Source organism: Clarias gariepinus, chromosome 18 (assembly GCF_024256425.1).
Source record: "Clarias gariepinus isolate MV-2021 ecotype Netherlands chromosome 18, CGAR_prim_01v2, whole genome shotgun sequence".
Lineage (NCBI taxonomy): Eukaryota > Metazoa > Chordata > Actinopteri > Siluriformes > Clariidae > Clarias > Clarias gariepinus.
Window position 1 is genome coordinate 22,720,495 of NC_071117.1, and position 144,179 is coordinate 22,864,673.

Genomic DNA, 144,179 nt, shown 5'->3' on the forward strand with positions numbered 1-144,179 from the left:
TTCCCCCTTTTCCTATCAGTTTGGAAAACTCTTCCATAATCATTCGAATCTGTTCTTGAGCGTCCTGATGAGGGTTATCGCCCACGCGATCCATCCCAGTGGCAGCTCCACTGTTTAGCTTGGGTACCAGCATAGGAGTCTCGTTTTTTTTGGAGCAGCCACTAATCCTTGTCCAAAATTCTTTAATAAGAGCTTCTCATAGCAGACATAGTCAGTCTTTGGCTGAGCAGGCTGCCGTTCTTGGAAGCTGCACACTTCAGGGCTGGATGTTGTTCGGAGCCAGTAGAGTTTACCTTGGTCAGTGATGTGGGGTCTCTTTCCTATATGGAGATCACGCTTTCATACATAAGTTTGGAAATCTTGGCTGCCTGGCATATGCAGCATGAATTTATCAAGGTGCCCTGGTCAGTGACGTGGGGTCTCTTTTCTATATGGAGATCACGCTTTCATACATAAGTTTGGAAATCTTGGCTGCCTGGCATATGTAGCATGAATTTATCAAGGTGCCTGGCGAGTTTTTCAAGGTCTGTGCCGTGCGAAGCTCTGTGGCTGGAGGGAGCAGGTTCCCGGTGTTCTGCCGTGAGGTAGGGTTCTTTGGATGGAGCTGGGGGATGCGTCGCCCCACCCGTCACTTCTTTCAGGACTCTTCTTTGCTATGGTCCAGCTGTTCCATGAGGGGTATGATCTCATTCCTTGCCTTGTCCAGGTGAGTTTTTCAGGGCTTTATTTCTGCCATATGTTTCCCTGCAATCAGACGTGGTCTTTTTTAGTAGCTGTTTTGCATACTGCAGCCTGTCGGGGAGATCAGCATAGTTTGCCTTGCCTTGTTCCCTTTCACGTGTAGTTGTTGCCAGGGTTTCTTGTAGCACTGTGATTTCCACTTTGTCCGGCTCTACCTCGTCACCCATTTTCCGTCGCTCCTGAGCTTCCAGTTCCAGCTGCTTGATGCGTTGTTTTGCGCACGGATAGGGTCTCTGGCATGTGATCCATTGACTGCTGTCTCTCTCTTTAGGGGCCTTGTTATTCGCTACAATAGCAAGAACTTTATTAATGTTTAGCTGTAATTCCTTGACATAATCAATGACTGAATAGTATGGTGAAGGCTGTTCCTCCACCTTTCACCACATCCAGCATTCTATGTGACCGCCAGCCGAAGAGGAGTTCAAAATGCATGAACCTGGTGGAGGCATGCAGCGTTTCACGCATGCTGGTCCCATTTGCGGCTGCCTTCATCCACAACTCACAACAGCATCCACTTGAGTGACTGGTTAAATCTCTCGCTGTTCTGTCTGTGGAGAGTACACTGATGTGTGGATCTGCTTCACCTGCAACAGTCAGCACAGTCCGCACATTACCTTAGACATAAACGGCATACCTTAATCCTTGAGAACCTACTTGCATCCACTCTCTTTTTCAATGTGGCTTTGCTGAGTGGAATGGCCTCAGGGTAATGCATGACATGCCCTACTTTCGCCTGTAGGCCCTATTGCAGATTTTGGGGGTGAGCCGACAAGGTCCGTTCAAATTGTATGCTAATGAGTGGCAGCGGTATCAGCCAGAGCGGGTGCAGGCTTTGCTGGAACTGTGTGTTGGCACCCTGGCAGCGCTGGCAAAACTTGGTGCACCTCTACATTGAGCCCCGACAAGTGGGTTGTTTCAATAGCATTATTTACCTCCAGTTGGCCTTCAAACGGTGTAAAATAGACCAGGTGTCTACATTCGCCAGATAGCCATGCACGCATGTAATTGGCGGCAGGCCGGCACTTGACCTCTCGCTTGTGCACAGCTAGCTCAGGCGGATATTGCGGCTGATGAAGGCACTGATGAAAGGGTGGAAGAAAGGAAGATGGTTGGCAGTGTTTGCGTAAGCTGGTACATCAACAAGATACTGTGCTTAGCAAGCCCTGACCCTTGCATAACAGCATAGTATGTGTAGCATACTTAAGCTGGTAAATGATTAGCATTGCAAGCTCTTTGTATAATGCCTGGGATCCAAGATATTGCTACGCTTACATGCATGTGCAGAAGGGTCCGCGTTGGTGGCTTTAGATAGGCAGAGTGGTTTCTACTGGCTTTTCGCTTGTGCGGCTTAAATTCTCCATTCACTGAAACGCCCAGCTAGCCCTGGCCAGCCATTTTTCCTTGTCCTTTTCCTTATCGGTGGTTGGTTTGTGTTAGCTGGTGCATGCCGTAGATGAACGTGTTGTAGCAGCACATTAGGCACTGCCTGTGTGTGGCAGCTCAGATTACAGATCTGGCTATTAAGAAAGCACATTTCGAGAAAAGGAATCCTGTGACTTGCCGCGGCAGTGCACCGAAAGCTGTGAAAATGCCGTTTATTACCTGTAGGAGACAGTCATGTTTTAATCTGTGCCTTTGCCTAAAACAATATTGTTTTATTGTGTATATGCACTTTAAATAAACACTTCCTTTTGCAAAGTGAAAGTTAGTTGCGCATGCGCTTTTTGATCTGATTAAATCTGCTCATATCTGCCCACACGGTTTCGATAAAACTGCAGACATACTCCCCCATACAGTAAATGAAAAGCAAATTTTTAAATCCAAATATTAAGTCTAATTTAATTGCTATCATTAATCATTTTTATTTTTTTTTATCTATTTTATGTTTTGCTGGGGAAATAAAATTCAGGCAGAGAAGTCCGCTCTGGCTTGTTAATTCATCTACAACCCCCCTATAGTATTTGCCATCAGCGCACACAGTTTGATAAATACACACCTATTGTGAATGAAAGGTGAGAAGAGATTTCACAGAATCTTCTGACACAGTGCTTGCTCTGAAGGATTATACTCAACAAGAATATAAAAAATAAGAATCATATTTATAATAAGATAATTAATAAAATAATATTAAACAAGGACTTTATCTAAAAGCCAGACCTTTTGTAAAACAAAATAAAATTCATGTTTGCTTCAGCATTAGAAACAATATTATTTTAGGCTAACTAATTATACATAATTCTTCATTGTACTGGCTTTTAAATAAGGTCCTTCCATGAGCCATCTGGCGAATAATCAGTGAAGCACAACACATTTATTTAAATTCCCGAATGTTGCTTGCGGCAAGTCGTGTCACAGCAGGAAAAAATGTGCATTCTTAATGGCCACATCTGTAGGCACCGCTTGTGCTGAAATGTCCGCCGTGGGCCAGGATCTCATTCATGCGGTGATCAGTCAGCAATGCTTCATTAACTTGTCATTTTCATGTTTCTGGAGCACATGGAATGGCTCCGCTTACATGTTTCATTTAGCATTGGTCACTCAACATTAGGCTTTGAGCCCTAAACTTCAACGTTTACTTACGCCATTGTTACTTTGGACTTTGGACCCAGGACCTCAGCTCCCACACTGCTTTTATAATGTGATGGGAGCACAAGATCCATTTATTCTTTAATTTGTCATCAGCCGTGCTGAATCAAGTGGCCCTGCCCCTTCACACACCTGCCGAAGGGGATGTTGCCCTTTCAGTGAGTAAGGGAGGGTCAAAAAAGTTTGGGCACATGACAAAATATACAGTTAAGCAAATTTCCCCATAAGAAATACTGGAAAATCTAATGATTTGTTCTACAACCCAAAAAATATTAATATAATACCAATTAATACAAAATATAAAGTAAAAATAAATTAAATAAACCTGCCCTTTACCTTTAAACAAAATCATTGCTGGTGTAAGATGAGAGAGAAGAGGAGAAGGGGGACTACTGTGTAGGGCAACTTTCTTACACACACACACACACACACACACACACACACACAAAGAATCTTTGCTCTCTGACAGAGAGGCTCTGTTCGGGAAAACTAGAATCTTTAACAAGGAACGTCTCTAATGACACTTGCTTTTGCCTTCTTGGATGCAGTAATGCCTTTAATGTCGTTAAACGGGTTAATATCCTGCTCTCCTACAGCCCTTTTAACCTTTTTCTTTACATTTGTTGCAGTACAATTACTAAAGAACAGTTATTGCACTTGAACACAATAAAAAAAAAATGCTGTACGTGCACGCACGTGCGAGCAATGAGATTGAGAATGGGAGATGATTAACCACAATCCCACAGCACGAGAGAGTGGCTCCGTTGTGATCACGTGACACTTGGCAGACAAAGCACATGCATACTACCTATATTTTAAGACCTTTTTATCAAGTTAAAATGTAATAAAAAAATTAATATATTTCATATTATATATTTATATTTTATAAAACTATTTAAAAAATAGCTCGTCTTGCAAAACACTCACAGAGCAAGTTACCATATATATATATATATATATATATATATATATATATATATATATATATATATATACACACACATACACACACACATATATATATATATATATATATATATATATTTATATATACTCACCTAAAGGATTATTAGGAACACCTAATAATCAATTTTTCAATTCAATTTCTCAATAACGCAATTATCTAAATCAACCAATCACATGGCAGTTGCTTCAATGCATTTAGAGGTGTGGTCCTTGTCAGGACAATCTCCTGAACTCCAAACTAAATGTCAGAATGGGAAAGAAAGGTGATTTAAGCAATTTTGAGCGTGGCATGGTTGTTGGTGCCAGATGGGCCGACTGATTCAAGCTGATAGAAGAGCAACTTTGACTGAAATAACCACTCGTTACAACCGAGATATGCAGCAAAGCATTTGTGAAGCCACAACACACACAACCTTGAGGCGGATGGGCTACAACAGCAGAAGACCCCACCGGGTACCACTTATCTCTACTACAAATAAGAAAAAGAGGCTACAATTTGCCCGAGCTTACCAAAATTGGACAGTTGAAGATTGAAAAAATGTTGCCTGGTCTGATGAGTCTCAATTTCTGTTGAGACATTTAAATGGTAGAGTCAGAATTTGGCGTAAACAGAATGAAAACATGGATCCATCATGCCTTGTTACCACTGTGCAGGCAAGTAGTGGTAGTGTAATGGTGTGGGGAAGTTTTCTTGGCACACTTTAGGCCCCTTAGTGCCAATCGTTTAAATGCCACGGGTTACCTGAGCATTGTTTCTGACCATGTCCATCCCTTTATGACCACCATGTACCCAACCTCTGATTGCTACTCCCAGCAGGATAATGCACCATGTCACAAAGCTCGAATAATTTCAAATTGGTTTCTTAAACATGACAATGAGTTTACTGTACTAAAATGCCCCCCACAGTCACCAGATCTCAACCCAATAGAGCATCTTTGGGATGTGGTGGATCGGGAGCTTCGTGCCCTGGATGTGCATTCCACAACTCTTAATCAACTGCAAGATGCTATTCTATCAATATGAGCCAACATTTCTAAAGAATGCTTTCAGCACCTTGTTAAATCAATGCCACGTAGAATTAAGGCATTTCTGAAGGTGAAAGGGGGACAAACATTGTATAAGTATGGTGTTCCTAATAATCCTTTAGGTGAGTATAACCTATATTGTGTATATATATCTGGTGTAGGTTTGGCGCCCCAGAGACTTTAGAGAAAGCGAAACTGAAAGCAGTCATTTGATTGCCGGATGAAGGACAGTCGCAAGAACCACTGAACGAGCTCACACTCATGTTATAATATATACATGGGATAAGCCAAAATATACAGTACTGAAATTTATGGAACTCAGGAGCACATTTGCATTTGTCAGCAGGGCATAGCTCTGGACACACATATTCCCAGGAGTAGAAAAAAAAAGTTTTGTTGTGCATTTATGGTCATAAATGGGGACTAAGTTTGAAAAAAGTGGCAGAACAATTCCTTTCCATACCTGTCCCATTTCCCCGATCTTACACCACCTGATGCCTACTTGTGGGGAATGTTAAGTGGTATTTTAAGGAGAGTGTGTTCAACTGTGAAAATCTGCCAAAAACTGAGCCTGCATTACGCGAGCATCTCCTTTTGCAGGAGTCTGCAGCAAACTTGGTGCAGACTCTTGATTTGTGTGAACAATATGGACACGCTGTACAGTGAACACAGACTCTTCAAACACTTACATTACACATACAATGGTAAATCAACACACTATGATTGTGTTAATTTTTTTTTTCTGGAGACAGAATCTCACAGATAAGGTAATATTGTTCATCAGTACTGTATACTGTATTTCAGCAGATACTATATGTGTGTGTGTGTGTGTGTGTGTGTGTATATATATATATATATATATATATATATATATATATATATATCAATGGAAGCAAAATGGGAAGAAATAAATGGTGGCTCAAGACTTTTGCACAGTACTCCATAATTAAGGGAGTAGTGACATTTGTGTCTGTGTTTTGAACTCTCTAATATGACACAACCTCTATCTTTTTATTTTAAATAAATTTGTAAAAATAAATTAGCCCTACAACAAAGAGCTAGTCAACTTGAACATTTAACAAATAATTTAAATGGTAGTGCTAAGTAGTAGTTGTGTGGAAATGTGCTTGTTTGTAATGTGTTATGTTTTTTTTCTGTTTGCTACATTTTTACCACATGTTCCACTGCCTCCTGCGGCATTACTGTATGTATCTTTGCTGTTTAAGGGGTTGTAGGGTTTAAGTTTTTCTGGTTTCTCAAACATTTTGAGTGTTAAATTTAACACACATCATCTCTACCATTTGCAATGCTCCAAAGTCAAAACAAGAAAAAATATTATTATTATTATTATTATTATTATTATATTTTGTTATTTTTTTATTATTCCATGAATTAAACCTAGGCAGGAGAAAAACACAAATGAGTGTCTGGCAGTGAGTAAGTGTGCTTCATCAGCACTCCCTTTGGCACATGTCACCTATAATCATCCCAACAATATGCAACAGGACTTGGCAGGCAAGGAGCTGTTTTGTTTATGAGAAATTATGACAAAAACAGTGGCATGACCTTGTGAGACGACTGTGAAGGGGAAGCGAAGAAGCATGATTTGATTACACTGAATAAAATTTTTCACTGCTTCTGGTTGGACCACAATTAATTTGCTTATTTTGTTTAATGGTTGTCAAATTAAAGTGTATAAAGCACAGACAGAGAATTTGTCATTTCTATTCTTGCTAAAGTTGCAGAAACCAACTGTTATAAATATTCTTATGACAAACTGAGTTCCAACTGAGAATTATTATTATTATTTTTTTTAAAAATGCTTTCTGGTTTTAACAAATATAAAATGTCAAATCTATTTTATATTTGTTTATTTATTTAGACAAATAAGTATGTTCGGTTAAACTACTAACTAACTAACTATTGTTAAATTAAAAAGTCTTTTTTCACCTGCTTGTTCAGGTTAGTTTATTCAAGTTTCAAGCGTCAAGCTTTATTGTCATATGCACAGTAAAAAACATGGTACGCCTAGTACACAGCGAGATTTCAGAAGTCACCATTTCAGAAGTGGCAAACTATTGGGCTGCATCAAGCAAAGAAAACAACAAAGGAAACCTGGGTTAAGTACCCTTCAGTGTTGAACAAAGCATTTCCGTCCCGCATCTTCCCTGATCACACAGCCATATTCCAGGACTCAGAGTGTGAAATAGTGGTTCTGGGAGCAAGAGGTATCATTTTCATACATGAACTGGACACCACAGTGTGTGTGTTCAATCAAAGTTGAATACAACTTAATAAAATCTCAGTGTGTAAAATTCTTCATTTGCTGTCCCCCAATGAATGCCGCTAAAAAAAGCATTAAATAGAATAAAATAAAAATAAATATAGGTATAAAAGAATATGTATAAAAAAGATATATATCAAACAGAATTAAAAGCAGAATATGAGAATATGATAAAGTATGAAATGAGTATCACTACAGTGGAATCCTGGATTACGAGCATATTCCAATTCTGGAAGTGGGCTTGTATTCCAAAATTCTCATAAACCAAATCTAATTTTACCATAACAAATAATGAAAACGTCATGACTAGGGAGGAGGCGAACGCAGATGCAGGGTTATGATAACAAATGAGGTTTATTGAATAATGTTCGTGAATAGTCCAATAAACAAAATGAAAACCAAAAACACAACAGAAACATGGCTAGGGTTACTTCCCCAGGCTGGGTCTGCAGGCGGTTCTTTAGAATACTAGGTCACACCAAATTAACTGGATTTTACAGCCTCCACATCAGCCTCAGTGCTGACTCACAGTCAGCCTTGAACTTGAGCTTGAAAACAAAAGATCTTCCGCCTGCAGACTCCCCTCAGTCCTGGGTTAAACATACAAAGAGAACACAGTGATTAGACACGTGAGACACAACGGACAATGCACAAGTGAACAGATGAAGGGCTACAGGTTCGGGACACACATGGGGTAGACACAGGTGCACGTAATCTAGGAATCAAACATAAAACATTACACACGCAGACACACTAGGGGGAGACAAAGCGACGGCTCAGTAGTCAGGTGAGCCAGATCTTATTCCCCAGGACTGAGGTGGCTCTGATGTGACATTACCCCCCCTCCCAGGACCGGCTTCCCGGGAGAAGTGTGAACACGCTCTCTGTGTTACCAGAGGAAGTCGGGACCCACCGACCCGCTGGATTTGTCGGCGGGAGGGTCGGCCCGAAGGTCGTGGTGCTGGGCGGTCCGGCCATGTCTGGTGGAATTCTGTAATGAGCTCCCTACTTAGCACATCACGGGCCGGGACCCAGCTGCGCTCCTCCGGTCCGTTCCCCCCCCCAATCGACTAAATATTGCAGGGAACCTCCTCTCCCCTGGGAGTCTAAAAGTTTTTTGACTCTGAACGCGGGGGCGCCTGCTATTTCCACAGCCCTAGGGGAGCGAAGGCTCTGCGACGCCTTCGTCCAAGGGCCCCTGCACTACTGGCCTGAGAAGAGACACATGAAAGACAGGGTTAATACGCATATGAGTGGGAAGCTGAAACTTAAAAGAGACATGGTTGATGCGTGCTAATATGGGGAAGGGGCCAATGTATTTAGGGGATAGTTTGCGACACGGGAGGTTGAGGGAAAGGTCCTTTGTCGAGAGCCACACTCGATCGCCTACCTGGAGCGGAGGACTTTCCCTTCGCCGTCTATCAGCAAATTTTTTAAACCGGCGAACTGCTCGGGAGAATGTGGTGTGCGCATTCTCCCATACTTTTTCCACTCTTTTAAACCACTAATCCACCATGGGGATATCGGTGGGAGTGGCATCCTAGGGACAGAGCGGTGGTTGGTGCCCCAGCACACATTGAAACTAATGTGAAACTAAGCTGGTCGAGGAGTGTTTTAGTGAGTTTTGTGCATATTCCGCCCAGAATAAGCAGTCTGCCCACTCATGTTGTCGACTACTACAGTATGCGCGGAGGTACCCCCTGAGATCTTGGACAGTCCGCTCTGCCTGCCCGTTAGATTTGGGGTGATAACCGGACGTTAGGCTAACAGTGGTCCCCAACTTCTGGAAGAAAGCTTTCCAGACTCTCACGATAAATTGGGGACCACGATCTGAAACAATGTCCTCCGGAATACCGTAGTAACGAAACACTGAATCGAATAGGGTTTCTGCCACCTGGAGGGCGGTTGAAAGAGAGCTAAATGGGATAAATCGGCATCCCTTAGAGAAGCGATCTAAACGACCAACACAATTGTGTACCCTTTTGAAAACTACTGTTTTCACGGTTTCCCGCATGTTTGGCCACCAGAACTTTGGTTCTCAACACGTCGGGGTGCCCTGAAGAAAAGCTGGAATGTGCCTCTCGAAGTGACTCCGGGATGTAGGCGGACAACCCTGCGGTACGGGTTGGGACCACATAGCCTGGGTTATCTCCGAGTCGATGTCCCATAGCACCAGAGCCACGACAAGTGACAGAGGCAATATGGATTCAGGATCTGAATTCAGATCCGGTGTCGGAAAACAGCGGGATAGCGCATCCGCCTTTATATTCTTAGAACCGGGACGGTACGTGATTATAAAGTGGAAGCGCGTAAAAAAACAGCACCCATCGGGCTTGACGAAAGTTAAGTCTCTTTGCTTGTTGGAGGTACTCCAGATTCCTGTGATCTGTTAGCACCACAAAGGGGTATTTAGCTCCCTCCAACCAATGCCTCCACTCCTCTAACGCCGCTTTTACTGCTAGCAGTTCGCGATTCCCGATGTCTGTGACAGCACTGCTCCCAAGCCCACCTCTGACGCATTGACTAAAAAGAGCTTCTCGGGATCAGGTAGTTTTAGAATAGGCGCGGAGGTGAAAGCTTGTTTCAGGCGCTGGAAAGCCGTACGTGCTTCCAGCGAAAACGCGCGTAGTCGTTGTGGTTTTCCCCTTAACAACTCTGTGAGTGGTGCTGCCATCGTGCTAAAGCCCCTAATAAAGCACCTATAGAAATGAGCAAACCCAAGAAAGCTCTGTAGCATTTTCACTGATTTGGGTTCCAGCCATTGTTGCACCGCCGTTACCTTGACTGCATCCATTTTGACCCCCTGTGGCCCTATGCGATAGCCGAGGAATGCAATCTCACTCTTGTGGAATTCGCATTTTTCTGCTTTCGCATAGAGTCCGTGTTCGCGTAGTCGACGAAGGACGGCGGTTACATGACGGACGTGCTCGACATATGACCGCGAGTATATCAGAATATCATCTAAATACACTATAACAAAACGGTTTAACATATGCCGGAACACGTCATTCATGAACCCCTGAAACACCGCAGGTGCATTTACCAGTCCATAAGCCATTACATTATATTGATAATGACCTGATGTCGTGCTAAACGCAATCTTCCACTAATCACCTTTCCGAACACAAACGAGGTTATAGGCACTGCGGAGGTCGAGTTTAGAAAAAATGGAAGCGCCACAGAGCTGGTCGATAGCGGCCGGTACCAGGGGCAGTGGGTGCTTGTATTTTACTGTGATTGCATTGAGCCCTCAATAATCAATACACGGACATAGACCCCCGCCTTTTTTTTTCGATAAAAAAGAAACCTGCCGAACCTGACGGACAATGGATAAATGCGCGAGCAAGGCGGTGTTTTCCCCGGCAGGAGATCAATCGTGCAGTCCCACGGACGATGAGGGGAAGTCGTGCTGCTGCCCTAATGCTAAACACATCTTTAAAAGCTGTGTACTCCGATGGCACTACGGTGGATACCTGGGCGCCTGGGCTTTCAATCGTTGTTGTTTGGACCATTTACGTCGACGGTGTACAGAATTTAGCACATTTACGGGCCCAGGATATGATGTGTGAACCTGCCCAATCGATATTGGGATTGTGAGAACTGAGCCATGGTAAACCCAGCACGATATCTTGATCTAGCTATCATCAAGAATTTTCTAATTCCTCCGCATGACCGGGGAAATTTAACCAGAGGGGCATGGAAAGATGTTTAACAGGCGAGTACGCTAATGTTTTGCCATCTAGAGCCTTAATTGTGATTGGGTGCGGAAGCTTCGACACTGGAGCTTGCAGCAAAAAAAGGACAGAGGACGAGACAAAGTTTCCAGCCGACCCAGAATCTATTAGGGGAAAAACAGAGACAGAACGATTATTATACGATAAAGTTGCCTGTAAACAAAAATCATGGTGTGTGCATGGTGGAGTCTGTTGAGTTACTTTGAGTAATGGGCAGTTTCGGAGCTGATGTGACACACTAGGAGGAGATAAAGCGACGGCTCAGTAGTCAGGTGAGCCAGATCTTATTCCCCAGGACTGAGGTGGCTCTGATGTGACAGAAAACTCAAAGTATTTGTTCCACAGCCCAAAAAAGTAAAAAAAAATAAAAAGAATGAAACCAACAAATATTAAGTAAAAATTAAAAAAATTAACCTGCACTTTACCTTAAAAAAAAAGGAAAAATAAATCCTGACAGATAAGTGTTTCTGATTGTGCGTGCAGGCGCTGTGTATGTGTGTGTGTCTCAGTCTAAAGTAAGCTCCCCTCCCACCACTCTTTTTACCCACACACGCGCGTACACAACGGAAACACTGTTTTATCGGAAAAATAAACGAGAAACACTTGATTGAGCGACATACTACCGGAATCACTGCTGTAAAATAAAAATAAAGCAAATTACCCTGCACTTTATTTTTGAAAATAATTGTGACAGAGCAGTGTTTATGTGTAGAGCAAAGAGAAGGAGTGTGTGTCTGTCTGTGTGTCTGTGAAGGCGAAAGTAAGAGTGTGTGTGTTTGTGTGTGGCACGGTGTCCAATAACATGCACGCACACAGACACAAAGAGCAGACCAAGCCTTAAACAGTGAGAGAAAATGTTTTTTTAACCTCTCTAATGCTTGATTTTGCTTTTTATGCACGCTGTACACACAACAGACCCAAAATACAGTACTATGTACTAAGTACTATGTTCAACAGCACAGATGTTGATTATATCTCTAAGAGACGCGCACTAAGACCCAGCAGGGGAGACAATACCCATAATTTCGCAGCACAAGAAAGAGAAAAACCATTGGTTCAGTTGTGATCATGTGACGCTCGGAGTCAAAACAAAAAGCGCATGTGTGATACATGATACTTGGTACTTGTAAAGTTCATTTAGCGAAACACATGCAAACCACGTTACTCACAATCCAAGGTTTTACTGTATATACACTCACCTAAATGATTATTAGGAACACCTGTTCAATTTCTCATTAATGCAATTATCTAATCAACCAATCACATGGCAGTGGCTTTAATGCAATTAGAGGTGTGGTCCTGGTCAAGACAATCTCCTGAACTCCAAACTGAATGTCAGAATGGGAAATAAAGGTGATTTTAAGCGTGGCATGGTCGTTGGTGCCAGTATTGGTCTGAGTATTTCACAATCTGTTTAGTAACTGGGATTTTCATGAACAACCATTTCTAGGGTTTACAAAGAATAGGAAAAAACATTCAGTATGCAGCAGTCCTGTGGGCGAAAATGCTTTGTTGATGCTAGAGGTCAGAGGAGAATGGGCTGACTGATTCAAGCTGATTGAAAAGCAACTTTGACTTAAATAAACACTCGTTACAACAGAGGTAAGCAGCAAAGCATTTGTGAAGCCACAACACGCACAACCTTAAGGCAGATGTGCTATACAACAGAAGAAGACCCCACCGGGTACCAATCATCTCCACTACAAATAGGAAAAAGAGGCTACAATTTGCACGAGCTCGTGCCCTGATAAAAATGCATTAATCTCTTTGAACAGTTAGTATTGAGATGTGTCTGCTACTTAAGCTCTCTAAAGTCTTGCCTCTAATCTGAGGTGCTGTTAATTGGTCATTTTTTAGTTTCATTCTCGTCTGCGGCAGGGGTAGGTTTTGGTCTCGCCCTCCTGGGATGGCCTTCATGAGAGCCAATTTCATAATAGTGCTTGACGGATTTTGCAAATGCACTTGACAATACTGTTCTTTAAGTACGATTACAGAAAGGCTGACCTCTGGGTCTTAAAATAACAACTAACTGTTGTTTTTGTTGTTGTTATGTGATTACCTAATTCCATATGTGTTATTTTATAGTTTTGAAATGACCAGTATTGTTGTAGAATGTAAAAAAATAAATCACTAAACAAAAACAAAGAAATTTGCAAGTGACCCCAAACTTTTTAACCGTAGTGTGTATATATACAGTGTTACTCAAGGGGAATATCTATGACTGCCACGCACCTTGTCGCTGCAAACAGCAACAGCCAAAATAAATCAGTCGCAATTCAAAGTAATTTGTGAAATGACCACCAGGGGCGCAAAGGGACATTTTGCAAACGTCTGCCATTAATTTTAGACAGACTCTATGTTTCTATCTGTCTATTGTTATTGTTATTATTATAGAAAACAGCACAAACAACAGCTTAAGGGCTTGTAAAAACATTTTTATTTTAAACGGTAAAAATGTCAATTTTGGAATCCACAGGCGCTTAGTGGTCCAAACACAACGTAATAATCTTTGTATGTTAAAATGACTCGTGGCATGAATCTACACGGAGCACTTCAGTTTCAAATAATCATTTAATCACATGATAATAATAATCAAAAGTAAAATAATATTGTTCTTTTTGCTGTTTATGTCCACCATTTAATAATTATTTATTTATCAATAGTTAAAGCTGCTCACATCGCGCGCGCTTTTACTTTTTAAAAAAATGCAGTGTTTAATCAAGTATATGTCGCCTCTCTTTATAAAACGAAGCTGCTCGTGTCGGCTCATATCCGGGAGCATTTTGATCAAAGGGGAGATCAGAAGGGGAAAAGTAAAAGTGTGTACAAACAACATAGCACAATGCATGTGTGTGAATGGCCGAAATGTGGTTATGAATAAGGCTTTTAGTGAATGTAAAATGTTCGCGTTACCCAGCGACGCGTGCGTGCGCTCTTTCCCCTTGCTGAGTTTGGTCAGATGAAGTCAGATGAACGTGCGCGCCTATATGAGAGATTAATAAGAGATTTCTCTTTCCCAGAAATATAACAAACACACATTTATACGTCTTAAATAAGTGTTGTCTTTGCGGCGCTGTGCGAAACGCACGCCGATGTAAGCCATAGCGATGTTAGTCATAATATACAAATATGTTTTTGCTGTGTAGTGGACCGTGCGCGCACAACCTCTCGCCGACGAGCCTCTGAATACACCATTTTAACCGGGGTGGGAATAAGAAACACCACACTGGCAGAACTAGACTAATGATTATGAATGCGTCGGGGAAAACAGCAAGGAAACTGAATTTTTAATAATTTATTGATAAGTTGATGTCTTTTCGTTTCGGCTGTGAGTGGATGCGCTGTAGTAATCTAAAGGCTCACTTTGTTAACGTTTACTTTGCTTAAATTTGATCCTAATAAAATTTAATTTAATTTAAATTCTACATTTGTACTGTAATTTTAATACTGTGATTATGAATTTGTTTACCTACAACATTTCACTTGATTTTATCCGCTACTATGTGCAGCTCTAACAGAGCGCGGCTCATTAATCCATGAGAGAATGAACTGATGCCGGAGGCATCAGTCTATAGTTATATAGCGCCACTCAGCGGTAGAAGCCAGCAAACGCACAAACCCAAATGTCACCACCGTGAGGCGTGGCGGTAAATCCAGAATACCGCATGAGTAACATCTGTATACTGTAGACACTGTAAACAGTACGTAGTGTGCAAATTATGCAAGTAAAAGATAAGGTCTGCAACATATATGAGAAAAATAATCATGTGCAAATGATTATTCATGATTATTATTGTACAGATGATTAGTCAGAATTATTATTGTACTAATGATTGTGCCAAGTCTACAATAAATGTCCTAAGACCCGTGTCAGTAGTCAGAAACTGTTGTAAGACCATGATTGTACACTACTGTCAGCTACTTAGGAGTCTGATGGCAGTGGGGAAAAATGATCACTTTAGACTGAAAGTCCTGCATCTCACACTTTTGTATCTCTGGCCTGATGGGAAGAGGTAAGAACAACCTGTAGTCAGGATGGGTTGGGTCCTTTAGGATTGAGGCAGTTCTCCTGGGGACTCTGCGATGATAAATGCTCTGCAGGGATAGCAGCGAAGTCCTTGTGATATTTTCAGCATTTTTGCCACTGTGTCATGCCACAGGCATTTGTGGTCTATAACAGTAGTGGTCTGCCGTACCACATGGTGAGGCAGTTGGTCAGGATGCTCTCCATCGTGCAGCTGTAGAAGTTTGAGAGGACCTTAGTAGACATGCCAAACTTCCTTAGCCTCCTAAGAAAGTACAACTGCTGCTGAGCTCCCTTAACCAGCTTTGTGGTGTTAAGGGTCCAAGTGAGGTTGAGCTCCTGGACGAACAGTAGGTTGATGAAGTCCTTTCTCCTTCCTAATCTCAACTGTCAACTCTTTAGTTTTGTCCGTGAGGCAGAGGTTGTTATCCTCACACCATGTTATCAGACTGGCCACCTCCATCCTAAAGGCTGCTTCGTTCCCGCCAGTGATGCGTCCTACACAGTTGTAGGTGGAGAGGATAGGGCTGAGGACACATCACTGTGGGGTGCCTGTATTTGTGATGATGCTGGCTGGGGTCTGATTTCCAATCCTGAAAGACTGGGTCTGCCAATCAGAAAAATTATATAAACAAGGTTAAAAAATTTTATATTATAATTTTAAATGTTGAGGTACCACATGTTTTGCTACATCTAATAAATTTATGTATTTAGGACTTTATGATGCTCTGATAGGTTGATCATTTTATTTTGAATGTATAGTGTATGTGGATACATAAGAGGTTTTTAAAGCAAACTGGGACTTGTGATAATATTTCTTGTAAAAGAAGCAAAAACCCAAAATATAAAAAAAGCCTTTAAGCAAAACATTAAAGCCTTCTTCAATGGCTTCAATGTTTTGCCATTTACACTACTGCTCAAAACTTTGGGATCACTTAGTAAAACAATGCTGAAGACATCCAAAATATGCAATAATCTTATTTGAACAGTTAATTTTGAAATGTATCTGCTACTCATGATCTTCAAAGACTTCATAATCTTTAGGCCACACGCCCTTTGACAGACAGTTCATGGATCTAGGACATATCACAGCACAGCGACAGCACTCGTTAAAGTAGTAAATGACCTCCTATTGGCCTCTGATCAAGGTTTTGTAACATGGCTTGTATTACTCGACCTCAGTGCAGCTTTTAACACTATTAATCATAGTATTCTTCTTCACAGATTAGAAAATGTTGTAGGAATTAAGGGTTCAGCCTCCTCCTGGCTCAGATCCTATTTAACCGATCGGTATCAGTATGTAGACTTAAATGGTGATTATTCTGAATGTTCTCTGGAGATTGGTGTTCCACAGGGTTCAGTTTTAGGCCCACTGCTTTTTTCCCTTTACATGCTTCCTCTGGGCAACATAATCCGTCAGCATGGTATTAGTTTTCACTGTTATGCTGAAATGTGTGCAGGACATAAGAAATTGGATGCTAATTAACTTCCTTCTGCTTAATCCAGATAAGACAGAAGTTCTAGTCATAGGACTGCATACAGCTAGAAGTAAGATTCTAGATCACTCTGTAACTTTGGATGGCCTTTCTGTTCCATCAAGTGCAACAGTAAAAGACCCCGGTGTAATTATAGACTTCAGCCTTTCATTTGAAGCTCATGTAAATAATATTACCAGGATAGCATTTTTTTACCTCAGAAATATTGCCAACATAAGAAATATATTGTCGCTAAACGATGTAGAAAAACTAGTCCATGCTTTTATCACCTCTAGGTTGGACTATTGTAATGCACTACTGTCTGGTTGTTCAACTAAGTGCATAAACAAGCTTTAGCTAGTCCAGAATGCAGCAGCGAGAGTCCTCACTAGAACCAGAAAACACCAGCACATTACACCTATCTTATCTTCACTTCATTGGCTCCCTGTAAAATTTCGCATTGACTTTAAAAAACTACTCTTGACATATAAAGATATAACTCAGAGTCATGCCACCTGCAGAAGTTCTCTGACGACTCTGTGGTTGTGGTTGTTGGGTGTGTAAAGGAGGGTGACACCTCTGAGTACCAGTCTGTGGTGGATGACTTCGTTTCCTGGTTCCTTCTTCGAAGGCTCAGGTCTTTTAACGTCTGTAACACCATTCTGCGGATGTTCTATGAAACCGTTGTGGCGAGTGTCATTTTTTATGCTGTGGTCTGTTGGGGTGGTAACATTAGGGTGTCTGATAAGAACAAACTGGACAAGTCAATTAAAAAGGCCGGATCGGTGCTAGGCATGGAGCTTGACTCTGTGGATGTAGTAGCAAAGAGGGGGATTCTATCCAAAGTACAATCCATTTTGAACAATCCTTCTCACCTGCTACATAGTGTCTTTGCTGAACAGAGGAGCTGTTTCAGCCAGAGACTGATTACTATCAAGTGTTCCACAGAGCGCCACAGAAGATCCTTTCTCCCAACAGCCATAAAAATTTACAACTCCTCCCTGTAACTCATACACACATGTACGTGGATTTTTCACTAACTGTTACACAACAGGACATTATCACATACCATATTAAAAATACAACTACTGCAATACTACTTCCCGAGAAAATATGTAATACAAGATCACACACAATAATACAATATTACATAAACAATACTAGATTACTGTGCAATACTTACAAGTGGCCCTGAGTCATATTCTTATGGTACTTACTGTTTTAAGACTTTTTTTTTTTTTTTAAGATTATTATTATTATTATTTATTACCTTTATTCTTTATTACCTTTCTTAGTTAACAACTGTGAGCACCTGTAACCGAGCATAAGCAATTTCCCTCTGGGATTAATAAAGTTATTTGAATCTTGAATCTTGAATAAAGCATTAAATGGTCTCGCACGGCAGTATCTGAGTGAACTGCTAGTGTCTTACGATCCGCCACTCCTACTTTGATCAAAGGATGCAGGCTGCTTATCAGTACCGCATATTATTATATTTGCTAGGGGCAAAGCTTTTTCTTTTTTTTTTAAAAATGTATTTATTTAATCAAGCATTTTTATAAATAGATTTGCCTTAGGTAAAGGAGCAGATCTGGGGGACTCATAGACGTAGAGTATTATGGTGAACTCGTATGTTTAGATGCTGTCCTCCCCACTCTTATTGATAACTCAGGTTTGTTGACAGTGAGGTGATGTGTTTTCTTTTAGTTATGCTGTCATAGTAAGTCCTGCCGGAGTCTCTGCTTGCACTCTACAGTAAATATACATTTACATAATACATTATATGACTGTGACCAGACCTAACTGTTATCTTTTCTCTTTTGCTCTCTCTCCTGCTCTTTCTCTTGCCTCTCTCCCCGTCTCTCTCCTTCCTTCTCTCTGTCGAGCTACGCATGTTGTTCCTGAGCTGCCAGTGATCCAGACTCCATCTGCCCTCCGGACCTGTCTGACCTATCCTGGTGCCCCGCTTCTGGTTGGAGATCCCATCACATGGATGCCCCGTGTGTCTCCTTGGGATGCGTCTCGTGCCTGGGGATGGTTCTCTCTACCTAGAAGACAGTTCTGGCCTCGACTGGTGTTGGCAGCTGTTTCTCTGAGGACTTGACTGTTCGATAATTCAGGACTGGAACTTTATACAAGTCTACCTGAGTTTTCAATAACTAACTGGACTCCATATTAACATCAATTAACATCTACTGTTATTCTGAACTGCCTGCCAACTAACACACAGTATGAATGCAGATCAATTCCTGCTCTCTGTTTCACCCAAATGAGGATGGGTTCCCTGTTGAGTCTAGTTCCTTTCAAGGTTTCTTCCTACTACCATCTCAGGGAGTTTTTCCTTGCCACTGTCGCCCTCGGCTTGCTCACCAGGGACTATCTGACCATTTTGATTCATACACATTCAAATTACATACAAACTTAAATAATTCTTTTGATTGTGTAAAGCTGCTTTGGGACAATGCCAATTGTTAAAAGCGCTATACAAATAAAATTGAATTGAATTCATAATCTGAGGTACTGTTAAATGTTATATATAATATTTTTGAAATCCCCAGTATTGTTGGTATTATTGTTGTAGTATGCAAAAAATAAATTATTAAACAAAAATTAAGAAATTTGCAGTGATCCCAAATTTTTGAACAGGAGTATACAAACATAACTGAAAGATTATGTTCTCACTTTACTGTTTCTATCAGATTACAGACTAAGCCTGGTTAAGATGTCTTACCACTTATAAAAATATTTCGTTTCAGTACTAGGGTTTTTGCCGTGTTTTACATCAGTTATCCCTCAGGATTTAAAATTTAGTCGTGATCAGACCTATTATTATTATTATTAGACTTATACCGCAGTCAAGAAAGTAAGGACATAATTGTTTTGGGTAGCATTTAAATAAAATAGATTCCTTATAATTGTTTATCACTTTATATCAGCATGTCTAAAAACTGCATGCCCGGACACAACAGCAGTTTTACAGGTTTTAGTTGCAGTTACTACTCACTATTTTTTCCTCTGCTACTTTCCACCTATGTTTTTTTTTATTTAAAGTCTTATTCAGAAACAAACCACAATCCAGCGATTGAAGTAAAATTTAAGTGCCATCTACATAAAAAGCAATAATTACATGAACAAGCAAATTACCACAATAACAACAACATAAACATGTAAAAACCCAGGCTTTATAATATAAGAAAAATAATGTAATAGTAATATAATATTCCTTGGTACTCTTCTTCTTTCACTACTACTACTACTTCTACTACTACTACTACTACTAATAATAATAATAATAATAATAATAATAATATCTGTACTAATATCTGTAACTAATATATGTAAAAATATCTGTAGCTATAGAATTCTTATTTAATACAAAATGTAACATTAAATTTAAGATAGCCGTTAAAATGCACAGCTGACTCACGTTTGTGCTTGCGTGCGGGTGTGTTGTGTAACTGGGCAGAAGGAGGTGAATAAGCACCATGTGGTGTGGGATAAGAAACAAACACCAAACTATTCCGTTTTTAATGTGTGAGTGCGTGTAAAACTTTTCAGTTGGATTGACTGATGAATTGCAACCATGTAAAATTTGTTATACACTGCCTGGCCAAAAAGAAAATGAAATTTTCGAAGAAAATAAAACAACAAATGACCAGAGATCACTACAATGCTAAAAGAAGTTGCATCATAAACAATTTACAGTGGAAATCACAGCTATGTTTAATTGTGAAAGTAAGAGCTTTCCACAATGCACAGTGAGATGACAACATAAAGAAATGTGACTGAACAGCTGTATGGCCATAAGAAAACCATAGTTAATGGTTAGTGAGGCTGTAATTTTTTTATTTATATTTTTATATTATACATTATTTTTTGTCGATTCTTCTGTGCAAAATCGTCTCTTTAGAACTGTTCTTGGCTTGCAAACAATCTCACAATAACTTGGGTCAGGATACACCATTTCATTTATCCTTTTCTGGAGAAAGAAGGCCACAAGGCTGCATTTAAAGGAGTCTTCTAGATGTACAGCCTTCAGAGGATCTAGCCCAAGAATTGAGACACACCCTGTTAGTGGACTTTTGTTCAGAGAATGAAGCTGACTCTTAAAGCCATCTTAAAAACCCAAGAACATTTCTGAGGATTTTATGACCTTTAAAGGATGAGTGGGGTACTCCACTCCAAATCCAAGCGTCTCTGTGTTATTCCATTTTTGCTTGAAAGGGCCAGTGTTTAAACTATATGGCATAGTCATAAGCTGAATGAAAACCCTGGTGAATTTTTAACAGCTTGCTCCCCGCCTCTCTGCTGTGACAAGAGAAATTAAACACACTCCTTATGTCCTTGGAGAAGACCTTAAAGTTGGAGCAGCAGGGGTCATGGGTCTCCAAGAGCATGTGAGCAGCTCTTCCACGTTACACGCACTTCCACGCTCTGAGGAGAAGATGAAGGCCTGTAGCTTAAAAATCATTGACACCTTTCCCAAAAAGCATTGAACAAGAAAAAAGCGATATGTACTTCTAGCCCCTGGGTTATAAATTGGAAACTAAATTTGCTTGCGGGTGAGAGCCATACAGTTTTTTTTTTTTCTTTTGTTGTTAAAATGCATTGCTAAAGACATTTTTGATGTTGGCTATATATTGGGCGATTTTGCATGGGCTGATGGATGTTGAACTATGTGTGGGTTATATATACTCTCCTGAAATGTTATCAGGAATACATTGGCAGTACTAGGTTTGACCCCTTTTGCCTTCAGAACTACATTACAAGGTCCTGGAAACATTCCATAGGGATTTTGGTCCAAATTGACATGGTGGCATCACATAGTTGCTACAAATTTGTCAGCTGCACATCCATGAGGGTAATCTCCCGTTCCACCACTTCCAACAGTTGGTTTATTGGATTGAAATCTGGTGGATTTGGTACCATAAACTCATCGTTATGTTCGAAAAATAATTTTAGCTTTGTGGCATGGCACTCCATTGTGGGTCATAAAAGGATGAACATGGTCAGCAACAATATTCAGGTTCTCTGTGCCATTTAAATGATGCTCAAGTAATACTAAGAAGCACAAAGTCTGTCAATAAAATATGCCAACAACATAACACCATCACCAGAAGCCTGAACATTTGATACAAGGAAAGATCAATCCATGCTTTCGTGTTGTTGACACCAAATTCGTACCTTACCATTTAAATATTGCTAAAGAAATCAAGACTAACTAGACCTGGCAACAGTTCTATAGCATGAACTATAGCATACATTTCCTGTTTTTAGCTGACAGGAGTGGCACTAGTGTGGTCTTTTGCTGCAGCAGTTTCAAAAAAACTAAAAAACAGTACATCTGGTGTTATATGCTCAAATCAAAAGGTTAAGTAAAGGCAGTGTTATTAACAGTTGTATGTTGGATTTAATAATCTACTTTAAAAAAAAATTGCATTAATAAGAGTTCTGCCTTACTGAAAGACAGGCAGACATGTATGTGTGCTTCAACCTAAAATAATAATATCTTTGATTACATTGAAGCTCATTTTTAGCTTTAAACTTTTAACTATTTCTACAAACTCTTTTCCTGTCAACTACTAATGCTGGTATAGTGTAATATTGGTGACAATATTGGTTGAAGAGCAGGAATTGATCTTTGATCGTAATGTAAATGATCTTAGCAATCTAAAAATTTTGATAGATAGATACTGTAGATAGATAGATAGATAGATAGATAGATGGATATAGAATTGCTGTATTTTTCTAGACATCATTAGCTGTCAGCTGGTGTGTGTGTGTGTGTGTGTGTGTGTGTGTGTTGAGAACACCATGATCCATGTCAGGTGTGAAACATGTTTTCTGTGGGCTGAGGTTTGAAGACTCCGTCTTTGTCAGCATACCATGACCACATTATTTCCAAGAGAGAAGCTCCTTATACTAAGGTCACAACACTACAACACTAAGTTTAGCCTCATAAAATGTTCTACACTGCATATGTCATTATTAAGTCTTACACAACATTCTATAAATCAGGATTTTTATTGGTCACCAAAAGCAAATAAATTTTCTATAATAGCTGCTCTGACAATAGTGCAGTTTAAACACTCTTGTGGAAACTCCATATAATCAAAACATTATAAAAAAAAAGTTGTTAATATGATAAAGTGTTCAGTTAAATGACCCTGATCTAACTATATTTAACTATTAATGCCATGTAACAGTCAGAAGTAAATCTGTAACTTTGAGCCAGTACAGAGGAGTCATATCCTGTTATGGGAAAGTAATTAACTTTGTGGTGGTAACAACTAACTTCATGACATCAACTTAGTTCAATTAGTAGCCTATTTTACTCCAACAACAAAACACATCATGTTTGTTAGTCCAGACAAACAAAAATAGCAGAAATCAGAAAATAAACTATTTATATTTTTGTTAAAATCTAAGCTTTACATAACAAAATATTGACAACTACTAATAATAAAAAATAAAAATAGCAACTAAATATATTTTTAAAAATCATCGTAGGTCCTTGAATATGGATAAAAAAAAATGAGTGGAAATAAGATTTCACTGAAGAGTAAATGTGTCATATAGAAAAGCCCATTAGTGCACAGCAAGATGCCGCCTACACCACTGACTCAGCCTGGTCTTATCCCCTGCTGGAACACTGGTTTAAAAAAAATATATGCATGACTCAGAAAAAAACAAAAAAAGTTTAAGGACTTTATACTATTAACTGGATACACGTTGTATTGCTGATGTCAGGAGTTATGCAATGCATGTGTAATTAAAACATGAATTAGGTAAAAAAAAAATATTTTGTGATTAGGTTCTCTTAACTGGTTTCCAGTATTGCTCCAAGATAATTACGTCTAAATCGTAATATTTTTTAATCTAATTAAATCTAATTAATTTACTACCTGCTCTGTGACTCCTTTACCAACAGGTTGCTGCAGACACCGGGTGTGGATCTCCGACAAGCGGTCAAGCTGCGCATGTGAATGAGTTTGCAGATTATATGCCCAGCGGAGAAATTTCCAGGGCTGCTTGTGTGCTAGAAAGTCCACAGTGGACTAGGCTCTCCGGTTTTAAGAGTCAGTAGTCCTCAATGTTGTCCACGGGAAGACTGAAGTAGGATCTTTGGGCCTCCTTAATAAAAAGTAGGGAGGCCAGCTTGGCTCAGCTCTGCTTGGCCATCCCTACTGCTCCGCTGTCCTCTTGTAGGTATACACGTCAAGATGGAAGTTAGCTTTTTGAGTTGGTGATGGGGTTGCGAGGGTCGGGGAGAAGCATGTCTCATCCTCTGCACTGCTAGATCTGGGTAGATTTTGTGGTCACAGTTTGCCTTGCAAACTATTGTAACTATTTTTGGCCAGACAGTGTAATTTCAAGTGATTATACGTTAAGGGTCCTACACATCCCATTTTTCATTAAATGTTAATATGATCTTTAGGGTCCTAATGAAAAGTTTGTATTATACGTTAATTAAAAATTCAAAAGGATTGTGTAAGAAAACACTACTAGCTAAAATTACACTACAGATACTAAAACTAGCTCTGTTCTCAGCAACCTGTTTCAGTACATGCTAATTTAAATGCTCATGACCTCTGCTGAGCCCGCCCCCCCCCAGTTCTGTGGGGCGTGTCTTCACAACACACGTGGGGTATAGCCATGGAAGTGTAGTCCAGTGCGGGCAATGCTTTGGACTGCATTACCCACAAAGCATTGACCACAACGCAGTGCTTTGTGGGTAATGCAGTCCAAACTGGAAAACGCTGAAATATGGAGCCTGAGCCTGTTTTCTTCAGTCGTTTTTGGTTTGATTTAAGTACGGAACCTACGCAGGAGTTTGTAATATCGCCTGACAATGCAGAAATTAAAAGAATGGACATGCATCGACTCGATTTGTCTTTCTCATCACTGCATGGGCATGAATTAACGGGCTGTTGCGCTGCCGCGAGCAAAAACAACATAAAGCGGAGAAGCTTACTGAGAGAGATACGGACGCGATGTGTTTACTGATGTGTTTACATGACTTCTTAATCTTCGACAGACATCGTTATAAACCATCTAACGTAACAAAGGTAAGCATAATATAGTTTTCCGACTACCCACACAGTTTGCAACTAGACAACACCTTAATGCAATGTTTATTATAAACGGGCGATTAGGAATTATATAGAGACGGATGTACATAGAGAAGAAGCCGTAACCATGTTCTATGAGAGTATAAGTTAACTTACACTCCGCATTCATCGTGATTATTAGAAAAGGCTATCTGCAAAGAGTCATAGTAAAAGGAATTACACTCACCGAGCTTGGTGAAGATGAAGCAGGAACACGAAGCGTTAGTACAGATCCATTTTTTAGGAGCAGCCTTCTAGTAAAACCTGCTTTATATTGACCCGCGTTTATAAAGCAGTCTGGTGAAGAATGATTAGTGCAAACATGAACGCATTTAGGTAAATCGGCGGGAACGTTAGCTTTAAAAACTAAATTCAGCCACTGCGTCCTCAGTGACTCATATACCTAACCCTAGGTAAGTACCCTAGGTCACTAACCCTAACCCTAACCCTAACCCTAGGTAGTGAATGATGACTGCTGTGTTTGCTATTACACCCAACAACTGTACACAACACTCGCTTAGGCGCCATTTTGCTCCAGCGGCGAAAAACAATGGCTGACAGCTTCTTCTCACTCGGGGCAGGTCTTTGCTAAAACACCAGTGTCAATCAACTAGTGTAGGAGCGGCCTCTTGTGGTGTGGCGTCACATCGACCATTTGCGATTGGCCTGATTTCAGAAGGGGCATGTTATTGTAATAAACGAAAAGCAAACCACTGGGCGGCTCTTTATTATCATATAGTGGTTGTGTACGCATTCTCCTAACACACAGTTCAGTCCAAACAGCTTAAAAAAGTGCATGTAGGCCTGTATGACCCCTTTAAGGAATATAATATCATATTTATGTCAAAAGATCCCCTTAAATCCTAAGCACTGGTAAGTAATGTAAATTGTTTCCATAATGGCTTCACAGGATTTAACGAACATGGTTGGTTCTTTCTCACTATTTTTAAAAAAGCAATCATTATTAGAATCATTAATCTTTATTATTATTATTATTATTAATATGCAATCATTTGTCAGATGTAATTTTAGCACAGTAAAATTATTTTTCACCATCAGCAGAATAATAATAATTATTATTATTATAATAATATATTATTATCTGTAGTGTAGTTTTAGCTAGAATAATAATAATTATTATTATTATAATAATAATAATTATTATTATTATAATAATAATAATTATTATTATTATAATAATAATAATAATTATTATTATTCTGGCGGGGATCCAAGATGGCGGCGCAGCAGTAGCACGCAGCGGCCGCTCCGGAGCCAAAATAATGCTACGTTGTTTACGTTGTTTACGTTTTGTGTGTAACGCGATTATTTTACTCTGTGTATGGATACCGTCGCGACTGGTGTCCGTACATACAACAGCCAGACACTTTTGTTGTTGTTTTGCAATAGGAGGGGAAAACACGCTGGATCTTGTTTACACAAACATCCCTGGCGCATATCGGGCAGAGCCCCGTCCCCACCTCGGCTACTCAGACCACATCTCTGTTATGCTAATTCCAGCATACAGACCACTCATCAGGCGCTCAAAACCGGTTCTGAAGCAGGTGAAAACCTGGCCAGCAGGAGCCATCTCTGCTCTTCAGGACTGTTTCGAGAGCACTGACTGGAACATGTTTAGGGAGGCTACATCTCACGGCGACTTCACTGACTTGGAGGAGTACACGTCATCAGTGACCAGCTACATCAACAAGTGCACCGATGACGTCACTGTCTCCAAGAACATCATCTCACATTCCAATCAGAAACCGTGGATTACTGTGGAGGTGCATGCACTTCTGAGGGCCTTCAGAGCGGGAGACAAGGTGGCCCTTAGAAGAGCAAGGGCCAAACTTTCTTGGGCCATCAGAGAGGCGAAGCACGCACACGCCGAGAGAATCCACAACCACTTCATAGACAGCGGCGACACACGGCGCATGTGGCAGGGCTTACAAGCCATCACAAACTACAGGACGACATCACCTGCCTGTGACGGTGACGGCTCCCTCCCAGATGCGCTGAACAACTTCTACGCTCGGTTCGACAGGCAGAACGACGTGGCGGCGAGGAAGACCACCCCTTCTCCGAACGACCAGGTGCCCAAGCAGCGTCGTCGTTCCCACGTGCTTCAAAGCCACCACCTTCGTCCCCGTGCCCAAGAAGTCTACTGTGTCCTGTCTCAATGACTACCGTCCCGTTGCACTTACACCCACCATCATAAAGTGCTTCGAGATGCGTCATGAGACACATCAAGACCCTGCTGCCCCCCTCACTGGACCCACTGCAATTTGCGTACCGTCCTAACCGCTTAACGGACGATGCCATCTCCACTACACTCCATCTTGCCCTCACACACTTGTACATGAGGGACACATATATTCGAATGCTGTAAGTAGATTTCAGCTCAGCATTCAACACTATCATCCCCAACAACTGATCGGGAAGCTGAGCCTGTTGGGGCTGAACACCTCCCTCTGCAACTGGATCCTAGACTTTCTGATCATAAGGCCTCAGTCAGTTCGGATCGGGAACTGCACCTCCAGCACCACCACACTGAGCACTGGGGCCCCACAAGGCTGTGTGCTCAGTCTCCTGCTGTTCACACTGCTGACTCACGACTGTGTAGCAACACACAGTTCGAATCACATCATTAAGTTCGCTGATGACATGACCGTGGTGGGTCTCATTAGCAAGAACGACGAGTCAGGAAACAGAGAGGAGACTAACGGACTGGTGTAACAACAACAACAACCTGTCTCTGAATGTTGAAAAGACAAAGGAGATGGTTGTTGACTTCAGGAGGACACGAGGCGACGATTCTCCGCTGAGCATCAACGGCTCCTCTGTGGAGATTGTCGAAAACACCAAATTCCTGGGTGTCCACCTGGAGAAGGACCTCAACTGGTCCCTCAACACCAGCTCCCTGCACAAGAAAGCCCAACAGCGTCTCTTCTTTCTGAGAAGTCTGAGAAAGGCCCAGCTTCCACCACCGATCCTGACCACCTTCTATAGAGGGACTATCGAGAGCATCTTGAGTGGCTGCATCACTGTCTGGTTTGGGAATTGTGACATATCGGACTGCAAAACCCTACAGCGGATAGTGAGGACAGCGGAAAAGATCATCAGTGTCTCTCTTCCCTCTATTGAAGACATCTACACCACACGCTGCATCCGCAAAGCCACCAGCATTGTGGCTGATCGGACACACCCTTCTCACAAACACTTCACACTCCTGCCATCTGGAAAAAGGTACCGAAGCATTCGGGCACACACATCCAGACTGTGCAACAGCCTTTTTTCACAAGCCATCCGTCTTCTCAACAAAAAGGGACTGAACTGATAAACACACACACACACACACACACACACACACACACATTATCACTCAGCTTAACTCAACTACATCAATACATCAAAACTTTGAGACTGGACTGACAAATCAACACAAGCGCAGACACACTGACCTACACCACCAAACTATTGTACACACAAATCTGTAAATGCCTCACTGTTTATCTCTTTCTTGCACAATAATCATTACTTTTTGCACTAATTCCTCAATTCTTGCTGCTATGTTTACTACCTCAACACCATATTTTTATGTTCTGATATGTCGTTGTCGCACTGTCACATTTGCACGTGCACTTTATGTTGTCTGTTGTCTGTAAAACCTGTAGATAGTCTTCCTTAGTTAGTTAGTTTTTGTTAATTTATGTTGTAATTTATGTTAGGACTATCTGTCTCTGCTAGCCAGCTAACTAGACCTCTTAGTTAGCTAGTTTAGCTTCTCTGTTAATTTATGTTGTAAGTTTATGTTGCATATAGCACCTTGGTCCTGGAGGAACGTTGTTTCGTTTCACTGTGTACTAACTGTATATGGTTGAAGTGACAATAAAGCCTACTTGAACTTGAACTTAAATAATAATAATAATAATAATAATAATAATAATTGTATGTGCACGTTATTTACAAGTTCTGACGTGTGTCTTTTGTTACACAGTGTCACTGACGACTCCAGATGTTTTGTTGATTTCTTTGTCTTTTGTTTATTTTCAAAATCAAAGTACAACGGCTGTTACAGTTTCTTGCATAAATTCACTGTAGTCACGACAAGTCATTTACTGTGTTCTGTAGCTTCGGTAAATTACAGTTACAACAACTTACTTTACTGTATCCTTTAGCTTACAGTATCACAATATCACGGTATCATGGTCAAAAGCTTGTGTGCTCCACACCTTTCTGTATCCTTCCGTGTCTTAACAACGACTAACAACTAACGTGCGTGATAGACATCCAACTACATAACTGTGAGATGATGTCACAGAGCAACTCATGAAATGATGTCACAATACAAATTATGAGTATGATACTTAGTGCTTAATGCTTAACTAATAGACTGAAATGAAATAAACACAACAACAAATCACAAGAATGAAATATGGCCCTTCCATTTCCAGCCCCTAATTGACAGGCAGGAAGACTGACAATGACACACATTTTTTGTTTGGTTGTTTTTTTTTTTTTTGTTTACAATTGGGCCACAACATTTACTATTAGGTTAAAATTTGAATTAACTTTCTTAACACTTTGAACATTTGTTAACGGTTTAACTTAAGGTATTTATATCGTTGCTTACCAAATGAAAGGAACATAACTACTTTATAAGGTAATTAACAGTCCATTTCACATATGAGGCACAGCTTATCGATGGGTCTTTCCAGGGTACTGGTTTTAATTTTGACCAGCACACGTCTCACAAGTCCTTTTTTATCAGGGAACACTTTCGTGATCCGTCTGACGACCCATGAGTTTCTTGGAGAGGACTCGTCAATTATTAGAACTACGTCTCCGATCGTGAGTTTTTTTTTTTTTACTTGAGACCATTTTTGGCGCTCCTGAAGCAAGGGCAAGTATTAGTTACTTGCAGACACATCGAGGGAGAGGACGCTGGCGTGGTTTGTTCGCCGCTTCTCCTTCTCCTCTCCTTTTTCCCCATTCTTTTCTTTAGAGTTTTTAATCAACTTTCTGACATTTTTACAACATTGGCTGTATTTTATTCATTTTTTGTGGATTTTGTGTGGATTTGGACTCGTGGATTTGGACTTGCCTGCGACTGTCTGTGCACCCCGTTCTGCCGAGTCGCCGAGTTTTACAGTTTTAATGGCTGAAGTGACGTAGATCGCATTTTGAGTTGGATTCTTCTCTGTGCAATACTTCTATGGTCAGTATCAAACTGCAGAATTAACTTTCCTTGTTCAGCACGATGTTGAAATATTCCGTCGACCAGCTGATGAAGTTAAACAATTTCACCGTTCCAACATCCATAGCACTTATTAAACAACTTGGACTACTTCGTCGCCCCCGTTATATCCACAGAGGCTCTGGTAGAAAGTTCGTTTTTTCCCGGACTGGTTGCACCATTCCGTCCTTCTGGACTGCCGTACCCTCTGTCGCGTCTCAACCGCGTCATCAGAGCACCGTCGCTCCTTGCACAATAAGCGTTGGAGTTCCCATAGCAACACCAATCAGGATGCACAACAGAAATTGCGGTGTGGATTTCAACTTACTTCGGCCGATACAGAGTTTCTCTGCTTCCCCCAATATCAAAATTGAGCTGTTTAATGTACAATCTCTAGCAAACAAAGCATGTTTTATTCATAATCATATATTGGACAAGTGTTTGGACCTGATGTGTCTTACAGAAATCTGGCAACAACCTGATGTTTTCTCTGTTTTAAATGAGTCATGTCCTTCTGGCTATACCTACATTCAGAAAGCCCACAGCACTGGTCGTGGGGGTGGCTTGGCTGTCATCCATCACAAAGACTTGGACTTGTCTCCTCTGCTGTTGCCTGAGTTGCATTCTTTTGAATATTTGGCTTTTAAATGTAAACCCCCCCTCCAACTGACCATACTTCTCATCTACCGTCCACCAAAACCAAATTCATCACTTATTACTGAGATGTCTGATCTTCTCTCAACATTCTGTACTACCTCTGCTAATATTATGGTTCTTGGAGATATGAACATCCATGTGGATTCTCCCTCTTGCCGCTATGCAGACGAATTACTTCAATTATTGGATTGTTTTAATCTTCGCCAACTTGTTGATTGCCCCACGCACACCAGAGGGCATACTCTTGACCTGGTAATTACTGACTGTGCTCCTGTTCACAAGCTCTTTGCTTACGACTTGGGTGTGTCTGATCATAAGGCCATCTCAATGCATTAACAATTTAAATCTTGCACAAAACCCAAACGACAAATCTGCTTCAGAAACTGGAAAAGTATCAATCTAGAAACTATGAAAACTGATTTACAGCATTGTTTAAATGCAGATGTTTCATCATTAAATGATGCAGTGGACACTTATAACACAACCTTGCGCAGGATTCTGGATCTTCATGCCCCTGTCAAAACCAGAAATGTGACGTTTTCTCGATCAGCCCCCTGGTTCACCTGTGAGCTACGGAAAATGAAAGCAGCTGGACGTGCGTTGGAGCGTCAATATAAGGCTTCAGGTCTCACTGTTCATAAATTAGCTTACCGTGAGCATCAGAAGGCTTACTCGAAATCTCTTAGAGAAGCACGGTCTCAGTTTTATTCTAATGCCATCAAAAGCAGTCCTGGAAATTCGAAGCATTTGTTTTCTATCAATTACCTTCTCAAACCACAAACCCCACTACATATAGAAGCTACTGAAGAACACTGTAATAATTTTATGACCTTTTTTAAAACTAAAATTGACTCTATGCGTGCTGTCACTCCTGGCCCTGTTGTTCCACCTGCATTGACAAACTGTTCACAGTTTGAGTTCTGCAGGTCTCTAAACTACTTTCCAGACATTTCCCAGCAAGAGGTTGAAGACATTATCAGGAGGATGAAACCCTCCACCTGTGCTCTTGACCCCTTTCCCACAACCCTGGTGAAATCAAACATTTCTGCCATAAGCTCATTGATCACCATGGTAATCAATCTTTCCCTCCAGGATGGCTACATTCCACATGCTCTAAAAACTTCAATAATTAAACCTATCCTCAAAAAACCCACACTGGATCCAGATGTTTTGGCAAATTACAGGCCTATTTCTAATATTCCATTTCTCTCCAAAGTGTTGGAAAAGGTTGTTGCTGCTCATCTTCAGGACCATCTTAAAAACAATAACCTGTTTGAAAAATTTCAGTCTGGTTTCCGCTCCGCTCACAGCACAGAAACAGCGCTGGTCAGAGTTACTAATGATCTGCTGATGGCTGCTGATGCCGGCTCACCTTCTCTCCTTGTTCTTCTTGATTTGTCTGCAGCATTTGACACTGTCGACCATGGCATACTTTTAAATCGTTTATGTCATACCATAGGTCTTGCTGATACTGCTCTTTCCTGGTTCAAATCATACCTTACAGACAGAACAGAATGTGTTTCCATCGGAAGTGCAAAATCTTGGGAACACAAGGTGTCTTGTGGAGTGCCTCAGGGTTCTGTACTCGGACCTCTTCTTTTCATTCTGTATATGCTTCCCCTTGGTGGTGTTATAAATCGTTATGGACTATCATTTCATTGCTACGCTGATGATACACAACTTTATATGAAAACAGATAAGCATAACTCTATGTTATCAACACCATCCCACAAATTGTTATTGACTGACTGTCTCGAAGAGATCAGGTCATGGATGCAGCAAAACTTTCTTCAGCTAAACAGCTCCAAAACTGAAGCAATTTTGATTGGCTCCCCCCATCAGATCCGGTCATCCTCCATAACAAACATAACTATCTCTGGACATGACATCCCCCTCTCTTCATTGGTCACCAACCTTGGAATGCGGTTCGATCCTCAATTAACTTTTGATAATCATATTAAATATCTCTGCAAGACCTCCTTTTATCATCTCAGGAATATTGCCAGACTCCGTTCCACTCTGACCCAGCCTGATGCAGAGAAGCTAATTCATGCTTTTGTCTCCACCAGATTGGATTATTGTAATGCACTATTTGTTGGGATCCCTAACAGGAATCTTCAGAGACTGCAATACATTCAGAACTGTGCTGCTAGGATCTTAATGAAGGTACGGAAATACGATCATATCACCCCCATACTTTACAAACTCGACTGGCTCCCCATCTCAGCGAGGATCGAATACAAGGTCTGCCTCCTCACTCATCAGTGCATTTATGGAAATGCTCCTACATACTTGAAGGAGTTGCTCATCCCACAAACCTCAACACGATCTCTCCGCTCTACGAACTCTAACTGTCTTCTCCCACCCAGGACTAAGCTCTGTACCATGGGGGATCGGGCCTTTTGTTCTGCTGCCCCCCGCCTATGGAATGCCCTCCCCGACCATCTGAGGGCACCCCAGGCTACTGAACACTTTAAAAAAGAACTTAAAACATTCCTTTTTAGCAGGACATATTGTTGACCTCAGTAGCTGCTCTTTATCTTTTATAATTGTGTTTTTATGATATAAGTTTTATGTTAGGTTCGTAGTTTTTTTCATTAGCTTTACTGTCATGATTTATTTATTATTTTATTTTAGTTTGTTAGCTTTTAATCTTCTTGTTATATTTTTATACTTTTATGAAAATGCTTACTTTGTGGCACTTTGAGATTGTCTTAAATGTGAAGTGCGATACAAATAAAATATATTATTATTATTATTATTATTATTATTTCCAGTTGACCTTTCAACATTTTGTCGTTGTTTACAGCAACCACTGCCGCTGTCAATTCCATTCGGGGGATAGTACAGGTCCTTCTCAAAAAATTAGCATATTGTGATAAAGTTCATTATTTTCTGTAATGTACTGATAAACATTAGACTTTAGATTCATTACACACAACTGAAGTAGTTCAAGCCTTTTAATTATTTTAATATTGATGATTTTGGCATACAGCTCATGAAAACCCAAAATTCCTATCTCAAAAAATTTGCATATCATGAAAAGGTTCTCTAAACGAGCTATTAACCTAATCATCTGAATCAACTAATTAACTCTAAACACCTGCAAAAAATTCCTGAGGCTTTTAAAAACTCTCAGCCTGGTTCTGAACGAATAGGCTGTTCCCAGAGTGCTGTTTCAAGGCACCTCAGTGGAAAGTCTGTGGGAAGGAAAAAGTGTGGCAGAAAACGCTGCACAACGAGATGTGGTGACGGGACCCTGAGGAAGATTGTGGAGAAGGACCGATTCCAGACCTTGAGGGACCTGCGGAAGCAGTGGACTGAGTCTGGAGTAGAAACATCCAGAGCCACCGTGTACAGGCGCGTGCAGGGAATGGGCTACAGGTGCCGCATTCCCCAGGTCAAGCCACTTTTGAACCAGAAACAGCGGCAGAAGCGCCTGACCTGGGCTACAGAGAAGCAGCACTGGACTGTTGCTCAGTGGTCCAAAGTACTTTTTTCGGATGAAAGCAAATTTTGCATGTCATTCGGAAATCAAGGTGCCAGAGTCTGGAGAAAGACTGGGGAGAGGGAAATGCCAAAATGCCTGAAGTCCAGTGTCAAGTACCCATAGTCAGTGATGGTCTGGGGTGCCATGTCAGCTGCTGGTGTTGGTCCACTGTGTTTTATCAAGGGCAGGGTCAATGCAGCTAGCTATCCAGAGATTTTGGAGCACTTCATGCTTCCATCTGCTGAAAAGCTTTATGGAGATGAAGATTTCATTTTTCAGCACGACCTGGCACCTGCTCACAGTGCCAAAACCACTGGTTACATGGTATTACTGTGCTCAATTGGCCTGCCAACTCTCCTGACCTGAACCCCATAGAAAATCTGTGGGATATTGTGAAGAGAAAGTTGAGAGACGCAAGACCCAACACTCTGGATGAGCTTAAGGCCACTATCGAAGCATCCTGGGCCTCCATAACACCTTAGCAGTGCCACAGGCTGATTGCCTCCATGCCACGCCGCATTGAAGCAGTCATTTCTGCAAAAGGATTCCCGACCAAGTATTAAGTGCATAACTGAACATAATTATTTGAAGGTTGATTTTTTTTTGTATTAAAAACACTTTTCTTTTATTGGTCAGATGTAATATGCTAATTTTTTGAGATTTTTGGGTTTTCATGAGCTGTATGCCAAAATCATCAATATTAAAACAATTAAAAGGCTTGAACTACTTCAGTTGTGTGTAATGAATCTGAAATATATAAAAGTCTAGTGTTCATCAGTACATTACAGAAAATAATGAACTTTATCACAATATGCTAATTTTTTGAGAAGGACCTGTAGTTTGTTTCAAGGGCGCTACTCGAGAATCTCTCTTTACACAACTGCTGCATTAAGATCTTACCTGGCAGTATGACTTGTGCGAGGAAGCCTAAGGGGTCATAAATTGAACTAGTGACTGACAAGATTCTTCTTCTAGTCATGGGCCGCTCTTTCAAACTAATCTTAAACTTGAGCGTGTCTGAATTGATACACCACAGCACCCCTAGAGCTCTCCCAACAGGGAGTGCGTCTTTACTCAAATCTAAGTCCCTCATGTCTTTGAATCTTTCACTCTCAGGGATGGAAGTTAGTAATGTACGACTATTACTTGCCCACTTGGTGAGGTGAAACCCTCCACTTGCGCAAAGTTTGGTGAGATTACTATAAAGCGCAACTGCTTAATTGTGACTAGAAACAGACTTCAAGCAGTTGTCTACATAAAAGTTTTTAAGTACTGTGTTGACTGCCTCAGCAGATGCATTGCTGCGGTTTTCTTCTGCTGGTTTCCTAAGAGCGAAGTTAGCTACACTTGGAGATAATTTTGCACCAAACAAATGAACGACCATTTTATACTCGACCAAGTCCTAACTCACATCTCCATTCAGCCACCATAGGAAACGCAACAAATCTGTGTCCTTTTCCGGAACTCCAACCTGATAGTACATGGCTTCCACATCTGCCATCATGGCAACTTTCTCTTGTCTAAAGCGTGTAAGCACTCCAATGAGTGAGTTTGTCAGGTCGGGTCCCTGCAGGAGCTCGCTATTTAATGATACTCCCTGATAGCTGGCAGCACAGTCGAAGACTACCCTTAACTTTTTCTTTTAAGGATGGTATACACCATGGTGAGGTATATACCATACTTGCCCGTCTTGTCGACTTAGGTGAGGTGTAGGGACCTTGACTGCATGACCCTTTTCAAACATGTCGTTCATGAACTTTGAATACTCTTCATGAAAGGAGCAGTTATTCTTAAACTTCTGTTTGAGGTTCAGTGCGCGCTGCATGGCTGCGCTTCGGTTGTTGGGCATTTGAGTAGCTGCTTTCTTAAGTGGTAGGCCAATGTAAAAGTGATTGTCAGTGAACTGCAGGGGGAATGTTTTCCACTGAGACTGGGATACTCTTTTGTGTGAACACTTTGGGGAGTTCAACAAAGGTGTTTTCTTCCAGACCACTAACCTCTAAGTCAGTAAGCACGTAACTTTCTACTTGTTTCGTCGCGTTCATGGTGCTTAACGTGATGTCAATTTTTTTACCTTGTACGTTCAATCGCCTTGCTAATGACTCGGTACAAAAAGGAGCAGAACTACCTGGGTCCATAAAGGCGTACACTTCTACTGTCTTATTACCTTTCTTGGACTTTATTTTAACAGGTACAATGGAGAGAATACAATCATCTCCAGCCCCGGTGCACTCGCTTGTCTCATGACTCACTGTAACGGGCAAGGTAGCAACTGTTTCAGTCTCATCAACTTTTACTATCGCCTGAGCTTTATCTTGTGCGTCAATGTGTAGCATGCGAGGATGTTTCTTTGAGCACAACTGACGTGATTTTTCTTGTGCAGTCTTTGCTTAAATGTCCTTTAACTAGACATCTAAAGCAAAATCCATTTTTTCTCAAAAAGTCCAATTTGTCTTTATATGGATTAGCATTAAACTGGAAGCATTCATCTAAGGTATGACCTTTCACACAGAATGCACAAGGTTTAGTGAAGGCACTGATAAGTAATGCACCACTACTCTTTACTGTAGTCGGGTCTTTTTAATTTTCACCAACCTGTTTTATCCCTGTTGCGAAGCTGACCCCTCTTTTTCCTTCCCTTTTTAAGTGGGATCCTTAAAGGGATTTGTGACAGTGTTTTTTGCTGCTGGTCATAGCGTCCAGGTCTCCGAAGAGTGGGTCTGAATATACTTTGGCTTGTTGGTCGATGAATTTCACCAGGTGCACGAACTTGGCTCTTTTCTTACTGCTCTCCTGATACTTGTGTGCATAAACCCTCCATCTGTCACGCAGTTTGTAAGGCAGTTTTGAGATGATAGTCATCATGTTTGTATGAATATCTAGTTCATCCATGGATTCAATGCTTGCCATAACGTTACGGCAAGTTATCAGAAATGAGGCGAAAGCGCTTAGTGACTTTCCGCCGTCTGACTTTATTTCCGGCCATTTGAATGCCTTTTGCATAAATGCAGCTGCAATTTTTAGCTCATTTCCAAACCTGTCATGTAACAGCTTTTTGCTGTTGCATAACCAAGATGATTTTGCATATGCTGGCAGCTCTTTACCAGGTCTTTGTCTTCTCCACTGGTATACAGTTCAAGATAGTGTAACTTATCAGCGTCACTATCAGTTTTGGATTCGATGACATGTTCGAAAGCCCTCATAAAGGACGTGAACTCGAGCGGGTCTCCATAAAATGGGGAAACGCCACGCTGAGGTAAAGAAAGTTGTCTTTGGCTCTTCGCAAGCATTTCTTTGATATCTGTCTGACGTTGCATTTGACGCTGTACTGTATCAAAGCTCTGGCATAAATATTCATTGTCCTGGGTGGAACGTTCCCTTAAGGTACCTGTCATTTGTGGGTTTACACTTACGGGCACACTTAGATGAGCCGCTCCTAAACGCGTTGGCAGTTCGTTATATTCCGTTGATGCACTGTGGTCGTAGTGTTAATTGTATTCCGAGTTGGAAAATTACACACTGCTCGGTTCAATGGTCACGCTCTGCACTGAAAAAAATATAACACTAGCTCTTCAACTTAAAAAAATTGAAGTAATCTGTCACACCTAATTTTTTAGCATTGATGTATTGTAAATAAACCATTTATATGTAACCTAAAAATTTTAAGTTCATGTAAACTAATTTCTGAAGGTAAATCAAACCAAATTTTTTAAGTCGTTCTAAATCAAAATAAATTAGTTGGCTATATTACTTAACCTAAATATTCTGCTAAATCTAACCTAAAATTAATATAAATTTATTTAATAAACTTTATATAAACCACTTTCTGAATGTTTAAGAAAATTTACTTTCTTAAGTTGCATCAAATAAAGGTTTAAGGCATTCATAATTTAAATTTATATATATAAAAAAAAGATACTTTGGATTTACTTAAAAAAATTGCACTTGTAGAGAAGTTACATTTATAAATGAAGACAATGAACAAACAAGTTGTCCTCCAAAAACATTTATTACCATCCTTTAAACCATACCATGTTGTACTATTAAATTATTTCTCCAATAAAAGACAGAAAACAAAAATAAAATCAATAAAACAATGCATTTTTAATAACTTAAGCTTAAAAACTGTATAATCCTATTTGCTAACCATGTGAAAATCTGACAACTGTTGGACAAATAGTGTGACCAAAATGTAGTATTTTAATGTCAATATAGAATATGTTCCCTAAATATTTTCTGCCGGGCCACAAATGGGTGTTTGAGCTCACCAGGATAGCTCAAGTTTAACACATAGATAAGGCCAAACATGAAACATTCATGTGCGACTGATGGAAACTCAATAAGTCACAATCCCGATTTCCTGTGGTGGCTGAAGACAGTCCTCTTCCTCCCTAAGGACAAACAGGGCCATCGTGCACCTCACAAGTTCAGCCTGAGCTTCATCTTTTTGAACAACCTAATAAAATAAAGCACATTTGTTAGACAAGTTGCTCTATTTGGCAAAACAGTGTCTGATGTATGAATGTAAAAATCACTTAATGCTCCCAAGTGCAAAAAAAAAAAAAAACCTAGGATTATGGTGCATCAAGTTAAATTTAATTATGTCAATGAAGAGGCCAAAACAATGGACATACATATACACACACATTATATATTACATTATATTGCCAAAAGTATTGGCTCGCCTGCCTTCACATGCATATGAACTTGAGTAACATCCACTTTTCAATCCATAGGGTTTGATATGATGTTGGACATTTGCAGCTATAACAGCTTCAGCTCTTCTGTAAAGTCTTTCCACAAGTTCAAGGAGCATGTATTTAACTAATGGAAATACATACTATGATTAAAAAAAAAATAATGGCCCTGTGTAAAGGTTGTGCTGCAGCTGATAATGCCACTGACCTCGTAACATTTTTCAGTCCTTAAGTGCATCACAGCCAACTTGATTTGAATGCCTTGCTCAGCTCCTGTGGCTTCCATTCACAATATTACATTTGACACCAAGCTAATTTCTGTTTTTTTTTAGCAAGCACATACCAGATCAAAAACTTAAAGATGAAGATTATATCTCTGGTCTTCTCTCTGACAATTCCTCCCTTGTTTCTAATGATTTCAATTAGTTTGTAGTGTTGCTTGTCCAAGGAAACCAGCAATCTTGCTTGAAATGGAGCAGTTGTAATTATCAGAAACTCATTACTGATTTAAAAAAAAAAGTAAAAACAAAAATTGGGCTGGCTTAAGTTCTCAGCACATCTTAATTACATTATGTATAGAAAGAATCACCCCACACACACATCTTTAAAATAACTGCATTCTGTTGCGTTGTGCTCACTACTGATAATACAATAAACCAATGAACATAATTCAGTTTTGCAGGATAACTGAAATTATTCTCTGATTATCAGATAATTCAACTACTAATTTTCAGTGCTCTATCATTTCGAGGGAGTTTATTTTAGGATATTTAGATTACACTGACATTTAATAAATTTACAGCAATTCTATTGTATCATTTCCATTTCAAAATTTATCCACATAGGGGTTTTATATGTGTATTCTGGGACTTACCAATGTCTGCAGTATGGGTAAAATAATGCCTTGTACTTTTATTTGTAGTAACGTTAAATCAACGTGTAAAATTGCTGACAGTATTAGGGATTATATACTGATAACGTTAAAAACGTGTCATAAAGTGTTACCAGTATGTCAGGAACATGTGCTAATGCTCCGTTTCATACAAAGAAATATAGTTTTAGAGATATTACATTACTTACATGTTAGCAAGTCCAGAAGGTTTTAATCATAACTATAAGTACACTACAAACATCACTCACTCCAAACTGGCCGTTCTATGTTTAGGTCACTTTCCTATTAATTTTTACATTGTTAACCAACGGTAGTTAAATATAATTAATTTTATGTTATTCGGCACAGCTAACTTAGCATAGAATTTCGAAAATAACCGCGTTGGTTTGCTAATGCTAGGTAATACTGTATAGGTGTTTTTAGTCAGCAAACACGGACGCAAAACTCAATCTACAAAGTAGTTGTTCAATTGTTTGCTCATGGAAGAGATACATTTAACACAGAAATGACATGAGTTTGCTTTCTTACCTGTTATTTTCTTTGAAAAACGATGGCCGCAAGCAGAACGGGATTCAGTCCGCGATAATACTATGTCATGAGGTCACGTGACACGGCGAACTTTTGGTTTAAAGTAGAAATTGTCCTTTGAGTGAACGAATTAAATTTAAATTCAACCAGGAGTCATTGTTTAAGCGCAATCGCACAACTCTATTGCTTTGTGTATAGTCCTTTAGCAGCCTTTTATAGTCCGTATGGTACTTAGTTTCAACATCGTACAAGTTATAGACATTGTACATAAGCAACTTTATTTCGTTGGATAATGCAGTCAATTGACTCCACTTGCCTTCTCTGGCGTTCATCAGTTCGTGAGGCTTGTCTGCGGATTCTTTATCGTCGAGTGCCATCACACGCTCATGTTTGGCGACAGCAGCATCGTCCTCGCCGTCTGACATAGTGAAATCTAAAGCAGGTAAGTCCTCTTATTACTTTCGGTTTTAGTTGCTTGTTGACAGTCGATGCGCGTTTTTGAGATCGCACGCGCGCTCTTCACTCCACGTTCACACTCTTAAATCACTTATCTTCATTTTTGCAGCGGAGTAAGCTTTTGACTTTACATGTACGTGCATGTTATTCACAAGTTCTGATGCGTGTCTTTTGTTACACAGTGTCACTAACGACTCCAGACGTTTCGTTGATTTCTTTGTCTCTTGTTTATTTTCAGCATCAAAGTACAACGGCTGTTACAGTTTCTGGCATAAATTCACTGTAGTCATGACAAGTCGTTCGCTGTGTTCTGTAGCTTCGGTAAATTACAGTTACAACAACTTACTTTACTGTATCCTTTAGCTTACAGTATCACAATATCACGCTATCAGGGTCAAAAGCTTGTGTGCTCCACACCTTTCTGTATCCTTCCGTGTCTTAACAACAACTAACAACTAACGTGCGTGATAGACATGCAACTACATAACTGTGAGATGATGTCACAGAACAACACATTAAATGATGTCACAATACAAATTATGAGTATGATACTTGATGCTTAATGCTTAACTAATAGACTGAAATGGAATAAACACAACAACGAATCACAAGAATGAAATATGGCCCTTACAATAATAATAATAATAATAATAATAATAATAATAACAATAATAATAAAGATTAATGATTCTAATGATGATTTTCACTGAAATATATTACAATATATAATATATATTATATATATATATCTTTCTTTCTTTTAGTATAGACATTATTTTACCAATAAAAAAATTGAAAAGGTTCTTTTTAATTAACAGATGTTGCTGTGAGGGTTGCCCACTAGAGGGCACTGTGTTTGTGTTGTAGTTTTAGTTGGTAGACTCAGTTTTCCAGAAGGCACCTCGGTCAGGTGATGCAGGTGCTCACCTGAATGAGGTAGCTCATTAGTCATGTTATAAATAGCTGGTTGTTCTGGGAAACTGGGTCAGGCATTATTGGGTCAGTCATGTTAATTTCAGTTCTGTTAAGGGGGTTTTTGTTTTGTCTTGTTATGTTCTGTTTTAGTTTGTTTAGTTGGCATTTGGTTTATGGAGCTTTAAGTTAGGTTTATATTTGTCATTATTTAGTTTGTCTCTTTGTCTAGCAGCCTCTAGGAAAATTCGCCTTGTGTGTTTACCCTCATGTGTGAGTAACCTCCTTTGCATGTGTAGTTCCTAATCTGTATAAATACTTACCAGTGCACTACTATCCTACTTAGATCTTAGTCTGTCTAGTCTCCTCGTCTGTTTAGATCATAGTTCTTACCTAATCTGTCCGCCCCTTGGGTCTCTGGCTACTAGCCTGTTAAGCAATTAGTCTGTTTAGCTACTAGCTAGCTTAGCAACTAATGTGCATAACAGCTAGTAGGCCTAGCAAAGCCTGTCTTGTGTGTGTTTAGCCCCTGCATGTATAATCCCTGGTGTTTAGTCCGCTAGTCTGTTTAGTGTGTCCGGTTTGTATCCCATGTCTGTACTGTATATTCGGTTGTGTGATCCCTTGTCTGTGTACTGGTTGATTATTAGTTCTGTTTATAGTATGCTCCGAGTTCAAGCCAACTTCCTTTGTTCATGTTTGTTTGGTTTTGTTATAATTAAAAGACTTTCTTTGTTACACCTCATCCCCCACTGAGGGAGGCTCCGGTTCGCCAGCGGCCCCCAAGGGAGGCTCCGGTTCGCCAGCAGCCCCCGAGGGAGGCCCCATGTCCCTAGAACCCAGCCAGGAACCTGCCAGGGAAAACCCCTTATCACGCTCTTCAGCTTCGTTCGCAGCTGCCTGGCTGCGGTGACAACGAACCTCCACTGCCTGACTTCGAGGGTGGAACAAGAGTGTGCTTCAGTCGCCACCCAGTGTCGAAGGAGGAGCAGTACTGCATCGGCCGCCCGGCGGGAGGACATCACAGTGCTGCATCGGCCGCCCGACTTGGAGGGCGACTCAGTATAGTCCCTGCATGTATAGTCCCTAGTGTTTAGTCCGCCAGTCTGTTTAGTGTGTCTTGTCTCGTTCGGTTTGTATCCCATGTCTGTACTGAACTGTCCCAAGTTCAAGCCAACTCCCTTTGTTCTTGTTTGTTTATTGAAAGACTCTGTTTCTATATCATCCCCCTCTGCGTCTATGCCTGCTACACCATGCCCAGTCCAACACCTAGCAGTACATGACAGTTGCTTTTTTTAAAAACATGCATGGTTATGAATAGTATTAAATAATTAAACATTTAGAATAGGGAAAAACAGGCAAGTTATTTTATTATTATAATAACACCTTATTCTTTTTTTAGAAAGTACTGATTTGCTGCTCACCTAAATTAAATCTTATTTAATGAGGGGAAAGTAAAAAAAAAAAAAAAAACTGCATTGATCAGAACTGGAAGGCAAAAACAATGCTAGTAGTATCTTGCAGGTAATTGGAATTTTAAAAGTAACCATTCACAAGTTTAAGTGATGAGAACAAGGGTTTTATCTCAGCTTTACTTGGATACAGCATCAGGTTGCATCAATCCTTAAAATTTTAAAGACTGCAAGTACAAGGCCAAGTAAAAGACACTGGGGACAACAAAGCTACAGACTGTCAGAGTGTGGAAATTAATCTCTACTGACCGGGATATCAAACTCATTCAAATGTCATTTAATAACCATAGAATGACATTAAGTGACCTTCAAGTATAGTAGCAAACTAAATCTGCGGTGAAGTGCATTACAAGGCTGGTGCAAACCATTCTCCCAGAGGTGGGGCTGAAGTCATGCAAAGCCGGAAAAAGCCTTTCAACAATGAGAAGCAAAGAAAAGCCATGTTAAGGCTTGCCAGGCCTGTACAATCTATCTATTGATCAATCTCTCTGTGTCACACTCTCTCTCTCTTTCACACACACATATTTCATTTAAATAAATTCTACAGCCAGAGTCCAAATAATTTTTGACTCACCCTTGCATGTATATGTGATTGCGTTTGTGTGTGTATATACATCAATACCAAAAAATATGTAAGACATTGAAATAAGAAATTTAAAAAAATCCTCTAGAGGACAATTCCACAAGCTAATAAGTCATTTTTTTTTCTAATGAGGCCTGAAATTATTTTCATCTATGACTGCAAAAAACAATTAACTTCAGCATGTGTTTTGGCTAATTTTGCAATAAAGTGACATAATCATGCCATGGTGTCCTCATTACCACTGTGTGTACACATGATGGCAAGCTCCTCTGTGCGTCCTTCTGTTCTTCATTTGTCCCCTCATTTGCTTGTGCCTCAACTCAAGCACAAGCAAATTATATTTGAGCTGAACCAAGAGAACAATCTGCTATTTACTTTATGGAAAAAAAAATGATTTAAGTTATTTAGTGAATGTTAAAATTAGGAATAAAATGTCATATAGAATGTGAAACAAAGTTTTAGCAAACAAGCACCAGTACAATGGTACAATGGCCCTGTTACAAATAGAAGCGAACATATTTTTGGAAAAATGAGAAATTTACCTTTTTTCTTCTATTGACTTACAGTATATAAGATTTACTTAGCTTATAAAGGGACAAACATACACACAAAATGCAAAAATTATGTGAATACGGGTCAAGAGCCTCAGTTAATATTCACATTAAAATAGGTTAAAATGGGAATTTCATACACGTGGGACAAAAATTCTGCAAGTGGAGGGTCTGCAGATTGAAACCCATGGTTAAGGACGGTGACCAGAGAGGCCTAACTAGATTGGTTTAACTTGACAGTAGGTCTACAGTAACTTTACTAGTAAAACACACTAGAATTGTGGTGACCAGAAAAGCATCTCAAATGCACAACACTTGGGAGAAACTGTGAGATGATTTGCCTATAACAGCATAGGACCACTACACAAATAGGCAGATGTATGAGTATTCCTATAGACCTTGCGTAGGTAATACTGTATCACACCACTTTATTTGTGTGTCGGTACCATTATTTGGTGGATGATGCCTTCTCGGTGTGCCATAGAAGGTCACATGATTATATTGCTGTAATTTAACAAATGTGCAAAAGGTGTTGTGCTTTGACTTCATGAGGCCAACTGTGGTGCATAGTTTATGTAGCCTTTGTATATTGTTCATGTTCCCCTTTTGTATGCCTTATAGTTAGTTAATTAAAGACTTCTTGTAAATGTTTTTGTCTAATAACCAAGTGTTTTTTTTTTTTTGTTTTGTTAAGTGCTAGGTTAAGGGTAGAAGTGAGCATTTGTGAGCAGCAATATGGTTTTATGCCTAGAAAGAGTACATCAGATGCAGTATTTGCTTTGAGGATGCTGGCAGAGAAGTACAGAGAAGGTAACAGGGAGTTGCATTGTGTCTTTTTAGATTTAGAGAAAGCGTATGACAGGGTGCCAAGAGAGGAGCTGTGGTATTGTATGAGGAAGTCTGGAGTGGCAGAGAAGTAGTGGTGCAGGACATGTATGAGAGCTGTAAGACAGTGGTAAGATGTGCTGTAGGTGTGACAGAAGAGTTTAAGGTGGAGGTGGGTCTGCATCAAGGATCGGCTCTAAGCCCCTTTTTGTTTGCTCTGGTGATGGAGAGGATGACAGATGAGGTAAGACAGGAGTCCCCATGGACTATGATGTTTGCAGATGACATTGTGCTCTGTAGCGAGAGCAGGGAACAGGTGGAGGAAAATTTGGAGAGGTGGAGGTATGCTCTGGAAAGCAGAGGAATGAAGGTTAGCCGCAGCAAGACGGAATACATGTGTGTGAATGAGAGGGACCCAGGAGGATTGGTGAGGCTACAGGGAGCAGAGGTAAAGAAGGTGCAGGATTTTAAGTACTTGGGGTCAACGGTCCAGAGCAACGGAGATGAAGGAGGTGAAGAGGCGGGTACAGGCAGGTTGGAATGGGTGGAGAAAAGTGTCAGGTGTGTTGTGCGATAAAAGAGTATCAGCGAGAATGAAAGGAAAGGTGTACAGGACAGTGGTGAGACCAGCGATGCTCTACGGGTTAGAGACAGTGGTGCTGAAGAAAAGACAGGAGGCAGAGTTGGAGGTAGCAGAGCTGAAGATGTTAAGGTTCTCTTTGGGAGTGACAAGGATGGATAGGATTAAGAATGAGTTCATCAGAGGGACAACCCACGTTAGATGTTTTGGAGATAAAGTCAGAGAGGCCAGATTGAGGTGGTTTGGGCATGTGCAGAGGAGAGATGGTGAATATATCGGTAGAAGGATGCTGAGGTTGGAACTGCCAGGCAGGAGGTCTAGAGGAAGACCAAAGAGGAGATTCATGGAGGCAGTGAGAGAGGACATGAAGTTAGTTGGTGTGAGAGAAGAGGATGCAGAGGATAGGGTTAGATGGAGGCAGATGATTCGCTGTGGCGACCCCTGAAAGGGAACAGCCGAAAGACAAAGAAGAAGTGTCATAGTTATTTAAAAATTCAATACAACATCTTTTAATAGTATTTTCTTAGGAGTTTGTGAATTGTAAATTAAGACTGCAAAATCAAAATAGAACCCTTAAATTTCATACATACTTTTTTGAAAAGCACCATGTAAATGACTGCTTTAACATTGCAACTCAAATGTACTCCTCAAACAGTTAATTGAAGGAGAAGAAAAGAAGAAGAAAAAAATGCTTGAATGAAAAAAAAATTGCATCTAGAGAAACAGGTCACAATTCATTTAGAATCATTTTTTAACATTAAACTAGGCTAACAAAATAGAACTTTGATAGATTGTTGTAAAGTTTAATACAATTGTTTTCTTTTTTAAATTATTTCATCTTACCCTCTCATTTCCCAAGAATCTGTTCAGGGTCTCTATTTATCATGTGTGATATCCTACACATGATAAATAACTGAACAGTTTCAACTAATGCAAAGTAGGAGTAATTGAATAAGGTTAACAGTTACAAATATAGTTCGCACAGTGATAATGTGTACAGTAGGTTACCTATAAACATCAGTAGCAAACATTAGCAGAGTGTGGAAAAAAATACTTTAATAATTAATAATGCTTTAAAACACATTATTATCATTATTAATATTATTATTAATAGTAAATAAACGAAAGCGAATGTATTTAAAGAAAATGAAAAGTATTTAAGTAGTGAAATAAAACAATTTTTTTGCATTTGTCAACACGGTATACAATGAGTAACCACCATCAGATGAACATCTAAGGGTGTTGAAAAAATTTGTCTCGGGTTACTGTAACCATGTTCCCTGAAAAAGCGGGAACGAGATGCTGTGTGAAAACGCTATGAGGAACATCTTTTTGTGTTGCAGGTTGTGAAGCATGTGTGTATCAAACACGCCAAATTTTTGGCTTATATAACCTCGGTCAGGTGATGTCATCTGATGAAGTTCACTTGCAGGTTATAAATAGGAGTGAACCGGAAACATTCCTCAGATCAATTTTGTCTGAAAGGACGTCCAGTCACGCAAGCAGTGCAGCATTGGAGCGCAGCATCTCGTTTCTGCTTTTTTAGGGAACATGATTACAGCAAAGTAATCCGAGACGTTCCCTTTCAAGAGCTACACTTGATGCTGTGTGAAAACGCTATGGAAACAAGAATACCAACACCGCCGCACTGCAAGTGTCTGGGCCTCCAAGGTTGTGTTGCGTGTGCGCACAATAGCCAAGGAGGTCTCAGACCTAGCTCTGAGAGGCTGACTCGAGGACCCGTGAGCCCGGAGTAGCATGAACATCCAGACTATAAAATCTAACAAATGTGTGCGGAGAGGACCAACTTGCTGCATTTCACTAGCTACAAGGGAAGACCTCTTGGCAGCGCAATAGATGAGGCAATCCCCCTGGTCGAATAAGCCCTGATTCCTAGAGACGAAGTGTGACCACGCGCCTCGTAGACTAAGGCAGGATCATCTCTCACCCAATGTTTTGCCATGCACAAACTTTCAAATACACTCCATTTGAGGGCATAAGTTCTTCTAGTGGAGGGAGCCCTGGCACTTATAATAGTTTTAATTATGCTGGCTGGAAGACCAGCATCTCTTAATTGGTCCCCCTCAGGGGCCAGACGTGAAGGTTCCAGAGCTCAAGCTGGGAGTGAAATATTGTTTCTTAGCCACAACTAAAATGCTCTTATGTGCAGAAGGCCCAAAATTATCACCGTGAACGCAGCTGCCATGAGACCTAAAGATCTCTGAAAGTGATGAACAGTCATGTTCTGGCCTAGCTTGATTTCCTTTAGAAAAATACCTCGAGTACTTATACGCTCTGTCATCACTAGAGGAGCACTCTCAGGTGGCTATTTCCACTTCCGCTGAAGCGAGAGAGGAAGTCTCTCCTGCCCATTCACGAGCGCCGGAGCCGGAGCACGCTTGAAAACCTGATGGAAAAACTTCCCAATCCGGTGAGAGCGCAAGAGAAAGGAGGGAGGATTCCGTCTCGTGCGCGACTGCCAGATCTGCACGTGATCCCAAGGAATGCGCCGCAGCTCCTGCGTGAAGCACTTTAATAGGGAGGAGATCACAGTGCTCACACTCTCCCTGAAGCCCGAGGAGAACATGCTCTTCCCCCAAACACTCGAAACAAAAAGTGTGGGAAATGCCCTCCGAAAGAGATCTATTACACAGAGGCATGATCTCCTTTTCAAACTCTGCCATATCAGTGTGCTTGCACACACACATGCAAACACAAAGCAGTCCTGAAGACAAAAAGATCTGAAGATGCTTCCAGTTCACTGCTATTTATTACCTGCAGGTGCACCTCATCAGATGATGTCACCTGACTGAGGGAAAACTTGATAAGAAAACATTGGGCACTGGAATTTCTGCTGTAGCGACCCCTTGCCGGGAGAAGCCAAAAGACCAACAACAACATTAGAGATGGGAAAACATACAAAGAAGTGCAGAAATGATAGGATGATCTGCTAAAATGATGACCAAATAATTTTTAAGCTTTAAAATGATCTATTTTATGTAACTTCGACCATACCTAACTGTTATGTCTCCTCTTCTGCTCTCCCCTCTTTTGTTCTCTCTCCCTCTCTCTCTCTTCCCTATTTCCCCCTCTCTCTGTCGAGCTACAAATGTCGTTCCTGAGCTGCCAGTGATCCAGATTCCCTCTGCCCTCCGGACCTGTCTGACCCATCCTGGTGCCCCACTTCTGGTTGGAGATCGCATGGATGCCCCATGTGTCTCTTTGGAATGCGTCTGGTCTCTGAGGATGGTTTCACTTTACCATAAAGGTTCTGGCCTCGACTGGTGTTCAATTCAATTCAATTTCATTTTATTTGTATAGCGCTTTTAGCATAAATCAAAAGAATTATTTAAGTTTGTATGAAATGTGAATGTGTATGAATCAAAATGGTCAGTTTGTCCCTGGTGAGCAAGGCGAGGGCGACAGTGGCAAGGAAAAGCTCCCTGAGATGGTAATAGGAAGAAACCTTAAAAGGAACCAGACTCAACAGGGAACCCATTCTCATTTGGGTGAAGCAGAAAGCAGTAAATGATCTGCATTTATACAGTGTGTAGTGTGGCAGGCAGTTCAGCTATCATAGCTGATGTTAATTGATGTTAATATGGAGTCCAGGTAGTTATTGAAGACTCAGGTAAACTTGTAGGAAGTTTCAGTCCTAAACTATCGAACTGTCAAGTCCCGAGAGAAACAGTTGCCAACACCAGTCGAGGCCAGAACCATCTTCTAGGTAGAGAGAATCATCCCCAGACACCAGACGCATCCTAAAGAGACACACGGGGCATTCATGTGACGAGAGACTAACCCTAGGTTTGGTTTTTTTTTCTCCCTAAATAATAAAAACCATCATTTAAAAACTGCATTTTGTGTTCAATTATGTTATCTTTGACTAATAGTTAAATGTGTTTGATGATCAGAAACATTTTGTGTGACAAACATGCAAAAGAATAAGAAATTAGGAAGGGGGCAAATGGTTTTTCACACCACTGTATATATAAAAAGCCAGCGTTTATCTAGCGAGTAGCCTATATATTTGTGTTTTTTGTATTTCTGGGGACGGATGTCTGCATTTTTATCGATAAATCACATGCGTTTATCATACTTTTAATCAAAACTCTGCCTTCTGTTAAGTGAAAGTGCAAGCCGCGGGTTAATACACGCCAATGAATGAATTTTAGATAAATTTTAAAGCATCTTTTTTTTAATCCTAAATATTCATTTTTGTAAAAGGCCCGGTGTATTACGAAGGTAAGATCTTTTGTTCAGTTGTTCCCTGCACGGTGTATCTGCACGGAGAGATTGTGTGTGTCTGCGCGTGCGTCTCATACTGTAGGTGTGTATGCACGGAGAGTTTGTGTGTGTGTTCGTGACATTATCTTCTCCCTTAAACGTAGTTTCAACCAACCAACCAACCAACCCTGGCCTCCAAACTCAGAAGGCTACATGTCATAGCCGATAACTGCTCCTTTGGTCTGCTGGTTACAGCGGAGCGCTACCTGTTGATCAGTGTAAAGTAGCCTGTACAAACCAATCCCTTCCCCCAATATATATATATATATATATATATATATATATATAATTAAACACGAATATATATATATATATATATATATATATATATATATATATATGTGTGTATTCTTGTTTAATTAAACTCCTAAATCATCATCGTCTTTACCCATGGGTTTACTGCATAAACACCGGAACAAAAGGTCTAGGGAGAACACAGACAAGTTTCTTTCTTTTCATTTTCCATTTTTTGCATTGAGTTTTATCATGCAGCACTTTTAGTATTCATGGCAAAAGCAACCCAACAGTCTGATTAAAGTCCCCGAAATAACACAGAATTTTGACCCAGCATAAACAAACCAACAATGTGTTTACAAAAACCCATCATTTTTCTAGTGTACTACTACTAATGAATGGACAAAGCGCAGTCAAAGCCCGTTTCATTTCATGTCTGTAGTTTTATTGATAAATCTGCTCATATCTGTGCACGCGTTTATCAGCCTTTTGATCAAAAAGCTGCACGCACAACTCACTTTTACTTTGCACTAGGCAGTGTTTATTGTTTAGTGTGTATTTAATGGGCATAAACACAATAAAACAATATTGTCTTAGGCTAACATATTATACATTTTTGTATTATTTGTTGTACTTCGTCTTTTTGCATACACTCGCGGGTGCATTACAATAATAATAAGTATAATAACAATAATAATAAATTCGGAGCACTACTCCTACTACTACTACTGATATTAAAACTGAATAGAGAAAACGCAGTCTAAGAAGTATCATTACTGAAGGAGAGAAGAAATGGAAGAATAAATACATATCAGTATTTTCAGTTTGAGCTGACACGTTTATGAATGAGCTCTGTTGTTTGCTGTCTGGGTGCCTAAGAAAGATAACACATTTTTGGCTCAGTAGACACACAGTGGTTCAGACTGAAACACGACTGCCCCCTACAGGTAATGAAGGGTATTTTCACAGCTTGCCGCAGGATCCCTTTTCTCGAAACATGCATTCTTAATTGCCAGGGGCCTCATGTATCAACGCTGCGTACACACAAAAACTTTGCTTATGCCAGTTTTCACGCTCACGGTCGGATTTACTAACAGTGAAATTGACGTGAGAATGTGCATTCTTTTATGCCAACTTCATGTCTGGCATACCTGTATTTCTTGTGTGTGTTTGTTTTATTTCCGTTGGCGACTCCTAGAGGCAATTATGTTAAATTGCACACTACAAAGAATCGCACCAACACGTGAAAAACATTGCTATTAATTTATAATTAATAAAATTTGTTAATTAACACAATATTTTTTACCAATTATTTGATTTAGAACACATAAAAGCATTTGCAAATGTATACAACCCTTAGTCCAGTGATTCTCAAACATTTTCTGTCATTCCCCACTTAAGGCGGTGGGCGAATTTTCAAGCCCCACTTGTCAACAAAATGATAACGAAATTGGCCAAGTGTACAATTTATTGAAATATCAATTTCTAAACCAATAAGATCAAATAACACCGAGTTCAAAACAGATATGTGCTATTGTTATAACAAGCTTACTTTGTCACTTATCTAGAGCTTTCTTTCAAAGAAGTCGAGTGGCTTATTAACGTGATTGGGGTGTGTTGTCTCTAAGTGTCTTCCTACTTTGTTCGGTCTCGTGCTGTCTGCTGCCAATGGTTTAAGACACAAAACACACACGGGTCTCTCCTCTGCCCCACCATCCCCACCATGAATCCAAGCGCAACATACAGTGGGCTTCAGCATGTTTTCCTTTTGGCTGGCTTTTTGGTTGATTAGGCTGTTGGTGCTGAATCACCTGCTTTTTTGTGGTCCATGTAACAAATGTATCCATTGATGTTATTATGCTCACTACATACAGTACGCTACTGACCCGGTGTTCTGCCCTAAAATGCCCCCCCTGCCGCGGATTCCCCCCCCTACATAATCTCTTTCAAATAATATATTAGAACATAAATTCATAGGTTTATGGTTTACAAATGACAAATTATAACAAACGAATTTAATTATAAAATAAGCAATATAAAAAAATGTTGTATAGGGGAAAAATATATAAATTATATATTTTTTCATATAGAACATGTATATTTTATATAGCTTATTTTATAATAAAAATCGTTTGATGTAATTTTTCACCACAAACAATATTTATTTGGTGTAATTTGTGATAAATTGTATTATTTTTGGGGATTTGTCTCGACGGATTTCACGTGTCTAGGGTTAATTATAATAGTAATAATATATTTGATAATAATAAACATTTGAATGCATGTCCTAATATAATATTTGATAGAGATTATGTAGGGGGGCAATCCGTGGCAGGGGGGCATTTTAGCGAATAACACCTGTTTGTGTCCGCGGTAAAGTTAGTTTGATATTCGCATCTCCGAATTTAATAGCTGCGTAAATAAACCCGCAAATGAGATACCCAGATATATTTTCTCTCTACATTGTCTTTAAGCCACGTCCGCCGTAAATGATACATGTTTAAAAGCATAAACACCATTATTCTCTATGGCGCAATGAATGATTTAGGGATCATCGCAAAATGCCGCACATCAACAAAAAGCGTAGAACGATATTGATCTTCCCTTCTGTTCAGCACCTGAAGGATCAAAAAGCAACTTTGTTATCACACTGAAAACTACAAATGCCAGACTAGTACTGCCTGATAAAATAGTATTTTTAACAAAAATACAGAAACGTCAGCATACACATTGGAATTAATGAAATTACATATATAATACCAAATGTTTCCTTATATATTGTTCCTCTGCAGTTAACATGCCGACGTTAAACCGTTATTGTTGCACTATGGTTCCACTTTTTCTCTAATGTTATTTTAATTTACTTGTATTAATGATCCATTTCTTTGCGTGTGATTGTTTAGTTTCGAGTGTCTGATCTTTGTTGTCAATAAAGAAAAGCATGAATTAGAATTAGGTACTTTCCTATTATTTTCCACTAATTCCCTCCCGTTCATTGCGCCCCACCTGTCATATTCCCCACTAGTGGGGCGCGCCCCACACTTTGAGAACCACTGCCTTAGTCTATGGCATTGGCAGTGTTGGCCTTATTAGAGGACATTGTTAATGGACGAATCCGAAGGGAACGCGTTTTTAGGGATCACAGTGATTTTCTGGCCCACGATGATGACTGGCTTATTAGCCATTTCAGATTTCCAAGAGCTATCCTCTTGGAGCTCTGTGCTGAGGTGGGTCCAAATTTGGAAAGAGAGACAGCAAGGAGCCATGCATTACCCGTTTCCTTACAGGTGCTGACAACGCTTGGTTTCCTGGCAACTGGTTCTGTCCAAAGGGAACTGGCAGACCGCTCGGGGTTAAGCCAGTCGTCTTTGAGCCGTGCAATGCCAGCTGTATGGGACGGGATCATCCGCATGTCTAGCAGGTATATAAGGTTTTCATACCATGCAGTTGACTAGCCAAACATTAAAGCGCAATTTGCAGCGATCGCCGGTTTTCCTAATGTAATCGGAGCGATCGACTACACGCACTTTGCTTTAAAGGCGCCATCCGAAGAAGAATTTGCATACGTGACTCGAAAACATTTCCAATTAATAAATGTGCAAATAATATGTGATGCTCAAATGCGCCTAACAAATATTGTGGCAAGGTGGCCTGGGTCAACCCATGATTCATTCATCCTCACAAACATCATGGTTGGGATGAGGCTGCAGGGTGGCAGGGTGCGTGATGGGTGGCTTCTTGGTGAGTGATGTATTAATATATATTATTCCAGCTAGGGACATTCTGTGAAGTTTCTCTTCTTGCTTGCTTTTGCCATTGCTTTTTCGTTTGGTTTTGCCAAAGTGGAGTCATTACCATAGTTATACGGATGTACAAAGAGAATATGCGTGGGATTCCGCGTATGCAGTGTTTCATACATCAGATTTTTTTACTGCGTACGCACATTTACAGCTTTGTCCGTACGCAATATTTTAGTATGAATTCAAAGCAAGTCTTTGTACATGAGGCCCCAGATCTGTACATTGTAAAGAAGTGGCTGCCTGGTTTGCAAGCTTTTGTCATTTTGTTAGTAGTGGTATCATGTCTGGCCCCAAAGTGGTGCCGTCATAAAGTACTCACCTTTTTATCTGAGATCGCTAGTTCGATTCCCTGGTGATGCTGTAGTCTTTTGCAGCCAGAAGCCTATTGTCACGGGTGCTGTGTAGGAGCTTTATAAAAGGTACATACACAGAGGTGAATTACTTAGACAGTCTTTTAATAAAGGAAACAGAACAATTAAAAACTAAGACAGAGCTAACACTGGAACTAAACGGGCCAAGGGCAAACATAACCAAGGGCTAAACAAGCTAAGCCAAACCGGGAGGTCCGTTTTTCGTACGTCGCTTGACACATCTGAGATGAATTGACACATCTAAGATGAGATCATCGTGCTAATTCCGATCTGGCTAAGTCGGTTCTTCGAGCACACCTGTTATTGATGATTAGTATAGCTGAATTGGGTTGTCTAGAATTATTGTGCGTTGGTTTAAAGGCATTATGCATCGACAGTAAAAACACTGATCACAAGCCCTCTGATTGGTTGATGAAATGGAAAAAGAGCAGCTCAATGTTTTTTGGTAACACGTGTTATCTCTGAAATGTATAACTCACGAATATAATTGCCATACCAGATCGGTCGTGGCCCGGGTTAACAACGACCGCCACTGGTGTTGTTGACCTACAGGGTGCCGGTGGAAATTGGTCTACTGTTGGTCGAAGAAGGAGAGGAGGAAGGCGTGTTCGAAAGCAGAGAGAGAAGAGAAAAGGCAACAGTTTAGGAGTGATAGTAGTAATAGTAGGGACTTTGAATGTTGGGACTATGACAGGGAAGGGAGAAGCGTTGGTTGACGCCAAGATGGCAGCGCGTTACATGCTGCGGCTTCTCTCTCCCCCAACACAACTGTGTTTTCGTGTTTTTTGTCTTGTAAGTCGCAGTGTTTTTGTATGTCTTTTAACTCGTCCATCTGTCTTAAAACGCACATACAGTTGAGAGTTTCTGTTAGTTATCGGTAAATCCACAGTTTTTAAGTTAAACTCGGAATGTGGTTGAGCTGCGGGACATTGGTCTGCTTCGGAGGCCTTCGCCATCACTGAACCCCACTCCGGCACTCAGGCGCCACAGGCGGCGGGAAAGGAAGCAGAAGAGGGGAAAGCGCGGAGGTATCCGTGCTAGGTTAGCAGCTAACCCACACAATGATCATAACCTCTCTGGTGGAGGTTATGATCATTAAGTGTCGACTGTTCTATCTACCGAGGAAATATTCAGCCATTTTAATCGGGGCTGTTTATGTACCCCCCAACTCCAATTACAACAGGAGTGCGGCACTAAATGAACTGTACCAGCTCATCAGTGAGCAGCAGACAGCTCACCCAGATGCTTTTCCCATCTTGGCTGGGGATTTTAATTATGCAGATTTAAAAAGTGTCATGCCAAAAATACAACAGCACATAGACTTTCACACGCAAGGAAACAATACACTGGACCTTGTTTACACTACGCAGAGAGGAGCTTACAAGGCCCTTTACCTCCCACGCCTCAGACCACAGCACTGTCATGCTAATGCCTGTATACAGACCACTGGTTAAAGTCACTAAACCAGTCTGCAAACAGATACAAGTGTGGCCGGAAGGGTCTTCTGAGGTACTCCAGGACTGCTTTAGCACCACTGACTGGGATGTATTTAAGCAGGCTGCCACTCACAACAACTTCACAGACCTACAGAATACGCAGAGACTGTCACTGCCTACATAAACAAGTGCATTGATGATGTAACGGTAACAAAGACCATCACTGTCCGAGCTAACCAAAAAAACGTGGCTGACAGGGGAGGTCTTCAGTACAGACTACTGAAGGTACGGAACGCTGCCTTTAAATCTGGAGATGCAGTGGCCCTGAGGACAGCTAGGGCCAACCTGTCTCGCAGCATCAAACAGGCAAAGAGACAGTACTCCAAGAGAGTTGCCCATCGCTTCAGCGACAACAGAGACACACGAAGTCTGTGGCACGGTATACAGACCCTCAATGATTACCAGCCCCCACAGCGGACATGTGACAGCTCTATCTCTCTGCTGAATGAGCTGAATGCATTCTTTGCCCGTTTTGACACTCACAACAGCACCACGACACAAAAACACCCACCTCAGCCCGGCGACCAGGTGATGACGCTTTCCCCAGACAGTGTGAGAAGATCCTTTCGCAGGATTAATGCACGCAAGGCCCCGGGTCCTGACAACATCCCTGGCCGAGTATTGTGAGACTGTGCAGGGAAACTCACTGATGTCTTTACGGACATTTTTAACATCTCTCTGAGGCAGGCTGTTATCCCCACATGCTTTAAAACCACCACCATAATCCCAGTACCTAAGAAAACATCTCCCCCCTGTTTCAATGACTTCCGCCCAGTTGCACTTACTCCCATCATTATGAAGTGCTTTGAATGGCTAGTCATGCAGCAGACATGACTCGGCGCTCACCCACTTGGAAGACAATGCTGTTCATCGACTTCAGCTCAGCGTTCAACACAATCATCCCACAACAGCTCACTCATAAACTGATTCAGTTGGGGATCAGCACCTCAATGTGCAACTGGCTGCTGGACTTCCTGACTGGCAGACCTCAGGCGGTACGGGTCGCTAATAACACTTCCAGCACCATTATGCTGAGCACTGGGGCTCCCCAAGAATGTGTGCTGAGCCCCCTCCTCTTTACGTTGCTGACCCACGATTGCATACCATTACACAACTCCAACCTCTTTATTAAGTTTGCGGACGACACGACTGTGGTGGGTCTCATTAGCAACAATGATGAGACTTACTACAGGAGTGAGGTGACCGCCCGGCCGGGTGGTGCACAGACAACAATCTCTTCTTGAACGTGGAAAAGACAAAGGAGATTGTGCTCGATTACAGGAGAACATACACCCAACACTCTCCGCTGTCCATCAATGGTGCGATCGTGGAGAGGGTAAGGAGCACCAAGTTCCTGGGTGTGCACATTACGGAAGATCTCTCCTGGTCCACCAACACTGCAGCACTGGCCAAGAAGGCACAACAGCGTCTCTACTTTCTCCGAAAGCTGAGAAAAACCAGAGCCCCGACACCCATCATGCGCACCTTCTACAGAGGCACCATTGAGAGCATCCTGACCAGCTGCATCACTGTGTGGTTCCGCGCCTGCAATGCGTCCTGCCTGAAAACACTCCAGCGCATAGTGAGAGCAGCGAAAAAGATTGTTGGTGTCTCTCTCCCCTCCCTCCTGGACATTTACAATACCCGCCTCACACGAAAAGCTCTCAACATCGCCCGTGACCCTACCCACCCGACTCAGAGCTTCTTTAGCCTGCTACCATCAGGAAGAAAACTAAGGAGTCTCCAAGCCAGGACAAGCAGACTGACGGACAGCTATATCCATCAGGCGATCAAGAAGCTCAACTCTCTTCCAGCTCTGCCTCCCCGGTGCTCTTCGGCCTCTCCCGCCGTCATACTCTGACTCCTCTATTTTACACACACGGACACAATCATACAGACACACACACAACACTCACACAAACTCACACATACAATCACTCACACTCTTGCACCTGTCACTTTGTGTTCCATGCACCATTGGTACCTTCACTACCTCAACCCAGGAAATAACATTATTAAAAAAAAAATAAAAAGTACATACCTTGTTCAAACCTCACCTTTTTGCAGGACAGTAACTAAATTACATCACCGCTGTTGGTTTTTTCTAAGTTTGTGTTATTTAAGGTCCCCCCCCCCCAGTGTTATTTGTATCGAGGATGAGAGAAACATAATTTTGATTCTTTATATGTATGCACTGTACATGAAGCAGAATTGACAATAAAGTTGACTTTGACTTTGATATGATGCAGAGAAGGAAGGTGGATATACTGTGTCCAGAAGACCAGGTGGAAAGGTAGCAAGGCCAGAAGCTTAGGATCAGAGTTCAAATTGTTTTACCATGGTGTGGATAGGAAATGGAGTAGGAGTTATTCTGAAAAGAGGAGTTTGTAAGGAATGTTATAGAGGTGAAGAGAGTATCAGTAGAGTGTATCAGTAGGGTGATGAGTCTGAAGCTGGAAATTAAAGGATAATGTTCAATGTTGTTAGTGGTTATGCCCCACAGGTAGGATGTGAGGTAAAAGAGAAGGAAAAATTCTGGAGTGAGTTAGATAAAGTGATGCAGAGCATTCCCAGAGGTGAGAGAGTGGTGATTGGTGCAGACTTCAATGGAAGTGGTTGGGGAAGGGAACAGAGGTGATGAAAATGTAATGGGCAGGTTTGAAAGTGGACAAGGAGACCTGGTGGTTGAATGAGGAAGTCCAGGAGTTATTTAATATTAATAATATTATTAATATTATTCATTTATTTATTTTTATCTCTATGCCCTAATCCTATAATTCTTTGTAAAACTATGTGACGACTTTGTAAAACTATGTGACTAATTTAATATTGAATTAGGTTTCTTATTACTATTATTTTTTATCAAATTTGTTGCTGTATTCCTTTTCACATAACTGTATAGTTGGTGTATAAGAAAAACATGTGTAAAATGGAAAGTAGCTAGTGTATTACGGTTATTACATGCACATTGGCAGTTTAATATCAGCCTTTTGTCTTTTTTTCAGTGCCACTGTCTCTAAGCCATAGAGCATCGCTGGTCTCACCACTGTCTTGTACACCTTTCCCTTTATTCTTGCTGATACGTATATGTATTCTGTCTTGCTACGGCTAACCTTCATTCCTCTGTTTTCCAGAGCGTACCTTACCTTCATCTCCCTAGATTTTTCTCTACCTGTTCCTTGCTCTACAAAGCACAATGCCATCAGCGAACATCATTGTCCATGGAGACTTCTGTCTAACCTTATCTGTCATCCTGTCCATGACCATAGCAAACAGATCCACCTCCACCTTGAACTGTTCTGTCACACCTACAGCACATCTCTCCATTGTCTTACAGCTCTCATACATGTCCTGCACCACTTTAACATACTTCTGCCAGTCCAGACTTACTCATACAATACCATAGCTTCTCTCTCGGCGCCCTGTCATATGATTCCTCTAAATCTGCAAAGACACAATTCAACTCTCTGTAACTTTTGCACTCTTTCTAGGTATTAAACCATATTGCCTCCTTGTCCACATTTCCCTTTCCTGAAAATACACCAAGTACCCTTCTACCTGTCTTCCTGAACACCTTAGCTATAGTTGTCCAGTCAACTGGAAGCACCTTCTGACAACTCAGAGCCAGGCCTAACTCCACCCTGAAAACTACACAACATTTCAACTTCCACCACTTTTTCCTCTGCTCTGCCTTTGTTTCCTTTCACCTTCCTTACCACAAGGGTAATTTTACACACCATCATCCTGTGTCGTCTGGCTACACTTTCCCCTACCAATACTTTGCAGTCACTAATCTTCAGATTACAACGTCGACACAAGATGTAGTCCACCTAAGTGCTTCTGCCTCCACTCTTATATGTCACCCTATGTTCGTGCCTCTTCTGGAAGAAAGTATTTACTACTGCCATTTCGATCATCTTTGCAAAGTCCACCATGATGTGTCGTTCTACGTTCCCGTCCTGAAGACCAAACCTACCCATCCCATTTTCATCACCTCTGTTCCCTTTCTCAACATGTCCATTGACGTCTGCACCAATCACCACTCTCTCACCTCTGGGGATGCTCTGCATTACTTCATCTAACTCACTCCAAACAACAACATAGCACATCACACCATCAATTTCCAGCTTCAGACTTATCAACCTGTCTGATACTCTTTTTTTTTTCAGGAACACTCCTACTCCATTGCTTTACCTATCCACACCATGGTAAAACAACTCGAACCCTGCTTCTAAGCTTCTAGCCTTGCTACCCTTCCACCTGGTCATCTGGACACACAGTATGGAAACCTTCCTTCTCTGCATGATGTAAACCAACTTTCTTGCCTTCCCTGTCATAGTCCCAACATTCAAAGTACCTACTGTCACTCCTACACTCTTGCCTTTTCTCTTCTCTTTCTGCCTATGAACACGCCTTCCCCCTCTCCTTTTTTAATCAACAGTAGCTCAATTTTCACCAGCACCCTGTAGGTCAACAGCACCGGTGGCAATCGTTGTTAACCCAGGCCACGACCGATCCGATATGGAAGTCCTCCATAGTGATACGCATCGTTTGATTTGGCAAATGTTTTATGTCGGATGCCCTTTCTGTCACAACCCTCTGCATTTATCCGGACTTGGGACTGGCACAAGAAGACACTGGATTGTGCCCCCCTGTGGTTGTGTTTCTTATTCTTAAGATTCTTATTCTCTATGGGAATATCTTCTCACCTTTCATTCATGATAGGTGTGACATTATCAAACCGGTTTCGCTGGTGGCAAATAGGGGGTTTTAAGATGAATTAAGAAGACAGAGCAGACGTTTCTGCCCAAAATAATTTTTAAACATAAAACAGATAAAAATATATATTTTTAATGGTAGCAATTAAATGAGACTTCATTGTTGGATTTGATAATTTTTCGATTTTGATACTTTTTTTTATTTATAGACAGTTACAAAACATTGCAAAAACAAGCACGATTGTAATTTAGTTAATCTTTTGCCTGAGTGTTTGATCTAAATGTGGTGTATTTTATCCTTCCAATGGAGAAAATGCTATAAAAACACATTGACTGATATTATGAACCAATGACACTATCACAGTGATTTAAGCTGAGAGGTTGAATACAAATGACTGAGCACCTTTAATAGCAATTACCCTGACTAAATTTCTTGAGCCTAAAACTCAGCATTGTGGAAGACATTTTTTTATGGCAGTGTGGTGCTTTTACTGCATTGTGGTGGTTTTACTATGGATTTGTTGTTGTACTGCTTAAATAATGTAGCAATATCCATCACACATTTAGAGTGTACAATCCCCATGGAAACATTTTCCCTTTTGTGTTCTGTACAGTGCATCAGTGTAATTCACTTAATTCACCTGTTTATTTGGCAAAATGCATTCTAAATATTAGTGTAAAAAATGAGTGCAAAACCCATAAAGTTGTGCAGATAAACACTTTTAAAACATATCGTAAGATAACGTCATAACGTAAGATACCCATTAGAATGAAAAAATATATATTCATTTATTATTTATTTATTTAATTAATGCCACAAATACATTTAAACTGCTGTTGCTTTTATAATTAACACTAAACTTGGAAGGCATGAAAAAAAAAGCTATTTTCTGTAAAACTTACAAAAATAAGTTACATTCTAGTTTAGATAATTATAACTCAGGACTATATAATTGGCACGTTAAGAGAAATTTACATAATTTTTAAATGATTTTTAAACCTTTTTTTTCTAAATAAAGTTTAAGAGCCAATTGAAAGTGTTAATATTACAAATTGAAATAGTTGTTATAAAACATACATTTGAAAAAGAAACAAAAAGGAAAGAAACATTGAAGAAATTATGAAACACTAAAAATATTAGAAAATACAGTGACACAAACGCATGGAGCTTAGCAGGCAATGAGATCAAGGTTGATGAACTGGCCTCCATATTTCCCAGATCCCAATCCAATCAAACATTCATGGGATGTGCTGGACAAACAGGCCCAAGCCACAGACGTGGTGCCACGCCCCTAGAACCCAGAAAGCCTGAGACAGAGTGAGAGAGAGAGAGAGAGAGAGAGAGAGAGAAAGAAGAAGAAGCAGCAGCAGCAGCATCAATAAAGAGTTTCTTAGTCCTTTTTTGCATAAACATGGCTCTTACTTTCTATCCAGCTAATAAATCTGATTCAAAATATGTTCTATTTTGCCCATTTTTTTTTTTTTTTTTCAAATGTAATTTATATTTCTGGTATGCTTAGTGCAACATGAATGCCAAGGGTTTTTTTTTTTTTTTATCTGTACAAATTGGAAGTTGATGCAGCTGTTCATAAGCTCTCATTATTGTCAATTTGAGCTTGTGAGCTACACTGAACTCAGCGGTAAAGTAAAAATGCCCAGAGACAGGATTCTCAGAAATGGAATTGCTTGGAAAAGGCAGTTTCATAGCCCAGAGCTGCACTGCTTTACCAGAAAAATGCATTTCTTCATTTCTGCAATGTTTTTCAAATCACCCTCAAGATGCGGCTTTGACAAAATCAAGGCAGGGGAGCATTCACAACTCTTTTAATGGAGTTGTTTGGTAAAATAAAATATAAATAATGCATTAAAATGACAAAAATTGCTTATGTCACAATCTCTTTCCTCCAAAGATTTATAAAACTACTTAAAAATAGTCATTTAAAATGGTTAAAATGATTAAGTCCCTATGTTCCTGGATATGATAACAGCATTATGCTTAAATATTTAATAATAATATATATATAATAATTAGTGAATTAACATCATCATTAATCATACAACAATTAGCAAATTTTATAATTTCATTTAAATACACAAACAAACAAACCAACGGACAAACAAATCAAACCACCTGGAACTAGCCAGAATCTGCATAATGTAAAAGTCAGAGAAAACATTGTTCAAAGAATGTGTTGGTGATCTCATCATCACACACCTTAATTTAGACAGTATACTCACTCTCACTCACTTATCTTCTATACTGCTTTATCCTGTATTTAGTGTCGTGCGGGACCTAAAGCCTATTCCAGGAGACCTTGGAAAGGAAAACCCTGCTCCCATACCCCCCCCACCAACCCCCTCCCGCCCCCCCACTACGTAACTTACAAATAGAGCTGTAATTTACGTAAAAATAGGAAAAAGGTATAGAGGTAAATGCTGTGAAAAACTTCAAATGAACAGATTCTGCCAATAACTGGTCAGGGACAGTGAGGGTGGATCCAGAAGCCCACCACATCCCACATCATAATACATTGGCTTATTTAAGTAGGGATACTTTTTTTTAAATTACTTACTACTTAACACAATAACACAATACAACAATGTTAAAATTATTACTGAACATATATTGGGTCATCTTTGGAAAACAAAGAAACAAAGAACAATAAGACAAACAACATATAAAACTATGTATAAAGACAATATTTTTAGTGTCCAGTAGCACCAGTCTCACAGAGACACAGGAGGCTTATAAACAGTTTGACAGCAAAATGAGACATTTTGGACCTGTATTTTTTTTTTTTAAAGATGCAAAACAATACTGCTAAAATGTTCTGTGCATTGTCTCTTATTGAGTCATAAAGGTGTTAAAAAACATTTGTCATTTCAAAGTTATTCATATCAGTGTTATCATTTTTTTTTCTTTGCATAAAGTATTTGTCACACTTATTGGGTGGAATTTCGCCTAAACACTTTATGAGGTAAAGACAAATTGGCCTTTTTGTTTGTGAGATCATCATGATGCAGTGTAGGCTACAAGTGCAGCAGGGTGAGTGATGGTGAACCAGTGCCTGCTGATGATGACCAACACCTCTCCCCTGATCTACCAGAGCTGAGTGAAAAAAAACACAATCAAACTGAACAGGTAAGCTGGAATAAAATCACTAGCAGCATTAACTTGTGCTAGTAATTATTATGGTAGTCAATGTTAATTCAAAATAACATCTCTCAGCATTATTTCGAATTAATATCGACTTACATAATAATTAAAATAAGTAATTAGTTTATTAGCATGAGCTAATGCTGTTACTGATTTTATTTCAGCTTACCTGTTTAGTTTTATTGCCATTTTTTTAAATATTGTCTTTATAGTTTTAAATGTTGTTTGTCTTGATGTTCTTTTCTTTGTTTCTGTGTTTTACTAATATGATCCAATATATGTTCAGTGATACTTCAAATAATATGTTTAAATAGCATTGATTCTGTATTGTGTTATATTTTTAGACTAGTAACTGGTATTACAAATTTATTTCTACAATAATGAGCCAATGTATTATGATGTGGGCTGCTTTGGGCCAGGAAGTCCAGGGCCACTTTTTGGTCCCCATCCGCCACTGACAGAGAATGAGGAGTGGTAAGGCAGTTGGTCCAGATGACATTCCAGTGAAGGCATGGAAGTGTTTAGTAGAGATGGCAGAGGAGTTGCTTACTAGATTATGTAACAAGATCTTCTCTGGACATTGAGTCATGTCAGCTGAACTTGATTTTTATTCTGTAGGTAAATTACAGTAGGTAATGCCAGAATGCTCATTACCGCCGTGGGGAAACGGCAGCAGCCAAAATAAATCAGTTGCATTTTAAAGTCATTAATGAAATGACTGCCAGGTGGAGCAAAGTGACATTTTTTATTCCATGCAGTTAAAAATATAATTAAGTCAATAAAAAAGTCTTAACAATATGTTGTATTGAAGAAATACTACAGTGATTGTAATTCCCACATCTCAGAACTTTCTACAACAAAAATGAAAAATCTGAACCAGAGATATTATTTATTGTATAATAATGAGTCAAAAAAAAAAAAAAATCATTGGTTAAATGTTGTTTTGACATATCATGTTCACTAGCTGATCATTTTATTTGTACAAAGAATGAACTGTTATATAGCCTGTTTGTATCTTATGTTAAAAAATAAATTCAAAAATACATCAAACTTTAAATATAGAAATAACTGGTAAAATAGCCTTTTAGAATAAAACATTACAATAACTAAAAATGCTGTGTTGTTTCTGTAAACACATCGTTGGGTGGTTTATGCTCGGTCAAAATTCTGGGTTATTTCGGGTACTTTAAACACATTGTTGTGTTCCTCATGGTGGGTCATATAAGATGTAGTGAGTCATTTACAAAGGAACACGTGGTTGGGTTATTTAGAGCCAACAACTCGTTTATTCTTTATTCTCTAGTTTCTTTTTTATTGTGTCACAGGTGTAGTTTTCGGAGATTTGAGCTTCAGTACATCTTCCGGCGCTCTGCGCATAACACCGGCCTGTCACGAATGGGGTGTATTGGTGGATGTTGATCGCCATGGGCGGAGAGAGCAGGCATAAAGGCAGCAAACGAAGGCAGTTTATCAAAAGAGTATTTTAATAAGGGTTGTCACAGAAATAATAAAGACACAAAACAAACAAAGGAACAACTCAAACAATACCTAATAGCATTGGGTTAAACATGGGCTCTCTGGCAGAACACAGACAAAGGGACACCAACAGGCACTAATGGTTGTTACACTACGTTTAAGATTGGTAGCGAAACACAGGCTGAAGGGTGCCTAACACATGTCCTGTGGCGAAACACAGGCAGAAAGACAACTGACACACGTCCTGTGGCGAAACACAGGCAGACGGACGAAACATGTGACAGGACACACAAACTACGCGGGAGCTAAAACAGAACACAACATGACGAGACGGGAGACACGTAGAGGCGAAAAAGAGGTGAGAGAGAGGCAGGACGAGGGCTAAAGACATGGTAATCAGCTAGACATGGCTTTTAGCTAAACATGGTTAAGAGTACTTAACCATGGCAGTCAGCTACACATTCATCTAGCTAAGCATGCCTTTAGCCCGACATGAACTAAGCTACACTTACCTAATAGCTCAACACAACACTAAGGAATTGGGGCACAGAAACACAGAGACGGAGGATAACCAGTGGCTAGGCTAGGCGACACTCTGTGGCTAGGCTAGGCGACACTCCGTAGTTATACATTCAGATAAATGAAATGCACCCCTCCCCACTTTAAGACTCTTTTTAAATTTCTGCAAATTTCATTTTCTGGATTCTAGATTCTAAAATTTACATTATTACTGTTTTACTGGAATAGAAGAAATCAAGATTTTCTTTTTCATTACATAAATTGTATTGGTTGTAATCACTTTATACACAATCATTTTCGTCATTGTGAGCGCATCTAAATAAAAGTAGAGTCTTATAAAGGCTATGTAGCTTATATAGTTTTACTATATAATTTTTGCACATTAATTTGAAAATGTTTTAATTTTATGGTCGTTTATTTACAATTATTTCAGTTAATAAATCTACTACAAATTTCAAAAACACAAAATATAAGATGACACAAGACCCTACACGTGTAGCTTTTCTAATTACGCATAAAATCTCCTTTTAAAATTGTGCAAATTTAATCTTTTGGATTCTAGATTCTAAAATTGACTTTATCACTGTTTTACTGAAATAGAAAAATGAAGATTTTTCTTATAATAACATAAATTGTATTGGTTGTAATCACTCTATACACAAGTTTCTATTTTATAGAAAATGAAAATAAAAAACAAAAAAAATATTCCATTTGTATTTCCCAACTCTAAAATAGCATAAAAATCACGGGTTGTGTATAGAGTGATTGAAACAATACAAGGCATGTTATGATGAGGAAACTTTCTATCTCTTCCATTTCAGCGATTAACAAACGGTAACACTGTCAGTTTAAGAATCTGCAGGATCTGAGTGGTCCGAGCACAACCTCTCGCGGAGGTGCTTTTCTCTGAATACGCTGTGTTCACAGTGGTGGAGCTAACAAACACGCATCTCGGTTTATTTATTTTACCCTCTTTTACATTTACATTTGGGCATTTGGCAGACGCTCTTAAAAAAGACTGATGTGCCTAACGTTTTTCAGCAGAGCCTACAGTATGTCTTACTGAATAATCCATGACTTTTCAAAAAAATGCAGTGTTTAATCAGCAAGTATATGTCTACCTATGTATACCTCTCTTTATGATACAGTTGGTAAATAATATGACTGAAACAAATCTCATATCAGGAGCATTTTGATCAAAGGGGAGATTAGAAGGGGAAAAGTGAAAGTGTACAAACAACATAGCACAATGCATGTGTGTGGATGGCTGAAATGTGGTTGTGAATAAGCCTTTTAGTGAATGTAAAATGTTCGTGTGAACCGGCGGCGCGCACATGCGCTCTTTTACCCTTTCACATCGACATGAGAGATTTATAAGAGTTTTCTCTTTCCCAGAAATACAACAAACACACATTTATACGTGTTAAATAGGCGCTATCTTTGCGGAGCTGTGCAAAACGCACGCCGATGTGAGCTGCTTTGTTATATATTAACATATGTTTGCTTTGTAGCGGACTGCGAGCTGGCGAGCGTCTGAATACAACGTTTTAACGGGGGTGGGGATAAGAAAACACCGCACCGGCAGAAGTAGACTAATGATTATGAATGTGTTGGGGAAAATAGCAAGGAAACTGACTGCCTATTTTAATAATTCATTGATAAGTTGTCACACACACACACACACACACACAGCAGACCAAATCGTCATTAGCACGTCCCTCCCCAAACAGCACAGCAATGAGATACATACATTTAAATAATTTATTTATACAGACGTACCTGTATCTGTATGTATGTGTGTGTGTATGTATGTGTATGTGTATGTGATCCTGTATCAGCACACATAAAGTTTTCCAGAGCGCACCGGCAGAAGTAGAGTAATGATTATGAATGCTTTGGAAAAACAGCAATGAAACTCACTCTGACCATTTTAACAATTAATTAATAAATTAGTGATTTCTTTGGTTTCGGCTGTGCTGATGGTGATAATGTCATCTCGTCGTCTCCGCACAAGTGGACGCGCCTGCAATTCACTTTTCATACGAATTACATAATCTAATAATTTGTTTTTCATTATTTTATATAAAAGCAGATATTTCGCTAGTATATATTTTCTTCTTTCGAAGAAGAAAATATATATTTTCTTACTTTCGAAGTATATATTTTTCACGTCTGTGAGGCGAGTATACGTACACGAAGTTTCAGCTCATTTTCTGACGCGCTCAGGTTCACCGAAAACAATACAGAACAGCACACCTTCTTTATTTAACAAAATCATAGTTTTTTCATCATTGTGAGCGCACCTAAATAAAATTAGAGTCTCATAAAGGCTATGTAGATTATATAGTTTTACTATATGATTTTTGCACATTAATCTGACAGTGTTTTATTCTATGGGCATTTAGTTTCATTTATTTTAGTTAATAAATCTACTACAAATTTAAAGAACACAAAATAAAAAATGACACAGGACCCTACACGTGTAGCTTTTCTAATTACACATAAAATCTAAAGGCTCAGTGTGTTAACGTTTATGTTGCTTAAATATTTAAATTAATTTTAATTATAAATTTGTACTGTAATGTTAATTCTGTGATTATGAATTTGTTTAATTACAATGTTTCACTTGATTTTATTTGCAACTACATGTGACTCTAGCCGAGCTCGACTCATAAATCCTGGAGAGAACGAACTAAGGCCTGAGGCGTCAGTCTGTAGTTATATAGCACCACTCAGCGGTAAAAGCCAGCAAACGCACAAACCCAAATGCAGTTGCCGTGCACCGCGACGGTAAAAGTCACATACTGCTGTCCACCTACTGTACACTACTTATCTAAATAGTTTTTTCAGCCTAAAGTAAATTAAAAGTTCCTCATATTTAAGTCGTCCAAGGTCAAAGGATACAGCACTAACAAAGTGACAGACTTTGACACATAAATATGCTATAATGACCTCACAATGGTAGCTTATGTTTCGCTTTTTGTTCTTTTTTTTTTTTTAAACTTTGTAGTTCACTAATTTATGTATGTTGTTGTAGTTCACTAATTTATCATACTCCATAAAAAAGGCATACTGCAAGTATTGTACTAACTTCTATAAATATATCAATAGAACAACAGCAAAAGGCTTTATCTAAAGAAAAAGCTTAAATTTTATTAAATCTTTCTAAAAGAAAAATCCATACAAAACATAAAAATTTCAAAAACAGAGACAGTATTTGTTTGTTACAGTAATAAGTATAAAAATAAATAAATAAATTAATTAAATACATTTGTTTATTGCTGCTAGTGCTAAACTCAAACATTCTATTTTATTTATGATGGTCAATTGATTTATAGCCTGATTATTAAAAACTCTGACTCTTTCACTTCTCTGGCCACACATGGCAAACATGGACCAGCATGTTTGCTTTTCTTGCATCATAATAAAAAGCAACTTCAGGCTGTGAGATGCCTATGAGAGCAAATGGCTGATCCCACTTCTCCTGGCCTTTAGGACATCTTTTAAAAATGAGAAATGCTCTGAAATCTGTAATCTCTGTAATCAAGATGGCCCTTTTCTCTGTAATCAAGATGGCGCTGGTGAGGTTGGCTGCCGTCACGACTGCTCCGACCACCTTTTTAAAACAGGCAAAATCACCACCATTGAGTACATTAAGTATGATAGAGACACCCTTGTTTCTATTGGTATACAATGTACTCACAATTCAACGTTTTTAACTCCGGATCCGAGCTGGCCAAGTGAGATTCTGAGGGCAGCGGCCCTGAGAGAAACGAGCCGGCGTCAGGAACAGGCTGAGAGCTCATGCACACCGCACACCTCTGCCTAGCAACCTGCTCGCCAATTTCCAGTCACTGGAGAACAAGCTCAATGACCTCAGGGCCAGGATAAAGTTCCAGAGAGACATTCGGGACTGCAATCTCCACTGCTTCACCGAGACATGGCTGAACCCAGCGGTGCCGAACCACGCCATCCAGCCGGCCGAGTTCTTCTCGGTTTTCCCCGCATGGATAGGACTAGGGACTCGGGGAAGTCAAGGAGAGGCGGCGTGTGTTTAATGGTGAACAGCAGCTGGTGCAACAGCACGAGCGTTGTTCCTCTTACACGCTCCTGCACATCAAACCTGGAACTACTGTCCATCATGTGTCGTCCTATTTATCCAACTCAGTTTATGACCGAGTTTACATCGGTCATAATCATTGCCGCTTATATTCCACCACAAATGGACATGGACACTGCCTTATGCGAGCTGCATGAGGCACTAACACAGCACCAGACACAGCACCGGGACGCTGCACTTATTGTGGCGGGGGACTTTAACAGTGCCAACCTCAAACGCGCAGCTCCGAACTTTTATCAGCATATCACCTGCCCCACCAGGGGCGAAAGGACACTGGACCACTGTTACACTACGGTCAAGGACTGCTACAAGGCACAATCTCGCCCTCCGTTTGGTTAATCTGACCACGCCGCCATCTTCCTTAAGCCAAAATACGAACAAAGGCTGGAACAGGAAATTCCGGTTCAGAGGGAGGTTGCGCGCTGGACAGACCAATCGGTGGCCGCGTTACAGGACGCACTCGATGATGCAGACTGGTACATGTTCAGGAACAGCTTCGATGACGTCAGCGTGTTTACAGGAGCGGTTGATTCATCGGGAAACTAGCGGATGATACCGTGGAGAAAAAGACTATTAGAACGTTTCCCAACCAGAAGCCGTCAGTGAATAAAACCATCCGCGATGCTCTGAGATCTCGCACTGCTGCCTAAAACACGGATCTCGCGTCGGGGGACATGGAACCATACAAAACTGTGCGTATAGCGTCCAGAAGGCGGTGAAAGAGGTGAAGCAGCGCTACGGGAAAAAAACTAGAGTCACAACTTCAACAGAGTGACTCTAGGAGCCTGTGGCAGGGACTAAGGACAATAACGGACTATAAAACACCAACAACCGGTATGACGAACGCGTTACACTGGCAGACGAGCTGAACACCTTTTATGCTCGCTTCGAGGCTGCAGCTGAAGACGCTAGCGATGCTAATGCTAGCGGCGCTAACGGCTGCAGACAGGAAGACGCGTTCATCATCACTGAGCATGACGTGAGGAGAGCCTTCAAAAGAGTGAACACCAGGAAAGCAGCAGGACCAGACGGCATCTCAGGCCGTATCCTTAGACCCAGCGCAGGCCAGCTAGCACCTGTGTTCACTGAGATATTCCACATCTCTTTATCTCAGTCGGTGATCCCCACATGCTTTAAAGAGTCCATCATTGTTCCTGTTCCAAAGAAACCACATCCTGCTTCTCTCAATGACTATCGCCCTGTAGCCCTCACCTCAGTAGTGAAAGTAAAAGTAGTGAAAGTGCTTTAAGGGCCTGGTCAGAGACTTTATAATTTTTTCATTACCAGACACACTGGACCCATTAAAGTTTGCTTACTGTCCAAATTGTTCCACAGACGATGCCATCTCTTATCTCCTCGACACATCACTTACTCACTTGGACACTAGAAGGGGGAATTATGTTAAAATGCTCTTCGTCGACTACAACTTTGCATTTAATACCATAATTCCCTCCAAGCTAGAGCACCTGGGACTCAGCTCATCTATGTGTCAGTGGATCTCCAACTTCCTAACTGGCAGACCACAGGCAGAAAGGATGGGCGGTCATATCTCTGTGTTCTAAGCCCCCTGCTGTACTCTTTGTACACATACAACTGTGTGGCCACTACTTGCTCCACCACCATTATTAACTTTGCTGATGACACCGTCGTGGTGGGCCTGATCTCTGATAACAACGAGACAGCCTACCTGAAGGAGATTAGGAATCTGGAGAACTGGTGCCAGAGGAACAACCTCCTTCTAAACGTCAGTAAGACAAAAGAGTTGATAGTGGACTTCAGCACCAAGCAGGAGAGGAACTACCAGACCCCCGTCATCAACGAGAGCCCAGTGGAGAGTGGACAGCTTCAAATACCTTGGTGTTCACATCACACAGGACCTGTCATGGTCCTGTCACATCAACACTGTAGTGAAAAAGACCCGACAGCGTCTCTACCACCTCAGACGCTTGAGAGACAGTGTATTTTTGTGTACAGTTATTTTATTTTTAACCTTTATTCGTATTTTTTATATTAATTCTTTCCTAGTTAAATTTACCCTTTATTTTAATTTTCATATTTATGTTCTATTCCTATTCCTATTCTTTTATTTTTAGGTCACAAGCAGTTGTCTAAGCATTTTACTGCATATCGTACTGTATATGACTGTGTATGTGACAAATAAAATTTGAATTTAATTTAAATTCGAAAAAGTGTTAGACAGCAAGGTAATTGTCTGATACTTTTTTTTAAAGGTATTGCTATGTGATTTGTCTTGCAAGATTATTAGTTTCATTACTAAAAAACAGTGAAATATGATGCAGGACATAGAGGTCCTAAGAAAACATCCAAGACCACTAACAAAAAGGTCACTTATTTCAACACTTAATAAACAACTTCTAACTGTGAAAAAGGCCACACATGTAAAAATGTGGAGGCCTTATGAATAATTTATCTCCCTTCTGTACTACTCAAACAGTTTTTGCTTTAAATTTGACAGGTACAGATGTCGCCATTTAAAAACGCACGTTTCGAGAAAAGAGATCCCGCGACTTGCCACGGCAAGCTGTGAAAATGCCCATCATTACCTGTAGGGGGCAGTCGTGTTTCAGTCCGAAATATTGTGTGTCTACTGAGCCGAAAATGTGTTATCTCTCTCAGGCGCCCAGACAGCAAACAACAGAGCTCATGAACGTGTTGAAGAGTCTTGGAGAGTGGGAGGATTCCAGAGGAATGGAGGACAAGTGTATTGGTGCCAATTTTTAAGAACAAGGGAGATGTGCAAAGCTGTGGCAATTATAGAGGTATAAAGCTAATGAGCCAGACAATGAAGCTGTGGGAAAGAGTAGTGGAAGCTAGGTTAAGGGCAGAGGTGAGCATTTGTGAGCAGCAATATGGTTTTATGCCTAGAAAGAGTACATTAGATGCAGTATTTGCTTTGAGGATGCTGGCGGAGAAGTACAGAGAAGGTAACAGGGAGTTGCATTGTGTCTTTTTAGATTTAGAGAAAGCGTATGACAGGTTTCTTTTTAGATTTAGAGAAAGCGTATGACAGGGTGCCAAGAGAGGAGCTGTGGTATTGTATGAGGACGTCTGGAGTGGCAGAGAAGTATGTTAGAGTGGTGCAGGACATGTATGAGAGCTGTAAGACAGTGGTAAGATGTGCTGTAGGTGTGACAGAAGAGTTTAAGGTGGAGGTGGGTCTGCATCAAGGATCGGCTCTAAGCCCCTTTTTGTTTGCTCTGGTGATGGACAGGATGACAGATGAGGTAAGACAGGAGTCCCCATGGACTATGATGTTTGCAGATGACATTGTGCTCTGTAGCGGGAGCAAGGAACAGGTGGAGGAAAATTTGGAGAGGTGGAGGTATGCTCTGGAAAGCAGAGGAATGAAGGTTAGCCGCAGCAAGACGGAATACATGTGTGTAAATGAGAGGGACCCAGGAGGATCGGTGAGGCTACAGGGAGCAGAGGTAAAGAAGGTGCAGGATTTTAAGTACTTGGGGTCAACGGTCCAGAGCAACGGAGAGTGTGGAAAGGAGGTGAAGAGGCGGGTACAGGCAGGTTGGAATGGGTGGAGAAAAGTGTGTGTTGTGCGATAAAAGAGTATCAGCGAGAATGAAAGGAAAGGTGTACAGGACAGTGGTGAGACCAGCAATGCTCTACGGCTTAGAGACAGTGGCGCTGAAGAAAAGACAGGAGGCAGAGTTGGAGGTAGCAGAGCTGAAGATGTTGAGGTTCTCTTTAGGAGTAACAAGGATGGATAGGATTAAGAATGAGTTCATCAGAGGGACAACCCACGTTAGATGTTTTGGAGATAAAGTCAGAGAGGCCAGATTGAGGTGGTTTGGACATGTTCAGAGGAGAGATTGTGAATATATCGGCAGAAGGATGCTGAGGTTGGAACTGCCAGGCAGGAGGTCTAGAGGAAGACCAAAGAGGAGATTTATGGATGCAGTGAGAGAGGACATGAAGTTAGTTGGTGTGAGAGAAGAGGATGCAGAGGATAGGGTTAGATGGAGGCAGATGATTCGCTGTGGCGACCCCTGAAAGGGAACAGCCGAAAGACAAAGAAGAAGCGTATGACAGGGTGCCAAGAGAGGAGCTGTGGTATTGTATGAGGACGTCTGGAGTGGCAGAGAAGTATGTTAGAGTGGTGCAGGACATGTATGAGAGCTGTACGACAGTGGTGAGATGTGCTGTAGGGGTGACAGAAGAGTTCAAGGTGGAGGTTGGTCTGCATCAAGGATCGGCTCTAAGCCCCTTTTTGTTTTCTCTGGTGATGGACAGGATGACAGATGAGGTAAGACAGGAGTCTCCATGGACTATGATGTTTGCAGATGACATTGTGATGACACAGGTTGGAATGGGTGGAGAAAAGTGTCAGGTGTGTTATGCGATAAAAGAGTATCAGCGAGAATGAAAGGAAAGGTTTACAGGACAGTGGTGAGACCAGCAATGCTCTACGGCTTAGAGACAGTGGCGCTGAAGAAAAGACAGGAGGCAGAGTTGGAGGTAGCAGAGCTGAAGATCTAAGAAGATCCGCCAGCTAAGGTTCTCTTTGGGAGTGACAAGGATACATAAGGATCAAGAATGAGTTCATCAGAGGGACAACCCACAATAGATGTTTTGGAGATAAAGTCGGAGAGGCCAGATTGAGGTGGTTTGGACATGTTCAGAGGAGAGATTGTGAATATATTGGTAGAAGGATGCTGAGGTTGGAACTGCCAGGCAGGAGGTCTAGAGGAAGACCGAAGAGGAGATTTATGGATGCAGTGAGAGAGGGCATGTTGGTGTGAGAGAAGAGGATGCAGAGGATAGGGTTAGATGGAGGCAAATGATTCGCTGTGGCGACCCCTGAAAGGGGACAGCCGAAAGACAAAGAAGAAGATCAATAAAACAACAGACATGAAATGAAAAAAAAAACAACACAAAAATATGTACTTCTCTCTGAATACAATGCGACAGTAATGTAATACAGGTACATCTGCATGAATAAATTGTTTAAATGTATGTATCATGAGCTATTGATCAGTGATTTATGTAAACGACTCAGTTTAGATGTAAGTAAATGCTGCGCTGTTTGGGGGAGGGACGTGCTAATGACGATTTGGTCTGCTGTGTGTGTGTGTGAAAGAGGTGTCAAGTGGTCTTAAATACTCATAAAAAGTCATGAATTATTCAGTAAAACATAGGCTCTGCTGAAAAAAGTTAGGCACATCAGTCACTTTACCCCAAATAAGAGGGGCTAAAATGAATAAACCGAGATGCGTTTCTTGGCCGCACGCCGCTTAACACAACATATACAGAGAAAAGCGTGTCCGCGAGAGGCTGTGCTCGGAGCACTCAGCTTCTGCTGATTCTAAAATTGACAGTGTTACTGTTTTTCTGTCAGGATGAACTAACCTAGGCGACCAGATGACTTAGCTTTAGCGATTAGCCCAATGTAGCGTGGATGGTGAACCCAAACGCGGAAGAAGGCGAGTAGGTAGGATAACCACGCGTTTTAGTCTAAGGACTCTCACAAAAGGGGAGCAAGGGAAAAACACAAATTTAACCCGCGTCCTATAAACACACACTCAATATCAGTATTTATTATCAATATCAATATTTATTGGAGAGGTGGTGAAGTGTTTTAGTTGGGAGGTGTGGAAAACTGGATGGATCCGGAGCGCCGCAGGCAGCTGGAGCCGGTAGGTGACAGGGTTTATCTGGTGGGTGATGCGGTATGGACCAATGAACCTGGGAGATAGTTTGCGGGATTCTGTATGCAGGTGCAGATTCTTTGTGGAGAGCCATACCTTGTCACCTATGTGGTACAATTGTCCCGGAGGGTGTCGGCGGCGATGCTGGGCGACGTAGGTGGTATTGGCACGTTGGATGGCGAGGTTGGCTTGGTTCCATAACCACCGACACCTACGGACCAACTGGCCAATAGTAGGTCAACCTCCGGTTCTTGATGGTCGAACATCGGAGGTTGAAAACCATAACATACCTCAAATGGACTTAGGTTGGTGGCTGAAGGGACGTGGAGGTTGTGGGACAGCTCGGCCTATTTGAGGTAGCGGGCCCAGGAGCGCTGGCGATCCAAAACAAAACACCTCAGGTAGCGCTTCAGTTGTTGGTTGGCCCGTTCCGTCTGACCATTAGTCTGGGGGTGATAACCGGAGGACAGACTGCAGGGGGAATTGATCAGATGGCAGAAGGCCTCCCAGAACCGGGTGGTGAACTGGGGCCCCCTGTCCGAGACGATGTCCTTGGGGAACCCATGCAGGCGGACTACGTGTTCCAAAATCAGCTCGGCGGTGTCTTTGGAGTCCGGTGAGGGCCACCAGGTGTACGGCTTTGGAGAACCGGTCGATGATGGTTAAGACGGTGTTCTTTCCTTCGGGAACCGGCAGGCCCGTGATGAAATCTTTTTTTTTTTTTTTTTTTTTGCCTGTGATGAAATCTAAGGCGATGTGTGTCCAGAGCCGTCGGGGAACGGGCAGTGGCTGAAGCTCTCCGGAGGTGGGCTGGTTGGAGTCCTTGGCCCTGGCACACACCAGGCACGCCTGAACGAACTCTTCAACGTCCCTCCTCATGGTGGGCCACCAGAACGCCCGTTTTACAAACTGTAGAGTGCGCCGAGTCCCGGGGTGCCTGCGACGGGTGAGTGGCCCCACTGGAGGACTTCGGGAATTAGACGCTGAGGTACAAAGAGTCGTCCAGCCGGCGCACCTGCCGGCCCAGTCTCCGCAGCCTGTGCCTGGCGAACCCTTGTCTCTATGTCCCAGTGGGGGGGTGCGATGATCCGTGAGGTGGGGATGACAGGCACGGGGTCCGCCTCTTCTTGTTGGCGGGAGAGGGCGTCGGCCTTGGTGTTCTTGGACCCCGGGCGGTATGACAGATGGAAATTGAAGTGTTCAAAAAACAATGCCCACCGTGCCTGTTGTGGATTGAGTTGTTTTAAATTCCGGATGGTGATGAGGTTCTGATGATCCGTCCAGACCATGAACGGCTCACTGGCGCCCTGAAAAAGAAGCCACAGGGGTGTAGCTTCTGGTCTGGACCTCGCTGAGAGAGAACAGTGCCAGCGCCCACATCTAACGCGTCCACCTTTACAACGAACGGTTGGTTGGCATCTGGGTGAAGAAGAATGGGTGCAGTGGTGAAGCAGTGACAGAGTTCTTGAAAGGCGGAGGTGGCTTCAGGAGTGAGATGGAAGGGACGAGAGGAGGGCCTGGTCAGACTGGTTAGTGGTGCTGCAACTGTACTGTAGCCCCGGATAAAGCGACGATAAAAGTTCGCAAACCCGAGAAACCGTTGAAGCTGTTTGAGAGTCCTGGGTAGGGGCCAATGACGAACAGCTTCCAGTTTCTGCGGATCCATGGCCACACCCTGGGACGAGATGACAAAACCCAGGAACATGGTGGAATGCTGGTGAAAGGCACACTTTTCCAACTTACAGTACAGTTGTTGAACGAGCAATCTCTTAAGAACTGCCCGTACATGTTGGATATGTTCTTCAGTGGTGCAAGAGTAGATGAGGATGTCGTCCAAATATACAAACACCCATCGGCCTAACATGTCTCTCAGGACATCGTTTATGAATTGCTGGAAGGCAGAGGGTGCGTTGCATAGTCCAAAGGGGATAAAGAGCTTTCGTAATGTCCCGTGGGAGTGATGAAGACCGTTTTCCACTCATCACCCTCTCTGATGCGCACCAAGTTGTAGGCGCACCGGAGGTCCAACTTTGTGAACACGGTGGCACCAGAGTGGGCGTCCAGGGCTGAGTTGGTGAGCGGCAACGGATGTCGGTTTTTGATAGTGATTTTATTCAACCCCCGATAGTCGACACATGGACGAAGTTCACCCCCTTTCTTCTTCACGAAAGAGCAGCCAGCGGCCGTTGGCAATGAGGAGGGCCGGATGGTTCCATGGCGAAGGGCACTGGCGACGTATTCCTCCATCACCTGTGTCTCAGTAGCCGACAGCGAGTACAGATGGCCACGGGGGGAACAGAACCTGGCTGCAGCTCTATCGCCAGGTCGTAAGGGCGGGGATGCGGAGCCGCGAACGCCGCGACGGGAGGCCGGCTCGCCGCGCCAGCAACAACCGCCCGGACATCCGCATTCTCCCGCCTGAGCTCTGCAACCTCGCAGCGCAAGGCCGCGATGTTTCGGACGCCCTGGCGCAGAGTAGCGACCTCCCCGGTTAGCTTATTGATTAGCTCGGCATGCTGGTCAACCACGTCGCAGAGATGCGCGTAATCCGCTGGGTTCACCGCTTTTGGCTCAGTCATTCTGTCAGGATGAACTAACCTAGGCAACCAGATGACTTAGCTTTAGCGATTAGCCCAATGTAGCGTGAATGGTGAACCCAAACGCGGAAGAAAGCGAGTAGGTAGGATAACCACGCGTTTTAGTCTAAGGACTCTCACAAAAGGGGAGCAAGGGAAAAACACAAATTTAACCTGCGTCCTATAAACACACATTCAATATCAGAAAGCGAAACCCAATAAAGTAAGTACTCACGAATCGATGATGGACAACCAGAACCGACATGGGCTGAACTCGAATGACTGAGCGCTGAATCGTGTTTTTTTTACTCCTCTTATACTTCCTGATTCGCGACCGCTTTACTTCCGGGTCCTAGTGCCGGTCGCCGATTGAGTGTGCATGACATTTTTAATTGCTGGAATAGAAGAGATAGAAAGTTTTCTTATCATAACATGCCTTGTATTTTTGATTTAATTAATTTTAATCACTCTATACACAACCCGTGATTTTAATGCTATTTTAGAGATGGGAAATACAAATGGAATTTTTTTTGTTCTTTATTTTCATTTTTTTAAAAATAAAATATTAACTTTTAATATTTTATAAAAATACCAAAGAAAATTATTGGGAGAGTGATAAGGAAAATCTTCATTTCTTCTATTCCAGTAAAACACTAATAATTAGTCAATTTTAGAATCTAAAATCCAGAAGATAACATTTGCACAAATTAAAAAAGAGATTTAATGTGTAATTTGAAAAACTACACTCAGGGTCTTGTGTAATCTTATATTTTGTGTTCTTTAAATTTGTAGTAGATTTATTAACTGAAATAAATTAAACTAAACGGTCATATAATTAAAACATTGTCAGATTAATGTGCACAAACTTTATAGTAAAACTATATAGGCTACATAGCCTTTATAAAACTCTACTTTTATTTAGGTGCGCTCACAATAAAAAAAACTTTATGATTTTGTTAAATAAAGAACGTAAACAGGGTTCTGTATTGTTTTCGGTGAACTTGAGCGCATCAGAAAATGAACTGAAACTCTGTGTATACTTGCCTCACAGACGTGAAAAATATATACTTATAGAAAGTGAAATATCTGCTTTTATATAAGCTAATAAAAAAACTAATTATTAGATTATGTAATTCGTATGAAAAGTAAATTGTAGGTGCGTCCACTGCTGCGTAGACGATGGAATGGAAGAGATAGAAAGTTTACTCATCATAATATGCCTTGTATTGTTTTTAATCACTCTATACACAACCTGTTTTTGTTTTTTTTCGCTTTTTTAGAGATGGGAAATACAAATGGAATCTTTTTTATTTATTTATTTTTTTTTTTTTATAAAATATTAAGTTAATATTTTATAAAAATACCAAAGAAAATGATTGTGTATAGAGTGATTACGACCAATACAATTTGTTATTACAAGGAAAATCTTCATTTCTTCATTACAGTAAAACAGTAATAATGTCAAATGTAGAATCTAGAATCCAGAAGATTCTAAAAAAAAAGATGATCAAAGAAAAGAGGCCTGAACTGCAGGTCTTCAAAATCCAGGTCCTAAACACTAAAAGCGCTGCGCCAGTGTCACCTACTCATAATGCGGGTTAGCGGTCATTTGACTGCCTATTGTTTTGAATGGGAAGCTGCTGCTGACACACAATGATCGCTAGATGGCGCTTTCACCCAAAGCAAATAGTTTAGTGCATTGCTAGTTTAGATCAACTTGCACTTGGACAATGCACCATTCATTCCCACGTTGATAATCAGCGGTATCTTTTTTTTCAGACTATAACAAAAAGGAAAGCTCTACTTAATTTTATATTGTATAAAGAAAATTTATTAGTTTGTTCATTCTATTTGAAGCTTCTGAATGTCTCGGAGTAGCGATTTAGTTCTGAACTCACTTCCGTGAAATTATCGCTAAAACAATATTAAATTTGTATAAATCAGATCTCTCACAGCAGATAAACTATGCTATGTCATAACCGAAGCAAACACAACGATTATGCCTAGTTTCGTTTAGTGTTGCTAGGCAACGGACCACGCGCATTATCGGCGGGAATGCGGTGCACTTGGCCGCGGTGTATTATAAACCTGCGGAATGTTTCACTGCTTATGCTCATGTAATAAAAGCGAGGGAAATGTGGAAGTGATGTGTGGCCACTGACTGTACCAAAGATTTTGGTAACTACACTGAGTGTAACATCTGCATAGTGACACTAAACAGCTGAACAACTTCACTTTTCCATTTACCTCTGAGAAAAAAAGCTGTACTGTATTTTGTTTGTTTATATTTAGAATGTTTTTAAAGTACACGAAGTAGGCGCGCACCCACACACACACACACACCCACCCCTCCCTTGAGCCCTCGGTCAACATCTAATCACCGTCGATATGCAAATGAGTCAAGACGTAGCCTAACGTAGTGTCGTGTCGGATTTCAGCGGTCACGGAGTGGAAAGACTTAAGCAGTTGCAGCATTTTTTCAGTTACAACAAGCAGAGCGATGAGTCCACGTTGTTTCACTGTTTATGACATAGTGACACTAAACAGCTGAACAACTTCACTTTTCCGTTTACCTCTAGGAAAAAAGGCTGTATTTTCTTTGTTTATATTTAGAGTAACACCTTCCAATCACCTCTCATAGACTATTGTTAGTTTTAATGATTTGGCAGAAACTAATTATCACTACATAAGTACCCCAACACCATTGATCATAAGTTTCAGCTGAAACTAATTCTATACATGCAACAGAAAATGTAGATGCAGATTCCAAATTTATAAAGATGCATGCTATATATATATAGGCTATTTTACTAGTTATTTCTATATTTAAAGTTTGATGTATTTTTATTCCTTTTTTTTTTTTTTAAATAACAATAAACAGATACAAACAGAGATAGGCTATATAAGTTCATTCTTCGTACAAAAAAAATTATCAGCTAGTGAACTTGATATTCTGTCCAAACAACATTTAACTAATGTTTTTTTTTATCATTATTATACAATAAGTATCAATATATCTGGTTCAGATTTTTTATTTTTGTTGTATAAATTTCTTAGATGTGAAAATGACAATCACTGTAGTATTTTTTCGATACAACATGTTAAGACTTTTTTTTATGACTTAATTCTATTTAAAACTGTGTGGAGTGAAAAATGTCACTTTGGCCACCTGGCGGTCATTGTACGAATAACTTTAAAATGTAACTGATTTATTTTGGCTGCTGCTGTTTTCCCACGGCGGTGAGCACGACGGTAATAACCATTCTGGTTGTCCACCTACTGTAAACACGAATATATATAAGTGGCATTTTAATTCAAATCAAACATTTAATGGTTAGTGATCGGTGCAAGGGCGTCAACTCGCATGTTCTGCGATATTCCATTGTCATTCATACTGCTGTAGTTTTAGAGCCCAAAAAAAGCACTCGCTAGTTAGTAAGTAAGCAAATAAAATAGAAATAAATAAATAGCTTTAAATGGTACTTCAGCTGTCAATGGTACTTCAGCTGTCAGACAGATGACTAACACATGTCCTGTGGTGAAACACAGGCAAACGGATGCCATACACACATCCTGTGGTGAGACACAGGCAGAAGGACGACTAACATGTAACAGGACACACAAACCACACGTAGAGTTGAAACTAGACAAAACAAGACAAGAAGCCCGACGAGATGGGAGAGACGGGAGACTAGAAATGACACGTAGAGACTAGGGGAGACATATAGAGACTAGGGGAGACACGTAGAGACTAGGGGAGACACGTAGAGACTAGGGGAGACACGTAGAGACTAGAGACAAAAAGAGAGACGGGACTAGGGCTAAAGACATGGCAATCAGCTAGGCATGGCTTTTAGTTAAACATGGTTAAGCGGTACTTAACGATGGCAGTCAGCTACACATTCACCTAGCTAAGTATGTCTTTAGCTCCAACATGCATTAAGCTACATTTACCTAATAGCTCAACACACACTAGGGAATTGGGACACAAACACAGACGGAGGATACCCAGTGGCTAGGCTGGGGGACACTCAAAGGCTAGGCTGGGGGACACTTAAAGACTCACTGGAACACTAGGGAGACAGGAAACACAGCACAGCTAGAGAGACAAAGGGGCTATGGCTAGAAGCCTGCTAGTTAGCTCAACATAGATTTTAGCTAAACACACTCCTAGCCAAACACACACCTAGCTACTAACCTGGCTCTAGCTAAACAAACAAGAAACAGGGGGACAAAACCACAATACTCACACCACACAAGACATGACTGCATCAGCTCCACAAACACAGACATACAAAACATATACAGAAACATTGCCAATATGAGAGCCGAAGTCAACTAAACAAAGAACAAAACAAACCAAAACAAAATGCCCACACAAATGATGTTAAACTTATAATGCTAGACCCAGTTTCCCAGACTAAACCGCTATTTATAGAGGGATTAATGGCTACCTCGGCTCAGGTGTGCACTCGCATCACCTGACCAAGTTGCCTTCTGTTAAACTGAGTCAGCCAACAAAAACTACTACTGAAAAACAGCGACCTCTGGTGGTGGTCCCTTAAAGTACCGTCTCCCCCCCCCCCTACACTGCTCCTCCGGAGCGCTATCTGTGGTCCCTGGGCACTTCCCTAGTGTCCTGTGTCCTTTCACCCTACCCCGACGGGCTAGCTCCATTAGTTGACTGTGAGCGAAGGCAGCACCAGATCATTGTTGTAGGCCGGGTGGAGGGGGCAGCACTGTACTGCTCTGAAGAGTAGAGCCCCTGAAGACAGTGCCGAGTTGTCCCCCAATCCGGGCGGCCGATGCAGTACTGGGTTTTCCTCCGCCATGCAGCCGTGGGTGCTCAACATAGAAGCCGGGTGGTGGACACAGTGCTGGATCCTTTCAGTAGACCAGTCGGCTGGGGCAGCACCAGATCGCTGTTGTAGGCCGGGCGGAGGGGGCAGCACTGTATTGCTCTGAAGAGTAGAGCCCCTAAAGACAGTGCTGAGTTGTCCCCCAATCCGGGCGGCCGATGCAATACTGTTCGTACCCTCAACCCTGGCCGGTGGATACAGCGACGAGATGTCACTCCAAAGGAATGGAGCCTCGAATAAGGGCTACTGGACGAGGTGGGGGTAAAGGTGCTGCTGGGGCCTCCACGTGAGGCTGGCGGTGGATGCTGCTGGGGCCTCCACGTGAGGCTGGTGGCGGATGCTGCTGGGGCCTCCACATGAGGCTGGCGGCGGATGCTGCTGGGGCCTCCACGTGAGGCTGGCGGCGGATGCTGCTGGGGCCTCCACGTGAAGCTGGCGGTGGATGCAGCTTTAAAGTCCCAGCCCCCCCTGCTATGAGAGGTTGGTTGAGCATTCTGTCACGATTAGGGTGTATAGGTGGATGTTGATCAGGCATAACAGCAGAGGGGTATTTTAACAAAAAGAGTCTTTTAATAAGAGTTGTAACAGAAGTAGTAAATACATAAAACAAACAAAGGAACAAACAAGCTCAAACAATACTTAACAGAATGGGGTTAAACATGGACTCTCTGGCAGGACACAGACAAAGGGACATTACCAGGCACTACTACCTGTTACACCAGGTTTGAGGCGAAACACAGGCATACAGACAACTAACACACGTCCTGTGGCGAAACACAGGCAAACAGATGCCATACACACGTCCTGTGGCGAGACACAGGCAGAAGGATGACTAACACACACCCTGTGGCGAGACACAGGCAGAAGGATGACTAACACACACCCTGTGGCGAGACACAGGCAGAAGGACGACTAACATGTAACAGGACACTCTAGAGAGAGAGAGAGAGAGAGAGAGAGATGTTTTGCTGGCGAAAAACATTTTAGGCAGAGACATCTGCTTGGCCTTGTTGAATTGTTTTAAAAACATGAAGGCGGTCGGCACTGGCATTGGGAACGATGGAGTCCTTTGGTGGGGGAGGGATGAGCGCAAACATTGTCCCGAGGCGGTCTGGCCTCCACAGAGATTGATGTTTCATCGGCGTGTGGCTGGTAAGGCGCAAGACGGTCTCGGTGGAGTACAACTTGCCGAGCAATTACCGTACAGGGGCCCACCCAGTGGGACATAAGCTTGGCCGAGAGCCCCCTCTTCTTTCCGGAGGAACACACCCATACCTGCTCTCCAATAGCAAAATCTCACTCCCGGCTGTGAGTGTCCACACCCATACGCTCCATAGGTGCCTGCGAGCGCTGGGTGGGGCCCTTCTCCTGCTTGGCGATGAGCAGATCATGGTCCAGCTGTGACACCGGCGAAGTGACTACAGGTGACGCTCTGAGTGATGCAGTAACTCGGCTGCACGCTGGCTCGGATGGCTGATCATCGCCGGAGAGCCTGGAAGACTGCAAGGGGAGAATGTTCGGAGTCGAGGATTCTACGTCGCCACGGTGCTCCACTTGCTCGCAGTACCGCCCATGCGCTTTGCTGCCTGGCTGTCGGGATAAAGCGCCGGTGTTAGCGTGTAGGTTTCCCGCTCGGTCTGCTACCGGAAGTTCCGCCCCCCGTGTGTGTGCTACTAACCTATCCGGCTGTGGTTTGGGTCTTAGCAACCTGGCTACCCTGAAGTTACCCTGAAGAGTTCCGTTAGCCAAATTCAGCACCGCACCCCATCTCCCCAAAAAGAAAGGGAAGCTGGTGCTGCTAACCTGATGTGTTCGTGGAGCCGCGGCGGTCGGAGTCCCCGGACAAATGCGCGACGAGCTAGCTCTTTCCGTTTGTCGTGCTCGAACTCCGAAAAGTGGAGCGTCCTGTTTTATGGCTGCGATGGTTTCCGCGGAGAAGCACTTGTGGTTGAATCTCAGGGGCATCAAGAAGAAGGATCGTGCATTCCTCCTTGATGCCCCCATCTCGCCCTCCGGCCTACTTGGCGATGTCGTTAACTAACGCCACTAGGTTCGTGAGGCAAAGTTATATAACTAGCCTTCAGGAAATTCCTTCCCCGCCGTGCTCAAGAGTCGGGACTGTCGGCTACCCAGTTTTACCGGGTCTGACTCTTGCGAGGCGTGAAACACACAAGGAGAGTGTTTTTGACCCAGGCACCCCCTCGTAAGATTGGGGTGCATTGCACAATTCACCTAAAAAGAAGTCAGACTGGCATATTGTCTTCTTCATAAAGAAGCCCTGAGGTCCATGTGCCCAGGACCATGGGGGGTGGCCCCCCAATGGGGAGAGGCATGCAGAATTCCTTTCAAAAAATTAAGTGTTCTCCCTGGCACCCCCAGGAGATCCCCCCAGTTTAACCAAGCCGTCGAGACTTTGCCCCTTTCTGAGAAACTGGCAGCATGGAAGCTACTGCCAAGTATATCTCGTTGGGTACTAAGCACTGTGGAGAGAAACTACAGGATTCAGTTTTCACATCACCCTCCACGTTTTAATGGCGTGGTTTTCACTTCCATAAAACCAGAAAGTGTACATCTGCTGACAGAAGTTGCTGGGAAATGGGGCCATGTAACATGTTCCCCTACCAGACAGAGAGTCAGGCTACTACAGACGGTATTTCCTGGTTCCCAAGAGGAACGTCCAATTTTTATATTTCGTGGGCTTTACCGCTTTTACGACTCCAGAGCATCCGTGTTCGAATTACATGACTGGCTGGCCCAGTCTCAGTAGCTAGCGCTTCAACATCAGCATGTCGTCCTAGCTCATCTTTGTTTCTTAGGATTGCGATCCAACATCATGAAAGCGTGCTCTTTACTGTTCAGAGGACAACATATGTTGTCACATGGGATTCAAGCTTAAGCGGGCACAGCTGTCTCCAGCTCGTGTCAAATCCATTCTCAACACCCTCAAGGAAATCAAGCTAGACCAGAAAGTGACCATCACTTTCAGAGATCTTAGCTCTCATGGCAGCTGTATCCAAGGTGAAACCTTTGCGCCTTCTTCACATGAGAGCATTTCAGTTGTGGCTAAGAACCAGGGGATTTCACTCTAGGGCCAATCCCCAATAAGGGCTACGCGCCAGGTGCTTCGTACCCTTCCTACGTGGTTTAGACCCTGGTTTCTGATTCTGGGTCCCACTCTAAGTCCGTCTTGTCATCGCAGATGCTAACGACAGACGCTTTCCTTATGGGCTGGGGTGCGGTCTTAAATGACCGTCCAGCCAAAGCAAGCTGGAGAGGCCATCTTCTCACGTGGCACATCAATTGCTTCGAAATAATGGCTCTATTTCTGGCCCTAAAGCACTTCCTCCAGCAGTTAAGACTACCATGTCCTAGTACGGGTGGACAACACTATGGCAGTCTCATATATAAATCGCCAGGGTGGACTGTGCTTGCGCCGCTAAATAGCTAGCGCACCAGGTTCCTGTCCCTCAGGGCGATTTACATTTTGGGAAAATTTCATGTAGTAGACGTGGAACTCTTTGCCTCGCAAGATCAGCAAATGTCCCTTTTACTACTCTCTGACTCTTCCAGCCCCTGGGTCTGGACGCCTTGGCGGTCCCTGAACGGGACCAACGAAGTCAAGCTGGTCTTCCAGCCAGCATAACTAAGACTATTCTAAGTGCTATGGCTGCCTCTCCTAGAAGAGCTTATGCCCTCAAATTGGATGTATTTGAAAGTTGGTGCATGACGAAGCAGGTAGACCCAGTCCACTGCTGAATTGTTTCAGTGCTGGAGTTTCTGCAGGAAAAGTTGTCCTCGGGCTTGTGCCCCCTTGTTAAACCACTAGAGTCAGCGTCTCAGGTTTCTGACCCTCAAGATGTTTTTTCTAAATGGCCATTACCTCTCTAAGAGGATCGGAGATCTGTCAGTCTTCCCATCCTGCCTAGACTTTGCTCCTGGGCTAGTCAGGGCCATTTTGCATCTTCACTGAACTATCTTCCGAAAGTTCCATTCTCAACATGCACCCTATTGTTTTTGAAGCCTTCTGTCCTTCGCCTTTACAGCTTCGGAGCAGGAGAGACTTAAATTACTGTGTCCAGTACGTGCTCTTCAGGTTTACGTCCACCGCATTAGCTAGTGGCGTAAGTCAGAGCAGCTTTTACATGTTCTGGGGCCGCAACTGGGGGGCGGCCGCCACTACACTGGGCTATTGCCCTCTTCTATGAGGCGCGTAGGCTCTCTTCGCCTCTAGGAATCAGGGCTCATTCAACCAGGGGGATCGCCTCATCTATTGCACTATCAAGAGGTATTCTGCTGCAGCAAGTGTGTGATGCGGAGGGTTGTCCTCGCCGCACACATATGTTACATTAATATTCTGGATGTTCATGCTACTCCGGGCTCACTGGTCCTCGAGTCAGCTACCCAGACATAGTTCTGAGACCTTCTTGGCCCTGTGCGCACACACTACACAACCTTGGAGTCCAGACACTTGCAGTGTGGCGGCATTGGCACTCTTGTTCCCATAGAGTTTTCACGCAGCATCGAGTGTAGCCTTTGAAAGGGAACGTCTGGGGTTACTTTGCTGTAACCCTGTTTTTTGAAAAGGCGGGAACGAGATGCTGCATGACAGCGAGAATACCCACTCCGCCGCACTGCAAGTGTCTGGACCCCCAGGATGGTGTCGTGTGCGCACAGTACCCCCAAGGAGTCCTAGACATAATCCTGGGATGCTGACTCGAGGACCCGCGAGCCTGGCATCCCCCTAACAATAAGCGCCAAAAGCACTTGTTAAAATGATGTACTTACTGTTACTCAGAAAATAAGGCCCAGGTTTAACTTATTTGAAGTGCTCATCACTAATGTTGCACTCAATGAAGTACAAATGACCATTGCTATATTTTACAACGGCCACCGTGTACAGACCCCCGGGGCCATATGTCGGTTTTCTTAATAAATTTTGACATTTGCTATCAGACCTATTGGTTAACTCTGACAAAGTGTTGATAGTAGGAGACTTTAACATTCATGTAGATGATGCTAACGATGCTTTAGCACTCACATTTTTGGATTTACTAAATTCCTTTGGGGTAAACAAAATATAAATTAAGCAACTCATCGATGTAATCATACGCTAGATTTAATTATATCCCATGGTGTAGATGTCTCTAATATAAAGATTTTACCTCAAAGTGATGAGATCATCACTTTCTGATATATACTCTACCCGTAGAACAGATTAGCTGTGTCTCCCCACGTTATCAATTTGTTAAAAATATGAATCCGACTACTAAAGACAGATTCACGAGTAACTTGCTGGATCTGTCCCAATTTCTTATTAGATCCCTAAATGCAGACGAACTAGATGAAGTGACCAACAGCATGGACACTATTTTTACCAGTAAATTAGACACTGTTGCTCCCATCAGATTAAAAAAGTCAGAGATAAAACACTTGCACCTTGGTACAATAGTTATACTCGCATCCTAAAGAGAGCAACGCATTACCTTGAGGGAAAATGGAGAAAAACAAAATTAGAAGTTTTTCGAATTGCGTACAAAGGCAGTATGTGCAGCTATAGACAGGCTCTAAAAACTGCTAGGACCGAGCATCTTAGCCAACTGATAGCAAGAAACCAAAACAATCCCAAGCTCTTATTTAGTACAGTGGCTCGCCTAACAAAACCTAAGATGCCCGCAGAGAGTATCCCATCATAATTTAGAAGATACTTTATGGACTTCTTTAATAAAAAGATCGATAGTATCACGAAGAAAATAACGGAGGTTCAACATCTAATAGCTCATGTTCCAGTTCAGCCTAAAGGTTCACATTTAGATTTTCAGTACTTTACATGTAAAGGACAGGAAGAGCTGTATAAACTTATCACCTCAGCTAAATCAAGAACGTGCCTGTTGAACCCAATCCCAAACAGATTTTTAAAAAGTTGGAGAGCCACTTCTAAACATTATTTATTTCTCATTATATTTAGGTCACGTCCCTAAACCTTTCAAGTTGGCACTTATTAAGCCGCTTTTTAGAAAATCTAATTTGGACGCGAATGAAATAACAAATTACAGACCGATTTCAAAGCTTTCCTTTATATAAAAAACATTAGAAAAATTTTGATCAGCTCAAATATGCACATTCTTGCAGGAAAACAATATCCTTAAAGAATTTCAGTCAGGTTTCAGGCCCCATTATAGTACAGAAACTGCACTAGTTAAGATTGCAAACGACTTGTTTTTAGCTTCTGACCAAGGCTGCATCTCAATACTAGTCTTACTTGATATTAGTGCTGCATTCGACACTATAGATCATAATATTCTCATAGATCGCTTACAGAATCACATAGGTATTCAGGGACAGGCATTAAAATGGTTTAGATCATACATGTCTGATTGATACCATTTTGTAGATCTACTGTAAATGAAGAACCGTCTGGTGTAATGCCAGTGAAATATGGGGTCAACAAGGATCAGTTTTAGGACCTCTGCTGTTCTCAATATACATGCTTCCCTTGGGTAACATCATTCGAAGACATGGGATTAGTTTCCATTGTTATGCTGATAATACCCAATTATATATCTCAACAAAAGCAGACGAAATACATAAGTTGTCTAGATTAACCAAGTGTGTCCGGGACATAAAAGATTAGATGACCAATACCTTCCTTTTACTAAACTCAGGTAAGACAGATATTACTCATTGGCCCAAAAACCAGCACACAACAGCTTTCACAATTTAGCCTGCGTTTAGAAGGATGTACTGTTACTACTAGCTCAACAGTAAAAGACCTGGGCATAATATTATACAGTAACTTGTCTTTTAAAAATCTTATTTCCAATATCACAAAAACAGCCTTTTTCCATCTTAGAAATATTTCCAAATTCAGAAGCATCTTATCTGTATCTGATGCAGAAAAGCTAGTACATAACCTCCAGACTGGACTATTGTAATGCATTACTGGGTGGTTGTCCTGCATCCTCAATAAACAAGCTTCAGTTAGTCCAAAATGCAGAAAATATGAGCATATACTGTAACCCCAATATTATCATCCTTGCACTGGCTACTTGTTCAGTTTAGAATTAATTACAAAATAGTAATACTTACATACAAGGCTTTAAATGGTCTAGCTCCCACATACCTAACCAGTCTTTTGATACGCTACAATCCACCATGCTCCTTAAGATCACAAAACTCTGGACTTCTGGTAATTCCCAGAATTTCAAAATCTACAAAAGGGGGTAGGGCTTTTTCATACTGAGCTCCAAAGCTTTGGAATAGCCTTCCAGACAGTGTTTAGGGCTCAGACACAGTTTCCCAGTTTAAAAGTAGACTCAAGACACATCTTTTTAATCTGGCATACGCGTAACTCATCCCATAACTTCATACTTCAGTACATCTATCCTGAATGGCAACTATGCTAATTCTCTCCATCTGTTTTGTATTTTTCTACCCATCCCGAGGCATCTGAAGATTGTGCCAGCTTCAGTAGACAAAGGCCAAAGAATCCTGCGAGAATCCTGAGGCATTCAGAGAAGGACAAGCTCCAGCTGGATTCTGCTTCATGATGGTTGGAGCTACACATGCTGCTCTTGTGCTTCCAGAGATCCAGACCCCATCTGCCCTCTGCACCTGCTGCCTCGTCCCTGTGCTTACATTTACACATTTGGCAGACCCTCTTATCCAGAGCGACTTACATTTTTATCTCATTATACATCTGAGCAGTTGAGGGTTAAGGGCCTTGCTCAAGGGCCCAACAGTGGCAACTTGGTGGTTGTGGGGTTTGAACCTGGGATCTTCCGAACCAAAGTCCAATGACTTATCCTCTGAGCTACCCCTGGCCCCAAATGAGGATGGGTTCCCTGTTGAGTCTGGTTCCTCTCAAGGTTACTTCCTATTGCCATCTCAGGAAGTTATTCCTTGCCACTGTCACCATTACCCTTGGCTTGCTCATTAGCGACATTTCATTTATCATGCATTCATCTCATTATTATCTAGTCACATTTTTCTCACACATACACAATTTTTTTTAATTGAATTTTTTTTTTATTTCTTTCATTTTTGTAAAGCTGCTTTGAGACAATGACCATTGTTTAAAGCACTATATAAATTAAATAAAATTGAAAACACTCTGCAGCGCAAGAGAAAGAGTGTGTAAAAGCTAAAAGAGTTTTCCAATATGCCAGCGGTCTCCGATACGAGCCGATTTGTCATAATAAGAGATAATATAACATTTTTGCTGTGTATAAATTTTTTTTTTGTGTATAAGAATTGCATTTCAATTAATGTTTTATGGTGCACTAGATGGCCAGTCCTCTACTGCTAAAGAGTATAGTATATACTCAAATGTAAAGCAAATGCAATTATTAATTTATTGTGTATATTTAACTTTATTCAGCCGTTTAAGTTATATGAAAAATAACATGCCTACCAGCCTACTATTATTTTCTGTTCAAATTTAAAGATGCCCGTGCGTGTGTGCAAAAAAGTACAACATAGAATACAAAAGTGTTTAATCTTTAATAAAGTTAGCCTAATACAATATTGTTTTCAATGCTAAAGCAAACATGATTTTGTTTTAATCTATACGCCGAATACAACACTACAGCGCGCTCCGAGGTGAACACCTACTGAACCCCCATTTACTGTAATCTCTCTTTTCACCTTTCATTCACGATAGGTGTAAAGTTATCAAACCGGTTTTGCTGATGGGGGATTCGCAGAACCTTTTGTCCGCATCTCAATGAACTGAAGCTCAGCACGTCTACTACGTCTTCCTGTTTTAATCTGTAATGTTTAAGTGGAATACATTTTGCGTAAATGCTTAAATATTCCTTTTTATTTATGGACAGGTGTATTATGTTTGATCTTCATCATTGCGAGAGGCGATGACTTTCTGTTGGAATATGTCTGAATTTTATTGATAAATCGCACGCGTTTATCAGCCTTTTGATAAAAACGCTGCCTTTTGTAAAGTAAAAGTATGAGCCACGGGTTCACGCACGCCGAGAACCACCTTTTTTTCTGTCATAAATTTACAATCACGTTCCAGCTATTCCAGTGACCATTTGCCATATACTGTCTGCTATGTTCTATATTTAATAAAACTGTATTGAAACAAAACTGTGTATTTTCCTTATTAAATATCGGTTCCGGAACATTATTGTCCATACATTTTATATATATGAAAAACGTCTCAGGTTACTTTGCTGTAACCCTGTTCCCTTAAAAAGCGGGAACGAGATGCTGCATGACAGCGAGAATACCCACTCCGCCGCACTGCAAGTGTCTGGACCCCCAGGGTGGTGTCGTGTGCGCACAGTACCCCCAAGGAGTCCTAGACATAATCCTGGGATGCTGACTCGAGGACCCGCGAGCCTGGCATCCCCCTATGAAGCCTGACCGATGTCTTGCGGAAAGGCAGCCTGCCGCATGCCATGCTTGGAAGCCCCTCTTGCCGGAGCAATAGATGAGGCAAGCTTCCTGGTCGAACGGCCCTAATCACTAGAGGCGAAGTATGCCACGCGCCTCATAGAAAGTGTGCTGTAAAGTACTGTAAAGTTGTGCACCCCGAATGAAGTCTTTCTGCTCCGGAGCTAACGGTGGAGGACAGAAGGCTTTAACTGTGGAAGATAGTTGGGTAGGAATGCAGAACAGCTTTTCCTAGCCAGTTGGCAAAGCTTAAGCACACTAAGGGGTGCTTTTCACCAGCCCCATCAGTCAGGACGTAGGCGAGAAGCGGCTACGTATGTTCTGAGTGTACTAGGGCAAAAGCCTGAGGTCAACTTTCTTGCAAGTTTCAGCACTAAAGCAGTTTGGCAGTGGACTGGGTCTGCATGTTTCGCCATGTCCTAGAATGTTAATGATCATGAGGGACAGAATTTGTCCTGTCCTCAAAGCAGAACCTAGTGCGCTAGTCTTCTTAGTGGCGCAAGCTTAGTCTGCCCAGGCAATATTTACAAGACTGCCATAGTGTCCGCGCTAGAACATGATAACCTTTTGACTGCTGGAGGGAGTATTTCAGGGCCAGAAATAGAGTCATCGTTTCGGGGCAATTGATGTGCCACATGAGAAGATGACCTCTCCAGATCCCTTGGGCTGGGCGGCCATCTAAGGCTGCACTCCGGCCCCTAAGGGAAAAACGTCTGCCGTTAGCAACTCGCGACAACAGCACGGACCTAGAGTGGGACCCAGAGTCAAGGACGAGGGTCTGAACCACATAGAAAGGACCACCTGTCGGCTGACCTTGAGCGTTTGGGGAATCGAGGTGTACGCGTTAGACCGCGCGTTACCACCTCTAACACAAACTAACACACTGGCTCATCACTAGAGGAGCACTCTGGAGTGATAGTTTTCATCACCGCGGAAGCGAGAGAGAAAGTTCTTCCCCCCTTCACAAGGACCGCTGAAGCGCGCTGAAGAAGTGGAAGGTAAAAGACTCATAATCCGGCGAGAGAGAGAGAAGGAAAATACTGTCTCATGCGCCTCCGCCAGATTTGCACGCCAGAAATGCGCTGCGGGTCGTGGTTTCGCTTTAAGACGGCGAACCCGAGCGCGCGAGACTTTAATAGGGAGAAAATCGCAATACTTACCTACTCCCTGAAGCCCGAGGATAGCGTGGCTCTTCCCACAAACACTCAAACAGAAAACGTGGAGATCACCCTCAGCGAGATATTCTTCTACACGGAAGGACGGACTCGTGTCTAACTTTGCCATCTTTCTGGTGAGTAGTAAGACACTATCTATGTTAAAAAATGCTTGCACACACGCACACACACAATATGGATCCTGAAGATCCATATCTGAGGGTGATCTGAGGGTGTTTCCGGTTCATGCCTATTTATAACCTGCAGGTGCACCTCATCGGTTGACGTCACCTGCCTGAGGTTATGCATGGCAAAATATTTGGCGTGTTTGACACACGTGCTTCACAACCGGTCACGAGGAATCGTTTCCCATAGCGCTGTCGCGCAGCATTGAGTGTAGCTTTTGAAAGGGAACAGTGAAACCCAAGCACAAACAGAAAAAACTAATAAAGGAATGTACGAAACATTACCACCTTCAAATGAATAAAGACTTACTGCATTATGTTTCAAGACATCCTTAATTTACATTTTTCTTCACAAGTTTTTTTACTGATTATAAAAGCCCTGACGCAGGGCCTTAGAGGCGGTCAGTGAAATAAGAGTTATGAAAGTGCTTATAACAGACACAGGAAGACCTTTCCATTTGGAGATAGCGTGGGATTATTAATTAAGAAATCAAAAAGGAACCCAAAGGAAACTAAAAAACACAAAATGAACAGAGCTCCGCCATCTACATGAGAACGGATGGGATTCTGGAAACTAAAACAAAAAACTAAAGATCCCTTATGCCCTTACTAAGGATTTATAGGAAGAGAGAAAGTAGAGTTTGTGCTTTGTGCACTTTGCGCCGAGTGTGTGTGCTAAACTGATGCGTGTCACTCTCCCTCACTTTTTCTCTCTCTTTTGCCGGCGTCTTAGACACACAGAGGCTTGGGCTTTGCCTGTGTCTTCTTTAGCGCACTTTGACTTTGGCCCTGACACCTTTTACCAGTGCAACCGAATGATCACACGAAGTGTCGCGGAATCACGACCCTTTATATAAACACGCTGCCAGGTAAGGCTTATTCAGGCTGATTGCCTGATGGCAGCGTTGCCTGGCAACCGCATGTATAAATGTCCGCCCCTTTGCGGACACAGTTCCACAGTTTATGCGCGGCTCTGCCCCTCGCACAAGCCACTTTGTTACATATATGTCCACAAATACTTTGACAACATACACTCATCATAAAAAATAAAGCTTTATATTCTCAGGAGGGGTCATTACATTGTTTTAGCGATAATTTCACGGAAGCGAATTCAGAACTAAATCGCTCCTCCTGCTCAATCTAAAGCACTGTCACACTAAACAAACATCCGAGAAGCTAAAATAGAATGCATAAACTAATGAATTTTCTCAAAGCGTTATACTGTAAAATTAAGTGGAGCTTTTGTTTTTGTTATAGTATGAAGCCCCTAGATGGACAAAGGAGGAGAAAAAATGGCAGAAAAAAGTAAAAAGATTTGGGTTTTAGCGCCAAGTTTTGGGGTATAATGCAAAAAATTTTTTTGCCATTTTTTTCCCCCTTCCTTTGTCCCCTTAGAGACTCTGTAGTAGCTTTTCTCAGTTGAATATGATAAAAAAATTGCTGATTATCAACCTGGGAATGAATGCCGCATTGTCCAAGCGCAAGTTCATCTTTTAGCTAAACTATTTGCTTTGGGTAAAAGCGCCATCTAGTGATCATTGTGTTTCAGCAACAGCTTCCTATTTAAAATAGGCGTTTAATTGACCTGTGAATCGCGTTAAAAGTCGATGACACTGGCACGGCGCTTGTAGTGTTAATTATAGTATTGTAAAAAATTTTCTTATTTGCCCTAACAAATTGTAATTTTTACCCAAAATTATACATTTTTGTGAAAAGTATTTGGCAGATGTTTGGTGAAGCAATGCAATGGTAAAAACTGTAATTGACTAGATAAATATGGGAAATATAATTTCCCATTTATTAGCATTAATAAGCCTGCTGAATGCACAAAGCCTAGATAAGATTAAAATACATTAAATTAGTATTTATTTTAAAGATTTTGTTATGATAATTTAATTTTAAATAGTCACATAATTTAATCCCAAAAGAGAATTATTTGGATAGAATAAATAAAAATCAGAATGCAGGTTTATGCCTGGGGGATGTTCTCTTATTTTTCCTTTTCTACTATCCTTGTAATAAGGAAGCATCAATAACTATCCAACTGAACTAGCAAAAGCTTATCTATTCTCCTAACATGCTTGGGAATTCTCATATTATGAGAATGAGCCCTAAGCCTCCTGTGCTACTTGCTGTGAGATTGTCTTGCAATGGATGATAACCGCATCAATGCTGTATCGCCACGGGAACTGTAGCAATTAACACACTAATCGGCTTGCCTTTGTCACTCTGCTGCAGTGTCACGACCACAACTCAAATCAAGACACTCCAAAAGAGCTGCAGTTTTGTAGCTCATAGTGCCAATTAGAATAAGGCCCACCAGGAAACAAAAGTCTTCATGCAGCAAATCAAGAATAATGTGTATTTTGTAGAGAGAATGTTCCACAAAATGTGACTCAATGATAAACATATGGAGCCAGAGGGATGCAAGCAGGCCTTTTAGAAATGATTAGTAATTCTGTAGGTTGAGCTCTTAAATACTGTGATCCCTCATTTGCATATATTCTTGTTCACCTCTGTGTCTTTAAAATTCGAAATAATTATAATGTTATGATGGATGTGAGCAGATCACTAAGTTTTCCCGAATTATTTTAAACCCTATACACATTTAATAGTAATTTAACACTGTTTGGGAGAGAGCTGCATCAACATATAATAACATGACTTGCAGCATTGCACGGGGATCCATTCTATGACCTCTGTTGCTCTACAAGCTCAGCCAATGAACACTAACATTTTTCAAATTTATTTACCCCACAGTAGATTCTAATTGGTTAAAAAGTATTGATTAATTAGTAGGGCAACTAAATTAGGCAAATTGCAGGGTTTTATTATTACATAATGTAAAATGAAAAAATATGAACTTCTGTGTGAACAAGAGAATTCCCCTGCAGAACAGTTCTAATTGTAGTACATTATATATTAAAAATGTATATGTTTATTTTAGTTGTTATACAGAAACTCTGAAAGATGTGTATTTGACTAATGATTGAGCAGTAAAACCACTGTCAGCAAAACATTCTATACTGTACTTTAAAGTATTTGTTTAATTGCAAACAACTTATAACCAACATAATTTACCTTGCGCTAATAAAAAAATATTAATAATACTATAAAAAACACATGCAATGATAAACTATCAAACCCTAGCAGCTCATGCTTAAGGGGAAACAGGGGAACTGAATTCCCTTGAAGAACTGTCTTAAGCTTATCTATCTAAAGCCAAAACATAATCTGCATTTCAGTCACATTTCAATCATATTTCATCTCAGATGAATATTTTTGCATTAGCACTGGCCACACGCTAAGCTACACTGAGATGTTCTGCATTGTTCTGAGTGAAGCATTGTGTATGACTCATTTGTCTAATTAACATAACCATTATTCATTTTAAGGATACTCAGATTTTTCCGGAATTCTCTGAAGCACACCCTCATGCTCATTTTCAGCATCTTACTGTCTGAGAGAGCAAGCTCGGGCTCAACGCTTTCATTAGTGAGCACATCAGTAAGAAATGATGAATAAATATGCTGGGGTAAAGTGCCATTACGTTGGGTGGAGGAGGAACAGTCCATTATGGAAACTGGAAGTGGGCCTAGATCATGGAAATGAAGAGAGAGAGATACAGTGACCGACATTAAAAGAGAGGCAAGTGAAACGAAAAGAGAGATGGTTATGGAAGGAAAAAAAAGATATACACAACCACAGAGAGACTGTGAGAAAGGGAGACAGAGAGTGAAAGACAGATGAACATAAAATGGGAGGCAAGTTAATCGAAAAGAAACAGATGAGTATGGAGGAACAAACAAACACACACAAATTCCACAGAAAGAGAGAGAGAGAGAGAGAGAGAGAGAGAGAAAGAAAGAAAGAGGTGGGGCAGCCAGTATAGTGTTTAATCAGTATAGTGCTGAGCATGACCTTTGTCTGACTTCTGATTAAAGTGGAAGTTCAACACTTCTCTTCCTGAAATTTTCTGACTATTTTAATTTTACCAGACAGTCTTCTCGAAGTGGCAGCTCCATGCCAGATCCACTCTTGCCCAGCTTTTCATGGACAATAGCACTTTAGTTGCTATAATTAGCAGTAGCTCTTTATGCACCTTTTATAAAATATAATGTGAGTTCAGGTGGTCATGGCATGCCTAGTCCTAACTATTCACTTTAAGATGCTTAATGAGCTCTTAGAATTTTTCGGTGTTCTTTGTCAAATGCTCACAAAAGTACCATTTCCCTTTTTTCTCCAGCTGTGATTACTGTCCATTTGCTCATTGGATGTTTAACACTTAAACTCACACCTAGAAGTGGCCTTCTTGGTTCTTGACTTAGACTATAAGTGTTGGGGTAATTACAAAGGGCATTTTGTCCAGATTTTGGAATAATTTGGATCATCCTGCACTAAATTGGAAGTAATGTGGCCTTGTGTAACAGCTACAGATACTGTGTATTGTATACTGCATACTGTGATACTGATACTATTTACACACAAGCTAATGATATGATAATAGGTGTATATAATAATATAATAATAGGTGTCTTTTTGATGCAGCAGAGGTCTGGTGACTGAGAATGTGAGAACAAAACCAGTGTTTTTATGAGTGTTCTTCAGTAGAGCCTCTCAATTTAGGTGGAAGTGACCCATGATTGTGCCACTGCCTCTACTATCAGCACTTTCTGCTTTTTAGCACACAGTCAGAGTGAAAACATTGCTCTGGGAGGACTGAAGTGTTAAATGCTGAGTGTGTGCGTGTGATTGGTCTAATCCTTAGAGAATGGCTGCAGGCAGAGCGGGAAGCAGCCTGTTAGTGTGTTAGCATGGCCCTCTGCAGCAGAGCTCTTGCCAAAACACCTCTTCCTCTCTGAGAAACAGATATCATGAGGCCTTTTTAAAGCCTTGGATAGCTAGCAATTAGGAAGATTAGTCTAAAAATTTAAAAAAGATAATTAAAATCAAACAGAAATAAATGGTAATAGGCTATTTTCCCATTTTCATCTGCAGGATTAAGAAATATAGACAATTGAAACAGTTTTTATGACTGAAGCAAATTAGCAATAAGACATGCTGGCTATCTTGTATTTAAACTGCCCTATCAACTACCCTATGAACCAGGTAAATAAATAAATTTAACTTAACTGAAAATATTGTTGTATTTATGACTTGATTGGATTGTTGTATAAATAGGACCCCTGATGTTAAAGCCACAGCACTGCAGGAAGCTAATTTTGGAAACAAACCAGTATAATTATCCAGAAAATGAAATGACGACAGGATGGAAATGATTGTATAGTCAAGTAGGCTTTTTAGTAGTAGTAATACCAGATGACTACAAAGATAAATAATTTATTCCAAAGACCACCTATCTATCTATCTATCTATCTATCTATCTATATTTTACTTAATAGAGTAAAATAAATAGACATTAAACCTCACTTAACCTTGATATATGATTACTCTTGGTACTGGCTGTTTTTAAAACGGTTCCACATTATTTTCACAAGACCTTTTTTATAGTCCAGCACCCACACACGCGCACACACAGAGACACACACACACAGTATACAGGGAGGGCTTGGAATTATACAGTGGAACCTTGGATTATGAGTAATACGGTTTGCGAGTGTTTTGACTTAAAAACATTGTCCTGATTTTTGAGCACCGAGTATCACGCAGGAGCTTCTTGTTTTGACGCCGAGGGTCACGTGATCACAACTGAGCCAACGGTTTTTCCCCTCTCTTAATCGTAATCGTCTCCCCTGCTGGGTCTTAGTGCTTGTCTCTTATATGTATAATCAACATTCATACACACACACACACACACTCGTAACTATACGAGTGATACACATGCACTGAGACTGATCATGAGAAAACAAGTTTTATGTTCCAATTTCATAAACCCAAGGTTAAACCATGACATATTATAACTATAATCCAAAAGCTAGTGTCAATTGCCCATCAGCCTACTGTTTTTCATCTCATGGTTTTAGTAATAGATGCCCCGTGTGGTCTGCCTGGGGACGGATCCATTTTTCCAACGAAGACGGTCCTGGCTTCTATAATAATGAGCTGATGCAGACAGCACTTCTCTGCAGTTGCTCAATAGTTCAGGACTGGAGTTTCCTATAGTCAACCTGAGCCTCCACTAACAAACTGGAATCCATATTAACTATAAACACATTTCCTGTTATACTAAACTTACAGTCTCACACAGTATGAGGCAGATCAATTCCTGCTATCTGTTTTCACCCAAATGAGAATGGGTTTCCTGTTGAGTCTGGTTCCTTTGATTTCTTTCTACTGCCATCTCAGGGAGTTTTTCCTTGCCGCTGTCGCCGTCGTCCTTGGCTTGCTCATCAGGGACAATCTTGTAATTTTGCTTTATTCACATTGTTGGTGAGATTGTGAATATAAGGGGCCAGCAGAAATAATCGCAATTACTCGTACTGCTGTCCTAACTAATCTTTTTCCACAGTGGATCCATGCTACTAGGCTAAAGAGATGTTGTGTCGGCGTGAGATCAAAAGATGAATAAATGCATGTATTATTATCTTTCTTTCTTTGTAATTTTTTTGTTTCCTAGACTAAAGTCGTGCTGCAGTAATGACCAACCCGTGACGTAACACAGAGGGATCATCTCGCGTTAAAATGGTACTTAGTATATTAACTCTTACCTAACACATAGCTTATTTTTGAATCAAACAGGGTCTGACTGGTGGTGCAGGCTGATGCACTATGATCATAATTTCTTAAACCCTTGTGACTATTCACTTATTGCTTTAGATACTAGCTTCCTCCGCTGCAGCATAAGGAAAAGAGCTCTCGTCACTGCTTTCCAGGTCTTCACCTTGCCAAACTTTAAATATCCTTACTGCTTTATAGGAAATGGTTCTGTATTTCTTGGAAACACGCATCTAGATATGTGTAGTAAAGCACATTTCCCATATTCTCCAGATGGTTCTTGTCCTAAAGGTAATTGCTCATTAATTTACCCTGGCCCACATGGGACCATTAATCACTATTCAGATTGGTATTGGGTTTGTGATAAGGCTGTTTACATTTTCCTCTCTGATAACAGGGCTGGAGTTTGCACCCCTTCTCAGTTTAGAAGCTCTTTTACACTGGTTATACTAAACTTACATGGAACCTAAGCAAGATAGTAATCCATTCCCTTCCCCTGATCATCAGTTACAAATTAAAGCCGTTAAATTTTGCCGGTGACTTCTTGAAAGCTCTGAGTTTTATTCAACATTGTTTCTTATGAATAAAAGGTAGGAATTGTAGGGAATATTTGATTTTTAGTGTTTTATGACATTCTGTGTGCGTGAGAACGTCTCGGGTTACTTTGCTGTAACCCTGTTCCCTGAAAAGGCGGGAACGAAATGCTGCATGAAAACGCTATGGGAAACATCTTGTCATGTTGCCAGTTTGTGAAGCATGTGTGTATCAAACACTTCAAATTTTTGGCTTATATAACCTTGTTTGGGTGACGTCATCTGATAAGACGCACCTGCATGTTATAAATAGAAGTGAACCGGAAACATTCCTCAGATTGATTTGTCTGAACAAACGTCCGGTCACGTAGGCAGTGCGGCATTGGGACGCAGCATCTCGTTCCCGGAGTAGCATGAACACCCAGATTATAAATGGATATGGACGTAAATCTGAAGAGCACCTACTGAACACAGTGAGTTAAGTCTCTCCTGTTTCGAAGCTGTAAAGGCGAGGACAGAAGGCTTTAAAAACAATAGGGTGCATGTTGGGAATGGAACACTTCATTCTTTTAAAGGAATTCTGCGTGCCTCTCCCCATGGGGGGGCCACCCCCAACGGCTCTGGGCACATGAACTTCTTCCCACATGAAGGGCTTCTTGGTGAAGAAGACAATATGCCAGTCTGACCTCTTTTGAGGTGGATTGCGCAACGCACCCCAACCTTACGAGGGGGTGCCTGGCTCAAAAACACTCTCCTTGTGTGTTTCACACCTCGCAAGAGTCAGACATGGTCGAGACTGGGTGGCCGACAGTCCCGACTCTTGAGCATGGCGGGAAAGGAATTTGACCTGGACCTGCTGCCTGAAAAGTCATCTGATGAGATGCACCTGCAGGTTAGAAATAGGGGTAAACCTAAAACATTGCTCAGATCTTATGTCTTTCGACTGCATTGTGCGCGTGTATTACAAACAAATTAAAAAGCAAATTAAAAAGCAAAGAAAAGAGATCACCCTCCGATATGGATTATACACACGGAGCAACATCTCGTTTAAAACTCTGCCTTTATCAGTGAGTTAAACACATATTATGCTGGTTAGGCACGGACACGCACACACAACTAGGTGAAGACAAGAATCTGAGAAATGTTTCCGGTTCACTCCTATTTATAACCTCCAGATGACGTCACCTGACCGAGGATATATAAGCCAAAATACAAACAAATAAATACAACAAAAAAATAAAACAAAAAAGGGCACTTGAGGCATCCTAGAGGAAAGGGGTGGGTGCTCAAGCACTCTCCGCAAACCCCCCGCCACCCCTCTGCACATGCCTCAATGACAGCAACAAATAGCCACATAAGCTAACAGAAAAATTAAAAGGAAAACCATGAAAGCTAAAAAAAATTCACGTCAATTTCAGTGTCATCAGCTAATTTCTCAACTTCATGAGATAGAATACAGATCTGATCCAAACTAACCCTAATACCATAATTAGGAACAAGAGCACCAAGTGATCTACTCCGGAAAGTCTGACTGCATGTGAAATATTCAACACATGGATGATGTACGATGTGTCATTAGCTGCGAAAAATGTATAACCTTGAATAGACTATTCTTCTTATAGGAGTGCGTATGAAGTTGATAACTCACTGGGCACTTCTGTTCATTACCACTAAATGTAAAAATAGCATTAACTTCAGAATATAAAGCAATGTCCGACAGCAGCTTATCTGTCACAATAATAGGAATTTCAGATTAGTTAATTGAGTCAACAAAGGATTGATATCTCTGCTTCGTTGGTAAGAGTGTTAAGGTACCATTGTCATGAAGGTTAGCATTTGGGGGTACCTTTTGAACTCCTCGCTCTATGGCAGTGTGCACTTTCCCGTTCTTTTACCAAATGCATTCGGCTTCCTTGCAATTTACTGGTCCACAAGAACTAGGAACATCTAAAATAATTTTTAAGCGATCTGTAGGAAGCCGGTGTATTAAAATGACATGCTGCGGAGTAAAATTAGGTTTACTTGTAACTTGGTCCTTAGGATTCGGGTGTCGAGGTCTCATGGCTGGAAGAAGATAGATTAAGGAACATCGGCCATTGAATCTCGCGGGTATTTCGCTATATGCAGTACTTCCACACAACCAGTAAGTAACAGAAGGAGTGGAACATGACAGAATTTATTATTTAAAGCCAATTAACCCATGGACCAGGTTTAAGAACACTATCAAATATAGAATGAGCTGTAAATTAAGGTTAAACTTGGGAAATATGTGAAATATCTTTTAGATGAAATTTGCTGAGTTTGATGATAAAACTGCACAATGCCTCAATAACCCCGAGCTCAAGTGGCAGCATAAGTATGATTGTATAGTGTGAACCCAGTAACTATTTTATGACCACAATTTTTTAAAAAGTCTATGTGTGTAATCAACAAAATTAACTTCTTGAGATGTGGTGGCAATGACAGCGAGGATAGCTGGATCTTGTCTCAGCACAGAACAAACAGATGTCGAAGGATGCTGAGGTGTGCCGTGTGGCCAGCTAGGAGAAATCTGGAACCCAATGTATCCTATAGCAGACTCGTGGTTATCTCGTATCAGCTTCTCCAACTTTTATTTAATTCAATAAAATTTTATTTGTATAGCGCTTTTAACAATTGGCCTTGTCCGAAAGCAGCTTTACACAATCAAAATAATTATTTAAGTTTGTATGGAATTTGAATGTGTATAAATCAAAATGGTCTGATAGTCCCTGGTGAGCAAGCCGAGGGCGACAGTGGCAAGGAAAAACTCCCTGAGTAGTAGTAGGAGGAAACCTTGAGAGGAACCAGACTCAACAGGGAACCCAGCCTCATTTGGGTGAAACAGAGAGCAGGAATTGATCTGCATTCATATTGTGTGTTAGTTGCCAGGCAGTTTAGCATAACAGTTGATGTTAATTGATGTTAATATGGAGTCCAGTTAGTTATTGAAAACTCAGGTAGACCTGTATGAAGTTCCAGTCCTGAATTATCGAACGGTCAGGTCCTCAGAGAAACAGCTGCCAACACCAGTTGAGGCCAAAACCGTCTTCTAGGTAAAGAGAACCATCCCCAGACACAAGTCGCATACCAAAGAGAGACACGGGGCATCCATGTGATGAGATCTCCAACCAAAAGCGGGGCACCAGGATGGGTCTGACAGGTCTGGAGGGCAGAGGGAGTCTGGCTTACTGGAAGTTCAGGAAAGACATGTGTAGTTCGACAGAGAGAGGGAAGGAGAGAGAGAGGGGAAGAGAGGGAAGAGAAAGAGGGAGAGAGAGAGCAGAAGAGGAGAGATAACAGTTAGGTCTGGTCACAGTCATATAATGTATAATGTAAATGTATATTTACTGTAGATTGCAAGCAGAGACTCCGGCAGGACTAACTATGGCAGCATAACTAAAAGGGAGAGCCAGAAGAAAACACAGACATGTGGGCTCCCTGAGATGCAAACAATCACCTCACTGTCAACAAACCTGAGTAATCAATGAGAGTGGGGAGGACAGCATTTAAACATACCAGTTTACCATAACACTTTACGTCCATGAGTCCCCCAGATCTGCTCCTTTACCTAAGGCAAATCTATTTATAAAAATGCTTGATTAAAAAAATTGGTTTTTAGCCTGGACTTAAATACTGAGACTGTGTCTGAGTCCAGAACACTATTTGAAAGACTATTCCATAATTTTGGGGGTTTGTAAGAAAAAGCTTTGCCCCCAGCTGTAGTTTTTATAATACGTGGTACTGATAAGCAGCCTGCATCCTTTGATCCAAGTAGGCGTGGCGGATCATAAGACACTAGCAGTTCACTCAGATACTGCGATGCAAGACCATTTTATGCTTTAGATCTCAAAAGTAGTATTTCAAAATCAATGCGAAATTTCACAAAAAGCTAATGAAGTGAAGATAAGATAGGTGTGATGTGCTCGTATCTTCTGGTTCTAGTGAGGACTCTCGCTGCTGCATTCTGGAGTAGCTGAAGCTTTTTTTATTACAAAGTGATCTAGAATCTTACTTCCAGCTATATGCTGTGTTGTAACTAGAACTTCTGTCTTATCTGGATTAAGCATTTAGGAATGCCTCACTTGGTTGTTTCTGCAAAAAACACAAACACACCCTATTATTATTTTATTTTTTTAAACTAGCAACAGTTCAGGATCCACCATATAATCACTGTAAAGGGTGGCCATCTTTCCCTTCCTAACTTGGGTCCTGTCCCCTAAGAGAAGTAGCAAGTGCTAACCGCATATTAAGGGAAAATGGAATCTTCACTTCGAGTTTAACCCCTGCGGCCTAACCAAAATTGGATCCTCTCAAAGCTCTTCTCCCAGAGTCACCCAAACTGACTTTACAGTGTGATGCATGAGTCCAGGTCTTATGTCTCTGACATAAAACTGCTGAGTCGGTTACTAGAAGAACTTGGAAAGGTCCTTTCCATTTCGCCTCCAGTGGTTAAGCAGTGAGATTTTTGATCATCACCCACTGTGCTGGTACAACGGCATGGCTTCCCTTTTTATGTGAGGTCCATGCCTCTAAAACACGCTGTTAAGCAGCACTGACTGCATCAGTGAGCTCTTCACAATACGTCAACAGCGCATCAGAGGTCAGGTGAACCTCTGCCTGTCTCAAATCAAGTCTGCCTGGCAAGGCCATGGGTCAACCAGTTATGATCTCATATGAGCTGAGACCAATCCCCCTTGTATTAGATGACCGAATGCTGCACAGAACAGCTGCTAGTGCGTCTACCCATGACACTCCACTCTGATGGAGCTTGGACAATCGTAGCTTTACTGTCTGGTTTTGACGTTCAACCTGCCCAGAAGCCTGGGGCCTGTAAGGGCAGTAAAGCTTTCACTAAACATTCAACAACTTTATGACTTCTTGCACAACCTGTTCAGTGAAATGAGTTCCACGATTTGAATGAATGCATTCAGCAATTCATCAGCGGGGGGGAGAAGTCCTTGACCAGTGATTTTGCAGTGTGCAGAGCTGTGCCTGTTTTAGTTGGGTAGGCTTCATTCCAGTGAGAAAATTGGTCAACCATCACCAACACATCTTGTTTACCTTGACATGGAGGAAGGGTGATGTAGTCGACCCGCAGGTGTTTGAACAGACCTGCTGGTGCTCGAGTGTGAGCTTCAGGAGTTGGCTGCACTGTTAGCCTGACACAGAACACAGCACTTCACAACATCAGATGCATGTGTGTGCGAACCTTGGGGTTCCACGACGTAGAAGAAAATCTCTGAATCATTGTCTGAACACCCATATGTCCTAAACTGTGAATTTGTTGGGCCAAGTATAGCAAGGACTTAGGGGCAACATATTTACCTTCCTTTGTCCAAGCACCAGCAGAGCCTAGACTTGCACCTTATCAACCCAGGACCACACTTCTAGTGCAGGAGCATTCGCATACATGTCTATCAGGGAAGATTGAACTTGTTGTGACTTAACCTTCACATTAGCAGAGTTTGCAGCTTTGGCCGCAGCATCAGCCAGGGCATTTTCTCTGCCTTCATTAGTGTTTTTTGGACAGTGTGCTTTGTCCTTGACTGCTGCTAAACTTTTTGGAAGCTCACAGGCGGACAAGAGGTCAGATACATATGAAGCATTTTTGATTGGCGCTCTTGAAGCTGTTAGAAAGGCATATTGTTGCCAAATGCTCGCATAGTCATATATTGTGCCATGGCAATAATGGCTGTCAGTGTAGATTGTGGCTGAACATCCTGCATTAGTCAGGGCAACAAGCTCCACAACTTGTGCAGAGAGATGATCAGAAAGACCCTGAGGTATAATAGCATGTAATTAGCACCGTCTGCATCCATTCAGCACCTGGGCTGAACTGTCAGTGAACAAGACCATGTCTGGGTTTTCCAGAGAAATTTTAGAGACTTTTAAAGGTGGTAAATAAGAAAGCATCACCAGTCATGATCACCCAATGTGCCCTCATCTAAAGAATCAGACATTGCAGCCATCATTAACGATAAGGGGTTGGTGATCTTTGCCCTTTTTAGGGTGATGTTAGAAGCTGTGAGAGTATTAAGCCAATTGCTCCATCTTTGAGCAGTTACTGTGATCACACGAGTGAGGACAACAAAGAGAGAACAATGTGGACAATGTACAGTGAGATGTTGCGTCAACACTATTGGAGCACAGGGAGTAACAACTACTGTAAATATGTAGCTTGAACTGCCTGAAGTCATGGACCAAAAGCGATAGCATTCACATTTAACTTAACTAAATAATATTGGACTGGTCGCAATTTGTCACCATGATCCTGCATCAAAAAGGCAGTCATGAACCCCGCATGCTCATGCACATATTGGTTGGACTGAAGCTCAGCTCAAAACCAAAAGCAGGTGCAGATATAAGAGCAGCTTTAACGTCGGTGAATTGATTTCAGCTGACTCAGAAAACTGAATACTTTCTGTCTCATTAGTAGATCCTTTCAAAAAATCATACAGAGGCTGAGCTATTTAGGGATAATTCTCAGTTCATGGATGACAGTAATTACACATACCCAGGAATGAGCGTAGCCCTTTCACTGTTGATGGAGCAGTGAACATTCGTACTGCTGCAACCTGATTAGGGAGGATGGATCACTGTCCTGCTGTTACTGATTGTCCTAGAAATTGTATAGAAGTGGTGGCTAGCAGTGTGGCAGACGCGACCACAAATACTGATCACCATCGAAAAAGAAAGCTGAATGGCTAGCTGTCTGGATGTAAAGGAACAGACCAAAACCTATTAGCCATATCAATGACTGAAAACACCATATCTGTATGTGAAATAGGGATCCCATTAAAAACAGTACTAGGGTCAACTACTTGAGGTGGGATGCGATCAATGTATTGGCAACACGATCTGTAATCGACTGTCAGATGCCAAAGAGTTTTTGGTGCAGCTTGCATTAACGCATTCCTGCGCATGTTTACTGATCTGTTTGTCACTCTCACGCTTCTCACAATCCCTCTCTGCAGCGTGATTGTATTAGAAGAGCATGCCACTGCGTAAATACTTGAACTGCAGCTTCGAGGTCTTTACGCTGCACACACCTTTCCAAAGCAGAAAAATATTGCTCTCTAGTCCATTTATCCTTATCTTTAACCGCAAGAAATTTGCATAGCTTCACCTTTTTCTTGCTACACAATTTATCCAACATCTTCCCCAATTCCTTCTCAAAACAGGAATCATTAGCATAGGGCAGGGATTTACAAACTAGTGACGACCGCCATCCATCACACTTAGGATCCTGAAAACACGTTGCAATATTGTCAAACAATATTAAGGCTAACTCATTCAGTACTGAGAAAACTACATGTTAGACTTTTACTGATTCCTTCACAATCATCTAGCAGGAAGAATATTTTTACAGGATAAAACTCACCTGTGCTGTCATGCACAAGACCTCCAGGGACTAGAGTCAGAACTCAGGCAGATGATGTTGCTGTCGCCTGGATCAGTCGTCACGTCACAGTCCTCAGACGGAGACCATCACTGTCCCACCGGAGTTGCCAGGATTGTTGTAAATAAAAATAAAATGTTCTGGATCAGACCAGAGCATTAGATGATCAAGGAATCAGGAGACTCAGAGCCAGGGTTCAGTTGGAAAAGATAGTTTTATTTTGCGTGCATGCATTGCAGCAGTCAGTCAGCCTGGGCAATGAAATTCAAACATGAATGGCAAAATACCCATTTTATACTACAATGTAAAAATCGACCCAAGGCCAAGAAAGGAAAAAACAATGGAAGAAAAATACAATCAAGGTTCAAAACATCATGTGAGAACTAAATAAACAAAAGCACTTACTAAATTAACAAGGACACTTATAACGTCACGCTGATATAAATCCATTATTAATGATTGTGCCATATTCATATCAAATATTAAGGAAAATTAGAAATAAATCCTTCATCTAACCTTAACATTGCATCTTACTTTTTTATGTAATGTTTTCATCAGAAATGAGCAGGTTACGAAGTTCCAAGCTGTTGTTCTGTCATCCCTTACAAAAAATAACTGCAGTTTTTAAGTCTTAACATAAGATTTTAGATGAGATTATCCCTCTCATCTAAGTGCTGATGATTGACTACAATAACAAACACAGGACATTTACAGTTAAATAATTTTATTATTTATTTTATATATTTCCTAACATCTCTCACATTGTGCAGTGTTACACATTTAGACATCAACTTCCACTTATACGGTCTATGGTTAAGCTAGGCTATACATTTACAGCTGAACCCAATGCTTGCAGTAGGCTACATTAGGTTACCCTAGGTAACATGATAACAGTTAAGAAGCTGAGTTAACATTAGAAAACACTTACACATTTAGGACAATGCATTTTACAGGGCATAGCAATACAGCATAACTGTGACTGTATTGCACCTTATAGTTCAAACTCTCGCTGAGGATAGGATGTGAACTTGCAGTCTTACTGTTTGATGAAGACAAATTATACAGTTCTTTTACAATTTAACATTCAAAGAGTGGGATCGAAAAACATTTTCTCTATTATTTAACTTGCACACATGGTGTTTGCTTCTACCTAGTTCCAGCTAGTTTCTGTTTGACTGTGCAGTACAGGACTACAGAAATTTAATGAAGGATAACTGCAGTTACTGCAGGTAATTACCTGAATGAGCCTATTTTACCAATGAACTATTCAATAACTATGAAGTCAAACAGAATCATATTTTATTACAAGTGCATTCCAACAGCATTGTACTTTACAAACACGCAAGTGTAACTGGATTTGTTATTTCAAAAACTGCAGTTATTTTTTGTAACGGATAGGGAGTGCATTTGTGTAGAAAGTAGTACTACACCCAGCAAACTATGCTTAATTGAGCTGAAAATCGACATTTCAGAGGAACACACTGGCATTTTAGCTGACTGGTATGCCGCTTGGCATTGCGCCTGGAATAGTTGGCCATGATGATGCCAGGTTTTCTAACAGTCCCCCTAGTGCAAACCTCCAATAAACTTGTATCTTCACCTGTTTGTGGTAAATTATGAGGTTTGAAGCACATATGGGGTTCATCAGTTAAGGAGGGCTGCAAAACAGTCACCAAGTGAAATGCTTTCACCATGTACATAGAATCTAGCTGTGCTGGAACAAGAATTCTGTGGGTTCTGAAACCTCAGCTGTAAAATCATTTATAAGCCATGTATGTTTTAGCAATTGTAAATGTATTACGACTGCTAATAATTCTTTTTTTTAACCTAAAAACGAATGCTTTTAGATTAATTGTCTCTTAGATGAAGACAAGAATATCAATATCACACACTGTCTCTAATGGATCAGCTGGAAAACAGGTCATGCAGGAATAAGTTATTTTAATATAATTTTAATAAATTACTACTATTACCATTTCAATTTACTGTGTATTTTTAATATGCAGATAAAAATTTAAGCACTTATCTAATAACAAAATTTTTAAATATAAAAAAATCAGAACTGTAAATGTGTGTTTTTATCACAAACAACTTTGCTAAATGTATCTCCTGTATTTTACTGTCTGAGAAATTATCTCCAAAACACAATTTTTTTGTTGTTTTAGTTTTTTTTTTTTTTTTTTTTAGTTGCACAGAATATGGCAGAAGAGTACATTTCCTATTTGCCACAACATTTTACCTGATCACAACATGTGACATGGCTGTTTGCATTTGGATGAACAAGGATCAGCATTTAAGTCATGGTTGTATGGCACTCTTTGTCCAATGTAATGAGTATACCCATGTCATGTTTATGTCTATTTCATGCTTAACTACTTTACGTTTGTGTTTATTTTATGTGTTCCTTGTCATTTTTCACATCTTTCACTTTAAATAAAATACTTTGCATTTTATCCATCTGCATCTCCATCTTGTGACAGAAGTAGACATTGGCAGAGTTTGGCATTGTGAAACCAGTGGCTCATAAACTTACCTTCTTAATATAAAAAAATTTCCACCTGTTCCCTGCTCTTGCTACAAAGCACAATGTCATCTGCAAACATTATTGTCCATGGAGACATCTGTCTAACCTCATCTGTCATCCTGTCCATCACCAGAGCAAACAAAAAGGGGCTTGGAGCCAAACCTTGATGCAGAGCCACCTCCATCTTGAATTTATCTGTCACACCTACAGCACATCTTACCACTGTCTTACAGCTCTCATACATGTCCTGCACCACTCTAACATACTTTTCTGCCACTCCAGACTTCCTCATACAATACCACAGCTCCTCTCTTGGCACCCTGTCGTACGCCTTCTCTAAATCTACAAAGGCACAATGCAATTCTTTATTACCTTCTCTTTACTTCTCCACCAGCATCCTCAAAGCAAATACTGCATCTGATGTACTCTTTCTAGGCATGAAACCATATTGCTGCTCACAAATGCTCACCTCTTTCCTTAACCTAGCTTCCACTACTCTTTCCCACAGCTTCATTGTATGGCTTATTAGCTTTATGCCTCTGTAATTGCCACAGCTCGGCACATCTCCCTTGTTCCTAAAAATTGGCACCAATACACTTTTCCATTCTTCTGGAATCCTCTCACTCTCCAAGATTTTGTTAAACAAACTAGTTAGAAACTCTACTGCTGTCATGAACTGGGTGTAATGGCTGGTGTTGATCACCATGGGCGTAGAGAGCAGGCATAGAGTCAGAGGGGTTGTGTAACCAAAAAAAAAGAGTCTTTAATGAACAGTAAACACAAAAGTATAAGTAAAAACTCAACAAACAAAAGAAACAATCAAACAATACGTAATAACTTTGTGCTAACAGGGACTCTCTGGCAGGACACAGGCAGAAGGACGAACACATCCTGTGGCGTAGCACAGGCAGAAGGACGAACACACATCCTGTGACGTAACACAGGCAGAGGGACGAATAACACACCCTGTGGCGAGACACAGACAGAAAGAGGGCAAACACGTAACGGGACACACAAACTATGCGTGAAGCCGAAACTGGACACTAGAGAGACTAGGGGAGACGAGAGGAGACAGGAGAGAGACTAGGGCAAAGACATGGCAGTCAGCTAGGCATGGCTTTTAGCTAAACATGGTTAAGATTGCTCTTAACCATGGCAGTCAGCTATACTTTCACCTAGCTAAACATGTCTTCAGCCCCAACATGCACTAAGCTACACTTACCTAATAGCTCAACACACACTAGGGAATTAGGGCACAGAAACACAGACGGAGGATACCCAGTGGCTAGGCTAGAGGACACGCAAAGGCTAGTCTCAGGGGACACTAGGGAGGCAGGAAACACAGAATAGCTAGAGACACAAAGGGGCTATGGCTAGAAGCATGCTAGTTAGCTCAACCTAGATTTTAGCTACACACACTTCTAGCCAAACACACACCTAGCTACTTACCTGGCTCTAGCTAAACACACAAGAAACAGGAGGACAAAAACCACCGTACTTACATACACTGAAGACAGAACTAAATCAGCTCCACTAACACAGACACACATAACATACACAGAAACATTGCCAATATGAGAGCCCAAGTCAACACAACTTAAATCAAAATATAAACTAAACGAAGAACCAAACAAACCAACAAAACAAACAAAACAAAATGCCCACACAAATGACAGTGGTTAAATAAAAAAATGCTCGACCCAGTTTCCCAGACTGAACAGCTATTTATAGTTAGATTAATGGCTACCTCGGCTCAGGTGTGCACTCGCATCACCTGACCGAGGTGCCTTCTGGAAAACTTAGTCAGCCAACAAAAACTACAACTCAAGAACAGCGACCTTTGGTGGTGGTCCCTTACAACTGCCACCTCTCCTAAGCACTTCCATACCTCCACAGGTATGTCATCAGGACCAACAGCCTTTCCACTCTTCATCCTCTTCAGACATTACAAGACATACAAGACATTATAAACAAAACAATATATATTCAATAAAATACATTTTATTAAAAATTTTAAACAGAACAGGATATTAAAGGATGAAATAATCACTGATTTCATTGTCTTAAAGCACAATGCAGCTGAAAGTGCAACACTGATGTCAGAACACTGTTGTGATTTTCATACACTGCCGCATGTCTCATTGTTATAATTTCTTGTCATTGGTCATCTCCACAGAAACATAAAAATTTTTCACAGGTGTTTTAAGTTTCCCTTTTCAATTTACTGTGTATAATAGCTCTTAACATTCTATATTTTATTCATGATTTTTACCTTGTTTCATAATTCTCAATTTTTTTATGCTCTGGTATTATTGCTTGCATGTCCACAATATATCTTTCCTGTTTTATGACCTCAATAAAACACTTTTTTGGTTTTTATTGCCCTCTTTTCTGTTTTTTATTGCCTGCTTTATGGAAATTAGCTATAATCCAGCCATATTATTATATAAAGGTAAGAGTCACATACTTTATTTAATCATCTTTATCTGGGTTATAGCACACACTTTAATGTTCATTTCACCAACTAGAAGGCAGAAGTGAAAACGTCTAGATTCATGTCTTCCTTAAGAAGCTTGATCTTTTTACATTATTTCAAAGCCCAATATTTTTGCTTCCTAGTAATTTGAAGGCTTTTATTTTAATGAGTCTCACTTATTAAAACTGTGCTTTACCTATGGCGACACAGCTGTTTAGTCCCAATCCTATAAGTTCTCATAACATTGTGTGCATATGGAAATGCTCTTATGTTCTCTAATCAACAAAGCTATGGTTTCTACTGTAGAATAATTTTTTAATGGAACATCAATTCAATAACATTTATCGTACAAAATTGATGGTGATTGATGGCTGCTTGATAATTAGACCCTATAATAATTAGAAGGCGCATGGAAATACAGTGGAACCTCGGATTACAAGTAACGCGGTTTACGAGTGTTCGGAAAGAGGAGCAAAGATTTTAAATAAATTTTTACTTAAAAAACGAGCGTTGTCGTGCTTTACAAGCTCTGCGTACTATGTATAACGCATGTGCTTCTTGTTTTGACACCGAGCATCACGTCATCAAAACTGAGCCAACGGTTTTTCTCTCTTTGGCGCTGCGGGTATTCATCTCCCCTGCTGGGTCTTAGTGCTCGTCTCTTACTGGTATAATCAATCCCTGTGTGTGTGTGTGTGTGTGTGTGTGTCTCTTTCTGCAAAGTGTGTGTGTTATGTGCTCTCTTTCTCTCTGGACATTACTGTGTGTCAGTATGTGTGTGTGTGTGTGTGTGTTATGTGTGTGCACGAGCGTAATTTGACACTGGGTCACACACACACACTTTCTCTCTCTTTCTCGCCTTTAGTGTGTGTGTGTGTGTGTGTGTGTGTGAAACAGAGAGGGGGTGCTTTACTCACAAACAACCAGCACGGTGTAAAATTACACTCGCGCACACATACAGTACAGATCTGGCCTTTTAAAAACGCGTTTTCGGAAAAGGGATCCCACGACTTGCCGCGGCTCCGCGCGGCAAGCTGTGAAAATGCCCTTCAATACTTGTAGGGGGCAGACGTGTTTCAGTCTAAAGTATTGTGTGTCTACTGAAGACGAAAAATGTTTTGTCTCTTAGGCGCCCATTGACGGCAAGCGACAGAGCTCATAAACGTGTCAAGCTCAAACTGATATGTATTTATTCATCATTTTCATTCAGAATTATTATTATTAGTAGTAGTAGTTCTCCGAATCTATTATTAATATTGTAACGCACCCGCGCGTGTGCAAAAGATGTATGACGTTAGCCTATAACAGTATTGTTTTATTGTTTTTATGCGCTTTAAACGCAGACGGGTACTGGTGGCTCAGTGGTAGGTGATTCGCCCGCCATGCGGGAGACTCAGGTTCGATTCCCAGCCAGTGCTCAAAATGCCACGATATAGCCATTACATTATCAAGTTATGCTTCAATACTAAATGCATGTTTGCAATTCAGAATTTTTTTTTGCTTAAGCTATGAAACACATTAGCACTCACCTCACAGTTGCTATAATTTAATGATTATCATAAGCAAAAAGTGTAAAACAAAGGATTCACATTTATTACATTTTCACCCAGAGCGGGATTCGAACCAGGGTCTGGACGATTTTATAGGATATACGGATATTATACGGATATTATTTAAGCAACGCCACACCACGTGGAAAGCGGCAAAAATGCTTCAATTTCATTGCCTGTCACTGAGTGTCAGCTATTCACGACTGGCCCCCGCGGAACCCAGAATCCCCAGGCTTTGACTGCGCTTTCTCCATTCGTTATTATTGAAGCTCCGAAATCACTGGGGCATTTTTTCTAAATAGATGCTATCGTTTATAACTGATGGAGGTTTTGGGCTGTATACACACACATTTTTGAGGGGTTTAAAACGAATTAGTCCAAGCAGACCTACATGAAAGGTGAGAAGTGAGTAACTGCGCGCGCTGTCGCGGTGTATATACTGTACAACACGCGTTTATCAACCTTTTGAAAAAACGCTGCGCCACGCGCTAAATTGAGGCATCCCGCGGGAAAACACGCGCAGTCTTAATGGCCACATCTGTAACACACACTCAGCAGCGCAGGAGAGAGAAAAACACACACACAGTGCCTGTGCGCATAAATGGAACCACTTATTGGTCAGGATTTATTTTTACTTTTTTTAAGGTAACATGCAGGTTAATTTGTTTAATTTTTTAAAACAATTTTTTTTTTATATTTAACTTCTGCAGAAGGACCAGTCTCATACAGCAAACAGTTGCAGCATGGAGAAAGGTGATCTCTTACTCCTAGCTGACCTATCTTATACACAAACATTTCTGTTAACATAATCAACATAATCAGACATGAAGTTCCTACCTTCAAACTCATGACTCTTTATCTGACCCAGACCAGATGTCCATACCTTATCATTTATTCAGGAAGAACTACAAATTAGGTTGTTTTTGTTCTGTCCTCGTCCTTGTGTTTCTAGGCTTCGACAAACTTCTATAGTGTACATGGCATAAAGAAAAATAAAGAAAATACACAATTTTGTTTCAATCCAGTTTTATTATATCTAGAATATAGCAGACAGTATATGGTCACTGGAATAGCTGGAATGTGATTGTAAATTTATGACTAAAATAAAGCTGTTTATCAGCGTGCGTGAACCCGCGGCTCTTACTTTCACTTTACAAAAGGCAGCATTTTTATCAAAAGGCGATAATCCATAAAAATGCGAAAAAACGAAAAAACGTGTGAGATTAATCCATAAAAATGCAGACATATTCCACCAGAAAGTCATTGCCTCTCGCAATAATGCAGATCAAACATAATATACTTGTCCATAAATAAAAAGGAATATTTAAGCATATAGGCAAAATGTATTCCACTTAAACATTACAGATTAAAACAAGGAAAGTATAGTAGACGTGCTAACCTTAAGTTCATTGTGAAACGGACAAAAGGTCTAGAAAGGAAACAGGTTTGGTTATTTTACAAAACCTTTTTATATTTAGTAAATTAATGAATTACACTCAAAATATCAAATCCAACTATGAAGTCTGATTTATTTGGTACCATTAAACACTTTATTTCCATTTATGTTTATATTTACAGATGTTACTCATGCGGTATTCTGGTTTTACCACCACGCATTTGGGTTTGTGCGTTTGCCGACTTCTACCGCTGAGTGCCGCTATATAACTATAGACTGACGCCTCAGGCATCAGTTCATTTTTTCAAGGATCAATGAGCCGCGCTCCATCAGAGCTGCACATAGTAGCGGATGAAATCAAGTGAAACATTGTAGTTAAACTAATTCATAATCACAGTATTAAAATTACAGTACAAATGTAGAATTTAAATTGAATTAAATCTTATTAGGATCGAATGTAAGCAAAGTAAATGTAACACAGTGAGCCTTTAGATTTTATCATGTGTAATTAGAAAAGCTACGCATGTATGTTTTTCATCATCTTATATTTTGTGTTCTTTAAATTTGTAGTAGATTTATTAACTGAAATAAATGAAAATAAATTACCATTAAAATTCTAACACTGTCAGGCCATGCTACTGCGTCAGCAAATGTCGATGTGTTTTTGCGTTATTATAAGAATTAAATGCAGTAGGCTGTTATGATCATCATAATGTATATAAACTTATACATCAAATTATATTTTCACATACGAGCACCTCGTTGCGCTGTACCACTGCCAGCAAAAGCCTTATAAAATACAAGTGAAACATTAAATTAATTTATCATCACAGTACTAAAATTACAGTACAAATTGAGAACCTAAATTTTATATAGGCGTTTCTTAGTTCCATTGAATTTAAGCAAAGTAAATGTTAACACAGTGAGACTTTATATTTTATCATGTGTAACACTCACGTAGCCAGAAAACCCTGGGTGTGTGTATCAAAAAAAGTGGGTGAGTCACAGTTGTTGTCAGAATAATGGGCAAAAACTATATAATAAAGCTATTAAAGCTACATAACCTTTATAAGACTTTACTTTTTTTTAAGTGCACGCACAATGACGACAAAACGTTGATGTTATAAAATAATGAAAGCAAACAGGGATACAGCGCTATTCTGTATCGGTTTCGGGGGAACTTGAGCGCATCAGAAAATAAACCGAAACTGCGTGTATATTTGCTTACAGACGTGAAAAATATACAGTTAAAGAAAGCAAAATGTCTGCTTTTATATAAACTAATGGGAAAAATGTAATTCGTATAAAACGTGGATTACTACAGTGCATACACTCACAGCCGAAACCAAAAAACATCAGCTTATCAATGAATTATTAAAATTCCCACCCCTGTTAAAACTTCGTATTCAGTACTCAGAGGCTCGCCCAACATTTGTATATTATGACTGAGATAGGAAGGCGGCTCTCATCGATGTGCGTTTCGCACAGCGCCACAAAGACAGCGCTTATTTAACACATATAAATGTGTGTCTGTTGTATTTCTGGGAAAGAGAAATCTCTTATAAATCTCTGATATCGGCGCGCGCGTTCATCTGTCTTTAGATCAAAACTCGGCAAAGTGAAAGAGCGCACGCTGCGGGTTCACGCGAACATTTTACATTCACTGAAAGATTTATTTACAACCACATTTCAGCCATTCACACACATGCATTGTGCTATGTTGTTGGTACACACTTTTACTTTCCATCTCTACTTTGATCAAAATGCTCCCGATATGAGCCGACACGAGCAGCTTTGTTTCAGTCCGAATATTTATTTCTCATAAAGAGAGGCAACCTATACTTGCTGACTGACTTGCTGAAACACTGCAAGTGAAAGCGCGTGCGATGTGAGCAGCTTTAATTATTAATAATTAAATAATTATTAAATGCTGGACATAAACAGCTAAAATCAAGATGAATGTTATTCTTTAGATTGTTACTATCATGTTCTTTTTTGTTTGGGTTCAGCGTTAAATGATTATTTGAAACTAAAGCGCCTCGTGTAGATTCATGCCACGAGTCATTTTATCATACAAAGATTATCACATTGTGCTCGGACCACTGACTCCAAAATTGACATTTTTACCGTTTAAAATAAAACTGTTTTTACCATCCCTTGAGCTGTTGTTTGTGCTGTTTTCTTTCATAATAACAATAACAATAGACAGATAGAAACATAGTCTGTCAAAACAAAATTAATTGCAGCTGTTTGCAAAATTTCCCTTTGCGCCACCTGGCGGTCATTTCACAAATTTATTTGAATTGCAACTGACTTATTTTGGCTGTTGCCGTTTGCAGTGACAAGGTGCGAAATTTTATAACTTCACACCTATCAAGAATAAAAGGTGAGAAGAGGGATTACAGTAACTAGGGGTTTCTGTGGGTGTCACCTTGAAACGCGCTGTCGCATTGTATTCAGCGAATAGACTAAAACTAAATCAAGTTTGCTTCAGCATTGGAAACAATATTGTATTAAGCTATCTTTATTAAAGATTATTCACTTTTGTATTCTTTGTTGTACTTCATCTTTTTGCACACACACAAAGGCATCTTTAAATTTTAACAGAAAATAATAGTGGGCTGGTAATCTTGCATATAGGACCATTAATGGTTACTTTGTATTTTTTCCATTTGTAAATAATTGCTCCAGCAGTTGTCACCTTTTTTACCAAACTTCTAGTTGATGGTCTTGTAGCCCATTTCAGCTTTGTGCAGGTCTAAAATCTTGTTCCTGACCTGCTTTGACAGCTCTTTGGTCCTGACGAAAGAGCAACTTGCCTAGAATTGCAGGCCTGTATGATACACCATGCTTAGTGTGCAAGGACACCTCACATTCAGCTTTTACTCACTGCAAAAATCATAGGCTCTGTTTCCAGTGTTTCTCGCCTGATCATCCAAGAAATCGCTGTCCAAAGAAAAAGGATGCTTCCTCACCCAACCAGCAGTCAAACTGAGTGATCTACGTGCGAGGGAGGATCACGTAGATCTTGGGAATGAATCTCCCATATCCAGTTTCGATGATGTGATGGATTGTGAGTCTTTAAGTCAAATTTTTAGTGATGTATCTTCTGACAAAACAGTCATCTTTCAGGGTGTACAAAGAGTTCCAAAAGCTGATAGCTTGTTTTACACTTCTGTCTCAGTTGAGAAGAATATCATCTTTAAAGCTTTAATCGACAGTGGATCAATGGCGTGTACTATCAGCAAGTCTGCTGAAGAAAGTCTGCTGACGAGTAACCCAGATATGACAAGTCAGTCTGCACAAGATATTGTCATTGTTGATTGTGGTGGTCACCAAGTTACCCCTACTGCAATCTATGATCTTAAAGCCACAGTGTACGGCTGCTCCATGACAATTCCTGTTTTGGTTGTGCCTGGACAGACCGAAGAGATGATTTTAGGCATAAACGTCATAAAACGACTTCTGATGCAATTGAGAGAAACCGATGGTTACTGGAGGCTCATGGTTAAGTCAAGTAACAACGAGAATGATGATTGCTCTATGTTTCTATCACTTTTCTCTAATACAGAACGATGGAGAGGTGAATCCATACCTGATAAAGTCGGTACTGTAAAATTTCAAAGGAGTGTGACTTTAGAGCCACAAACTGAACATCTGGTTTGGGGTAAGCTACCACAGTCTTCCGTCTTGTCAGTAGGCAGCACCGTGATTGTGGAACCAACAGAGTCCAAAGCAAGACCAAGACAAATACTGGTTGGAAGAGTCATAACACCACTATGGGGAGATTCCTATTCCTTTGAAAGTCATCAATCCCACTAATCACAGAGTTGTGTTGAAGAGAAATGCGAAAATAGCCGATGTGTCACCATGTATTACTGTTCAAGATTTACCGCTACCAGTTAAGATCCAGTCTAATCTGCAGTGTACAGGGGAACCGTCACTTCTTAGATCAAGTGATGAAATGACGCAGTGATTTGAACCTTGGTGATCTTGATTTGGAGTCATGTGAAGTGTCAGCTCTCTGGAAAGACAAGTTGTTACACATGATTGAGAAGTATGAATCAGTTTTCTCAAAAGACAAAATGGATTGTGGAGACGCTAAAGGCTTTGTCCATCGAATTAACCTCACTGATGACCGACCTTTCCATTTCCCATACAGGCGTATACCACCAAACCAGTATGCCAAACTGAAAACGGTGCTTAATGAGATGGAGGAAAAAGGTGTCATCCGCAAGTCACATAGTGATTATGCGTCCCCTCTCGTTCTAGTTTGGAAGAAAAGTGGTGATCTCAGAATTTGCACCGTTTTTAGGTGGTTGAACGCAAGAACTGTCAGAGACGCCTACCCCTTACCACACCAGTCAGATGTGTTACAGATGTGGTCATTAAGACTGCGCGTGTTTTCCCGCGGGATGCCTCAATTTAGCGCGCGCCGCGACTTGCCATAAGCAACATTCGGGAATTTAAATAAATGTGTTGTGCTTCACTGAATATCCGCCAGATGGCGCATGAAAGGACTTTATTTAAACGCCGGACCAAGTACTGTACAACGAAGAATTGTGTATAATTACTTAGTCTAAAACAATATCGTTCCCAATGCTGAAGCAAACATGAATTTTATTTTGCTTTACAACAGATCTTTCATGATAAATGTGTGTATAAGTGCTTCATATTTTTTTCATAATGATGAAATGAGATGCCCAAATTCGTGCTTTAAAATTCTTAATAAGTTTCTTATATATTTTTTGTAATGTTTTAACAGGGACAAAACAGTGAAATACATGGCAATGTCTCGGTTTACATGGTGTTGAAATTAATTTAATTTCCTGATAGTAGGCTATCTGATAGTCTTAACTATGCGAATGTCCTGATTCGTGAATATGCCAACATATCTTATTTAAAACGTAAAAAATGTGTCGACATCATCAGAAGACATGAATGAACTATATATATTATATTATTAAGTAAATATTATTTTATGACCACGAGCTTCTTCTGGCATTTTATAATAATCATCATATTTGCTGTTTGTGTCCATTTAATAATTATTTCATACATTCTTTAACCACGGCTGAAAATAATAGCTGGAATGTGATGTGATTGTTAATTCATGACTGAAATAAAGCAGTTTGTCTTTTGTAAAGTACATTCACTTTACAAAAGGCAGCGTTTTTATAAAGTGTTTTTTAAAGGCAGTGTTTTTATGTAGGTTGATAAACGTGTGTTGTACAGTATATACACCGTGACAGCGCGCGCAGTTACTCACTTCTCACCTTTCATGTAGGTCTGCTCGGACTAATTCATTTTAAACCCCTCAAAAATGTGTGTGTATACAGCCCCAAACCTCCATCAGTTATTAACAATAGCATCTATTTAGAAAAAATGCCCCAGTGATTTCGGAGCTTCAGGAAATCTCCCGGCGCTCTGCGCATAACACCGGGCCAACTCATGTCGGAAAGAATTTTTAAACGGTTTCTAAACGTGGGCTATTCTTTTTTACTTATAATACTTGTTATTTTAATTTAAATTAGGTTTGGGCTCAGGACTTCGATTCGGCATCGTGATTCTCCTCTTTAAATTACTCCATAGTTTTAATCAGCGCTCAGCCGCATGCATGAAGTTTTCCAGAGCGCACGGGCAGAAGTAGACTAATGAATATGAACGCGTCGGAAAAACAGCAAGCAGACTGACTCTGACCATTTAAAAAAACGTTTGCGTTCATTTTCTGACGCGCTCAAGTTCACCAAAAACAATACAGAGGAGCGCAGCTTATTTGCTTTCAAACATTTATAAAATCACGTTTTTTCGTTATTGTGAGTGCGCTTAAATAAAAGTTGAGTGTTATAAAGGCATGTAGTCTTATATAGTTTTATAATATAGTTTTTGCACATTAATCAGAGTCCTCATCTGTTACATTTTTGAGGACAATAGTTTTTTTTCAGCCTGTCACGGCGTGCGCCCAAATCAATATCGCTCCTCGCTCACTAGTTAGGCGGCCTCTCCTTCAGATATGCAAAGAAGCAGGGCTGCAGAATTAGGCACGAATAGTGAAGAAGAGCTCTCCTTGCTAAAGATCACGGGCTTCCAATCCGCGCTATAAAATACTCTGGGTTTGTTGGTTTACAGTGGATTTTACTACGCGGTGTGAATGAGACGCACGCACACAACGCGGAAGTGTGGCATGCAAACGGGGCAATTGGAACGCGGCCCAGATACTTCAAAGAAGAGCAAGCGCAAGCGGACGGAGGCAGGAGCTGCTGTCCGCGGATGGCCGTCGTATTCGTATTTTATAGCGCAGGGTGAAAGCCCGAGATCATTGGCATGGATGAGCTATGTCCAGCTCTGTACCAGCATGTCATGTGGGCATTATAAGACTAAAAAGTGGCAGCTGGCACGCTTAAAAATAGACGCAGGTTAATTTTTTTATAGTCTAAATTAAAATCCTCCTCTTTAGTGCCTCCTATTCCTATTAATCCTATTGTTCTTTTAGTGTCACTGCGTGTGCTTACAATGCCAGACAACATTCAAATGCAAATTATTCACTCTCCCCAAGTGTGAATCAGCTGTTCTCACCTATACATATTAACCTATATGTTCTCACCTAAAGTGTTTAGGTGAAATTCCACCTATAAAAGTGTGACAAATATGCAAAGAAAAAAAATTGGAAGAGGTAAATACTTTTTCATGGCACTTCACATGTAGTCAGATTGTTCCACTGGGCTGAAACTGTAGCAGGTGGAGTTATAGCACTTTTCAAATCACACTTACTATACACTGATATGAATAACTTTGAATGATGAATTCTACGTTAATATGATCTCGGGCTTGCTCCACATTATAAAAGCAAAGCGCGGAGATGGAGATCAGAGAAGTACGTGTTGTGGTGGAAAATAGGCAGTGGCGGTTCTACACTGAATTGCTCCGCGGGCGAGACTCCCTCCCGCCCCACCCCCGTCAGCGCCAATTCTAACCAACCAAACCCCCTGTCTGAAGTCTGCTCGGTCTTGTTAATTTGTTTTAAAACCCCCAATTCTGTGAATTCCCCCAGCAGCTAAACCGGTTTGATGACTTCACACCTGTTGTAGAGGTGAGATGGGGGATTACAGCAACTGTGGGTGCGCTTCACCTCGGAGCGCGCTGTCGCGTTGTATTCAATGAATAGACTAAAACTAAATCATGTTTGCTTCAGCATTGGAAACAATATTGTATTAGGCTAACTTTATTAAAGATTATACACTCTTGTATTCTTTGTCCACACACGTCGGCATCTTTAAATTTTTAGGTATTGATCCTTTCTCGATGCAGCGAATTTTCTGAGCAAATTAATAATAATTTCCATGAATGAAAAGCAGGAAGAAGAAAAGGTTACGCGAAAATAAGAAAAAGCTTTAGAGGTAAATGCTGTGAAATGCTTCAAATGAACAGATTCTGCCTATAACAGGTCAGGGACAGTGAGGCTGGACCCAGCAGTGCACCACATCCCACATCATAATACATGCTGATGATGACCAACACGTCTCCCCTGATCTACCAGAGCCAAGTAAAAAGAATGGCAATCAAACAGAATAAAATTAGTAGCAGCACTAACTTGTGCTAGTTATTATGATGGTGGTCAATATTAATTGAAATAATGTTTCTCAGCATTATTTCGTGTTAATATTGACTACCCTAATAATTAAAATAAGTAACTAGTTTACTAGCGTGAGCTACTGCTGCTACTGATTTTATTTCAGCTTACCTGTTCAGTTTTATTGCCATTCCTTTTAAAATATTGTCTTTATAGATAGTTGTTTGTCTTGATGTTCTTTTTTTCGTTTCTTTGACCCAATAATAAATAAAACAATGTTCAGTGATACTTCAAATAACATGCTTAAATAGCATTGATTTCTGTATTGTGTTATATTTTTATACTAGTAACTGGTGTTAAAAATGTATCTCTACATTAATGAGCCAATGTATTATGGTGTGGGCTGCTGTGGGCCAGGAAGTCCAGGGCCACTTTTTGGTCCCAGTCCGCCCCTGTAATAACGAATGGAGAAAGCGCAGTCAAAGCCCGGGGATTCTGTGTTCCGCGAGGGCCAGTCGTAAATAGCTGACACTCAGTGACAGCCAATGAAATTGAAGCATTTTTGTTGTTTTCCACGTGGTGTGGCATTGCTTAAATAATATCTGTATAATATCCGTATATCCTATAAAATCGTCCAGACGCTGGTTCGAATCCCGCTCTGGGTGAAAATGTAATAAATGTGAATCCTTTGTTTTACACTTTTTGCTTATGATAATCATTAAATTACAGCAACTGTGAGGTGAGTGCTAATGTGTTCCATAGCTTAAGAAAAAAAAATTCTCAATTGCAAACATGCATTTAGTATTGAAGCATAACTTGATAATGTAATGGCTATATCGTGGTATTTTAGCGAATTTTGAGCACCGGGAATCAAACCCGGGTCTCCCGCATGGCGGGCGAATCACCTACCACTGAGCCACCAGTACCCGTCTGCGTTTAAAGCGTTTATAGGCTAATGTCATACTAGCCTACAGGCTAATAATTCTGAATGATAATGAAGAATAAATACATATCAGTTTGAGCTTGACACGTTTATGAGCTCTGTCGCTTGCCGTCAATGGGCGCCTAAGAGACATAACATTTTTCGGCTTCAGTAGACACACAATACTTTAGACTGAAACACGACTGCCCCCTACAGGTATTGAAGGGCATTTTCACAGCTTGCCGCGCGCACTCGCGGCAAGTCGTGGGATCCCTTTTCCGAAAACGTGCGTTTTTAAAGGCCAGATCTGTAGCTGCTTTGGGTGGCAATGCGTTCTTTTCAACCATGGATCTTACCTCAGCGTATTATAATGTCCCTCTGGAAGAAAAGCACAAAAAGTATACTGCCTTCTCTTCCCCATTTGGCCTACATGAGTATAATAGGCTTCCTCAAGGTCTCTCCAATAGCCCAGCCACTTTCATGAGAATGATGATGTCTGTCTTTGGAGATGAGAATTTCAGTAATGTCCTCTGTTACCTTGACGATTTGATGGTGTTTGCTCCTTTAGAATCCATAGCCCTTCAACGTCTTGAAATGGTTTTCGTATCATAATCTGAAGCTGGCTCCAAAGAAATGTTGTTTCCTGAGGCGATCAGTGAAATTTCTTGGACACATAATAAGCGAGGAAGGAATTAAGACTGACCCTGGGAAAGTTCAGGCAATTAGCAAGATCCAAGCTTTTGATCTGATGGAACCTGATGGAAAAACACCATGTCAGAAAAAGACCAGATCCTTTATTGGAATGGTTCTATATTATCAACATTTTATTGAAGGATGTTCAGCGAAAGCTAAGCCTCTATTCAAGCTGACATTAGGTGCAATAAAACAGACTCCTGTCGCGAAAGGACGGAAACCAACAAAGAAAGCTCTGCACACCTTAAAACAGGAATTGACAAAGAATGTAACTCTGGCTCACCCAGACTTTAACCAATATTTCATTTTGACCGTTGATGCATCGTTCTGCCAGGTGAAGAGATTGCCAGACCTGTAGCCTTTGCAAGCAGAACTCTCTCTCGCTCACAAATGAACTATCCAGCTCACAGATTAGAGTTCTTTGCCTTAAAGTGAGCTATCTGTGAGAAGTTTAGCCATTGGCTGAGAGGACGGCACTTTACGGCATGGACAATAATCCTCCCACATATATTCTGACTAAACTTCGACTTGATGCATGTGAGCAGTGATGGGTGGCAAAGTCAAAAGTTTTCCATGGAATTCATGATGCAGCGGGACATCAAGGGCGAAGTAGAACACTGTCACGCCAAGCAAGTTGCGAAAAGGCTCTGGAATGATTTCTTTTTAGTCTATGGATTCCCTAAAAGAATTCATTCTGACCAAGGGGCTAATACCGAGAGCAAGCTAATCAAAGAACTGTTGACCATAGCGGTTGTGGACAAGTCGCACACAACACCATACCATCCCATGGGTAACGGCATTGCCGAGAGATTCAACAGAACTCTTGGAAGCATGATCAGGACATTGCCTTCTAAAGCAAAGTCAAAATGGCCTCAGATGTTGCAGCAGCTTAACTTCTGTTACAACTGCACAGAGCATGAGACAACAGGTTTTGTGCCATTCCTTCTTATGTTTGGCAGAGTGCCTCGTCTCCCCATTGACGTCCTGTTTCAAAATGTGCTTCTCAATGAGGATGTGGTAGATTGCAAAGATTTTGTCTCCAGGTTAAGAAGAGATTTGCGGGAAGCAGCTCACATTGCACAGATGCACACTCTGAAAGAACAGGAACGACATGGCAGACTTTATAACAGAAAGGTGAAAGGCAGCCCACTGACTGTTGGTGATAGAGTACTGGTTGCAAACAGAGGTGAAAAAGGAAGAAGAAAAGTTGCTGACAAATGGGAGTCATCCCCATATGTAGTCATGGCTGTGTATCCGGACATCAATGTTTACAGAATCCAGTAAGTTAACTCGAACAAAGTGAGAGTGGTTCATAGAAATTTTTTGTTGCCTGTGAACTTCCTACCCATTGATGACCCTCAGGAACAGGATGGAAAGGACGATGTTGTTGTGAATAATTAAATTGATCTTCAGGAAAACAAAGTTGACCATGATGCCAAAACTGCAAACTGGATATTACGTAATCTTGATGGCTTTGATGAGGATGAACGTACAAACTGTACGGACTTACCTGATGTGTCTGATTGTGTGTCAGGGATCTTGGATTCTGCACGTTCTGATGCTGGGGACCTGCAGGAAAGTGGTGTCGAAGAGATTTGTGATGTTGAGAGAAGAGATGTAAATGTGACAAGTGATGCTGACTCGCCTGAAATAGGAGGTCAGGATTCTAACTCGATTCAAGGAGAACGAGTTAGTAATAATGTCACACAGGAGAATGTGGTGTGCACACAGCTGAGGCATGTTGAGGCCGCAGTAACTCAAACTAGGCTTGGCAGAGTCATTAAGCCTCCCAAAAGACTGATTTATGACATGAACAAACAACACATGGACAGTTTAGACTCTACAGTAAGTTCTTTAGTTTATTTAGTTAAATGCATTTTCACATAAGAAGAAAGGTTACATTTTATTTAATGCTTCAGGTTGAGAACACTAGGGGAATAGTCTGATGTAGAGATTATAAATCAAATATGGAGTTAGTACATAATAGAAATCTTTTTGAGGTGTAACAGGCATCTCTTTAGTCTACCACGAGATTGGGGTTGGCGCCTCTCTAAATCTTTAGGTACTCCTCATGGGAGAATCTATGATTGACAGCTAGATTGTACTGCAAGTTCATTTTTTTTCTCTGTTTCTCTGTTTTTTTTTATTGATCGAAGACATGAGGTTGCGGTTCTGTTACATTTTTCTTATTATGATATGTCCACATTAAGCAGGATTTAAGGGGGGTGTATGTAACGAGATAAATGTTACACAAATATAAATGAGTTCTGAAGTTCTGTAAGTAAATCCTGTGTTAATGTGAATGCGCTTTCTATTAGTTACGCCGGGGGCGCCGTTCAGAACACGTTGAAAGGCAACGTGTTCTGAATAGGTGGAGTTATAACATTTTCGAGCTTGCCATTTTGTCTCCTACTGCTTTGTGTGCAGGTAATTATTTCTTTATCATATAATATGCATAAAGTTTCATTGCAGTATTCTGTGCATTTTCTGTGGTTAAGCAAAGTGTTTTTTTGTGAAAGTACTTAAGAAATGTCATGTTAATTCTCATGCATACTAAATAGATGATGTTCTACAAAATAGATGATGTAAGCTGTGTAATTCATGTAGCATGCTTTACTTTATATTCAGACTTTTATTTTATTCCTGCATGATTTAAAATGTCTTATACGATCACAAAGCAATATTGAGAAAAGAGACTATTGAATTGGTTAGACAAAACTGTTTGTCCTGAAGAAAGTCACATTTCAGATTATTGTTTTATGTTTATTCATTTTGGTAATGTTAAAAGCAGAGCTATGGAGAATTGCTGTGGGTGGAGTTATAACATTTTTTCGAGCTTGCCATTTTGTCTCCTACTGCTTTGTGTGCAGAACTGCTGTGGGAATCAAATAAATTGCGACATCATCCAAGTCCTGAGTGTGTGTGCTGATGACGGGGTGGGACAAACCGGGTCAGGGAAAGAAAAATCAAGGAAGGTTTTTTTTTAAATTTATAAAAATCGCTATTACTTCACCCTATAGTTTAGTTTAGCACACAAAAAACAGAAAAAACCTTTCTGGTAAATCAACTGCATATGTAGTTTATTTACAGTAATTTATAAAAAAAAAAAAGAATATTTTTACGTCTGATTTTATTCATTGTGCCAACAATGAATAAAATTTACATCTCTTCTCTCAACATCACAAATCTCTTCGACACCACTTTCCTGCAGGTCCCCAGCATCAGAACGTGCAGAATCCAAGATCCCTGACACACAATCAGACACATCAGGTAAGTCCGTACAGTTTGTACGTTCATCCTCATCAAAGCCATCAAGATTACGTAATATCCAGTTTGCAGTTTTGGCATCATGGTCAACTTTGTTTTCCTGAAGATCAATTTAATTATTCACAACAACATCGTCCTTTCCATCCTGTTCCTGAGGGTCATCAATGGGTAGGAAGTTCACAGGCAACAAAAAATTTCTATGAACCACTCTCACTTTGTTCGAGTTAACTTACTGGATTCTGTAAACATTGATGTCCGGATACACAGCCATGACTACATATGGGGATGACTCCCATTTGTCAGCAACTTTTCTTCTTCCTTTTTCACCTCTGTTTGCAACCAGTACTCTATCACCAACAGTCAGTGGGCTGCCTTTCACCTTTCTGTTATAAAGTCTGCCATGTCGTTCCTGTTCTTTCAGAGTGTGCATCTGTGCAATGTGAGCTGCTTCCCGCAAATCTCTTCTTAACCTGGAGACAAAATCTTTGCAATCTACCACATCCTCATTGAGAAGCACATTTTGAAACAGGACGTCAATGGGGAGACGAGGCACTCTGCCAAACATAAGAAGGAATGGCACAAAACCTGTTGTCTCATGCTCTGTGCAGTTGTAACAGAAGTTAAGCTGCTGCAACATCTGAGGCCATTTTGACTTTGCTTTAGAAGGCAATGTCCTGATCATGCTTCCAAGAGTTCTGTTGAATCTCTCGGCAATGCCGTTACCCATGGGATGGTATGGTGTTGTGTGCGACTTGTCCACAACCGCTATGGTCAACAGTTCTTTGATTAGCTTGCTCTCGGTATTAGCCCCTTGGTCAGAATGAATTCTTTTAGGGAATCCATAGACTAAAAAGAAATCATTCCAGAGCCTTTTCGCAACTTGCTTGGCGTGACAGTGTTCTACTTCGCCCTTGATGTCCCGCTGCATCATGAATTCCATGGAAAACTTTTGACTTTGCCACCCATCACTGCTCACATGCATCAAGTCGAAGTTTAGTCAGAATATATGTGGGAGGATTATTGTCCATGCCGTAAAGTGCCGTCCTCTCAGCCAATGGCTAAACTTCTCACAGATAGCTCACTTTAAGGCAAAGAACTCTAATCTGTGAGCTGGATAGTTCATTTGTGAGCGAGAGAGAGTTCTGCTTGCAAAGGCTACAGGTCTGGCAATCTCTTCACCTGGCAGAACGATGCATCAACGGTCAAAATGAAATATTGGTTAAAGTCTGGGTGAGCCAGAGTTACATTCTTTGTCAATTCCTGTTTTAAGGTGTGCAGAGCTTTCTTTGTTGGTTTCCGTCCTTTCGCGACAGGAGTCTGTTTTATTGCACCTAATGTCAGCTTGAATAGAGGCTTAGCTTTCGCTGAACATCCTTCAATAAAATGTTGATAATATAGAACCATTCCAATAAAGGATCTGGTCTTTTTCTGACATGGTGTTTTTCCATCAGGTTCCATCAGATCAAAAGCTTGGATCTTGCTAATTGCCTGAACTTTCCCAGGGTCAGTCTTAATTCCTTCCTCGCTTATTATGTGTCCAAGAAATTTCACTGATCGCCTCAGGAAACAACATTTCTTTGGAGCCAGCTTCAGATTATGATACGAAAACCATTTCAAGACGTTGAAGGGCTATGGATTCTAAAGGAGCAAACACCATCAAATCGTCAAGGTAACAGAGGACATTACTGAAATTCTCATCTCCAAAGACAGACATCATCATTCTCATGAAAGTGGCTGGGCTATTGGAGAGACCTTGAGGAAGCCTATTATACTCATGTAGGCCAAATGGGGAAGAGAAGGCAGTATACTTTTTGTGCTTTTCTTCCAGAGGGACATTATAATACGCTGAGGTAAGATCCATGGTTGAAAAGAACGCATTGCCACCCAAAGCAGCTACAGATCTGGCCTTTAAAAACGCACGTTTTCGGAAAAGGGATCCCACGACTTGCCGCGAGTGCGCGCGGCAAGCTGTGAAAATGCCCTTCAATACCTGTAGGGGGCAGTCGTGTTTCAGTCTAAAGTATTGTGTGTCTACTGAAGCCGAAAAATGTTATGTCTCTTAGGCGCCCATTGACGGCAAGCGACAGAGCTCATAAACGTGTCAAGCTCAAACTGATATGTATTTATTCTTCATTATCATTCAGAATTATTAGCCTGTAGGCTAGTATGACATTAGCCTATAAACGCTTTAAACGCAGACGGGTACTGGTGGCTCAGTGGTAGGTGATTCGCCCGCCATGCGGGAGACCCGGGTTTGATTCCCGGTGCTCAAAATTCGCTAAAATACCACGATATAGCCATTACATTATCAAGTTATGCTTCAATACTAAATGCATGTTTGCAATTGAGAATTTTTTTTTCTTAAGCTATGGAACACATTAGCACTCACCTCACAGTTGCTGTAATTTAATGATTATCATAAGCAAAAAGTGTAAAACAAAGGATTCACATTTATTACATTTTCACCCAGAGCGGGATTCGAACCAGCGTCTGGACGATTTTATAGGATATACGGATATTATACAGATATTATTTAAGCAATGCCACACCACGTGGAAAACAACAAAAATGCTTCAATTTCATTGGCTGTCACTGAGTGTCAGCTATTTACGACTGGCCCTCGCGGAACACAGAATCCCCGGGCTTTGACTGCGCTTTCTCCATTCGTTATTACAGGGGCGGACTGGGACCAAAAAGTGGCCCTGGACTTCCTGGCCCACAGCAGCCCACACCATAATACATTGGCTCATTAATGTAGAGATACATTTTTAACACCAGTTACTAGTATAAAAATATAACACAATACAGAAATCAATGCTATTTAAGCATGTTATTTGAAGTATCACTGAACATTGTTTTATTTATTATTGGGTCAAAGAAACGAAAAAAAGAACATCAAGACAAACAACTATCTATAAAGACAATATTTTAAAAGGAATGGCAATAAAACTGAACAGGTAAGCTGAAATAAAATCAGTAGCAGCAGTAGCTCACGCTAGTAAACTAGTTACTTATTTTAATTATTAGGGTAGTCAATATTAACACGAAATAATGCTGAGAAACATTATTTCAATTAATATTGACCACCATCATAATAACTAGCACAAGTTAGTGCTGCTACTAATTTTATTCTGTTTGATTGCCATTCTTTTTACTTGGCTCTGGTAGATCAGGGGAGACGTGTTGGTCATCATCAGCATGTATTATGATGTGGGATGTGGTGCACTGCTGGGTCCAGCCTCACTGTCCCTGACCTGTTATAGGCAGAATCTGTTCATTTGAAGCATTTCACAGCATTTACCTCTAAAGCTTTTTCTTATTTTCGCGTAACCTTTTCTTCTTCCTGCTTTTCATTCATGGAAATTATTATTAATTTGCTCAGAAAATTCGCTGCATCGAGAAAGGATCAATACCTAAAAATTTAAAGATGCCGATGTGTGTGGACAAAGAATACAAGAGTGTATAATCTTTAATAAAGTTAGCCTAATACAATATTGTTTCCAATGCTGAAGCAAACATGATTTAGTTTTAGTCTATTCATTGAATACAACGCGACAGCGCGCTCCGAGGTGAAGCGCACCCACAGTTGCTGTAATCCCCCATCTCACCTCTACAACAGGTGTGAAGTCATCAAACCGGTTTAGCTGCTGGGGGAATTCACAGAATTGGGGGTTTTAAAACAAATTAACAAGACCGAGCAGACTTCAGACAGGGGGTTTGGTTGGTTAGAATTGGCGCTGACGGGGGTGGGGCGGGAGGGAGTCTCGCCCGCGGAGCAATTCAGTGTAGAACCGCCACTGCCTATTTTCCACCACAACACGTACTTCTCTGATCTCCATCTCCGCGCTTTGCTTTTATAATGTGGAGCAAGCCCGAGATCATATTAACGTAGAATTCATCATTCAAAGTTATTCATATCAGTGTATAGTAAGTGTGATTTGAAAAGTGCTATAACTCCACCTGCTACAGTTTCAGCCCAGTGGAACAATCTGACTACATGTGAAGTGCCATGAAAAAGTATTTACCTCTTCCAATTTTTTTTCTTTGCATATTTGTCACACTTTTATAGGTGGAATTTCACCTAAACACTTTAGGTGAGAACATATAGGTTAATATGTATAGGTGAGAACAGCTGATTCACACTTGGGGAGAGTGAATAATTTGCATTTGAATGTTGTCTGGCATTGTAAGCACACGCAGTGACACTAAAAGAACAATAGGATTAATAGGAATAGGAGGCACTAAAGAGGAGGATTTTAATTTAGACTATAAAAAAATTAACCTGCGTCTATTTTTAAGCGTGCCAGCTGCCACTTTTTAGTCTTATAATGCCCACATGACATGCTGGTACAGAGCTGGACATAGCTCATCCATGCCAATGATCTCGGGCTTTCACCCTGCGCTATAAAATACGAATACGACGGCCATCCGCGGACAGCAGCTCCTGCCTCCGTCCGCTTGCGCTTGCTCTTCTTTGAAGTATCTGGGCCGCGTTCCAATTGCCCCGTTTGCATGCCACACTTCCGCGTTGTGTGCGTGCGTCTCATTCACACCGCGTAGTAAAATCCACTGTAAACCAACAAACCCAGAGTATTTTATAGCGCGGATTGGAAGCCCGTGATCTTTAGCAAGGAGAGCTCTTCTTCACTATTCGTGCCTAATTCTGCAGCCCTGCTTCTTTGCATATCTGAAGGAGAGGCCGCCTAACTAGTGAGCGAGGAGCGATATTGATTTGGGCGCACGCCGTGACAGGCTGAAAAAAAACTATTGTCCTCAAAAATGTAACAGATGAGGACTCTGATTAATGTGCAAAAACTATATTATAAAACTATATAAGACTACATGCCTTTATAACACTCAACTTTTATTTAAGCGCACTCACAATAACGAAAAAACGTGATTTTATAAATGTTTGAAAGCAAATAAGCTGCGCTCCTCTGTATTGTTTTTGGTGAACTTGAGCGCGTCAGAAAATGAACGCAAACGTTTTTTTAAATGGTCAGAGTCAGTCTGCTTGCTGTTTTTCCGACGCGTTCATATTCATTAGTCTACTTCTGCCCGTGCGCTCTGGAAAACTTCATGCATGCGGCTGAGCGCTGATTAAAACTATGGAGTAATTTAAAGAGGAGAATCACGATGCCGAATCGAAGTCCTGAGCCCAAACCTAATTTAAATTAAAATAACAAGTATTATAAGTAAAAAAGAATAGCCCACGTTTAGAAACCGTTTAAAAATTCTTTCCGACATGAGTTGGCCCGGTGTTATGCGCAGAGCGCCGGGAGATTTCCTGAAGCTCCGAAATCACTGGGGCATTTTTTCTAAATAGATGCTATTGTTAATAACTGATGGAGGTTTGGGGCTGTATACACACACATTTTTGAGGGGTTTAAAATGAATTAGTCCGAGCAGACCTACATGAAAGGTGAGAAGTGAGTAACTGCGCGCGCTGTCACGGTGTATATACTGTACAACACACGTTTATCAACCTACATAAAAACACTGCCTTTAAAAAACACTTTATAAAAACGCTGCCTTTTGTAAAGTGAATGTACTTTACAAAAGACAAACTGCTTTATTTCAGTCATGAATTAACAATCACATCACATTCCAGCTATTATTTTCAGCCGTGGTTAAAGAATGTATGAAATAATTATTAAATGGACACAAACAGCAAATATGATGATTATTATAAAATGCCAGAAGAAGCTCGTGGTCATAAAATAATATTTACTTAATAATATAATATATATAGTTCATTCATGTCTTCTGATGATGTCGACACATTTTTTACGTTTTAAATAAGATATGTTGGCATATTCACGAATCAGGACATTCGCATAGTTAAGACTATCAGATAGCCTACTATCAGGAAATTAAATTAATTTCAACACCATGTAAACCGAGACATTGCCATGTATTTCACTGTTTTGTCCCTGTTAAAACATTACAAAAAATATATAAGAAACTTATTAAGAATTTTAAAGCACGAATTTGGGCATCTCATTTCATCATTATGAAAAAAATATGAAGCACTTATACACACATTTATCATGAAAGATCTGTTGTAAAGCAAAATAAAATTCATGTTTGCTTCAGCATTGGGAACGATATTGTTTTAGACTAAGTAATTATACACAATTCTTCGTTGTACAGTACTTGGTCCGGCGTTTAAATAAAGTCCTTTCATGCGCCATCTGGCGGATATTCAGTGAAGCACAACACATTTATTTAAATTCCCGAATGTTGCTTATGGCAAGTCGCGGCGCGCGCTAAATTGAGGCATCCCGCGGGAAAACACGCGCAGTCTTAATGACCACATCTGTAACACATCTGACTGGTGTGGTAAGGGGTAGGCGTCTCTGACAGTTCTTGCGTTCAACCACCTAAAAACGGTGCAAATTCTGAGATCACCACTTTTCTTCCAAACTAGAACGAGAGGGGACGCATAATCACTATGTGACTTGCGGATGACACCTTTTTCCTCCATCTCATTAAGCACCGTTTTCAGTTTGGCATACTGGTTTGGTGGTATACGCCTGTATGGGAAATGGAAAGGTCGGTCATCAGTGAGGTTAATTCGATGGACAAAGCCTTTAGCGTCTCCACAATCCATTTTGTCTTTTGAGAAAACTGATTCATACTTCTCAATCATGTGTAACAACTTGTCTTTCCAGAGAGCTGACACTTCACATGACTCCAAATCAAGATCACCAAGGTTCAAATCACTGCGTCATTTCATCACTTGATCTAAGAAGTGACGGTTCCCCTGTACACTGCAGATTAGACTGGATCTTAACTGGTAGCGGTAAATCTTGAACAGTAATACATGGTGACACATCGGCTATTTTCGCATTTCTCTTCAACACAACTCTGTGATTAGTGGGATTGATGACTTTCAAAGGAATAGGAATCTCCCCATAGTGGTGTTATGACTCTTCCAACCAGTATTTGTCTTGGTCTTGCTTTGGACTCTGTTGGTTCCACAATCACGGTGCTGCCTACTGACAAGACGGAAGACTGTGGTAGCTTACCCCAAACCAGATGTTCAGTTTGTGGCTCTAAAGTCACACTCCTTTGAAATTTTACAGTACCGACTTTATCAGGTATGGATTCACCTCTCCATCGTTCTGTATTAGAGAAAAGTGATAGAAACATAGAGCAATCATCATTCTCGTTGTTACTTGACTTAACCATGAGCCTCCAGTAACCATCGGTTTCTCTCAATTGCATCAGAAGTCGTTTTATGACGTTTATGCCTAAAATCATCTCTTCGGTCTGTCCAGGCACAACCAAAACAGGAATTGTCATGGAGCAGCCGTACACTGTGGCTTTAAGATCATAGATTGCAGTGGGCGTAACTTGGTGACCACCACAATCAACAATGACAATATCTTGTGCAGACTGACTTGTCATATCTGGGTTAGTCGTCAGCAGACTTTCTTCAGCAGACTTGCTGATAGTACACGCCATTGATCCACTGTCGATTAAAGCTTTAAAGATGATATTCTTCTCAACTGAGACAGAAGTGTAAAACAAGCTATCAGCTTTTGGAACTCTTTGTACACCCTGAAAGATGACTGTTTTGTCAGAAGATACATCACTAAAAATTTGACTTAAAGACTCACAATCCATCACATCATCGAAACTGGATATGGGAGATTCATTCCCAAGATCTACGTGATCCTCCCTCGCACGTAGATCACTCAGTTTGACTGCTGGTTGGGTGAGGAAGCATCCTTTTTCTTTGGACAGCGATTTCTTGGATGATCAGGCGAGAAACACTGGAAACAGAGCCTATGATTTTTGCAGTGAGTAAAAGCTGAATGTGAGGTGTCCTTGCACACTAAGCATGGTGTATCATACAGGCCTGCAATTCTAGGCAAGTTGCTCTTTCGTCAGGACCAAAGAGCTGTCAAAGCAGGTCAGGAACAAGATTTTAGACCTGCACAAAGCTGAAATGGGCTACAAGACCATCAACTAGAAGTTTGGTAAAAAAGGTGACAACTGCTGGAGCAATTATTTACAAATGGAAAAAATACAAAGTAACCATTAATGGTCCTATATGCAAGATTACCAGCCCACTATTATTTTCTGTTAAAATTTAAAGATGCCTTTGTGTGTGTGCAAAAAGATGAAGTACAACAAAGAATACAAAAGTGAATAATCTTTAATAAAGATAGCTTAATACAATATTGTTTCCAATGCTGAAGCAAACTTGATTTAGTTTTAGTCTATTCGCTGAATACAATGCGACAGCGCGTTTCAAGGTGACACCCACAGAAACCCCTAGTTACTGTAATCCCTCTTCTCACCTTTTATTCTTGATAGGTGTGAAGTTATAAAATTTCGCACCTTGTCACTGCAAACGGCAACAGCCAAAATAAGTCAGTTGCAATTCAAATAAATTTGTGAAATGACCGCCAGGTGGCGCAAAGGGAAATTTTGCAAACAGCTGCAATTAATTTTGTTTTGACAGACTATGTTTCTATCTGTCTATTGTTATTGTTATTATGAAAGAAAACAGCACAAACAACAGCTCAAGGGATGGTAAAAACAGTTTTATTTTAAACGGTAAAAATGTCAATTTTGGAGTCAGTGGTCCGAGCACAATGTGATAATCTTTGTATGATAAAATGACTCGTGGCATGAATCTACACGAGGCGCTTTAGTTTCAAATAATCATTTAACGCTGAACCCAAACAAAAAAGAACATGATAGTAACAATCTAAAGAATAACATTCATCTTGATTTTAGCTGTTTATGTCCAGCATTTAATAATTATTTAATTATTAATAATCAAAGCTGCTCACATCGCACGCGCTTTCACTTGCAGTGTTTGAGCAAGTCAGTCAGCAAGTATAGGTTGCCTCTCTTTATGAGAAATAAATATTCGGACTGAAACAAAGCTGCTCGTGGCGGCTCATATCGGGAGCATTTTGATCAAAGTAGAGATGGAAAGTAAAAGTGTGTACCAACAATATAGCACAATGCATGCATGTGAATGGCTGAAATGTGGTTGTAAATAAATCTTTTAGTGAATGTAAAATGTTCGCGTGAACCCGCAGCGTGCGTGCGCTCTTTCACTTTGCCGAGTTTTGATCTAAAGACAGATGAACGCGCGCGCCGATATCAGAGATTTATAAGAGATTTCTCTTTCCCAGAAATACAACAGACACACATTTATATGTGTTAAATAAGCGCTGTCTTTGTGGCGCTGTGCGAAACGCACATCGATGAGAGCCGCCTTCCTATCTCAGTCATAATATACAAATGTTGGGCGAGCCTCTGAGTACTGAATACGAAGTTTTAACAGGGGTGGGAATTTTAATAATTCATTGATAAGCTGATGTTTTTTGGTTTCGGCTGTGAGTGGATGCACTGTAGTAATCCACGTTTTATACGAATTACATTTTTCCCATTAGTTTATATAAAAGCAGACATTTTGCTTTCTTTAACTGTATATTTTTCACGTCTGTAAGCAAATATACACGCAGTTTCGGTTTATTTTCTGATGCGCTCAAGTTCCCCCGAAACCGATACAGAATAGCGCTGTATCCCTGTTTGCTTTCATTATTTTATAACATCAACGTTTTGTCGTCATTGTGCGTGCACTTAAAAAAAAGTAAAGTCTTATAAAGGTTATGTAGCTTTAATAGCTTTATTATATAGTTTTTGCCCATTATTCTGACAACAACTGTGACTCACCCACTTTTTTTGATACACACACCCAGGGTTTTCTGGCTACGTGAGTGTTACACATGATAAAATATAAAGTCTCACTGTGTTAACATTTACTTTGCTTAAATTCAATGGAACTAAGAAACGCCTATATAAAATTTAGGTTCTCAATTTGTACTGTAATTTTAGTACTGTGATGATAAATTAATTTAATGTTTCACTTGTATTTTATAAGGCTTTTGCTGGCAGTGGTACAGCGCAACGAGGTGCTCGTATGTGAAAATATAATTTGATGTATAAGTTTATATACATTATGATGATCATAACAGCCTACTGCATTTAATTCTTATAATAACGCAAAAACACATCGACATTTGCTGACGCAGTAGCATGGCCTGACAGTGTTAGAATTTTAATGGTAATTTATTTTCATTTATTTCAGTTAATAAATCTACTACAAATTTAAAGAACACAAAATATATGATGACGAAAAACATACATGCGTAGCTTTTCTAATTACACATGATAAAATCTAAAGGCTCACTGTGTTACATTTACTTTGCTTACATTCGATCCTAATAAGATTTAATTCAATTTAAATTCTACATTTGTACTGTAATTTTAATATTGTGATTATGAATTAGTTTAACTACAATGTTTCACTTGATTTCATCCGCTACTATGTGCAGCTCTGATGGAGCGCGGCTCATTGATCCTTGAAAAAATGAACTGATGCCTGAGGCGTCAGTCTATAGTTATATAGCGGCACTCAGCGGTAGAAGTCGGCAAACGCACAAACCCAAATGCGTGGTGGTAAAACCAGAATACCGCATGAGTAACATCTGTAAATATAAACATAAATGGAAATAAAGTGTTTAATGGTACCAAATAAATCAGACTTCATAGTTGGATTTGATATTTTGAGTGTAATTCATTAATTTACTAAATATAAAAAGGTTTTGTAAAATAACCAAACCTGTTTCCTTTCTAGACCTTTTGTCCGTTTCACAATGAACTTAAGGTTAGCACGTCTACTATACTTTCCTTGTTTTAATCTGTAATGTTTAAGTGGAATACATTTTGCCTATATGCTTAAATATTCCTTTTTATTTATGGACAAGTATATTATGTTTGATCTGCATTATTGCGAGAGGCAATGACTTTCTGGTGGAATATGTCTGCATTTTTATGGATTAATCTCACACGTTTTTTCGTTTTTTCGCATTTTTATGGATTATCGCCTTTTGATAAAAATGCTGCCTTTTGTAAAGTGAAAGTAAGAGCCGCGGGTTCACGCACGCTGATAAACAGCTTTATTTTAGTCATAAATTTACAAAAACAAAACAAAATGCCCACACAAATGACAGTGGTTAAATAAAAAAATGCTCGACCCAGTTTCCCAGACTGAACAGCTATTTATAGTTAGATTAATGGCTACCTCGGCTCAGGTGTGCACTCGCATCACCTGACCGAGGTGCCTTCTGGAAAACTTAGTCAGCCAACAAAAACTACAACTCAAGAACAGCGACCTTTGGTGGTGGTCCCTTACAACTGCCACCTCTCCTAAGCACTTCCATACCTCCACAGGTATGTCATCAGGACCAACAGCCTTTCCACTCTTCATCCTCTTCAGACATTACAAGACATACAAGACATTATAAACAAAACAATATATATTCAATAAAATACATTTTATTAAAAATTTTAAACAGAACAGGATATTAAAGGATGAAATAATCACTGATTTCATTGTCTTAAAGCACAATGCAGCTGAAAGTGCAACACTGATGCCAAAAGATTGTTTGCCAGTGCCAACAAGGTGAAGGAATTGTCTGTTATATTTCTTCTTTTCCTCAGGAAAGGCTCCACAATACGCATTACAATAGTGTCTGATTACCGCTGACCAGCCGCCCTACTGTCGTCTTTCCCTAGATAGGGAATTGCGTTCAACATGTATTTTGTTTTAACACCAGCGGCCACCCAGAACTTGATACCAAACTTGTCTGGTTTATTGCCCATGTACTGCATGAAACGGCACCGCGCTTTAGTAGGGAACAGTTGCTCATTGACTGTTATGTTCACACCTGGTGTGTAAGAGGCAATGCTGGTTTTCCCAAATTTCTCGAATATCTCGTCGGGCAGCCCTAGTGTTCTTGTCATCAAAGCGCAGATAGCGCATAATGTCTCTAAATTTTTGCCAAGACATTGTCTCTTGGAAAATAGGATTTCCCAAGTCAGCGGACCAGTAATCATCCAGATTCACGCTTTTACCGCCCGTGATACCTCTTAAATAAATGAGACCAACGAATGATTTAAGTTCATTAACTGTAAGCTTGAACTTATCAGCATTGTTTTGTTCAGCTTCCGCTTCAGTGTGTTTCTTAATATTTCCCCACATTTCTGTGTCAAACACAGTAGCCTGCTCAATGGACTTGTAATATTGCCCTTGGCATAAGGCATGGACCCTGGGGTTTCTTTCATTATACTGCACTCTCCCCCGAGGGTTTCCAGCCTTTTGTTCAACCCATACTGTGCCATCTCTTGCCTCTTGAAATGAGTCCCCTGCAATCTTAATTTCAGAGTCTGATTCTGAATCAGATTCAACATTCAGATTTAATTCCTGACACCTCACATTGCTCGCCCTCCGATTCCATTTCATCAATATTCCACAGAAAGTCCAGCACTTGCTGTGGGGTATATCGCACTTTTTGAGTCATTGTAAATAATGCACCTGTCATGAACGGGGTGTTGTGGCAGGTGTTGAGCGCCATGGGCGGAAGGAGCAGGCATAGAGGCAGAGGGGTGGTGTAACCCAAAAGAGTCTTTTTAATAATAGTTAAACACAAAGCATAAATAAAAATACAAACAAAGGAACAAACAAACTCAAACCATACTTAACTTTGTGCTAACAGGGGCTCTCTGGCAAGACACAGGCAGGGGGACAAACACATAACAGGACACAAACGAGGCGTGGAGCTGAAACTGGACACTCGAGAAGAACGGGAGACACTCGAGAAGAACGGGAGACACTCGAGAAGAACGGGAGACACTCGAGAAGAACGGGAGACACTCGAGAAGAACGGGAGACACTCGAGAAGAACGGGAGACACTCGAGAAGAACGGGAGACACTCGAGAAGAACGGGAGACACTCGAGAAGAACGGGAGACACTCGAGAAGAACGGGAGACACTCGAGAAGAACGGGAGACACTCGAGAAGAACGGGAGACACGTAAAGACTAGAGACAAGAGACCAAGAGAGGGACGGGACGAGGGCTAAAGACATGGCAATCAGCTAGGCATGGCTTTTAGCTAAACATGGTTAAGCTAAGCTTAACCATGGCAGTCAGCTACACATACACCTAGCTAAGCATGTCTTTAGCCCCAACATGCACTAAGCTATACTTACCTAATAGCTTAAACACACTAGGGAATAGGGGCACAGAAACACAGACAAAGGATACCCAGTGGCTAGGCGAGGCAGCCCTCCAAGACTAAGCGAGGCGGCACTCACAAGCTAGTCGTTACTCCAAAGCCAGGAGGGACAGCACTCTAAACCTAGGCACCCTGGGACACTAGGGGGAGAGGAAACACAGGACAGCTAGAGACACAGAGGGGCTATGGCTAGAAGCATGCTAGTACTGTAACTGTACTGTAACTCAACATAGAATTTAGCTAATCATGCTCCTAGCCACACACACACCTAACTACTTACCTGCTCTAGCCAACCACAAGAACACAGGAGGACAGGACTGAATCAGCTCCACTAACACAGACACACAAAACATACACAGAGACATTGCCAATAAGAGAGCCCAAGTCAACACAACTAAAATCAAAGTACAAACTAAACATATAACATAACAAAACAAAACAAAAAGCCCACACAAATGACAGTGGTGTTACCAAAAATGCTCGACCCAGTTTCCCAGTCTAAGCAGCTATTTATAGATTAATTGATGGCTACCTCGGTTCAGGTGTGCACCCGCATCACCTGACCAAGGTGCCTGCTGGGAAACTGAGTCGGCCAACAAAACTACAAAATAAAAACAGTGGCCTCTAGTGGCGGACCCTTACAGCACCGCTCAATCGCCCAAACTCTGAAGCCACCCCAACTACACAGTGAGTGGTAAACCTACCTGTTGACTTATTTATAGGTCTCGATGTATAAAAAATGCTATTGATCATAATAGCTCCGCCCTATAGCTCAGCATACATTGAAGGGGACTTCTGAGGTGGTCGTTTGGAGGGGGTTGTGATTACACCTATAGGCTGGACTATGGAAACTGTTACTCATTTATTTATTCTCTACAAGGGCACTAACTGCACAGACCAAACTGTTATCATACTGTACTGTTATACAAATTTTAAATATAAACAAAGAAAATACAGCTTTTTTTATAGGTAAACGAAAAAGTGAACTTGTTCAGCCTTTTAGTGTCACTATGTCATAAACAGTGAAACATAATTGAATAAAACAAAATAGAAGATTCTTAATCCAGCTTTTATCAATCAACGACATATAGCTGGATGTTCTAATTCTCAAAAACGTTTTACGACGCGGCAATACGTTAGGCTACATCTTGACTTATTTGTCAGTGTGTGTGGAGGTGTGTGTGTGTGTGTGCGCATACTTCTTGTACTGTTATACAAATTCTAAATATAAACAAAGAAAATACAGCTTTTTTTATAGGTAAACGAAAAAGTGAAGTTGTTCAGCTGTTTAGTGTCACTATGTCATAAACAGTGAAACATAAATAAATAAAAAAAAAAAAAAAAAAAAAAAAATATATATATATATATATATATATATATATATATATATATATATAAAATTTTTTATTATGTTGTTTTTTTATGGTAAATTAACAGCTCTATGTAGATGAAGATAGGCTTTTTACTTTAGTGGATTCCTGCCAACAGGACAAGAACTTGTATCGCTTATATATATATATATATATATATATATATATATATATACAGTAGTTGATCAATTGGAATGGTTATTACCGTCGCGCTCACCGCCGCGTAAAAACGTCAGCGGCCAAAGTAAATCAGTTGCATTTCAAAGTCATTCGTAAAATGGCCGCCAGGTGGCGCAAAGTGACATTTTCACTCGTTGCCATAAATACAACAGTGACCGTTATACAGCGTATCTCCGTATCGGTTTATTGTTATTTAAGTTCTGGATTATTTCAGGTACTTTAAACACATTGTTGGGTTGCTCATGTTGGCTCATATGAGATGTAGTTTACAAATAAACACCTGGTTGGGTTATTTTGACCCAACAACTGGTTTATTCATTATTCTTTCCTTTCTCCAAATATCAGCCTGCAGAATGTTTGAAATATTACTGTTTATTGTGTTACAGGTGTAGTTTTAAGAGTTGTTTAGGCAAGAATGCGTGTGTATACAGCTCAAAACCTCCATCAGTTATTAAAGATAGCGGCTATTTAGAAAACATGCCCAGTGATTTCTGAGCTTCAGGAAATCTCCCGGCGCTCTGCGCATAACACCGGGCCAACTCATGTCGGAAAGAATTTATAAATGGTTTCTAAACATGGGCTATTGTTTTTTTACTTATAATATTTGTTAATTTAATTTAAA